This window comes from Mytilus galloprovincialis, chromosome 8 (assembly GCF_965363235.1).
Source record: "Mytilus galloprovincialis chromosome 8, xbMytGall1.hap1.1, whole genome shotgun sequence".
NCBI lineage: Eukaryota > Metazoa > Mollusca > Bivalvia > Mytilida > Mytilidae > Mytilus > Mytilus galloprovincialis.
In genome coordinates this window covers 68,992,430-69,102,338 of record NC_134845.1, presented here as the reverse complement: position 1 = coordinate 69,102,338, position 109,909 = coordinate 68,992,430, and the positions used below count along the sequence as shown (strand labels likewise).

The window sequence follows — 109,909 nt, the reverse complement described above, 5'->3', positions numbered from 1 at the left end:
TTTTTTGTGCTAAATACTATGCATGTAAACGTACGAGAGAATTCAGTTTGGCTGCTACCTGAATTAATCAAGTTAGAGTAATGGTATAAGCCGTGTAATGGACAATGTATCGCCTGCAACTAGCAACAATTGTCCCTATACCATTACGAGTTAGCACTAAACGTGTAGCACTCAGTCATTAATTCAAAATATTCTAAATGTTTATCAAATATTTGTTTACATGGGACAGAAATTGTTTTGTTTTGCTTTTTTTCCGGTTTGAATATCGATAATAAATACTGGGACAGCATAAAAAGAATTAAGTTGCTATCGGTTCTGAGAAAAAATAATATGTATTTACTATTGTTAGCAGAATATGTTTAATAAACTAAATACCTCCTTCAATTTTCAAATTTTGATTGCAGAATAATTTACCTATCTGGAAGCGTCCTTTAGAGTCTGTTTGAGTATTTGAAATCCTAGTGCATCAAGTTTTACAAAGGTTACCTTGATATTTGTCTTTTTCCCTGTAACACATCACAGGATAAAAAGATGAAAACATTTTTGGAAGTCCTGACAATGGTTCCATGGGTCATACATTTTCCGTGAACATTTCCAGATTTACTTCCGGCGTTGCAAATGAAATGTCAATGTGATATAAAACTGTTTTAAGTTTGCAAGTTAGGGTATCAAATCGTAAAGACTTTGGCCTCTCAAGACAAAAAATTCTGATTTTTGACACAACATGCCTGGAAACTGTGTCCTCTGACATTTAAACGGAAGGATCATTCAAAACGTAACGAGGCATGATGTTTCAAAGTATACTGAGTTACATGCATTTTTTTTCACATAGTTTGGAATGAATACTTAGATAATTTACTTAGAATTGAATGATAAAAATCATGACGTTTATAAATCTGGAGGTCAGAATACGAAGGACAAAAACCCCATAAAACACAAAACAAGAGTAAGCAGAAATTGTGGCATGTACATTGTACCAGTTTGAATCAAGAAACATTCACACTTCCAGAACATTATAATTCAAATACATTTTTTGGTTGATATAGTTGCCTTATATCTATTTATTTTCTCCTTCGTTTCACCTCTTCCGAAAATAAAGTTTTTTCTTAACTAGATATCGTAGAAAACAACACAGTATAGAGTTGTGCTACAAGATCGCCTTTATTAGAAAATTGTTTAACATAAATATATACAATCAGCCATACATAAATGCATCAAAATTTACCATTCACAAAAAAAGTAGCATACACGATGGTTATATCGGGTGGGTGGATTGGCAAAAGTTTACCAGACTAACTGCTTTGCCCTAATTATCTTGTAAGAAACGTCACATAGGTCAAGCGCGCTTTAAATTTTCTTTATACATTGATCACTGAAATCATCTATGCAGTAAGGAATTCAATGGGTATTGCCCTCTCTTATTTAGATATTGAAAACCATTATGTTAAACAATTTGTCTAAATTTGGTTTATAATTACAATATAAAAAGTCAAATATGGTCAAAAGTATACCAGACTAACTACTGTGTCCTTATAATCTTGCAACGAACGTCACATTGGTCAAGCGAGCCTTAAATTTTCTTTATACATTGACCGCTAAAAAATATATGCAGTAAGGAATTCTATGTAAATATATAACGCATTACCAAATGTATATTTTTTAGATGTAGTTGGCTCTATCTTACGCCGGTAGCGGGTATCAATGTGGTTCCATTGACAAAAAAAAAAACAACATTTATACCATGCAGTTTTGACGAATTGCACATGTAAATGTCTTTCTGAAAATATCCCTATACATACATATCATCGGAATTAAGCGGACATTTAATACTTGAAAGCCAAGGATATATAAAAACTGAAACAGTTAAAAACCTTAATATACAATTCCTAAATGTCAAAAAGAACGTTTTAAAGATAACTAAAAAATATGTTGAAAAATATAAAGTACAGCATTCGTCAGTTGGAACTTTCACATGTAATATTCTTAAATCTAACGATTTTTTTCTAAGATGTATCAGTTCAACTTAAGACTGTCTCACATAATACATACATGTTCTTTTCGGTACTGTTGCCTACAAAACGGTGTATTTTAGGTTCTATAATAATCCAAGTATCATTAAGATTATCAATGTGTGAGTCTTATACTTATTCTAAATGTGGGGACTTTTTTATATTTTAAACGTGCAATATTATAAATATTTGATTGAAATGTATGTCTCTATCGGGTATGTGGACTTGGGTAGTAACTATTTGTCCAAGTGTGTTTGAATATACATCCAAATTAAATGAATACATCATCCCGTGTTCCCAGATAGAACACTGCATTACAACAAAATTTACCGTTCTTTTAGAAATCCTTTCCTATATTTATTTGATGATGAACCATGTATTTTTTTTTATCGGTCGTCCAACTGTCTATATCAATCTGCTCAGCTCTTAATAAAATTCCTGATCACGGCTTTGTGACGTCAAAAACGTTGACCTGGCCTTAATAAGTTTGACCCGGACATATCAGCGACGTCATTATGTTTGAACCGACGTTGATAAGTTTGACCCGAACTTATCAAGTCAACTTCCAGGTTGCTGGTGAAACTAAGACAATACTTCCAAAAGACGCAAATACAGCCCGATAAATCGATTATCAGGTTATCGGCATATTAATATTGTAAAATATCAGCTGCTCGACATAATATGAAGGCTTTTTGATCTCGTTCGCTGCGCTTACTCGACAAAAAGCTTCATATTATGTCTCGCAGCTGATATTTTACGATATCAACATGCAGACAACCTGAAAATCGGTACATACTGTAATATCCCCAAGTATGTGATGTTATGCATTACTGATATTAAAACTGGAAAAGCAAAAGCAAAACAAACACTACTACATGTTCTTTTGATTCAAAAGAAAGGTAGAAATTGATAAAGTTGAAGTTTTGGTTCGGTCAGGTTTTAATTGACTTACCTTTGTTTACTGCTACATAAGTAAACAGTAGAATTTCCTATTCATTTAAGTGTTATGTGTATTTTAATAACTTTTTTATATGAACAATTAACATATATAGGTTCATAAATCAGATGAACAGATGATAACACATTTAATATGTTTACGTTTACACAAGTGAACTTATGTGTGTTGGGAGTACAGCTTTAGAATGTTGACCTGAAACAGTTTCCCTTCTTATGGTAAATTTTATCGCTTATTTTATTTATTTTTTTCATTTCAAAAGATAATTCTGTTCTTGTTGAGAAAATAAGAACATTCAAATTTTAAGTCAGAAGTGTGCATTATTTACGGCATTTTATCAAATTCAGTCTTACCGATTATATGTCAATTTTTGACCGTCTCTTTCCTGTCGGAGATTTAGTATTGTGCAGGAATGTTTATTGAACAGTTGAATGACGTTTTACTACAGGACGTTTTAATATCTTCATGCAGACTTGAATTATTTCTAACAAACTATAAAAACAAAAACAGCGTTTTATTATCTTTTTTTGCCACGGTGAAGGCGGTGTTGCCACGATGTCACAGAAGCAAAGGTTGGAATTGCAACAAATTTGATGATCTAACATTTTTGAGCTAATTTGACCACATGTAATCCGATGGATATTTGTTTTAAAGTTGTTGCATGTTTAGACGTATATAATAATATATAAATAACACATAGCTGAGAGGGTGATAGAGCAGATTATTACCCCGGGACAACATTATCAACCGAGGCGAATTTTTATTCTGTTGATGTGTATATTTACAAAACAATATAATTACATGAATGTAGGCATCTACAAGCCATTATTTTTCGCCTATTTTCGTTACGTATTGAGAGGAAAATAGAACGAATTAAACGTAAATGGTTATCATATTAGTTATAATAGTACAAATCACACAAAAAAGCCATTGATTTATACGCATATAAACATACAAGGAAATGGAGGTAAAGGAAATCCCGAACACACCAACAAGTTAAGTTATAAAGACAAACGAAGATAACATACGATCAATAATGATTATCAAATTTCCATAGTACATTATATTGATAAGCAAGTTGTTCAGGGTTAACAGGCCTAAATATATATAGTTTTTGGTCTTCGAAAGAGGAACAAGGATACCATAGGAACATGCAAACTCATTACTATCTTTTCTATACACAACTTTTCACATAGTAAAAATTACCGAAGCACAGGGCAAGCTACACATTCTTTGTTGAAGTAGTAACTTTTATTGAATACAAGCTTTAAAGAGTTAACAATACCAAAATCTTTCTACTGGTAAATTGTTAAGATGAGACTTTTTATTTGATTTAGGATTAATCATTTTCTTTCTTTTGTCCGAATGGAAAGGCGTACAAGTCTTCGTAAATGATTTTCTCCTGATTTTTTGTCGATTAATTATCAACTAGTGATCGATAAGAAAATGTTATGTAATTCTTATGATAGTATAACACTTCCCCATCTCATGAAATTTAAAATTGTGTTTATGTTTTCTAAAATGATAACAGATACGATTTTCTCTTAAACATTATTGAATAATGTTATTGACCTTTCATACATAGGACACGTGTATATTTAGTAGTTATACATGACGATATAAAGACAGGTTTTATCCAATCCAGATCAGTTGATAGATATGTACGAGTGATTGAAAAGGTTGTATACAGTTACTGTTCCAAAAAGGTTGTGTATTTATATCCATTTAAACTGAAATATTATCATTTAACTAATAATAGGTGTTATATTAACATATAGAGGAAAATAGATAATAGCAATGTCTTAATAAGAAATCTATTCTTTGTGCATTGCATTGCACAAAAGATGCATACCTTGAACAGGAAAAGTTTATGTTTATATGTCTCCTTCGCGTGGGAAAAAAAATGTGTTTTGTGGCCTTGAATGAATTGTCACATAAAAATCTTTAATAATGCAAAATTAATTTTCAAATTACATTTCCTATTAGTTGTTAATGCCATTCATTAATCAAATTCAACATCATATAATATAAATCTAAAACATGCAAGACGCTAAAGAGCCGCCTTCAAATGTACACACACCACGGATTACAGAAGACTTTGTTAGAGTAAAAATCTAATTTAATAAACGTTAGGGTACAATTATTTGTATTTTTTATTTTTGATAAACAAACAATAATATACATGCTAAGAAGCAATGACTAATCTGTGGAAGGTACCATTTTTGTTAAATAGGCTTTCTGAAGCAGTTATAATAAACTGCCATGAATAAAGCTTTGAAACCAGTTTTAGAGATTTATTAACCCTGAAATATATAAATCTTTATCAGTTACGACGAAGATATTTAGAACAAATACATGCAGTCGACTATGATCATCATACAATATAGGATTTTCTTAAATACGACAGAAGTCTAAATGGCCGAATGATCAAAGAACTCTAACTACTGAATATCTAGCCAAACAACACTGAGGTTGTGAGTCAAGGTATGCATGGGTTGCAGATGCACTTTACTTCAATATTATTTGACAATGATTGTCAGTTTTCCTTTTAACGTCGATGAATCATTCTGATAGGGAATTTGTAGTTTCACGCTGATGTCCTCTTGTCGATAATGGATAGCTGTCTCAATATATACCACGTCTTCTAGTATTGATGCTCATATTGTTTTTCTTTTTACGATTTAATATCTGTATGTACATGTTTACATAGTTTATCTTAAACTATGTTAAAGACAATAGTAATGAACAGTATAAACGAAAAATCTAAATTCTAAAAATAAAGCCGACATTATATACATATATAATGTAAATATATACTTTAATATATCTAATAAACCAAGGCGGACAAACATAAACAAAACACCTGGAAAAAATTAAAACCCGAACCAAGGCTAAAAAAGTTAACATATATTTTGTCAGACAGGAAATAAACGGTACTGTTTTGATTTATGTAGAAGTCGTAAATTTCAGGTATTGTATTCTTCGTGGAAATCTATTCAATAACACACAAATGGGACAATATAGAAATACACACCAATTATTTGCTGTATTTAAAGGTAGCACATAATATGAAGTAGTTGAACGTGCCTTTAACATGATTAAAAGTAAGAAAAATATGCACGTGGACTTTGCAATTACTGTGTTGATATTAATTAAACTGATAAGCGTTGATGGATCCCATTTTCGTGGAGGAATGATAACATGGAAACATATGGATAACCAGGTAAAGGTTATATATATATTAATTGTGTACTGATTAAAGAAGAAGTTTCATAAAGCGTTTTTTGTTCGTATATGTACAAAATATGTGTGTTATCAACTTATGACGAATGATTCGTCTTATTGATACACTTGTTTTTTGTTCCTATTTAATCTGTTTGTTTTCTCCTTGGTTTTGTTTTGGTGAATACCAATAACTGTAGTTTCGAAGGGTACATATAGTTAAATGCTAATCTTTGAAATGATGTAATATTACATATTAAAAATGAATGTTCATGCACGCTATCCTGACTATTTTAACATGTGCGGGATATTTATGTCACAATACCTTCGCTCTCTTTTCACTGATGTTTTCAATAACTTAAATAGTATTGAATTTTCATATTACAGGTACTACAATTCGGTAAACAATTGATTGTATCATCTTAATTCACATTCAACATAAAAAACAACCTCAGGTTTTGTACTTTTGTATACTTTATGTTGCTTTTTTCTGAGGGGCTTGTTCTAATGACGGCTTATTATATATACCGACGTTTAAAGTTAGACTCAGCAGATATAAAAATTGTATTCAAAGTATTTTCACCGTTTTACTTTTAATTATGATTTGTTCCTTGATTTGGCAATCGTTTGAAAAAAAAACACTTTCGTATCGTTCTGAATAAATTTATGACGTATCTTTGTCTGAACCTTTTATGAATTATATTTTTGAAGGAAGGACTAAATGTTAAACATCACTTGGTATTTAGATCCTATCATTCAACCAGGCATTCATTTCAGCTTATGGTTTCTTTTAATTTAAACCCTGGGCAAAACAAATATCGTAAGAAATATTATACATATTTTTTTTAGAGAATAGTTAAAATGCTCAATATTTTTAGTACGGCATTACGGACAGATTACCTACATTAATTATGCTTTATCAGTTCCTAGTAAAAGTTACGTAAAATGCAATCTTATTTTGAAATGTGAAAGAAAGTTTAACCTAAGAAATATTTTGGTAATACATACATCCACTTTGCATTGACATGATTAATCATGTTAAATACCTTTTTATTATGTTCCTGCATTTGTTTGAATGTTTTTTTTATTCCAGCAAATAGAAATAACATATAAACTATCATATCGTCGAGATTACACCAATGCCCATGAGTGTGAGTTGTACCACTTGTTTAATACTGAAGTAACGTTTGGTGGAGGAGGTAAATTAGCATGCTTCAAAGGTTGTCGAAATGATGATTCACTAGCTGATATGTCTTACTACTGTACACAGTTCAGTGTAGAAGACAATTGGACATATGGTCAAAAAGCCGTAAATGTTACTCTCCCTACAACACCGGACAACATATATCAATTTAAGTAAGCTAAATATTGGATACACTTATGTTTCATATATAAGAAGATATACTGTGAGTGCTAATGAAAAAATTCTCCATTAAAATTACAATTTATAAAAGTGAACATGTATAGGTCAAAGTACAGTCCTTTACACGGAGCCTTGCTCACACCGAACAGCAAGCTTTAAATAAATCACCTATAGCTGAAAGCAAATATTTACATATTCTAGAGCAAGGATGTCCTAAATCAAGGGCTTCTAGTTGCAGGGTGCCCTGATTCGAGAACCAACTTAATAAACAAACGATTGATTATATAAGTGTATCGACATTATATCTTTATTATATATTTTCATATTTACTTTTATCACAATATGGATGATTGTTTTGTGAGTTCTGAACTTCCATAGATAGCTGTCCCACTATCTATACAAGTATCGATTTATTTTCGATTTAGATTCTAGCGAAAAACGTAATGAGCATCAGTGCAGCACATGGATATCTTCGATTAATATCATAAGTTATTAACTTTTACCTACATACCATGTAAGGTAATTTGGTCAGCTAAATTGAACAATTCTGTCGGACAGTAAATATAAGAAAAGGTAAAGTCCATGCATATCACCTTTAAAATAGAAATAAAACAAGGTGATTAAATGAAGTAACTTCTGGTCGAAATACAACAAATACCATGTAATAAATACATTTTATTTGTATGAATTTGTATACACAAGAAATCATTTATTGATAATGGAATTGTTGGAAACAATTGGAACAACAACCCGACAAAAGAGCAGATACACGTAGCAGCCGAATGCCACCAATGGGTCTTAAACGCAGCGAGAAAAACCCAAACCTGGATTGTGTAAAAAATGTGAAATTGTACACTAGTTCAGAGAAATTGAACGTCATACTAAACTCCAAAACAAATAACCGAACTTAAATTTAAAAAACAACAACAAGAATAACAGAGGCCAGAGGCTCCTGTCTTGGAACATGCGACTGGATTAAACATGTTATGTGAGATCTCAACCCTCCTTTATATCTGCTGCCAATGTGTTCAAATTTCTTTATGTACATTTAAAAAACTTAAACGTTCGACCATTATTCAAATAATTATTCTAAACGGTTAAGATGTTTGGTGACAGTCTAGACCAATAAACAGTTCAATAAACATTTATGATTTATCAAAAAATAGTATGAAAGCCAATTGTAACATATCATATAACGATTTATCAACACAGTAACATTTTTGAAGAGACGAATTAACACTTGAAACTCTTAAAATAATACCTGCTTTGTGAGCAGCAACATAAGAAATCATAATAGGAAATACAGACTCCGGAGCCATTGGAACATATCGTGTCAACGTTATATGATATGTGATGCCAATAATGTTCTGATTCAAAATATCACTTCACAATGGGTACATTATTGTCTTTTTTATATTGTTTAATTATTTGCTAATTAGCAGATAACTGTATTGTATTTTAAGCTCCGACAGCATCCATTGAGGATTAGATTGTCGCAAATTAAGTTTACTGGCGACGCGTTAGCTGAAACAGTAATCGGGTATTTGCGACCATCAAATCCCCAATTGATGCCGTCGGAGCTTAAAATACAATATTGTTATCTCGATTCTAATGAAACTGACATAAAACATCGTTAAAACATGTTTTTAAAATGGGTCAAATGCCGTCTGCGCTTGCGCGTACGTTCCATAGCATAAATTGTCAATTGATGCCATGCGAAGAAGTGATGTTATCCAATCAAAATTAACGTTCCATAGTTGTTGCATCTGAGGAAACTTCAAAAACGAAAGCATTAATTAAATGACAAAATCAAAAGTTCAAACACACCAAACGAACAGATAACAACTGTCATAAAACCTGGCATGGTACATGTACAAATGATGTATATATATTTCCTATGCAGAAAATTGTGGATTAAAGCTGGTTTCATTGCTAACTAAACATTTCAATTATATGAAAGTAGCATTAAATTCAATTACATTGATAACAAGGTGTGAATAAAACAAACAAATATAATATGTACAGTTTTTTTATACCGCTAACGTTTACCACTATCCCTTAATTTTTACAGTAACGATAGTTTTAATTGGTTTATTTAATATAACTTAAATTACACTTACTAGATATTCAGGTGTAGCCTGGATAAGTTTAATTGGTGGAGGATCCGGCTGGTCATTGTTATCAACTGTTAATTTATCTACACGCCAAGATACAGGAAGAATCAATTCTTCACCATCATCTTCGTTACCACCAGTTATTCAAATCAAACAAGGATGTTTTTATTCATTGATAATCCCAGGTAAGACTTATTTATTTTATCTTAGTTTTGTTTATCGATCGACATATTATATATATTTGTAAAGACCACTTAACTTCAACCATGGTTGTGTTAGTTTGTTTTTAATTACTAAATATGAGTTTGAATAACACTGAGGCTTGTATAAGGTATATTGGGATACAGGATATTTGCCATTTTAATTTTAGGGATATGGGATATTTGTCCTAAAAGTAAATGGGATATGGGATATTGATGCATTTATAAGGATATTGAATTTTTAACATGAAAAAAAATAGTGAAATTTAAAAGTTAAATACAGAAATATTTACATCTCACTTGATAAAATTGCCAAAAAAAGTTTAATATTGAAGGTCACTTTAGTGCTTTGTTGATTTTCATTGAGTTTATGGTCGTTTTATTTAAAAGTCATTCAAACCCACACAAGCAAAAAGTATTTATCTATTTTCGATATTTATATGCTCATATGTAGTGATAATTTTAAAAGTATTTGTTTTGGTTTCCATACTTCGTTCCTTATTGTTAATTTTCTTTTTGTGGATGGTGATGTTCATTTGGCAATATCTTACGGTGTTTGTATATCACAACTCCTCCGCTATGCCCGTGTCTGTTCTAACGTTTCGAATTTTAATGAACATAATCTATGTATTACTGGTAAATTATTAAGTCAGGGATTTCGTTACCACAAATCACTTAAGATCTTTACTAAATTATTTCGTAGATGTAAAGATTTGGTTTTGAAGTTTGATTCTACCTGTAGAAAACTTATTTCAAACGGGATAGCACATCCTCATTTTACAGAGATGTTGTTTACCGTGCCATCGGATGTTGGATGTGTAATGATAGATAATTAAGTCTCAGGTGCATTACTTTTCTTATTAGTTGTTATTGGCTTTGAACTAGTTGTCAGTAACTGCGAGTACTCTCAGATCTGTACTTTGTTTTTTTTTTGTTGATGTCACGTCCACTTTGTGTTTTTGTTAGATGTATTTCTATGTGTATCCATCTGATGAGCTTTGGAATGAATTTATAATGATTTTTTGGGATATTTCAAAATAGTTTTAGGGATATGGGATATTTGTAAAAAACTTAATGGGATATGGGATATTGATACCCCCCCTAAACAAGCCTCAACACTGTAGTATGTCTTGATGCTCTGTACTTCAACACTTCAATTCTCAACAAATTCTAGAAATAGTCTGCTTTTGTATTTGTTAATTATTATAAACTGAAGGTTTCTAATCTATCAGACAATTTTTTCATATTTTACTGATTATGACATATTAAACCAAAAAAAATCATGATTTTTTTAACAATATTTGGAACACCAGAAAGTTTGAAAAATACACTGTTAGAGCAAGTATTACCAATGCATGTGTTTATCCTTATTGACATCAATATTTCTGTAAATTGTAAATTGTAAGTTGAAATTTGTAAGCCAGACTGATATTAACCTAAATTAGACTCATGAGTGAAGCTCTGATCAACAGAGTTGGAAGGATAAATCAAAAAGAAAATTTAGGAGAATTATAGAATGAAAAGGTCAAAAAGTTGTGCAAAACAAAACAAAAACAAATGAAATGGAAAATCACGTGTTTTCAATAATTCAATAGATTAGAGAAAAAAAGAACATATCAATAATTGTCATGTCAAATAACAAACGTGATCACTAACTCGGACTTTTATAACTGATTATACGTTATGGTCTTTGCTCATTGTTGAAGGTCGTACGGTGGCCTATACTTGTTAATTTCTGTAGTCTCTTGTGAAAGGTTGTCTCATTTATATGTCACATTATTTCTTGTAAACAATGTAACAGTCGAAGACGCAGACAACGACATCATCAGATGTCGACGGGCAATTGGTGATGATGAATGTGGCGACATATGCAACAGTCTGGTAAATTCAGAATTAAACAAGGTACATGTATAATCAAACGTATATGTTAGTCACGCCTGATAAAAACCCTAAATAAAACAACAAAGTTTTCGGTTCTCATAGGGATAGAGAATGAGATTGATCACAAACAAATATTTTGACAGATTGTTTTTCTTTGTCGTATTGGTTTATCATTGGCAAATATGAGTTAATGAAAATGCATGATAATTCATTTTTTACCTTGCAATCTTCTTTTTTTTTTTTTAAATTTGCTGTAATCTTGAAAATTATTAAAACAAATGTTTGTCTTTTTTATCGTGTTTGATTACTCATAATAGACTCGTACTTACTTCATATGTTCCCTCTTCAGCTTAATATAGATGTATTCAACATGCTTAAGGCGCCTTACTCTTCTAGCGTAATCCCTGTTTAAAACTATTTATCGATTTTGTTAAAATCATCGGCTGTTTCTTATTTCAGGGTACATGTGTTATCTCGTATAACGCCACTGGTGAGTTAGGTCTGTATGCTGTTGCACTACAGATCGAGGATTTCGCCACGGAACAAAGCAACAACCCTTTAAGCAGTGTTCCTTTGCAGTTTTTAATCGATGTAATACAGACTGTTTCAAATCAATCCTGTGAAATGAAACCAACAGTAGAAAATATTAATTCTATCGTCGTTATTCCTTTTAACACCACGTATCACGAGACTATCATAGCAAAAGGAGATGAGTAAGTAATACACATATTGAACATGTTTTACATGCTTTAAACTGTTTACATTCAAACACATCTTGCTTTCATATTTTAATGTTTTTATGTAATTGGAAGGTAAACACAATTTTAATGTACAGTTAATTGACTTACTACAATAGTGTTCGTTATTCTGTTTTAACTTAACATGTTGTTTTCCTAATATTACCTTTTTCATTTGAATATAAATGTACTCCATATACATGCACATGGCATAACCTTATGCAGACAGTGTTCATCATTTAAGAAGCAACATGGACTGAAACACTGGCAATGAAAAACGCCCACTTAAATGCCAACATAGATATATAAAAAAGTACATACGGAGGTGAAGGGACTTTAACTTGTCTATGTTGCAGCGTACACTCGTTTAGTGTTTCTGCATTTATTCATATTAATTTTTAACTTAACATTTTTGGTTTGTGAAGTTGTTCATAAAGCTAAAAGTCATGTTGTGGATTTGTTATTTTAAAATTGCTGCAATTTTATTTTTTATTAATACATTATTTTTATTTATTATTCATCTAATGTATTTAAGAATTTCCGAAATTATTATTCTCACCCCGAAAGAAGTATCTAAGTCGAAGTTGTTAAGGTATGGGACATCAAACGACCGATGGTATGTCAATGTCACATGGACGCCTACAGAAAGGGATATTGGGAGTCATAGAATATGTTTTACGGCTGTAGATAGTATAAGGTAATATTTCCATGATAACATTAACAACATTTCTTTCCAACATTTAGTTGAAAAGTACACTTGATGGACAGCATAAATAATATTTATTAAGAGAATTTTTATGTATAATATCCCTTTTTTGTCAGATATCTCTATGAACCAATGTACATGACCAATGCCCCTTAACACATATAGATAGAGTTGCATGTTCAAAGGGTACTAAATGGTATCGTAATGACATTTGTACTATTTATTACAATAGTATAAATGCGCGAAAAAAACAAAAGTATAAATGCGCGGAAAAAACAGAGTTCAAAACATCTGCTTTTGATGATCATATGTATGCAACATCCATTTATTTGACGTGTTATTTTTTTTTTTTTATTGATTATGTATATTTATTTATTTGATCATGTATCTTTTTGTCTTATTGTTCGCTACATTCATTGTTCCTATGTATTTTAAGTGAAAAAGTAATTCTGAAATGTATTATATGCATTGTTTAACACCTGTCATATCGATTCATTTTACAGTATACTCTGCAGTATTGTCTTTGCTAATTGTTAAAGGCAGTACGGTAACCTATAGTTTTTACTTTCTGTGTTATATGGTCTCTCTTTGAGAGTTCCAAACTGACAATCATACCACATCTTCATGTTATTATGAAATTAAAGGTAGTGTATAACAGATTGAATACATGGTATTATATTGACAAAATTATTTCATGTTTAACTTGTTGATTTAAAATACACGAGGAAATCATATACATTATACAAATTTTACTATTCAACCAATATCAAACTACACTGCTATTACATGAAATTGAAATAATATGCACGTTTAAATTGTGTATGTCATTATTGAATCGTCAGTTTTTTTTATTATACAAGGTTCGTAACTCCTGTATAAATAATACACATGTTGACTCGTAGAGTGTCCCATACTGTTTATTGAAGAATTATAATTTAAGCAAACAAAACAATAAGGCGTGTTTCCTATTTCACAAATTAATTTCAAATTTTTGGAATGCGTTGCCTTATATTGCAGTCAAGCTTCCGAACAGAAATGTATAACTGTATACGTGACAAGTGAGTATACTTAGTATATCTGTAATATTGACATGGTTAGCGTATTCTTACAATCCTTATTTTGAAATGAAATGACTATATTCATTTTAAGCTGTAATTTATATTGTGATTGATTCACATGACACCGTATGTTTTTTTTTCATTCGACATTATTTGATATAAGTGCATTGTATTTTGTAGTGTATGAAAAGTAAATATCGTGGTCTATGACAATATATTATTATTGCTAACACATATTTAATTTTCATTTAACGAGATTCGTTGCAGAGTTTGCTTGCGATAGAACATTCACAGTATTACAAGCTATACGAAGACTGATAAACCTCTTTGTGTACGTCTTAAATGCTTGTAAGAATCATTTTGTAGGCAACAGCTTTATTTACACACATGGTGCTTTTTGTGACGTTTTAGTATGAAACGTCGTATTTGAACTCAATAGACCCTTTAAATGATACAAAATGCACCGACGCGTTTTGTAACAGATAATTTTCACACAATCTATTGTTTTAAGAGAGGTACGTCAATTGAATAGGGCGGTTTGTATAGGGCTATCGCATGATACATCTAACTAAAGGCGGTTACACCGTAACAGTTTCAAGCCTTTGAACAAAGTTTATTTTCTCACTTAGTGACCCGATTGACAAATATTGATGATAGTAAAAAAGATTGTAAAGTACATCACACCACTATCTAGTTAATAATTTAAAGGGTAATGTATAAAAAGGCACTATTTGAAAGAGTAATACATCACTTGTGTTGCTTCATTTTGTATTGAGAATGACAAAGGAGCATCATATTGTTTAAGCCTATCTTTAAATTAAGGAATTTTATTTTTTCAAGATTCAAAATTCAAATCCTAAAAAGAAAGAAAATCAACAGTCAAACATAAAATCATTGTAAAATATAGATTTACTGAGGAGTTATAAAGATGACTCTTGAAATTATTTACACAACATATTTAAAGATTTAGGTAAATACTGAATAAGACATAATATAGGTTAAACTATGAAATTATAGGGTTTTAATACTTAGCTATTGGTTGAAAGTGTGTGAAGTTCAATAATAGTTTGTTTCGACAATGCTTTGTAGGATTTAAAAAAAAACACTTTTTATCTGAAAAGACAAGAATTTGTTATGTATTCAATACTTAAAACATTTTTTTACATTCTGGCTATTCACTTTTGTATATTGATATAGGTGCTTTAGTTGCCCTGTTAGAATTTTTAACACTTGTCAATTTGGGACCCTTTATAGCTTTCTGCTCGAAAGGCTCCATGTTGAAGATTTTACTTTCATCTATAATGATTAACTAGTTACAAGTTGTGACTTTGATGGAGTTTTGTCTAATTAACACTCATACCACATCTTTTAATATCCATATAAATATAACCCTAAAAGTTCATATTTACTTGAGAGTATGTTACCACTACAAATTTTAAAAGTCATGGTTATTCCTAATGAGATCATGTTCAAGAACACACATTGATTAATACTAATAGGTATGCGTCATAAAATGGGTTATTTTCAATATAGTATAAACTTTAAAACAAACAGAAATGATTAATTAATGAAGTTGATTGTAGGGTTTAAATACTAACCTATTGGTTAGAAATTTAATCAACTTCAATAAAAGTTTGTTTCGACAATGCTTTAAAGGAAATAATAAAAAAACACATTCTGGCAAAGAATTCTTTAAAATCTGAAATATCAAAAAATGTTAACGTATTATATACTAATCACACTTATTTACATGCTGTTTTTTCTCTATTTACATATAGATATAAATGAGTTGATTAAATTTCAAGATGACTTTGACACATTAATATAAAAAAAAAATATTTCCCCCTTTCTTATATTTTACTTGAAGTTCGTTATTTTTGTTAATGTACTTTCTACTTATTGTAGATTCGACGAATCTTTGTAGTGAAAATGTGGACAAATTTAACACAACATGGAGTATAACACCAGAAAAAACACTCACTACCGTAGCCTGCACCGGTGAATACACGGGTAATGCTTCAAGATACTGCAGTAGCGAGGGAAAGTGGGAGGAACCGACCTACACCAACTGTATAAGTAAATCAATACAACATCTGCGAACACTGGTAATTATACTAACAAATTGTATATTTTCATAAATGGTACATGTATGTGTTTGATATTTTCTCAAACGCTGTACTGGTATTGAACTATAAAAGACATCTTTATCTAACTTAATAAATAAGATACATGTATAAAACAAAAAAATGTATCACTTAAATGGGTGCCGATATCTGGTAGGTACTCATGCAGATTACACACTTTAATTTTATGATGTCTTTTTAATAAATTAAATCAAATAAAAAAACACAATTCTGCTAAGTGGAAGAGGGTAAGACATCATTAAAATCGTCTATTGCTGATCATCAAAATACAGTATATATTGTAAAAAAATGTAATAGTAATTAAACTGTGCATCTGAAAGTATATATGTAAACACAAAGTTAAAAAGACCGTATGTACATGTAGCGATGTATTCAGTGTTAAGTGACTTGAAAGTACTTTTAAGAAATGAATCATATTATTAAGCTGTCAATGCTAGAGTAAATACACATGATAAGATAAACAAAATGTCTGTCGATGATTGGCAGTATGAAGGATAGTATTCCAGCTACAATGTGTTGCATTTAATTAGTTCTAACGGTATTTAACTTTTAAGATTTCTTCCACATGATTATTCTGGTTAGGTATTTTTTTTATTTTAAACTCTTTTTTGTTTTAAAAAAAAAGATTTCACTGAGAACAAGTGTGTATATCTATTGTCAAATGATAGGTTGCGAGCATTCAGTTTAAATGATCAAATGATTGTATAATATTACACATGCATAATTATCTTCTACAGTTAGTAAGGCTTTAATTATATCGCTTTTCTTGACTTATTTCTTATTGTCGAGAAAAAATACAACAAACTGTTAGTAAATGAAAAAGGTTTATTGGACAAATTATTAGATTGCTGTATTCTACAGATAGCTTTTTATGAACGATTAATACTTAATACTTATATAAATATAAAAGATAAATATATATTCAAGCAATGTATCACTAGGTGTGTCCATTATAATTGAAATCACAGACTTTGCATTTTTGTTATATATACCTGTATAACAGTAGTATCTTGCTAATTGTTGATAAGTATGAAACACTTTTATATCATCAATATCTGTTAAATTTAGAGGTTAAAAAGCCCAATATTGAAGATTATTTAAAGGCGAGAATTGTAGGTCATTCTTTTGTTCGATATGTTATTTTAGCCTTACAAATAGTGAACCACCATAAACAATTGACACACCTTCTTCTCACACTTGTATCCGAAATAAGATAAAAATCAGTCTTTAATTCAAGCACCAATTGTTGATGAAAGGGTTTATTAAATCATTGAAGACGTTTAACGATAAAAGGCACACTAAAAGACAATGTGAATAAACCTATTGGTCACAAAGAAAGTCTTAATAAAACACACAATAAACATACACATAGCCTTGTATTAGTCTATTTCTAGAACGTCATACATACTGGACACAATCAAACATTACAATCAATTACGACAAAATTCAAATCAAATACTATCAAATGGTTCGATCCACAATATAACAATACTAGGAGGTCTTTAGTTTTAGTATTTGTAAACACAACAAAGTGGCTAAAAATTGTTTATTTTATTGTTCATTTACAAACAGTTTTCATCGAATTTGATTGAACATGGTTCATGTTCCTTTTTCTTGTGTATTAATGTAGCAGGGTTCTTAGATATGTTTCTCATTGAATAATATTCAATGTCTTCTATTTCTATATAAAATTATAGTCTTTTAGTTCTGCAACTTTGTAGTGGAAGCATTACGTATTCATTGTGTCTACATGTCTTCCTTGCATACACAATTGTGTTGTAAATATTGAGTTCACGTTTTGATTGATAAGTAATTTTTTTGGCGTCACATGTCGCACTCGACATACTTTAATCTTTTATTTATTTGCAGACAGGAATGAGCTTGCGATGGAAATCATTAATGAATATAGATATAATATATTGCTATTTTATCAACGTTCTTCTTTATGTTTCTTCGAATATTTTATTTTGAATCTTTGTTAAACAAACGAAATACAATGTCCTTATAACGTTTGATGTTTTAGACTGCTAAGCTGTTATCTGGAGACAGTGCCGATATTTTAGTGAGCACTATATTAGAAGAATTAGAAAATATAACAAAAGAAAATAATAGGTTACGTTCTGGTGATTTGCTTACATCATCATATGTACTGAATGATATTGCCAAGTATGTGGCTGAACACAAGGACAAACTCACATTTGATCAACTACAGGTTAGTAAGGCATGTAATACATAATCCTTTAGATGTGTTCATATGGAATAATATATAGAATCAGGATGCAAACTAAACCTTCATGTATCACTATTATTCCAGATAGTTCGAATTATATACAATAGTATTGTAACTGAATCACGTGCATAAAAAATGGTAGTTAAACCATGAAATCATAATAACATTATATTTTCAAAGGCATAATGGTGTACGCAAATTCAAAAACAACGGTATTCGTACACTCTACTGACTTGGTACATCCATATACAAATGTTGCAGGATTTAATACCTTTTTAAGCGCTCTATTCCTCTAACCTGGGACATGTGTATTACAACGCAAAACAGAAAAATTACGTACAACTTTGTTGCAATTGGATACACAAAATGGTCCATTCAAGAAACACAAAAATCATTGAATATAAAGGACTTCAAAAAGAGTACTCGTAGTTCAATGCCGTTTATTTTTAATAAATACAATTTGATCTCCCAGACTAAATCAATAATCTGTATATATCAAACAAATTTGAAACTGCAAATGATGTGAAACACAGCGTGAATTTGGGCAGTGAAAAATAACGACGAATAGTATCGATATGGTTTATTGTAATATGTCATAACTGTACATAAATAGCAACTTATATTTAATATTGTTTTAACTTTTCAATCAAAAACGTCAACGTTAATGCCGATTTAAATGATATTTGCTACTGTACTGTTAAATTGAACACATTTAAGAATAGATGTGTTCAAAGGATTGTTTACATGGATCTTTCAATAACAACACCGTAAAAATAAGAATTTGATTTTCCGGGTTCATTTACGAATTTTACTGGCAAAGCCGAACTTTCTTACCAAATCTTAGAATCTATGGAAATGTGTTTATTTAAACATTTCAATAGTTATTTGGAATTGAACAAATTTTGTAGCACACAGTTTATCATAATGTATAAAGCTGTTGTTATTTGTATTTCAGATATTTGGTTCTCTTTGCGACAACTTACTAGATGATAGTAATCATCAGTCATGGGAAGAACTCAACAATGAGGTTATTATTATATATTAAGACATGAATGCATCTAATCGTTTTTGCCAATGCTATTCTTAAAACAAAGTTTATAATTTTCAAACGTTTTTTGTTTTTTGTTTTTTTTTTTAGGGGGGGGGGTATTTTCACCTTAAACAGAAATGCTAGTCCATGATAATTTGAGAGTCAAGAATGCGGTGATTAGTTGAATCCAAATAATTAAATGTACTAAACATGCTAAAAACATCCGAACATTGATGATTACGCTTCTATATGTCATAATTTTACATAGTGAATCCAGGTTTCTGGAATAAATGATAGTCTGTGATATCACATTTTCTGATAACCCTAACATGTAACTATCATGCTGATATTGAAAGCAACGCATTTATAGTTCTTGATTATTAGAGGTATGCATTTTCTTATTTCTGCGCGCGATCTCCAACCATATAAATTGTGCATCCAAATATAATCTTTAAATGATAAATGTGACTGCAAAATAGGCAGAAGATATCAGAAGAATATTACACTTGAATAAAGAATGGCAACGCCATGGACACAAAAGAAATCTAAAGACCATAGATTTGAACAGAGAAAATGAATTAAAATGATTTCAAGGGATAGCTAGTACTTTGAATAACAAAACAAATCAAATTAGTAAAAAGTAGAACTTAACTCCTAAGATAATTTTCCCAAAAGAAAACCTTCAGAAAACTGGGCGATGTACTTGTCTGCTCCGGAAGTTAAATTCATTTGATTGCTTCTTTTGTACAAGAGGGTGAGAGGTGCAAATATATTTCAGACATTTAATCAATGTTCTACTTATATTTTTTTACCAGGGATCCGGTGGTGTAACTTCACTTGTAAACTCAGTTACTGAGTACAATGATGCGTTTAATGATGTTATAGACGGTAAATTTTCAATAATCGTTGAAAAAGAAAATGTTGGTATGTATTTTACCATGGGTGTAATTGCCTTCCTATTTAACGAAACACTGTTATAAACTTAGAATACACTTGCACTTAAAAAAAAAGAAAACAAATAATGAGATGTTCAAATACTCACATGTTATACAAATTATCGACAATGCAATATCAATTTATAACGTTATTTCTCTCTTGCATTGTATCCGTCTGATATATATATATATCCAATATTTAAAGACATCATCTCTACTCACCAAATTAGCATACGAACTTAAAATGACACAAGTAAAAGTGTTAAAAAGAGAACAGGTGGAATACAAAGAAAACCCATGTTTTACTTACTAGAAATTGATTCTAATTGTCAACAAGAAGCTTGAACGTATAGTGTACGTAGCATTCACAACAATCATCGGTATCTAGGTATCGATTGTCCGTCGTGCCTGTAAACAAAAACAACCACATAAAGACTTAGATTGATAAAACCAAACAGAATACAATATAACAATAATCCTTGTCTATATTATTCGAAAGTGTTATTATGATTTTATGTATAGTCCAATAATCTGTAATTCAAATTTAATCAATTATTTCAGTAATTGAAGTAGGGAAGGCTAGTTCGGATGAGATAACTGTTCCTGATCGTTCGAAAATATCTGATTCCTGGATAACAGATTCTGCGACTGAAATTAAACTGAAGACGAACAGATGTAAAGGTAAGTAACTACTACTGATTCAAGCAAAGAACAGTTTCAAAACAAACCTATCAAAACGTGTTTTAGTTAAACACCAAACAGGAACGCTTATACATTCAATATAATAAGATATCAAAGGTACCAGGATTATAATTTAGTACGCCAGACGATTGACGAACTCATGACCGGTATTGTTTTATCGAACAAGGAATGACTTTCTTTTTGATTATTTATCACTTACTTATTTTGTACAAATATGTCTATTCAATGGTGCGGTCATAGATGAAGTTTCGTGTGCAATTGAACTGAATTGTGATACTTGTCAATTTGTCAGTCTAAAACATCAATAAGTCTTTCTTATGAACTAGTATATATTTTAGTTGACAAGTCATTTGGCGTCCGGCCTGTGTGCATGATAATATCACTGCGTTGAAAACACATTGGTCTATTTTCAGTTTCTTGGTCGGTTTGTTGTCACTTTGATATATTTCTCATTTCCATTCTCAATGTTATGCTACGTTTATAAGGTAGCCATTATTTTATATTGCACAATTAAAACTGTCGGATAATGAAACATCATGTAAAAAAAGGGAGGGAGTTAAAGTATGCTATGTTTTAGATGTGTTAATCCAAAAGGCATATCATGTACTCCTCGATTTATATCTTAACTGTAGGCCAAAACATGTAATGATTTGTGTTCATATTTATTGCATATTACTTCAATTGTTAAGTTCAAAAAGACGTTGCTATCATTTATTGTAGAATAATGTCAATGATCTTTATAACATTGAACCTCAAACAATTGAATACAAAATGCATCATGTCAAACTGTATAGTTTCTATCTATATGTAATTGAATCAGCAGTTCTGAAATAAATGACACGGGTAATTGAGATATTACAGATAAGCCGTTACCGTATAACGCTGACAAACGACGACCTACACTATAAAACGATTTATTGTATAGCAATATAATATTTCCCATAGAACGTAACCAAAAGTTAGCGTGCAATAAATTCTAATATTGCACTAGTGCAATAAATCTTCAAAATTCATGACGTCATCAACGTTTAAATCTTAGTTTAAACCAATTTTTCTTTCAAATATTATATTGCTATACAATAAAAGGGTTATTGCATGAATATTAGGGAATATTGTCCCTCGTAGAACATATATTGCACTCGCAAGCTCGTGCAATATAAAATTCTACTCGGGACAATATTCCCCAATATTCATGCAATGACCCTATAGTACTAATATATTGACTGAAAGTTTAATTATATTAACAATGCAGTGACGCATAAACATCAAGACGAAACACAGCAATACACAATCAACATAACAAGTGTTTCAAGGAATTAAATCTCCAAAGGGTTACTTATGTTGCATGTATAAGAATTATGTGAACATTTCAATATATCACTATATTAGGGGCAAAACTTATGGTGAGCAATAGTTTCGAATGACTATATATATATATATATATAACTCGTCTAAACATCAACCCAACAATGTTAGATCTGTAAATTTGCTTTCGCAAATTTTTGGTTCTTCCCTCGCCGGGATTCGAACCCATGCTACTGTGATATCGTGACACCAAATCGCCTGCACTGCAGCCGTCCCGCTAGACCACACGACCACCTGTATATATATCAGTACATTCATATTACAAATAGTTGTCAATACGTAAATATCGATTAAAAAAAAGGTGCTAGACATTAAGTACAATGTATTTTCTGTTTAGGTTTGACGGGATATAGCAGTGCATTCTATAGAAATATTTCGAGGCTTTTCCCTGAGTATCTTTTACTAAATGGGTAAGTTACATTTGTTTAGTTGCAGATTTATAAAATCAAAGTATAATCGATGGTCTCTTTTATCATTCAGTTTTAACTATATAGACAATTATCACTAGGTGAACTGCAACAACTAGAAGACTATAAGGTGACATCTTATACACTGATGCTTTCTCTAGAATATCAAACATGCATTTTTGTCTACTTTATACTTTCCTGTTTGTTCCATGTTTGTAGTAAAACATCTAAATCGAATCAGATCTTGATATCATAGTACTTTCGATGTTTAATGATTCAAGTCCTATCGATGTTTAATGATTCTTGCTTGGCTCTCGAGCTTCCAAAACAATGACCGCTTTGCTTTAACAACGTGTATTAATCATGTTGGGAAATACCAATCAATCGTAACGTTTATTATCTAATTTACAGGAAACTGCAGTCTTTTAATGGGAGTTATGATGTTAATTCTATTATAGCTGATTTTACGATTCATGGAAGATCTTGTTCGAATTTTTCCTTAATAATAAAATTCGATCACATTTTGGTAAGTTACATTATTCTGATTGGATATTTTACTTTTAGTTTTTAGTGTTACAACTCACTTCATATATTGTTTGTGAAACTGTATTGATGCACAAAATAATTATGCATGTACGATGTTTGATAAAAAGATACTTTGTTTTATAAATAATTTATACATAGTGAATTCAACCTTATTCATTGGTAATCAATTGTGTGTAAGAAAATATGCAAACATTGACAGAACCCTCGAGAAATAATATTCAAGAAAATACAAGACTGTATAAATCCACGAAAATTGGTACCAACGAAAGTAAATGAATCTACAGCACATGCAGCATGTTAATTAAAATATGAATAAATGTTCAAAGTAGAAGTTATTATTATTTATTAATCTTTTGTGAGTTGTGTTCGACTTTAATTTCTAAGGTTTTTTTTCATCATATTTTCCGGTAGATACTGATTTTTTGGAATATTATACAAATATATATTAGCATGCGAACTTATTTGAACGCATTATAGTCTTGACGAAATATTAGTGAATATGCATTTAAAGCTAAAATTTGTTTATTTATTCCCGAGAGATTTTTTTTTTATTTTCTATTTAATATTGTAATATCCATTCACATATAAAAGTATTAACACCAAGATACAAAATATAAACATATATTACACATATTGCATATACATTTTAAAACATAGCACATGACAAAACTGCAGAAAACGAAACCATGACTCATATTTAAAGACTACACCATTGTTACTTTTGATAATCTGTTTTACAAGGGAGACTATTCCAGACCTTTTTGTGGATTCTGGGATTTTAGTGCACCGTAAGTATAAAATTCTAAGTGACAGCAACGGCATTTGTAATGGTGGTAAATGGAGCTACTGAATACCAAAAAAAAAAAGAGTTGGATGTAAGACGATCGACTATAGCAATGTTGATAATGCACATCATAAAGTAGGCTACGACATACCACTACATCACATAGGGAAAATATGTTTGGTACCACTTAACTGTTACTTAAATCTTAACATATTTATACATAAACAGGTGTCTTAAAAAACCCAGCAAAACGATGTAAAATACTACAAGAAATAAGAAGATGTGGTATGAGTGCCAGTGAGACAACTCTCCATCCAAGTCACAATCTATAAAAGTAAACCACTTGAATAGTACAAATTACAGTCTCCAAAACGGAGCATTGGCTCCCAACGAACAGCAAGCTATAAATGGCCCCAAAAATTACTAGACGTGTAAAACCATTCAAACGGAAAACCAACGGTCTAATCTACATAAAAAACGAGAAAAACTTATGAACCATCTCAACAAACCACAAACTTACATGTTCTTAAGCAGATTATTATTATTTCAAATGACTCATAATTTTTTGAGACCAACTGTGGTCACTAACATGATTCCTGTACGTATTATATTTTGTTGTTGAGAATTTGTCTTTATTTTTTTATTGAGCATCATTTTAATTTAATGAGTGACGTCTCGAATATAAAAAAAAGTGTTAACTCTTATTTGACGTTTTCGAATACACTTATCTATTATATTATTTCGCAAGATATTTACAACAATAATAACATAATTTGTAACATGTTTATTTTTTTTATAGAAATACTGTTAATGGAGCTTGGTCCTCATTTGGTTCACGAGTTGTCGATGCTACAGATTCTTACACGACATGTGAATACAATCACACCACTAATTTTGCCATATTGATGAGTCCAGGAAAGACAGTATGTACATAATTTATTCTAAAATATATAAGTATTTGTATACTAAAAGTTTAAATTGCCTATATATATTATATATATATAATACACTTTGAAAAGACAATTACAAGGAAATTCCCCAAAACAAAAGCGCCTGACTATGTCAACTAGCGTAACGACATAAAATTGAGAAAGGAAATGGGGAATGTGTCAAAGCGACAACAACCCGACCATAGAGCAGACAACAGCCGAAGGCCACCAATGGGTCTTCAATGTAGCCAGAAACTTCCACACGCGTAGGCGTCCTTTAGCTGGCCCCGTAAAAAATATGTATACTAGTACAGTGATAATGGACGTCATACTAAACTCCGAATTATACACAAGAAACTAAAATTAAAAATCACATAAGACTAACAAAGGCCAGAGGCTCATGACTTGGGACAGGCGCAAAATTGCGGCGGGGTTAAACATGTTTATGAGATCTCAACCCTCCCCTTATACCTCTATCCAATGTAGAAAAGTAAACGCATAACAATACGCACATTAAAATTCAGTTCAAGAGAAGTCGGAGTCCGATGTCAGAAGATGTAACAAAAGAAATATAAATGAAATGACAATTATATATAAATCATGTACATTACAACAGACTACTAGCAGTTATACTTATATGTTTATCCATTACTTGGTACAGGCATCTTGCGTAGGTTTGGTAGGTTTAAACTTTCCTGTGAAACACAGGTAGTAGGTATGCCAGTAGGTATAATTTAGTTATCTTTTCTTGTGTTTCCTGTCATATCAGTAAAAATATCAGTCTAAAAAATTGAAACGCTAGACGCTCGATTCATAAAGGTTAATTTGCCAAAAAATACAAAGTTGAAGACCATACTTCCCAAAAGAGTTTGCCTATCACAGTAAATGTAATCTATTAATCCTATGAGAAACAAAATCTTTTTTGCGAACAAAAATATTTTAAAAATGGATTTGTAAATCTGTCATCGACTTTGTGATTTTCGATCTCTCTTTACTACCTTTCATCTCTTTTATATGAGTACCATCTACTTATCATAATCAACTTCGAAACATCGATACTCTACGTTAAACATTTTATGTTATATTAATACTAGTTTGCAATCATATTTGATATAGATGTAATATTTTTCAAGCCGTTATCTCATCAATTACCACTTAGCATGATATCAGCCATTGGATGTGGAGTGTCAATTTTGTTCCTGGTCATAACAGTTGTCGTTCATTTTGTTCTATGGGAGTAAGTCAAGTTACATATAATTGAAATAATGTAGTTGTCTTTAAGATGCCCTTGCAACTATCAAATTTGAGGAAATTATTTTAAATGAAAAAAACAAACAGTTAATATTTCTGCTGTACATTGTGTGTAGGTATCTAGTTTACAATTACAAAGAATTGGTTAAAAATATATCCCAAAAATTACGATTTAGTTTCAGGAACGATATTTTTGAAGATATACGGAAACTACCAACTGGAAGGTACAATCAAATTCGTACGTGTAGGACATTTGACATTTTGAAAAAAAGCTTTAATTAAAACTTTGGAGACATTGCACCACGAGCCCTACCTAAAATAAAGACTATTGTCAGTGTTCTTGAAAGGAAAGTCGATCTTCGCATAATGCATCAACTAGTTGCTCATGATAAATACATTTGTTCATTATGCATAACCGTATAATGATAGGTGATTTTATTTTATTTTGTAGCTATGTGGCAAATGATCGAACAAAAACACTGATGAACTTATGCGTTGCATTAATTATTTCGTATGTCATATTCTTAGCTGGAATTACAAGAACAGATAATAAAGTAAGAACAAAAATAGTCATAAAGTAGTTATCTGATGAAAGCTTTGATACAAAACTAAAACAAAGGGAGGGTGAACTATAAGAAAAGAATATTCATTCAAATTAGTCAACGATAAGCTGACGCCGTCATTACAAGAAAGTAAAAAACGGCAAAAGACTAACAGTCCCAAACAAGATAGTAAAAACCAAAGTATAAAATTAGGGTTATTCATATTTCCAAATTGCTAAGTGAAAACAAGCATAATGCAAAATGATATAGAAAGTTAGTATACACAAATCAGTTGAAACCCAAATTCGTTGTACATATTGACCACTTTGAATCTTGTAGCATAGAGTCATATACATGTACAATATATAAGGATTAAAAATCATCAGGAATATTTTGAACAATTCGGAAAAAGTGAGATTGTCAACAATTTATAACGTAGAAAATAACTATAAAAGTGTAGTTCTATTAAAATCATGAACACGAAGGCCAAACTTAGATAGGAAATGTCAATATGATAACTTTGTGATCTTCAAACAATATGTAATGCTTGTTAATATATTTTATTTAAAGGTAGTTTGTTCAGTGATTGCGGTTGCCTTACATTACATGTTTCTAACAGACTTTGCTCTGATGCTGGCTGCGGGTATTCATATAGTGAGAATGGTTGTCATTATCTTCCCAACAAGATCTATAGTATATAAGCTAATACCTGCATGTTGGAGTAAGTATCAAACAAAAAACAACAAAATTCAAAATCGATGGCTGAAACTCTTGAACAATCATGCAAATGTTTGATACGAAGAAAAATATTTGTTTTTGAAATAAAAGAATAACAAAAAAGGCAGGATGATTCATTTGGTATGCTTAATTGAATTACCGGTTGCTTATCAAGGATGAGAAATGAAAAGGTCACTGCAAACATTTAATTGTTATGATTGAATTTTGTTGAAGGCTATATCTGTTTGCCGAGCATTAATCATTTAACTTTAAAAACCCGACAGCAAAACCCCAGAAGAGGTGAGTTACAAAATTAAATATCACAAAGAGTGGAACAAAATATATTTGTCTTAAATATTGAATGTAAAATGTATCACAGCGTTATGAAAATAATATGATAGTTAAGTTTATTCAGAATCATAATTGTCAGGAGTATGAAGCTTTAAAATAACATTTGATAGTACGAGGTTGACTTCTTGATATCACCTTAAGTTCTAAGTAAGTTTTGCATGATACAAAATATCATTGATTCTTTATTTCAAGTTGTTCCTGCTGGTATAGTTGGGATTTCGGCCACTTCGACTAAACTGAAAGGATATGGCAATCAACAGTTGTAAGTATATATGTTAAAGTTACAGTATATTAGTCATTAAACAACGATGACGATGTTGATGATGCTGATAATGAAATGTGTGGTGCCTACTATAATGAAATGGACCGTATACAAATCCTGAGGTTTAATATTTGATGCGATTGTGCTTCAAATAAGCATACTTGTTTACCTAATCCTAGCACTGTACACAGAACCAATTAAGATTGTATGAAATTTGCATAACCAAGCAATGTCAATGATAGTTTATGTGACATAGATACAATGGATAAGCGTTGATTCTTGAAAAAGAAACTATGAGCCCGCAGGGCGAATGGTTTGTTTTTCATGAATGAACGCTTATGCATTGTATCTATCACTTTTACTATTGTGATAATGTCTTTTGAAAATTAACGCCTATTCTTAATTAGAAGTTATTGTAAGTGAGTTTGATTAACCATGGTATTGTGTTAAATGATCCATTACAATAAATAAGATATCACAATTAAATTGTTAAAAAAATACAAATATATTATAACACAACACGTCTGACCTTAAAGATCTTCATATCATCAGGCATCCGAATGTTTTCTGTTTTTACAAAATAAGATATATTCAAACTTATTTCTATTTGAATTGATCTTAATGGAAATGGAGAATGTGTCAAAGGTACAACAACCCGACAAAAACATTATATATAGTGCATATAATAAGTATGTTTCCGAAATTTCTAGCAATAAGCCTAATTCAAGACATATCACGATTTTCTAGCATAGGAATTTGCGAATTAAAATTTATGAAATTATGTAGTAAAACAGATGAAATCATATAATATTAATTTATAAAACAAAAATGGACCAATATTATGCAATCCATTTTTGATTTGTTTCAAACATATGGAATAGCCAACCATTATTCTATAATAAACGACCAAAATCGCTTTTTTTTACACAAAATATCCACAGTAACATTCAAAACAAGAACAAAAACTGGAAATCTAGACTATTGGCGCAACAAAGAGAATTCAGGGATTCGAACCTAAACAGACAAGTCCTTAGCTTTAACTCATTTGTTTTAACTACGAAACCTCGTGGCTACCAACTAATACTATACGATTAATACCTATTATGTATATATAAAGGTACAAGCCGTGTGTTTCCGTTGTGCCGATGTATATCATATATTCATTTATATATATAAAATAGACTTTTAAATCGTAACCGATTGGTAGCTCAGAGGTTTTTTCGATATGTTAATGTCAGTAACAAGTTACAAAACATATGGACGGGTTCGATTCCCAGTGAAGGCATATAGAAATTACAAAAATTAAAGGTAAGTTTTTAAAAATAATTCATTAATTGCAATACTCATATAAGAAGACCCTATATCAATACTGAACGAATAACAATGAGACGAAGAACAACGATCAAGAGTTGTTGACGTATTTTCTAAAATATGTTAAAAATTAAACTAGAGTTGTCTCTCTTTGTGTGTTGTTAATTGTAATTCACAAATACCAAAATTCAAATATTGTACAGACTTTCTGTATATTTTACTCATTTGTGTAGAGGTTCCATCCTCTGTATTTCATTTACAACTTATACAAAAACAATCCTTTGAATTAAAAATACATTTTATTACACCAACTTGTATTTACATTTTCATGACTAGAATATACATTTTTACTTTGTGGCATTACTTTGGCTACAGAGTATTCTATAATATTTTGTTGAGGCGCCAGGGTGACTACCGATTACCTATACACAATGGCTATCAGCTGACCTATGTTGACATAGTGTCATAAAACCCCTGGTAGTTAAACACGGTTGCACCACCACCTACCATGGGGAGTGACCGGGGAAAACACTCGTATTACCAATGCTCCAGTTATTAGTGCCCCACCTGTTGGCAGGTGTAGGCCTCCCCTCTATAAGATGAGGTGGAGGAGGTCCCAGAGTCACCCATCTGTAGACCCCACCGTTACCACTAACCACATTTTCCAAACCTGCAAGTTTTAGAACTTGTCAGGCCCAGAGCAAGGGCCGAGTGAAATAATCCCCCAATCACTACCAGTCTCCCTGGACCTCCCCCCATTCAAAATTGACTCTGCGTCTAAGGATAGTAGAAGATGATTAATTTCTAAAAAGTGTCTTGTTTTCTTTCCAATTATTAAAATTGTTAATTACTAAAAACTAAAATTAATTCTGGATGCTTAAATCACAATAGTCCATAATATGTTAAAAAGTGCTGAATAACTGAAATATCCAATTCATAGAAACGCAAGTTTATTCGAAATTATCCTGTATTGGTCCAATACTATGAAGGTCAGCCTGGATACTGGTAACCATAATATTCAAATAAAATACAGGAAACAAGTGCCTGAAAATATAAAACAAAAACAGCAGCAACTATTCTCATAGGGAGGGTGGGCGGGTTTTAAATAGTTTAACTTATTTGTGAAACACCTGCTTTCAAGTCGACAGCAAATTAACAAGTGCCCGATACGGGAATTCCAAAATTCTAATTCAAGCTGATACGGAAATTCCAAAAATCTGATTCAAGCTGCGAGCGCCATCTATGGCCATGCCGAATATGGCAATGAGCTACAGACTGCAACACCCACGCACCCACACAGATATTCGATTGAATTAAACCAGATTATTGAAAATATAAAATTTTAATAATCTCTATTAATTGCAATACTCATATAAGAAGACCCTATATCAATACTGAACGAATAACAATGAGACGAAGAACAACGATCAAGAGTTGTTGACGTATTTTCTAAAATATGTTAAAAATTAAACTAGAGTTGTCTCTCTTTGTGTGTTGTTAATTGTAATTCACAAATACCAAAATTCAAATACTGTACAGACTTTCTGTATATTTTACTCATTTGTGTAGAGTTCCATCCTCTGTATTTCATTTACAACTTATACAAAAACAATCCTTTGAATTAAAAATACATTTTATTACACCAACTTGTATTTACATTTTCATGACTAGAATATACATTTTTACTTTGTGGCATTACTTTGGCTACAGAGTATTCTATAATATTTTGTTGAGGCGCCAGGGTGACTACCGATTACCTATACACAATGGCTATCAGCTGACCTATGTTGACATAGTGTCATAAAACCCCTGGTAGTTAAACACGGTTACACCACCACCTACCATGGGGAGTGACCGGGGAAAACACTCGTATTACCAATGCTCCAGTTATTAGTGCCCCACCTGTTGGCAGGTGTAGGCCTCCCCTCTATAAGATGAGGTGGAGGAGGTCCCAGAGTCACCCATCTGTAGACACCACCGTTACCACTAACCACATTTTCCAAACCTGCAAGTTTTAGAACTTGTCAGGCCCAGAGCAAGGGCCGAGTGAAATAATCCCCCAATCACTACCAGTCTCCCTGGACCGCCACATGAGAGCCCAAGTCAGCTACCAAATCTGACAGGGGTTCTCACCTCCACAAAATTTTCATTATTGAATCTTAGGAAAAGTTGATTATGGTGTGCGTATGAAAGACTCAACCCCCACACCCTTGTATATTATTCAAGAAAACCTGATTTCCAGTTTGTGACAAATTAGTTCCATTTGTTCTGTATAAAGACACTTCACGCCTTAATGTTCTCATGTAATATAGCTTTACCCCAATTTTCTGTAACAAAGTTTTTGGCCACTAAATTTCTCTTTTTCTGTTCTGTTCTATTATTGCACCCGCATCCAAGGGTGCAACATGCCAGTATCGCATTGTAGCATTGAAGACCATATTATAATAACCTTTTTAAATAAAGCCTGGTAACGTAGGGTAGACCATTTTTACATTTTCAATTAAACCATTCCCTGTCAATTCTAAATCTGTCAAATCATTAGCTCCACAGAGAATAATAATAAAATGAGGAGATGGTAAAAAACAAATATTCTTTTTGCATCCATTAGGGAGTCCAAATCTTAAAGAGACTATAGAGACAATAACAAGTGGAAACAAGGAACTATCGTTCATAAACTCGGAACAGTAACTTATCAAGTCCAATTTGGAGATTTAGTATGGAAGAGACATATTGATCAGATTCGTGAATTCGTACCGCAGGAAAATAAAAACATACCAAACATATTTAAAATTACCATATCTGATACTGACACTGAATTCATAACAATACCAACATGTAATTCAATCGCGATACCGAAAACTCTGAAAATAACAATGAATCCGAACAAACTAAAATAACCAAAAATAAAACAGTTGAAAATGCTAATGATACTATCGTTATGCACCGCACAGAAATAGTAAGAAAGGCACCAGAGAGACTTATTAGAAACATAATTATGACTGTAAATATTTGTGGTTAAGTTAGTGTAGTGATATCACTGTAGGTTTAGGATTTCATAATTGAACATTAAAAATATAGACAGTAAAACTTGTAGCTATTTAGTTCAATTGAGTGCAAATTGAATTTATTACTTTCATTCACTAGAGATTAATCTTGTTTATCTTGATCTTCTTAATTAAAAGAGGGAGGATTGTTAAATTATGTTAACATTATACGTTATCACTTTTATAGTTGACTTGACTTATAATTAATACTGACAGTTAGGAATTTATAATCATCAGATTAGCGGATGTTGTGTATTTGTTCTATCACCCTTTGATTGCACTGACACACAGTTTTGTACTATGGGAGATGTGATGTGTAATAGCCAATATTCACCGTGTATATTTCCCCAAGATAAATTTGGATTCTTTTCTATTTTTAGCCTAAATAGCTCGTCATAGGTGGCCCAGTTTTCTGACCTCGTTGCCGCTAGTCTTATATCGCGCATATATTTTAACAATTCCTGTGCCCGTGTGCTGTATTTTTCAATGTAGACACTCATAAAAACCATGAATGCTGAAGTCCATTCATTTATGGACAAATAAACACTCGACGATCTTTTATCAATGCAAATTTTTCCCCTTTTTAATTTCAAATCGCCCTCGTCCACCTCTTCCATTGCTTTTCGCGTTCTCAAAAGAGAATGAAGCTCAATAAACTTTCCCTCCCAAATTGTTTTCTTAATTTTAAAAGACACGTGTTCGCCCACTGTGTCATGAATGCTAGATTCTTGAGACGGAGTGAAATCAATGGAATTATTTGCAATTTCAAAGTTTTGGTGTAACGGGTCGTGCCTTAAAGAGGGGAACGCTCGTGCATCCTCCTCCGACTCATTACCTGATGAGAAATCAGTAGTTTCCACCGGTCCTTCTGCCACCACATGTCCGACCCCTTGTGTTTTCTTGGCAGTTCTTCTCCGTCCAGCTCCGTCCTTCTTTTGTGGGATTTCCTCGTTCTGCATTCTCTGTCCGCCTGTCCTGTTAGCCGTTCTTCTCTTCTTTCCCATGGCCCTGGATGGCGATCCTATGGCATTTCTCTTGTTTGGCATCTTTTCTTTTCCTTTTAAATAGTTTAACTTATTTGTGAAACACCTGCTTTCAAGTCGACAGCAAATTAACAAGTGCCCGATACGGGAATTCCAAAATTCTAATTCAAGCTGATACGGAAATTCCAAAAATCTGATTCAAGCTGCGAGCGCCATCTATGGCCATGCCGAATATTGCAATGAGCTACAGACTGCAACACCCACGCACCCACACAAATATTCGATTGAATTAAACCAGATTATTGAAAATATAAAATTTTAATAATCTCTATTAGTGAACACAAATCAGGAAATGAGTCAATTCAAACTTAATGATATTAGGCACACAAAGGAAACAATAGAATATAATCTGGCGAGTCCATCTCAGCGATGGATTTAGGAAGCGTTGATTCTAGAAAAAGAATCACGGCAAATGAATAGGCTGACGTCACCACAATGGTTTAACTGATGGTTTCTCTTGGACATGTTCTATAAGGACAATTTCAAACGGTTAACAAATGATAAAATCCTTGTTTAGATGTATTAATTTAATTGCTGATTTTCACGTGTTTCGTTTGAGGTGGATACATCATAAACTGTCCTTTGAATTATGATCATATATATTTTATTTTTTACACCAAAAGATATTCTTTTTAATCATTTCAGTTGTTGGTTAACTCTTGAATCAAATCTTATCTGGGCTTTTATTGGACCAGCATTACTTGTGATTATGGTATGTACGAATATATAAAAAAGAAGATGTGGTATGATTGCCAATGAGACAACTATCCACAAAAGACAGACATTGACAACTATAGGTCACCGTACAGTCTTCAACAATGAGCAAAGCCCATACCGCATAGTCAGCTATAAAAGGCCCCGATAAGACAATGTAAAACAATTCAAACGAGAAAACTAACGGCCTTATTTATGTAAAAAAAAAGAACGAAAAACAAATATGTAACACATAAACAAACGACAACCACTGAATTACAGGATCCTGACTTAGGACAGGCACATACATAAATAATGTGGCGGGGTTAAACATGTTAGAATGTTTGTTCATGTAAGGTGAACTACACTATATCTATATGGAAATAGGGTTGAAAAAAAAAATTATAAAACTGCTATTTTTTTCGATCATTGTAATCTGGCTTCATGAATTACGTGTTATTTGATAGACCTACAAATATATGTTGTACACAACCTTTGCAAATGATTCATTTTTTCCTTAAAATAAAAAGAAAGAACGAATACAAATATAAAATAAAGATGAAAAGCATTAACCAAAAACACAATGATATGTTTGTTAAACAAAAACAAACTATCATGCAATCTGTGCAGAGCGTTTACCTGTTTAATCTATGTCTTCTTCTTTTTTTTTATAGCGACAGATGCGAGAATTTCTAATTTTATTATATGGCACGTGCAACATCGACGTAACAATAAAAATCAAATATCGAAGAAAAGCAAAAATCATACTAGTAAAACAACTTGTTAAATATGCGTCCATATCTATTTTAAGAAAAATTAAGATTAAGTAAACCATACAAAAGCAGAACGGAAGTCTAATATTCAGAACACTTTTCTTGCGAACGTGTGTGATAATATTTTTTATATCGCATGTTTCAGATTAATTTTATTATAATCATTTTAACTGTTCATAAAATGATGACCACTAGAGGGCTTGCCGCTAAATCACTTAAAGAGAAATCGAAGTAAGTTTAGTATTTATAGTGAAAAGGGTTAACAGAAATACCCAACTCTTTTAAGTGAATAAACCTCACTGGATCAGACGCTGGCCAAAATTTGTCATCACTTTTAAAATATTTGATATAGCTAATGCTTTAATTGGAATATACATTGAATCTGTTAAATCTATTGTGTTGTATTTATTATAAATATAAAAGAAATGTTAATAAACATGCATATCTACAAAGAATCATTATTCTTTTTAATTATGCATCATCAATAGTCTTCACATTAGAATACTGCGAAAGGAGAATTGATATATTCATGACATTAAATCACCAACAAATTTGTATAATATAAATATCAGATAATTCAGACAGCATGCGATTAATATATTAAAAATATTAACATTTTGTTTTAAATGTCATTACATAAATTGAAAATTTTTGTTAATGTTTCATGACATAATACTTGTATGGTGTTTTTGTCGTAGGATTGGTTTAAAAAGTATATGTGTCATCTTGCCGTTGTTTGGAGTAACGTGGGTACTAGGAGCTTTTTCTGTGAACGATGATCTGGTCATTTTCCAATACCTATTTGCAATTTTCAACTCTCTACAGGTACTGCATACTTTAATCTTTTTATCTTCGAATCAATTATATTTCAAAGATAGTGTGAACTAAACCTACATTTTAACAAAAGTAAGGTAATTGAATAGTAAAATATAGCCACTCATGAGTTCATGCATGATCACGTATGGTTACATCAAAACAACGTTTAAAACATTTACTTCATCAATAATTGAACATCTGAAACTTTTCTTTTATAATGACAAAAATCAAAAAAAAGGTCATATTTCAAATCATTGGTTTATGTAAAGATCATAAAATCAAGAATATGTAAGGTGACATATGCATGTTGTTTTTAACTTTAAGGGAGCTGGTTTCTCAGTTTCAAAGCAATTAACTTTTCAAAACACTAGCATATATTGATAGGGGATTAATAAAGGAATCAAAAGAGCAAACAAAATATTTAGGTCACCGTGCTTGTTTTTGAGATATTAGCCATTAAAATTTTGGCGGGAAAATGTTCTCTCTTGACTTTTCTTAGCTTTATCATTGACAAGTTTAAGTCTTCAAAAACTATTAAAAAGTAATTAAAATTTCATAAGACTTTAACAGACAGCTTCCAAAACAAGACAAACGAGCTTCCTTAATTAAACCTGGTCGCAGAAACAGTGTTGTCTCATTTACAACCATATGTTGAAGGTTTGTCTTCTTGTTTTCTTTAATGAAAACAACATTCAATGTCGTATCCTTTATTGTTAATATCTACCATCTCGAATACAAAGATATATGAAGATGTGGTATGATTGCAAATGAGACTACTTTCCATCCATGTCACAATTTGTAAAATTAAAACTAGTATAGGTCAAAGAACGGTCTTCAACACAGAGCCTTGGCTCGCACCAAACAACAAACTATTAAGGGCCCCAAAAACTACTAGTGTAAAACCATTCAAACGTGAAAACCAACGGTCTAACCCCTAGTTTTTGGTAGGGTTCGTGTTGTTAATTCTTTAGTTTCGATGTTGTGTCATGTTTTCATTTGCTTGTCTGTTTGTCCTTTTCATTTTTAGCCATGGCGTTGTCAGTTTATCTTCGATTTAAAAGTTTGACTGTCCCTCTGGTATCTTTCGTCCCTCTTTTATGTAAAAAAAAATCAAGAAACGAAAACTTATTAACATCCGGTTACTGGCTTACGACAGGTCCGAATAAATGCAATGGAGTTAAACTTGTTGATAGGTTCCAACCTTCACCCTTACCCGACACAATAGTGTAACATTTTAACATAGGAAAACTCACTCGATTGTAATTCCTGTCTATGGGTATATGTAAGTACCATATGTATTAGTTTGATAAGTAATCTTAATTTCATTTTCCTTTAAACAGGGCCTTTTTATATGTGTTTTTCACTGTTTCTTGAATATCCAGGTATTTACCTTTAAACAATAGAAATCAAACGTTCGACGAAAAGTCAGATACCATTTTACCATGTACCATACATGGTTTCCTTGACCTTTTACTTTCCAATTTGAATTACTCAAGATTTGTCACATTTGAATTTAAATTTTAGTAGATATTGCAAGTTTCAATTTTATTTCATCGTACATCATTTCACCATTCATCATATACACAAGGCATGTTTTGTTGGGAAGTTTACAATTCCAAGGATGGTACACCTACTGATATCGTGTTGTTGACAACCTCACTTATTTCAATTCGTGCGAAATCCAACAAGGCTTTAATCGGGCTTTCATGAGGAAAAAAAGCACATTTCAAATATCAGTTTTTTGTAAACAATGTTCTTGCGAAATCTTATTATAACTCGTGTTTCTGTAGCCACTATACGTTGTTAACTTGATATAACAGCTTTATTTTTTTTAAAGAGTCTAGGAAGTTAATAACAATGTACAGCATCGTATAAAAAATAAATCATGTTTCAAATGTTATATTACTTAATATTGATCGATCATTATGATAATCGATGCGTGTAAATAAAAAAATATAAACTCTGTACAAGCTGTGTTTTATGGTTCGATATTCTTTCCTTTTTGTTTCGCGAATTACACATTTTAAAATAAACATAAACCAAGATGATCTCAGCTGCTCCGGAAGGATTAGCAAACCTGATCCTAATGTTACATGTATCATCCTCTTTCTATGATATATGTTCATAAATTGTATCATGTACATAGGCATCTGATTGGCAATTACATCATATCGAACCATAAATCTATAACAAATTCGAAAAACATCTGTCAAGTAACTTTATTAAGATTGTAATATGTTTGTGCACTGTAATATAATTTGTAATATGTTTTTATAGTTAATATTTTTTTTATAGGTCAAACAAGGCTACCGTAAATATCAGAAACGACGAAACGCTAATCGCATGAATTCAAAACTATCTACTGATTCTTCTAATTATGTGAGTATATAAGATATCATATTGGTCAAAGGTTAAATAGAAACTGGGTCATACCAAAATGCAACGTTTATAAAATATGTCCCATTGAAGTTGATATAAATAATACATAAACCGAAAATCCTCTGTTACAAGTATTTTCTTTCAAATCCATATAAAAACTAAATGCAAATACAGCAATTTATCAATATTTAGAAAACTAAGTGCATTTTCATTTTTGAAAGTTTAGTTTGATAAGGTAATTAGTATATATGTGTTTTCCTATCGTAATGCAATGACTATGAACCTTGTTTATAGTTTGATACATGTGCATTTACAAGCAGTTGCCTATTACATCCTGATCTTTCGCATTTGCTTGCTCTAATGTATTACGTCTTATCCAACTTCATTTAATAATTCAGCTTCAGAAATGCATTTTCTAAAGTATTGTTACGTATATACTATGAAAGATATGTATGTCTGTATTGTTTTTAAAACTAAAGTGATGCCACGGTGGTCGAGTGCTATAAGTAGTCAAACAACTGTATCACTAGCGAGTTAACACATAAGTTGTGAGTGCAAATTCAGCTCGACTCCAATCTTAATTGAAAGTTTTCCTACTAAGGTTTGTGGCTCGCTGTGGTCAGTCAAGCTACATGTGCAAGTAAAAATTGACCGCCATAAAAAAGCACAATAGTGTTGAAAATAGCATTAACACCAATCAATCAATCAATTAATCAATCAATCGTGATCAGTGTAAAGGAAATCTTTATTAAAGCTGGAATAAATGCGACGCCTTGCATAGTAATATAATATTGATATGTATTTTTGGGATACACGTTTTGCTGCCTTACAATATCACTACAAATCAAACGAATAATTTATTTTGAATTTTCTAAGCCTTTTATATGACCGATTCGTTATCAACTATCAGAAAGGTGAAAAGTACATAATTAATACTTACTTACTTAAAGATAATTAAAGATGTTTTCCGGTACAGGATCCTCACGGCTCCTCTTCACTAGACTCATGATACATATACAAGTTTTTTTTCATATAGGACAGTAACAAAACGCAACAACGGATCAACGATCATCAAGTACAGAAGAAAGAAACGAGTAATAATGATAATCAAGACCATCATATGCAGTATAATCTTAAATATAAATATACCAATTCAGCCTATTCGCCGGATGGTTATTAAATTTTTAGCAAATTACTAATTGAAGTTATGAGAAGAATTAGTTGTGTTTATTGTATTATTAAAATTATAATTACGTATTGATCTTCTTTATTGTTACGCATACTGTATGAGTATATATGTAAAATACAATGGAATATATGAATGAGATGCCTCCGCCTAGACTAAGTAGTGGTAGACTCTTTGAATGGAAAGGCTGACCGGTTTACAAAACATCGCGTACTTTTGATAATATTTTGCCATCATTATGTATATGGCTTAAGATTTGAAGATAAGACAAAAAGGGCTTCGGGTTTGCACTTTGCTAATAACCATTCCAAGTAGTGACATGCTGAATCGGGTATAATGATCATTTGTAACAAGCATATGTAATCGTATACCATAGCGATTGCTGCACGTTTTTATTTCCCAGTTGATGCGATATTATCATTCTGTTTCACTTTCACAGTGTAAAAAAAACAATTATTGATGTGTATGCATGTAGTCTACCCGTGTCGTACAGCGAAAGTATGTGATATCCAAGGCAAATGTCAACATTTAAAAATACTATTATAATAGATTGCAAAACTCATTAAAGTCTAGGATACACGTTTGAGCCCGGACACACAATTAAAGTCTTAAATCTGCATGAAAGCTAAAGATTGCTGTAATGGGAATAAACAGATGAAGTTTAATGAGAATTGGCATACATTCTTCTATTAATTTATTTTATATTGTTTTTCTGTTCATCGTAGTAGTGAAACTGAGTGATATAATATTGGTTCAGTGGGAAAAAGGTCTTCGAGTTTGCACTTTGCTAATAACCATTCCAAGTAGTGGCATGCTGAATCGGGTATAATGATCATTTGTAACAAGCATATGTAATCGTAAACCATAGCGATTGCTGCACGTTTTTATTTCCCAGTGGATGCGATATTTAGGGGCTTGTATTTAAAATCATGAATTTCTGGAAAGATGGTTGCTGCTAACAAGGAAGCCATGAGTTCCAAATGGTGAAAATAAATCATCTCTTCTTAAGTTTTACAGACGCCATCACAAGTTGCTTGATCGTTATAGAATATACGTTACACAGATGATAGCGGATATGCTCCTTATATCGTAACTGCAATTATCTTTGAGATGGCATTAATTTTGTGGAACAGTTCATTACTGCCAAACGATCTTTACAGGAAAATACAAAATACAGACAATCAAATTCACAAGGATACATGTACCTTAATAGCAGTTTCTAACACACTATAAATCTACCTGTCAACCTTATTTGGTATTAGTTTTGATACCCAAGTAAAGCATTTCTTGACACTTCAACCACAGATGCCTCACCTACGTTGTCTAAATTGCCATTAGTGCCTGGTGGAACGTCAATATTGCCATTATGTGTAGAAAAATTAAAATGATGTTATCTTTTCTCTTCTTATATACCCTCCTTTTTCTAGTAACAATCGAGATAACACACCTTCATTCAATTACGTCTGTTACAGGAGCTACATATTGTAATAATTGCTGAATTGTTTTCGTCCTGGACATGAATGAAATCTTTGCCACTGGACGGTTAGCCAAAGCAATCAATCAATTTCAACAGACTGTTATTTTATTGTTTAAAATTAATTTTGATGATGTCAATAATATATGCTTAAATTCCAATTCAATAATGTATTCTTGTCGTAAGAATGTATCACTTTTTAAAACAAACGGTATAAATTAATTGTAACGATGGACACTTCTTATATAGAACATTTTTGAACGCGTATTTAATAGACTTGAAGACTTGAAATGATTTTCAATAAAAAAGGTATAAAATACTATAAATAAATTATTTATTTGCTTTGAAATACCTCTACTTAGTTACAGACAAAACCAAAATAAACATTAAAGTATGTGTTTCAAATTAAACTGTGTTATTCCTAAAGGAGAAATACATACTGGTGTATTCTCTATTCCAATCTTTAGTTATAAAATAAAGAATGGTTATTACCAAAACAGATATATTGAATACATTTTGACCCATTTAGAACAACACATTTGTTGTACGTTTAAATACCTGTCAACCTTGTATTAGAAACAAGAAAATACCCATAATGCTTGTAGTTTATAGATCGTAAAAAAAGACTTATAGATTATCAGTGTTCGTTCAATAGTGAAAAAAATATGCAAGTCGACATTATTGTTACTGTGTTGGTTATTATCAATCCTTTGTGGTTGTCTTTTCATTTTAGTGTTTGGACGTATCATGGAGGTACCAAGACATTTAGGTAAATATAAATTGTATGGGCTACACGATGTTTTTGATTGTGGAGGAAGATTTGTGAACACATAACAACTTATAGGTTCCTGTTATTGTATATATATCCGTTACACTGATTTTCTTTCTGTAGTACTTATTGATGGTGTTTCCGAATGAAACTATTAATCGGCGTTTTATTTCGTTTGTTTAACACGACGCTCTAACTATCTACAAATGTATTGCATAACGTCCAGGAACCTTAGTTGATGTTAAGGTTTGTGTTCCTTGCATTTACTCCTCAATTGATTTAGTCTTTTTTTTTACGTTAGATATAAATGGCCATAACGTTGTAAGTTTTTTTTGTAATATATTTTTTTTCGATTATTAACCCATTTTATTTTCTCTCATTTCAACAAATTGCATAAGTAGTTTTTATAATCAAAAGGTGATGTTGCAAAGGGCACTATTAAGCCATACACAGATCAATAGAAACAGAATGATGATTAAAAAAGACCACACAAAAAAATGAACGGATACAAATGATATTGGGTGTGATCTGGTGCTCTAGCTGATTTAGAAGTATCTTCTAATATACAACTGTTGTTATTTGCCATTATAAATATATCAAATATTATAATTATAGTTAAAAAGACTACACACTACAATCGATTCATATTGTTATATGTTTTAATTTCTACTATTTTATATTAATTTTAGTCAAGTGCTTCGTAGCGGTAATATTTTTCAAAGGAATGTTTTTTTAACAACGTATTAAATGTTGAAATCATAGACGTTGTGTAATTGAAGTTTTATAATAACTTACTCTGACCTTTAAAATTCTGTATTCACTATATGTTCTGGTTTATTAGTTTTCGGAAATATCAAGGTTAATATATTCAACTCACGCAAATGTTCAACTAAATTATAATTATTTGATAAAAAAAATAAAAAGCGAGTACATTTTTGTTCCACATCGGCGTGAATATTATATTGACATACCGGGTACATATACACTCATCATAGAAACCAGGATTGAAATTTTGTAGTTGCGCCAAACGACTTATCACACCAACGTTAAAAAATCCCACTAAAATACGAAATTTGAGAGCATTTGCAGATAACAAAATATCTAGATAGATTGTGAACTGTTAAGATACAATCCAAGATGTATATTTACAATTAATCTACCTTAACTTATTTTTCAGTCAAAGATGAAGACGGTTATATAATAAAATGTCGATCGGCACTGAATTCAAAGTCTTGGTGGACAGATTGTTATAACTTAACATGTCACAAGCCGTGTTATGTAGTATTTAATAAGGTATAATAATGCATTAATACATAAATCTTTGGACTTATCAATACTAGTACATGTATGTGACAAAGTTTTACATCTCATGTTGGATTAATCTATGCCGTGAATAACATAGTTTTCTTCTGTTTTGATGTAATTCAAAAACGGACACATTACATTAAATGATATCAATCATATAAACAAATCAGTATTTGTCCTACATGTATACTGTCCAGCGAAAACCACCTATGTATCGCATTGATTGACACACTTTTTAAATGGCGAATTAGTTTTTATTTTTGCCAAAGAATATTTATTACATAACATGATCAATGTAACGCGCATGTCTAAATTTGTTTAATTATATTTTGTACCCGTCAATTTTTTTCTGGATACACAATCTGCTAGGACGTACAATGTAACTGAATATATGGTCGGTCAGATTATTAATTTTCTTGTTTAATACATGAATATCAATAATGGGGTCATTTTACTAAATTTCCTGTTTACAAAAGTATGATTTTTTCGAAAAACTAAGGATTTTCTTATCCCTGGCATAGATTACCTTAGCCGTATTTGGCACACCATTTTGGAATTTTGGATCCTCAATGCTCTTCAACTTTGTACTTTTTGGCTTTATAAATATTTTGATATGAGCGTCACTGAGGAGTCTTATGTAGACGAAACGCGCGTCTTGCGTACTAAATCATAATCCTGGTACTATTGATAACTAATTGAATAATTAATGTTAAAAATCATTTATAATCTAGGTTTCAACTTGCATTGAACAGATTATTGAGTGAAGAATACAGGAACAGCGCCAGTTTCCAGTTATCTCTGAACAGCTACATCCTCTGAAGCAAGAACTGAAAATGTATCCTTTACTCATCAACATACATGATTATACTTTTCATCAATATGCAAATTTATATTCTAACTACAGCAAGCACACACATTATATGTGCTTATCTAAAATCATCAACGAAAAGTACTTATTTCGTTGCTTTGATTCTAATGTACATCAATCGGTACATGAAATCCTAAGCATTATCATTTTTTTATAGTAACAATTGATGCACAACATGTATATTCTTTACTTAAATTGTCTCTTATCTCTTATAAATCTGTATTTAGTGCAAGCTCGTTCAACGGGTCATCAGACGATGACTTGCAATATTTTATTAAAAATAGCTGGCATGTCTTAATTGATTTCACGGCAAATAAATTTCTTCAGCTAAAGCACTCCTCACAATTCTATGAACACTTGATTAACAAGGACGAAGCTGAATATATCTAAGGTAAGAGTTTATTGTATATATTGATTGTAAACCCACCAATCCGTCTCATTTTTTTTAATGCTACTGTTTTACTTTTTATCGAACAGCTCCTGCTTCTGCATGGATTTACAACACTGTATCAGTGGGTACAAACACACTTACCGCTGCCAACCTCCTTTTGAAGAAATGATAATGCATCATCAGTTGATGACCACAATATAAGGAGTTTTTAATTGTCTTCGTTTTTAACTCAAACATAATTTCTCGTGCTGGTTATGACATCTAATGACATTTATTTTAATTTCATTTCATTGTTTTCATTATCTAGTTTACTTTATTGATTGTAGTTGTATTCTAAATTTAAATAAGAATCACATTTATAATTCTGAATGTGCTTAGTATTATATTTGCTTGTACTTTAGTATTGAATTTGCTTGTATTTTAGTATTGAATTGCTTTTACTTTAGTATTGAATTGCTTGTACTTTAGTATTGAATTTGCTTGTTCTTTAGTATTGAATATGCTTGTACTTTAGTATTCGATTGCTTGTTCTTTAGTATTGAATTGCTTGTACTTTAGTATTGAATTTACTTGTACTTTAGGATTGAATTGCTTGTAATTTAGCATTGAATGTGCTTGTACGTAAGTATTGAATGTGCTTGTACGTAAGTATTGAAAGTGTTTGTGTTTTAGTTTTGAATTTGAAACTAATTTAGTTTAGAATTTTTAACTAATCTATGGTCACGGTTCTCGGATTGGTAACCAATGAAACCGTGATCTTACTTCACTTATGAAATATATATTCTACTAATATAGTTTTACTCAATATTATCTCTCTTCTAACTGAAAAAAAGAAATAACCCGAAGTCAACTCTGTGATTTTGGCCATAATATTCCTTTCTTTTACTTGAGAACTTTACGAAACAGCAGATACAAACATTATTAAATTTGCCTAGATTATTTTGTTAATTTTTTTGAGATTAAGTTTTACATTTGTAGTAACTATTTTACTAAATTATTGTAGATTCAACAAATCTGTGTGGAGAAAATGTGGACAACTTTAATACTACATGGAGGTTAACAGAGCCTAACACGCTAGTTGTCCTACCTTGTACTGGTGAATACACGGGTAATGCATCAAGATACTGCAGTAGTGATGGAAAGTGGATGGAACCGAGCTACATCCATTGTATAAGTAAATCAATACAACAACTGAAAGAACAGGTAAACCTTGTATTTGCAATTACTACATTGTTTTGTTCATGTTTGATATATTTCCTTTATTTGGCAGTCGATGTACATGTACCATAAACAAATCTACACACAATAGTTTATAGTAAATGCTTTATTCTAGATGAAATAGAGCGTACATGTATCAAGTACAATTTGAATTAAATTAGATAGAAAAAACAGTACAATGTAGCTATACAATTATACAGTTCATACAATGTATAACAAATCTAGGAGCATGATATTAATGAATCAAATTTAACAATGCTGAAGTATGATTTACACGTTCAACGTTCAGCATAGAATAAATACTTTCCAAAATCTTTTTGATAACAAAATATGTTTAACACTAACGACTTGAATTCCACGACTGGACAAAGTCCTCTAGGATGCCATTATCCCGGTAGTCAGCAGTTTATTCTTTTATATACCATACATTAAATCATGACCAATAGAAACGATGCACTCCTCAACTCCATTGAAAACAAACAACATACATATATAATATCTGACAGGTTCAGTGGTACACTTGTGGTATTGTTGGAACTCATACACCTTGTGTGAAAGTATTCTCTATACGACGCAGATTGATATATTGTGTTATTTCGGTTCTTCCTATCATTATTTTGAAAGGATATCTTACAGTTTCCAAGATTAAATAGCTATATTTCTATTTATCGTTTTCTAGTGTGTATGGGTTTAAAACTGAAGAATGTTGACATTTAGTATATATATGTCTCTTAGTTGGTACACATATATCCCATTGAATAAGTCTCGTTATATATTTGGAATCATTGTTCTATGTCCTTGCAACTCTTTAGTCTTAGTAGAGTTACATAACTTGCGTTTGTTTTGAAAACATTTAATATACTATTAAAGGATTAACGACGTATGTTTAATTTTAAAAAAAGCGAAGTTACTTGAGGGACAATTAAATCATCATAAACACAAAACTTGTACCTCAGACTCGCGTTTTTTTTTTCAATAAAGACTCATCAATGGTCTTCAAATAAAAAATGTAAAAATATGAAAAAAAGTGAGAAGACAAATTAATTAATTAAACAAAGTATGGTTATCTTATAAAGTTTTAAAATCTTTTAGACAGCTCAGCTATTGTCTGGAGAGAGTGATTATAATTTAACCATTATTCTGAAAGATCTAGAGAACATAACACACGATAACGATGAGTTGCGGTCAGGCGACCTGCTTACATCATCAGATGTACTGAATGATATTGCCAAATATGTAACCGTACAATCAGATAAACTTGAAGTGGATCAACTAGAGGTGAGTTGCATAGGTCATATATAATTCTAACTAAATCTTATATGGAACGATGATACTAGACATAATACAGTTATTTCTAATTACCAGAACCTTTAAAATGTAATATGAATTCTGAATAAATAGAAAAAAGTGGTAAATGAAAGTAAACGTTGAATAATAACACAATTACCCTTAGGCTATTGCAAATTAAATAGGACGATATTGTTAAAGCAAATAATAAACATTCTTTAAGGACTAAAAAACCTAAAATTATCCGTTAAAAAAGAAAGCGTACAACATATACACAATCAGATAATGTAAGTACAAGCTAGTGTATGAAAATGGATATGATTTAGTGTATGAATTTAATTACTCTGCTAACGTAAATTGTATCGAAAAGATTAAATATCGTGCTTTATATAATTATCTACATTACTTTACATGAATAAGGTACATTTAAAATCATACGTGTCATCAAATAAGATATCTTGAACCTTTTCAAATACAATTTGTCTGCAATATCTAGCAAACTTATTTAAATCATTAACAACATAATTGACAACATAAAATGTCCTTAAATTTATAATTTTTTAAGCTTATTATTTTGTTATTGAACATAAACGTATAGGGTACTCAATCGAAAGGGCAGAACCAGGCTTTATATTTAAAGAAAAAAAAACTAAGTATTCTAGTAAATTGTTTAGAACACTGTCATCTAATCATGTTTTGTAATTTTATCAATCACACACAAAGTAATTATTCTATTGAAAGATTAAGTACAATGTAAAAGAAATTAGACATACAATGTAAAGGCAATATCTTATCAAATTAAAATCAATTGCTTTTCAGATTTTTGGTTCTCTATGCGACAATTTACTTGATGAAAGAAACCATCGGCAATGGAAAGAACTTAATGATGAGGTTAACATTTTGCAATAAGATGTATATTTGGAAAGTTGTACCTCCTTTTTTTATTGCCGTCCTTTATAATGTTTATAATGTTGAAAAAATACCACAAACAGCATTTATTTGTTGAAATTTTCCAAATCTTAATTGTGTGCAAAAAGTATAACAAAAAAAATCTAAGTCAAATTCAAAAATTAACAGTCCATAAAAACTCACAATGTTAAACGCTATCAATTAACAAAACACGTCGGGTAGCTCTTCGAGACAAAAAACAAAAGATCGAATAAAACAAATAATTATTGAAAAACAGAGCTCAAAATCCAAACACTTTGCAAGTGTGTGAATTATATTTTCTGGCAAACTTAAAAGTTAGGGAATAGTATCACCGCGATAAATTGCAAACTTTGTTTAACTTTATATACATATACTTGTTTCAGGGGTCAGGAGGTGTAACTCCACTTGTAAACGCAGTTACTGAATATAATAATGCATTTAATGAAGTCATTGACAGTAATTATTCCTTAGTCGTTGCAAAGAAAAATGTTGGTACGTTTTTAAACTATTTTGACTCATGTGCAACGGTTGATTTTGATTTCCATTAGTTATGAGTTTGTGTTAATGTGAATGTATTTGCCTTTCTATGTACTAAAAAGTAAAATCACAAAACAAATGAATTCCGAGGAAAATGTAAGTCCCTAATCAAATAGTGATAAAATCGGCGTGAGTAAAAACGGAAAGACATTTTACACTTGTAATAATAAATGAAAATAATCATTTCTTCTACTACATTTTTACTTGCAATACATAATATACATGAAGGTTTCAATAAAATAACAATGCGGTTTTATTTTTATTTTTTTATCTTTCCGATAGCCTTTTAATCTATATTATTACACAGAAATTTGTATTAAAACCTTAAATAATACACGCATCATTTTTTTTTTGAAATGTAGAAAGGAGAACATATCAAATAAGAACACACAGCATGCCAAAAATTAAATGATGTTGTTAATAAATAGCACATTCATTTTATATATTGATTCGAATTGAAATGATGACATTGACTTTTTTAAAATACAAACGGTTACCACAACATGACGAAATCAGCTTTTACAAATTTAGTAGTATAAACATTAAAGAACCATTTACAGAGTTACCATATGTTTTTATAAAATTTGAAATGTTTATGTGGTTTTTATTTTATCCAATCCAAAAAATTGTTCATATCCATCAATTATTGCAGTAATGCAAGTAGGAAAGGCAAGTGTGGATGAGATAACTGTTCCTGATCGCAAGAAAACGTCCAACTCGTGGATAGCAGAATCAGCGACTGAAATCAAACTGAAAAAGAACATATGCAACGGTAAATAGATTGTTTTCATATCACATAGCAAGACACCTGAATCTTGAGTCACTTTTATATCTTGTACTCAAGACCAGATATTTTGCAAGACAAAAACATTAACCGTTTGCAATAAAGAAGAATTCTAACGTTCATTTGATTTACAGTCGACAGATACTTTAATACGCTGTTGCTGTTGTAATAAAGCAACATTGTTGATATTTCGTGTTGTAATCATTTGAGGTTTGAGTATGACAGTTAAACATATCTATAGAACTTAAGAAAATGATACGCAGCTGATATGAGTTTCTTTTCCAAGACCACAATGTTCAGCAGATACGTTTTAATTTTGATTGTTTACTTTCATACACCATGGACCCCACATGAATCGGATCACACAATTAAAACATTATAAAGATATGCAAATAGAAGAAAATAAAATGAAATACAGAATGAAATCGGAACATGATGTTCTATAATTATATATCAGTGAGTAATCATAGCACCATTGGTCTTCATCCGACCGATAGTGACCCTCTACACAGTTGATCATCAGATTGACTGTGCAAGATATACAAATAAGCAGTCACGTCGGTTAAGAATTGGGACGTTAAATCCAATGTCTCGTGTAGAGAGGATACTGTGATCTTTTAACATAAAAAACCTTTGTAACAACTCTTTGACGGTTCCGATGGTGACAAAGCTTAAGTGCAGTCCTTATCTAATATATCAATATTTTCACCGTGGCCGTGTTACTTTCTCCGACCTTCTTCTCGGACGAAATCTAGAGTATGACCTTTCTATCTTGCATATTGCCTATTTGTTCTCGTCCTAAACATGCAGAACATATTTGCCACGTTTATCTTCCTGAATATAGGCATGGATCATTTGCGTTACATTTAGAGGAGCCATCAAGCAACCATTCATTTTCGAATTTGATATTAATGGGAGAAAGCCATAGAGAAGTATAGATATGGATGTATCAGAAACTTTATAAAACGGTATAAAATGCATTATCAGTATTTGTTTTCCAGGTCTGACGGGATACAGTAGCACATTTTATAGAAATATTTCAAGTTTTTTTCCGGAGTATCTAATTCTAAATGGGTAAGTTTAAGGTTTTTTTGTGTGCAGAAATTTTAATATATTGGAACAAACTTAATGTATATCTCATACTTTTTTTTCTGTTCACCATTTCATCAGTTACAAAATCAAAGAATTAAAACTGTGGAAGACATTTTACGCTGCTTAGGTTTTCATTACTTATTGATCCCATTAACTTGAAGACTATATGGCGATCTGTCAATTTTGTATACCCGGAAATGTTTCGCTTTAAGCTTAACCCTATAAATATTTTTTTTTATTCATGTTGTATAAAAAAAAAGTTTTATTCGTCTTTTTTTTAAATTTATTGTTATCAGTTTTTCTCAATGCATATTTAAAAAAAATATCTTCTTCCAAAACACTCGACATTCATAACAAAACTAAAATAATTTTAAATTGTAAAATATAATAAATTATCAGTCGGTTTATTTTATTTTCAGGGAAATAAAGTCATTTAATGGGAGTTATGATGTTAATTCTATTGTAGCTGACTTTACGATTCATGGTACACCTTGTTCAAATTATTCCTTAATCATAAAGTTCGAACACCTTTTGGTAAGTAATATTACTGTAGATACATTTCGTTTTCGTCGGTATCAATGGTCACGGAATAAGGAAAACGTGTATGTTCTTGAATATTTAATTTCGTGGTTTTGCTGAGATCTGCATACAAGCCTATAGAAAATTTGTCATTCGTTGAACCTTTAATTTCTTGAGTTACCTGTACCCACGAAATCCACGAAAATTGGTATCCAATGAATAGTAGTGAATCCAAAATACGCTTAAATTCTCTGTGTATATAATTCTGTCACAGTTAGGTCTAACTAAATCTTATATATTTTGAACTAACAGAGTGTAAACATTCTCGTTTTTGTATAAACAGGTTATTATTTCTATATCAGATATACAACATGCTGTACATTTGAATACAGCATTGCAGTAAAAACTTCTTATTTTAGCAAAACATCCTCTGTTGGTACGACTAGTATCCTTATGCTCACTTTATAAGTTGTGTTTGAAAGAAACAACCACTTGTTTTACTAATAATTGTGACTGGGAGTATAAAATACGTGTAATTGATGTTAACTAGCAAACGTTTATCGTTTCTGTCCAAAGTTATTATTTCTATATCATGTATACAATATGCTGTACATGCATTTAAGTATAATATTGCCGTATATACTCCTTTTTTTAACAAAAGGTCCCAAGTTTGACTCAACAATTATCGCCTATTTTTTAAGTTGGAAGGTACAAAAACTTGTTTTGCTATTAATAATTGTATTGTGGGTATTCGTGACATTATCAGAACAATATTGCAAGCAACATAAACTATATGAAGAAATATAATGATGAAACTCCAAACAAATCTGAAATTAATACTTCACGATATGTGTTTTTTTGGTATATCAAACCTAAACTTGCAGAAAACGATGACATTCCTCAAATGTAAAGATTTAAACATGTTAAATGTGTTTTCAAATATTCTATTTAAAAAGGGAAAGTACACCAAACCATTCTGTGGACATTGGAATTTTAGTACTCCGTAAGTATCTCAGTCTTTAAAAAAGAAAGGACATTTGTTATATTGGCCAAGGAGGCTACTATATACCAAAAACCAACAGATTGGATATGAACCATATCGACTACAAAAATCATCAAAAGACATACTGCATAGTAAGCTTAATATGCCACGCATGACAAATGGACAAAATGTGAAGAAAAATAAATTAAGAACAAAATAATCGTACTATCTTTTGCTTACTGTTATTAAAATAAAACAAAGATTAGAGAGAACAGACACATATTGTAGGGAAAAGAAGATACGATACCATTCAATTCTTAATTATCATGAACTGGTTTTGTTTTTCAATTGATACGTGTCTTCTGCACGAAAATAATGTGTTTGAATTGATGTTGTACTCACGTTACTCATGTAACCTATTACAGGTATTATATTAAAGATTTATCAAAATATCAATACAGATACGATATTTGGAATGGACGCCTTTCTTTCCTTTGTGGACCATAGATGGTACTCGAAATTGATTCCTCTTCTGTTTGCTTTGTATTCTTTAGTTGTGTTGCATGATCACTCTGTATTCTAAACTTTTAGTTTTATTTCAATCATAATCTTTTTAAAACTGCTTCAAAATGAGATAATTTTAACATGAATGTAAAGTTTTTACAGAAAGCCTGAAACGTAATTCTGCAATATTAGTACAACTACAATACATATTTTACACTTAATTTATAGGAATACTGTAAACGGAGCTTGGTCGTCTTATGGTTCACAAGTTGTTGATGCTTCAGATTCTTATACGATATGTGAATATAATCACACCACCAATTTTGCTATATTGATGAGTCCAGGAAAGACAGTATGTTCAATTATTTACGCTAATTAACATATACAAGATCCACAATAAGATATCACTAAACACATTTGGAAATATTTTTTTTACTTAGAAATTAAAAGATATTATTCAACATGTTCAATAACCAAAATCTCCGTCGACATGTATTCGTATTTCTTGAGTGAATATACGGGTACAATTAATGTCTCATAAGTAATGAATGCAACTCAAGAACATAAAACTTGTAATATGAAAAAAGGACGGCGAAAGTTACTAAAGGGACAGTCAAACTCATAGATGTGTTGGATTTAAAAAAAAAGATATTGATCATGTTGATGTAAGAATGTTGCTTCACGACATTTTCAACATATCTATATATATATATATATATATGTTTCAAAACTGATTACATAGTTAGATTAACTAATTGTTATATACTTCCATGAAATTTAACGTAATTTTAAAACTGAATTATTTGTCCTCATACAACATGCTCCTTAACTATTTTATGTTCACAATATGATACAAGTAGAAGTATAGTGTGATACAGAACATTTTCATGTTTTATTCCATTATTTTTCTTATCATTTGAACGAGTGATAACACGAAACAAATATATCTTCAACGTTCACTTTTCCTACCTAATTACAGTTAGTCAAGTGGCTAATTTTGTTCATTATGTTTGTATTACATGTCACAAGGATACTGTGTATCTAATTTTTTTTTAATTTGTTCATCATGTTCATCTTACATACTAACTTGGTTAAGGTTTGAAATCTGAAATGAACAATTTATGAGTGGCATTATTGTTTTCAAATATTTTATTTAAAAGGAAAACGCATAAATACCGCAATGCAACACTTCAGAGTATTCGATATAAAAACAAACATGCGTCAGATAAAACAATGTAGCAATCAGTTGTGTGTCTTTGAATAATTTACTCCCACGTTTAAAAGTATGAATAATGAGCAGACGTTTTGCTTTTTGCCGACAAAACTTCAGCTTTGTTTCATCATATTCTACAAAAAACTCGAATTGTACATATTATAGTGTTTGAAAAATGTGTTGCTTTTGTTAAAAATGGAATGCAATTATGTTCTCAATACATATATTGTGAATTGAAGGATTGAAGGATTGTCTTGACTTAAATCTGCTCGAACAGAAATTAATACTTGATCTGTATGAATTTGCATTCTTATTTACCATTCTGTACTTTGTCGTCTATATTCGTGGGTGCTATCGGCGTGTTCCTTTTTTTTATTTTGACAATGACTTGGCAGGTTTTATTAGACCTATGAGTTTGAATATATTGTTGATATCTTCCAGTTTTCGTTTTCTGACATTTGATTAGTGAATGAAAACGGAGAATGTGTCAAAGAGACAACTACCCAATCAAAGAGCGGCAACAACCAAAGACCACTATATTTTTTCTTCAAATGCAGTTATCAAATATAACCCCCGGAGCTCGCGGCGGTCTTTATCTTAGGCTGGCTTCATAATGATACTAGCAAATGAACGCCACATTTAAGTCCAAAACATAATAATTAACATATTTAAAAAGGAAACACACATGACTAACAACGATTGATTTGTAGCTGACTTTGTTTATAACTTAAGTAAAAACAGTTTTTAAAGATAAAATTAGATCATATACATAACTAATTTCCAAGATGTATTTTAAATTGTTAGTTGATGACTTGAGACTTTCTTTTTAAATGCTTTTTTTTACATTTTTTTACAAGCCATCCTCTCACCATGATCCACTAAGCTATATATCGGCCATCGGATGCGGAGTGTCCATTTTGTTTTTAGTGATTACAATTCTGATTCATTTTGTCCTTTGGAGGTAAGTTACTCTTATCTATTTTGACATATATATTTCTATGAGTGTCGAAACAGTGTTTATAGAGTAGATGTTAATGGGAAAAATTGAAATAAAGGGCAACGAAAATAAAGAATAGAGAGAATATGAATCATATGATATACATATAAATATAAAGAATACGAAAATATTACCAGCTGAACGCAAAGATTGTTTTTCAATTATTACATGTAATCAATCAATCAATTCTTATATATACTAATTCGGAAAAGCAATAATTTAAAAACAAACCCATTATGTGTAATGAATTTGTACGCAAATGTATTTATCAGAATAATTCGACCACGGTTATCCTACTGTCAGTATACTTTATAACAATTAAATACTAATTATAGATCTACACTTTTCACAAGCACTTAATTTTTGTTTAAATTTAAAAGGCTTTATGTGACAGCAATTATGTAGACGTTACGTGCCATGCATTTAAATACATTCAATAAAGTCAACCTACATTGTGGTAAATTATAACCTTCAAAATATTTTTAAGTGTAATGGATCACTGTGAAAATAGAATGATATCTCTGTCTTTATATTACAATCACTTAACATGATTTTAATCAGATCAGTGCACTTCTAAATTAGAAAAAAAAGTGTTTTATGTATACGAAGCCCTGTTGCATCTTCGAGAAAAACAACAACTAAGATGAAAAAAAATAGTTTATTCTTCTTGTTTAAAAAAAAGGCAACTACCTCAATACTAACTCAATCATTTTAATAACAGTGTTTTCCTCTTTGAAATCAGAAAATAACACTTTATTAATTGTATGCTATTTTGTGTAAAAAGACTCATCTGTGAATTAACCATTCTATTATTTATAGCCCTGCTTCATTTAGATTAGCTTTATATCTTGCCTTATCCCTAAATATTGATGGTGAGTGTCTGTTAATAACTTTACTTTACAAGATACAGATGATTTACCAGAGAGATCCACTATAATTGTAAATGTCAGAACATGCGTTTTATATCATGGTTTAATGAAATGCCAAATATTGCAAACAAGAAAAATATGTATAAAATGACAACCTGTTAACATTGTTATGACACAACTTCATCCCATGTTCAATGTCTATGAAATCACCAAATTCGATTAACCACCCTCTTTTTATGAGTTATGTGTTGATAAATCTGTTAATGTAGTTTTATTTGTTGTTTTTTTTTTGTGATAAATATCTTTGTTTCCTCAATTTTTGTCTTTTTTTTTGTTCTGTTTTGAAGGAATTTTGTTGGCATGGTTTATGATGTTTAATAATTTATTTTTCAACTATCATGACTATAGCCCTGTGCTATTATCCCTCTATTTTCTAACGAAATAATGTTCCATCGCAAAACTCACTAAAGTTACCAGGTTTGAAATGTGAACACTTGACATGCGTTTTGTCTGAAAAAGGCTTACCAGTGACGCTAGAATAAAATCAAGTTTAAAAATGGCCAAATACATTATGAAGTTTGAGAGGAGTTATCAAATGTACCAGGGTTATAATTTAGTATGCCAGACGCGCGTTTTGTCTTTATAAGACTCATCAGTGACGCTCATATCAAAACTTTTATAAAGCCAAGCATTGACAAAAAATAATCCCAAAAGGTTTTGCAAAATATAGCTAATGTAATGAGGTGGTATGGGCTACATTTATAACAATGCAGAAACTTCCAAAGATATTATTAAGATTTGAAAGTTAATTTGTCAGATACTGTTTTACAGGTACTTGGGAAATGATAGAACAAAAACACTGATGAACTTATGTGTGGCATTAATTCTGTCGTATATACTTTTCTTAGCAGGCATAACACGAACAGGCAATAAAGTAAGAAAACTAAGGAAGTAGTCATATAATATATAACTGTTGATACATGTGATTCAAAACTGAAAAAGAGGAAAAACATACCAAATTAATATTCAAAATCATTAGTCGAAGCCAAACAGAAGTCTTCGAACAGAAAGCTGGTTTAATTCAATACCCTGAATGATTTAGTCAATACAGTTGTTAATTCAAATACATATTTTAATCATAAGTGTTCGTATCTGTCAACTACCAAATAGTGACCACATTTTTGCTCATATTTAATAATTTCTCATATTCGAAACATAGAATGTACTAGTACCATTCAACTGGCTGTTTGGCAACAATTTCTCCTCAGGAAACTCCGACCTATGCAGTTGATTTGAACGTTTTTAAGAACAGAAAGATGTCGATTGTATCGCTTTTCTATCTTCAAACATTGGCCACATTATTACATTTTATATGTAGATATTTTGTAATGCTTTTGTTTATAATCTTATTTATAGATAGTATGCACAGCAATCGCAGTTGCTTTGCACTATATTTTCCTGACAGACTTTGCTCTGATGCTTGCTGAAGGTATTCAGATCGTTAGAATGGTAGTCATTGTTTTCCCAACCAAATCTATAGTTCATAAGCTGATACCTGCATGTTGGAGTAAGTAGTAAACCCATCTACAACACCATTACAAAATAATAGATCAAATCTACCAAAATTATAATTTATTCTGACCAAGAAATTAGATTAGCAAAGCGAATGCTGTTTATTATCAAATAAAAAAATAATTGGAAGACTCATTTGCTATGCCATATGTAACTATTGTTTGCTAGGTGATATTAGCACTAAAATGTCATTGCAAACATTTATCTTTTTATGATATCAAGAAAAAATGGATAATATGTTTTCTCTACGTCAGTGTATGACAAGCAGCATTACACAACCATTAGTACAATCAAAAGTGGGATACCTAGAAGAGGTGATTTAAGAACTTCAAAACACAGTGTGAGGCAAAATACGCAGTAGTATTTAAGAAAAATGGGGTGTAATAAATTCAACGTATGTGTACTGTTTCGCCCAATTAGTATTTCGAACATTACTGTGTAAATAAACTAAGAACATAAGTAAGTAAGCTTCACTATATTAAAGCGATTTTATTTTATTTCAGTTGTTCCGGCTTGTATAGTTGGAATTTCTGCCGGTGTGACTAAACTTAAAGGATATGGCAATAACCAATTGTACGTTTTTATAAGTTTTTTTTTCTGAATTAGTGCTTTGTATACAGACCTTTTCTAATTGTGAGGTAGTAGACACATTAGTTGTTTTAAAAATTATCTGAAAATAAAAAAATATTTTCTGTAATGATTATAATATGACTGATTTACGGGCAGTGGACAATTAATCGCATACTTAAATGACACTATGTTTATGTGATATACATAATAAGAATCTAGTTTCCAATTTTACCGGTATGCCACACTAGATTTTAAGAATCCGATTGACATATCTAAAGTCCGAATTCTTTTCAACCCAGGTACATTTTCCTGACACACGGCGACCGGTTTTGAATTAACTCCCAAATACTGTCTACTTAGCTGATACATAATATCAAGTTGCTTGCTTTACAAGACTTGAAATAGAACTCTTCAATTACTATGTATACTTGAAGCAACATTAACTTCCTAAACATATCAAAGTACTGTCAGAAACAATATATTTTAGAGGATAAATTAAAACATTTAGGATCAATAATTTACTGTGTTATCCAATTTGATTCCCAACCTACTAGATATGCATAATAATTTGGCAAAAAATAACAGGATTCAATTAAATTCTACATTTTTGACTGAAAACAATTTCAATTGATTTGATCTGGAAGATGCTTTGTGTGTATCTGTTCATTTCTATATATTCAATTGCATTCGACGAAAATATATAACTAACGCATTATTTCAGTTTATTTATATTGACCTTCTATGTTCCTTTCAATTTAATTTTATATTCCATTTTAAGCCGGAGCAAATCATACACAAATATTGATGACGTCACTGTCACTTGACAAAAGTATGTATATGAGCTAACAGACACTGTCAGTCAACCAACATACCCTTTGCAACCACAATTAAATTATCATATTGTATATTTAGCCACAAACTCGCTTTCTAAGACTGATTAGTGATTTCCAGACGAGAACAGAAGAATACATAATGAAATGTAAATATAATTCACATGAGGATTGTTCTGATCATTTCAGTTGTTGGCTTACCCTTGAATCTAATCTCATTTGGGCATTTATTGGACCAGCGTTACTTGTAATCGTGGTATGTATGGATGTATTTAAAGCCGATAACTTTACAAGTCCTTCAGTACCATGAAAAATATATCATAAATTGAAGATTTTATAATTTTTGTCATTCAAATCACACTTAATCGCCTCATTTTTTTATGATTAATTGACTAGTTATCATGTTTTGTGCAAACTTCAAGTTAAATATGACTTGTTTTCTTGCAAAAACAAGGACAAAAGATAAGTATACCAATGCAATACAAACAGATAGTATTCAAAAAACGCAGTTGTGTGTCTTCTCGACATAAAAGAAGTACAATGGTTATAGTAGATTTCTGTTAACCAACTTGATTTCGCACAGTTATGTTATTTTGCGTTTATCCTTAAAGAGCCTTTTTCGCGGCGATTTTATTTCTTGAATTCAAATCTGTTTCTTGAAGTTAAAAAGAAAAGAATGACCCATGATTAACATATTCGGGACGATTTACCTTAAAGTTTGCGGGTTTTTTTTTCTACTCGGAAAAGATAGTTAGTGTATAGTATTAAAGATATAATATGTTGTTGGATTTTTTTTTTTAATTTTTATAGGATTTTGTATCGTACATAAAAAGTGTGATGTTTTCAACTGATAAAATTTAAACATAATTAGCAGTAATTGTAAAAACGATAAAATTTCGAGAATGAATCCGTCCAAAACGACTAAGTTTTCATCTTCATAAATAGAATTGTGTTTATCTTTTTAACAATTATAATGTTTTGGAAATTAAAACAATGCCTTAGAATTATAGGTGGCTATTCACATCTACATGTGTTTTTATTACTTTTTCAAAGAAGTGTGGACAAATATTTGAAAAACAAGGTTAAAATGTATAAAAATATTAAGAATATTAAACCTGAAAGAGCACAAATATATTAGACAAACCCGTGCAAAAACCAGTTTGAAAAGCGGAAAAATTCAATTACTAAATAACGTAACCCATATGTAATTGAGTATCCCTTTTGATATTAATGATTCATTCCATATAACGATTGATTATTTTGAATAATATAGGGTTATTGCATGAATATTGGGGAATATTGTCCCGAGTAGAATTTTATATTGCACGAGCTTGCGAGTGCAATATATGTTCTACGAGGAACAATATTCCCCAATATTCATGCATAACCCTTTTATTGTATAGCAATATAATATTTAAAAGGAAAAATTGGTTTAAACTAAGATTTTGTCATTGATGACGTCATGAATTTTGAAGATTTATTGCACTAGTTCAAAATTAGAATTTATTGCACGCTAACTTTTGGTTACTTTCTGTGGGAAATATTATATTGCTATACAATAATAACTGTTCTAATTCACAATCGAATTGCAAAATGACAAATTATTCAAAAGAATGCCACGTTTGCAGTAACACCTATCACAGAAAACAATGTACTTACAAACCACACAATTAACCGAATATAAGCACAAATAAACATAAATTTTATTCGTATCGCATTTTTTAGATTAATTTCGTCATCATCACTATAACAGTGTACAAAATGATGACCAGTAGAGGGCTGGCTGCAAAAACATTAAAAGTAAAATCTAAGTAAGTTTGTTATTAGTATATGTAATAACTTTATAAACATTTACTACCGTAATATTATCATAAGATCAAATCAGTATTAGATTGATTCATTAGTGTGACAGATGCATTCGTGTAACAGACACACAATTAATTTTATATATTCGTTTTTATTCTGTGGTTATCATGTCGAAATATACTATTATATTATTTATTTATGTATTTATCTTGTACGATATTCCCGTCATGTAATGTTGTCATTTTAACGTTGTATTTATCATTGCAATAAAACGCAGAAGTTTAGCTAGCCACAAAACCAGGTGAAATCCACATTGTTGTCTAAAAATGTCCTATACCAAGTCAGAGATATAGCAGTAGTTATCTGTTATTTCGTTTCTATGTATTTTGCAATGTCGTTTGTTTATATTGCACCTCAGTGTTCTGTTGTTTCGTTGTTTTCCTCTCAAATTTGTTGTTTTTTCTTCGGTTTTAGTTTGCTACCAGGATTTTTTTATTTTTTTTCAATGGATTTGTGACTTTTGGACAGCGGTATAAAACTGTTGCATTTACTTATGTAGCACAAGTAATGATTTTATTCTCAAAAGATCATCTTTATATTAAGATGTTTCAAAAGTCCAAACAATATAATTATTCAACAGGTATTGAAAGCAATGTTCGAACTTATTCCTTGTGGTGATTTCAGTCAAATATCGTAATTAAATGCAAGCCTTTAACATGTATTATCACACCAATATTTAAATTTTCTTTTAACGACATAGCATAAAATTCACTAATGTGTGTTATACATGAAAGCTACATCAACTCTTTTTATAGAATTGGGTTAAAAAGTATATGTGTCATCTTGCCGCTGTTTGGAGTAACGTGGGTACTAGGTGCTTTTTCTGTGAACGATGATCTGGTCATTTTCCAGTACCTATTTGCAATTTTCAACTCACTTCAGGTACAGTATATTATAACGTAAACATCATTCGGTCAATACACATAAATGATGATGATACCCAATTTTAATTATTGCAGTTGAAACAATTTGAATCTCATGTTTCACAGTTAGTTGACGCCTGGACTGATTCGGGTGTGTCTATTCTGTGTTAAACTTTAATAGCATTATGTATTCGGGTTTAGTTTTCTGTAATTAGTTAATACTTCAGTTTCATTATGTATATCTCTTTCATATTCATTTGTTAAAATTTACTGTTTGCAATAGCATGAATTGTTCTATATAATAATAATGTTCTTATCCCGGGCATAAAAACAATGCCGTATTTGGCAAAACCTTTTCAACTTTTTATCTTCAGTGCTGTACAACTTTGTACCTTTTTTCACTTTCGATCTTTTATATCTGGGCGTTATGTAATCGGGTTTAGTTTTCTGTAATTAGTTAATACTTCAGTTTCTTTATGTATATCTCTTTCATATTCATTTGATAAAATTTACTGTTTGCAATAGCATAAATTGTTCTATATAATAAGAATGTTCTTATCCCGGGCATAAAAACAATGCCGTATTTGGCGAAACCTTTTCAACTTTTGATCTTCAGTGTTGTACAACTTTGTACTTTTTTCACTTTCGATCTTTTATATCTGGGCGTCACTTGTAAGTCTTGTGTGGACAAGGCGCGTTTTTGGCGTATTGAATTTTAAACCTGATGCTTTTTGTTATCTATAAATCATGTTTTTCTTTGTCTAATATGTTCTATTAATTTGTATTGTAGTCCTGTAATATTATGTTGTCATTTCAATGTTATATTTAACTTTGCCATTAAAGTGCGAGGTTTGGCATGCCACAAAACCAGGTTCAACCCACCACTTTTATTCCCCTTTAAAAGTGTCCTGTACCAAGTCAGAAAGATTGCCATTGTTATATTATTGTTCGTTTTTTGTGTGTGTTGCATTTTAACGTTGAGTCGTTTGTGTTTTCTCTTATTTTTGATAAATTGAGATAAGACGTGGCACGGTACTTGTCTATCCCAAATTCATGTATTTGGTTTTCATGTTATATTTGTTATTCTCGTGGTGTTTTGTCTGATGCTTGGTCCGTTTCTGTGTGTGTTACGTTTCGGTGTTATGTCGTTGTTCTCCTCTTATATTTAATGCGTTTCCCTCGGTTTTAGTTTGTTACCCCGATTTTGTTTTTTGTCCATGGATTTATGAGTTTTGAACAGCGGTATACTACTGTTGCCTTTATTAGAATGTATTCCAAAGCCATATAAACTTTAAATTAATTATTGTAAGTCATTAATTGAAATAAGGCGTACTATCAAAAAATGAATTTCAGACTCAAAAGTTGAACACGAGTGTAATAAAAATTGATAAACATTAAACAGTCTAAAATAAACCTCAAGGAATATAACTGACGGAATTACAAAAACGAACCAAACAAAACCCTGAGGTGATGAAAATTGATCTAATTTGGTTTTAGTTTTCATGATAATTGCACATTCGATAAGAAGAGAACGGAAATGTGTAAAACACAACGAGAACAGTTTTATTGTCATCTCCGTAATATCTATATATGTATATAGTGGTCAGAAACTTGTGATGACATTTTGTTGAATATTATTATTGAAAGCTTTCATGTAAGAAGTCACCTTCATCATAAGTTATAATACGAAACAAAACCTGTATAATAACGTCCGGGCTAAAATGCATGTATATATCAGACATATATAGGCGCTTCCATAATGCTGATGAGGTGCAAATTTATCTTCAAATATTTTGTTTACCTGAAACTTACAATAATAACCTTCTCCAACAGTTTTAACGTTTGACATATTACTGTAATGCTGTTCCATATTCATAAATCGATTTCACTGATACAAATCAGAGTGACAAACTACAATGTGGGAAACGCAGGTCTCGTGTTTATTTTGATAAGCCTTAGATAATTTATACGGTTTTATGAGAACAGACAGTTTAATACCAGCAACAAAACATTAAAGATGGTACTGAGATTTTTGTTGGTATCAATATCAACGATTACGAATAAAGTAATGCATTGTACGTGTTGAGTCGGGGAATTGTTTTCTTGTATATTTTTATCATAATTTGGTTTCATATAGTCTTCACTCATGATAAGGACTTTTTTTTATTAACCTTATAGGGTCTTTTCATATGTGTGTTCCACTGTTTCCTGAATAAGCAGGTATGTATTATGTGTATCTGAACTTTAGAATTAAATAACACCAAGCCATGGCTACCATAGTCCTTTCTTAGTCATATATGTAGGCTAGTACGTTGCAGACTGAATCTTTAAATTCCAATAACAATAAAAAAAAAACATGATTTATTTAAACATCATAAACGACCTAATGATATTGCTGCATTCTTAAGGAGTATTTACGTCTTCATGCACGCTGCTAGCCAATTACCTGGAATAGTCCTCATTTAAGGTAACCGGTATTGCTTTACTAATTATATCGAAAATATGAACTAACACAGGTGCACCATATGTTATCATGTACTAAAGGGTGAGCATTCTCTACTCCATATACGACATCCCCCGTCGTGTGCCACTTATTTTATATATCATTATAAATATCATATTATAAAGCATAACACATCTGAATAGTGGTATTTGAATTAAATTGTATCCATAGACGTTCTGAAACCGTTTGTCGCCATGGTTGGGTACTTTTTTCTTATCATGCAACTTGAAGACTATTTTGTGCACTTTATTCCTGTGTAAAACATGTCCAAATTTATTGTTTAATTTTGTGTCAAGGTAAGACAAGGCTACCAACAATACAAGAGACGACGTCAAGCTAATCGCATGGATTCGAAACATTCTTCTGACTTTAGTAATTTGGTTAGTATAAACATGTAGATATCAGAACTAATAAAACTGAAAACAAACTGAATCATAAGTATTCTAAGTCCTCTGTATATCTTCTAAAGAAGCAACTTACAATGTTTAAGCAATATATATACATATGTTTTTAATTGATACAGCAATTCTAAGGTAAATTAAACTTTTTTTGTGTGGTCCATATATTTGTCTTCATTTTTATTAATGGCACTTCCTCTGAGTTTTTTTTTTTTTCAATCACAAAAGACGATGGAATCACCGATCGTTAATTAATTTTCCATACACTAGTTTAATCTGTATGATGGTTGATATGATTTTGTCTAGTGTGAACTGGTCCTTACCATTATATCATAATAGATCCATAACAGGAAAATCCGAAATTTAACGTGAAGGACAGTAACTATTGTATGTGGTAGATGTAATGGCTTATGCTTTCTGAACTATTTAAAAATAATAGTATTTTGATATATGCATAAAGAGTCGTACGCGTGTTATAACTGCATACAATGTATCAGCAAATAGGGTTTTTCATTTATATTTGAACATTGTGCTGATACTTCAATAAATTGCTTGTGATAGTAAAATAAGTTCGGATGAAAATGCTCAACTTTTTAAATAACATTGCCAGATATCGAAAAGGAAAGAAAACTATACTGCATCTCTAAAAAAAATTAAACAATTGTAATATATATTTGGAAATATAGTGTATTGTTAATTTAAAATGTTGCTCCTAATATGTTTCGTTACAAAAACAAACATTTAACTTTGTGATATGCAATACAAAAAAATGTGTTTTTTTTGTTTTAAAAACCGGTTTCTCCAACAATATCAAAAAACAAAATATTGATATACTTTCTTCCGTTTTTTTGGGGTGGTTTCATTTCTATAATATAATATGACAATAAGAAGATGTGGTGTGATTGCTAATGAGACATCCTTCCGCAAGAAGCTAAATAGTACAGATTATTTAATATAGGTCATCGTGCGGCCATCAACAATTAAAAAATCTCATACTGCAAAGGTCTCGAAATTTTTCTTTAAACAGTTCAGACGAGAAAAGTAACGGTCCGATTTATATTTTTAATGATAAGTAGAGTTTTCTATCTGCACAAAAGTATAAAGTATACATTGTTCCTTTCCTAATATTTTTTTCTATATAGGACCGTCCAAAATCACGACTTAGCATCAACGACAATAGCCGGGCACAAGCGAAATAAATGAGAGAATATACCGGCCAATTGAGCAGTCAAATATTTTATATTTGATTCTTAGTGAACCAATTCAGTTTATTTGCATGACGAATTCGAATATGTTATACAAAATTAAAGATTGAACTTGTACTTAAAAAGTTTCAAAAGTAGTTGATAGCTTTAGTATTTAACAATTATTTAATTTACTTGTTTGAAATAAAGATTGAATCCACTATAAAATAAATTATAGTATGGATGTTGATCATATCTTTAAAGTTTGATTTATATATGCTTTGTCTTTTTATCTTTCAATCAATTTTCAAATGTATTTCATGTGGTAAATTTAGTTTTGTTTATACAATCATCTTGCATTCATTTCAGTAGCTTTTCAGACTTTCTATTTGGTCTATTTCTAGAAATATTGCTTAACTGTGATTTTGAGAGTTCGAAATCGACTGTAACTATCTGTCAAATTAAAGGTTTGAAAAATCTACATCTAAAATGGTATCATTTACAAACGACGAATATGTTTTATATATATATAAAAAAAAACAAGATGTGGAATGATTTGCCACTAGAAAAACTCTCCAGAAGAAACCAATTGACACAAAATTGAACAGCTATGTGTCACCGTACGGCCTTGCACACATGTGAAGATTTGTACAAACTGTTCACAATAAATATGTTATACTGATTTGTTTCAATAAATATTTCCTTTTTCTTACTTTTCAACCAGAAATTTGTACTGATTTAGTAACATGATCACACACTTCCTTGTTCAAAAATACATACACTTTGAAGTGAATATATAATGTAGTAAGGCAGAGGAAGTAAGTAATCTGTTGTAAAACATGTTTCCTGTTCCACAATATTTATTAAAAAAAATGATATTCTAACCTTAATCGGCAGGGATACCATGAGAATAAATATTTTCGCGTTTAAAGTTGATACAAATTTGAGAATAATTTCTGTACTTTAAATCGTTTATAATTTCAAGTATGGGAGGATTTAGGACTTTAATGGCCTAAGAGGGGACACCTTTTATGAAACCATAAAATTGAAACCAATCAGATTGTTCTCAATAAATTATCCGAATGTGGATTAATGCTGGTTTTATCTGACCAAATTTTTTTCTAATGAAGTCATCAACTGTTGTAGATTAAATCCCATCATAATCAAATGTTAAAGCAAAAATATAGTAATTGAGGTGTTTTCTTACATTTTTAATACTGCACATTGATTGTACCTATTTGACATTAAAAAAACTTTTTTTTTAAGTTCATACACATCAAACTTCGAATAAAACATTTACATGAGTACATACAAGTTTCCGGTTATGGTCATCATAATTATAACTTTTTGCATTATGTCCCACAGGAGTTTGATAATTAGTTGTTAATTTATTTTTAATGGATTCATATTATGATAGGCCGTCGTTATTCCAATGGGTTTTTATAGGGACTCGAAGCAATAAAAATGTGTTCTAATTTAAGACAACTGCATGAAAAACACCCAGCATTGATAAACGAAATAAAATATAAATATACAGGTATGACTGCACAATTTGTTAATACTATAATCCAACTTATTTTCACGAGCGATTTTTTTAGCGACTTTTTGCGAGTAGAAAAATAACGCGAATACACATTGTCGCGAACATGTAAAACTTGGATCTTTCTGTATTTAACTACATGTACATCTACTAAATTTGTAAATCGCTAAATTGAATCGTCACGAAATTGGTTAGGAAGCACTTTTGTGCGAAATAAGGTATCCGCAATAATAGGTTGGTTAGCAGTAAGCATTACCAAATAATTAAAAACAAAATGGCACGGACAGTTTGAAATAATGTTGAAGGGAACCTGTTGCCTGATCGTAATAATCGCGAATTAAATATAGCCGATAGCAATCGACATCAAAGTAAAAACTGAAAAAGTCAGGAAAACAAAATAATGTGTAGGCGTTAAATGTATGGTATGAAAACACAACAGGAAAATTTAAAAATCAGTTTCAAAAACTTAACTAATCAGATGTATTATAAAAAATAAAAAAACCCAACTAAAACAACGGCATATGGAAATAAAAGCCTCTTGTTATAATCATAAGTGTAGCGTCTAAACTAAAATATTGAATATCTTTAACATCATTAGTGGTTCATACACATTTCTTTCAGAACGTTTAATAGAGGAATTATATTTAATAAGCATAATATAACTAACATCAATTCTTTTAAAGTTCACATACAGATTTGAATAATTTCCTGAAACATGAATCCAGTTTGTCAAAAGGTTGAAGAGTGTTTCCTCCCAATGGAATCAATCTGAAGTATTATCATTTAACTTATACATCGATACACATATTAATTGATCCCATATTTACATATGTAATTGCATTTTTTCCGATCATACTATCATTATTTTCTAATTTCTTTGTATTGCTATATTTAAAAATGTTGTATTTATCATAGACTATACGTGAATATATCCTTTTATTAGCTAGAGCTCTATGCAATACACCTTGCGTACTTTTGTTATTAAGTCATTGATAAACAATATTTATTGATTGATTAATTGTTGATTGCTTAACGTCCAGTGGATATATTTCATTCATATTCAGGACGAGAACAAGTTCACAATAAATACAATAGGTAGGTTGATACAATAGAGGCCATCTGGGATGACGGTCGGAGAAATTTGGACTCCCACTGCAAAATGAGGGTATATTGGTTAGGGACAGAAATTTTGCCTTGTAACAGGCCACCTACGGAACCCTCAAAGAGTTGTTGCACGGGTTCTTAACATGCAAAGAGCGTGGCACTCTCTTTACACGAGGCATCGGATTTAACGTCCCCCTTCTGACTGGACGTGACTGCGAACTTGATACATCCCGCACATCCAAACGGACGCCCCGATTCGGCAAGCGTTTTAGTGCCGGTCGGGAGAAGACCAAGTGACCATATTTCTATTCCCCAGTCAACCTTGGGGGTCAATATTTATTGAAACAAATCAATATTACATATTTACTCCTCACAGTATATTTCAAATATAATATAAAAATTACAATAACACATCACACATTTTATCTTCACCATAGTATGCCAAACGTAGCCATTCTAAAGGAAGTCATTTTATTTTTATCTGAAATGTTTATGTCCATGTTTGATTTTCATGTTTTTGCTAGTCACAACTATGTTCAACCGTAGCATTCCCTCCTCTCTCAGTCACTACCAAGTGAAGAGTTGAACCGTTTATTATATTGTAGCTAGATAAAGTTCGACCTTTTTCAAGTTCTTTTCCAGCAAAAAGGAGACGCTGTTGATCCCCAGGGATTCCAACTTTGTCCTCAACTAGTGATTTTAAAATGTCTGTAGTATCTGAAGCACAAACATAAATAGGTACTTCCCTTCCTGTTATAGTTTTGACATAAATCTGCATCTGAAATCATTATAAAAAATGTCTTCCTTATTGAAATCTTTTGTTTGAATTTTTTATCATTTAATTCAGATGCCTATCTTACTACCTGCGAAATTGCCATTATTGTGCTAAATAACTTTACCAATTTCTAACCCGCTATATAGTTGGTACATTCAAAGAGCAGTTTAAGGATAAAATTATATACAGGTCACGTTGCTAATTGTTGGATATATTACGATAAGTTAGAGAGTGCAATATATTTTTTTTAAATGATAAAGCATTTCGGTTATCAGAGTTCCATGCAAATATCCACATATTATTATAATAATACTATTCGTTTCTTGATCATTATAGGTTGAATACTGCAAACAATTTTAAAAATGAATAAAATTTCTTTTTTCATTTGATTTATTTCCAAAAGTAATGTTACTTTCAGGGAAACTGTGACTAAAATGAAATTCATAGGGAAAATATCGTTTTAAGATATGTTTTTGCGGTAATACAAAACAGTTTTGGTTTCATGGCAACTATAATATAGCGAAAATTAACGCTATATATTTATTTGTAGAATTTTAACTCCAATGATATGTAGCTTTCAGAACAAACATGTTGAGGCCTTACAATCCAATAAATGTGTATGATTTTGAAAAAATACAAATTAACGGATTTCAATTTTGATTAAAATGCACTTGAACCAAATAATCATTTGTTTGAAAAAAAAAAACATATAATAAATTTCCTCGTACCAAGCTTTAATCTATAAATAATGGATTTTTTAAGTAAAATTTCACACGAAATTAAATTAGGAGGTAACTTGCACATTACCACGATTAAAATAGTCATCAACTATTAATCAGGCTGACAATTGAAAACAATCTAAAAATTTAGATAATTGAGTACACAAAATTTCAAAGAAAATTTGTTAACCCGATTTGTTTAAACGTGATTCAAGTTTTTGTTTTTACCCAGTGATTAGTTTAAGAAATTATCTACTATATATTTGAATTGATTAGTTTTGCATTATATGTTATGTTTAAACCTTTTAACGACTGCTATTACATATATACCAGTTGTATTATTTTTTCTTCTTCAGAAAACATAATTCGTGTATAATTATTATCTAAAAGAATTTGATTAGATGTAAGAATAAATTAGTTTGATAATCTAAATGAACGCACAACAAATAATTTTGATATTCATACTTACTACAATTGTTATTTTTCCCGTACGTTTAGAGCGTTTGTCAAGTCGTTCATGTGTATAATACTTCCGTGTTTCGATTACACTGAATGTATATTGATTGTGTCACATGATGTGTTACATCTTTTTTGGAAAATCCGTATAACGAACAAAAACCTAACCACACCGTCTGATGAGTTATATTATGGGTTTTTTTTTCATTTTTTCTCATTTTGAATTTAATCAACAAGGAACAACGAATATAAAAACCGGATTTATAGCGCATAATAGCAAAATATAGTTATTCACGAACTAAATATGATAATATTTAATTCAGTCATCAGTTACAATGATCGAATGAATAAAATGAGAAAAACGGTAGAGGACAAACAAAGACAAATGACAGATTTTGTATTTACAATATGAAATCATTGAAGTTATATTTTGGCAGAAATTGAATATCTTGAATTCATTTTTTGTCCATCTAAATGTGTATCATTGTATAAAAAAATGACAAAAACAAGTTACCGTGAGTAATGATCAGCTAAAAATGTGTTTAAATTTGTTTGTTTCAATCATCAATTAAAGTGAAACAATTGAATAATAATTAGGCTCAATTTTGTCAAAATAAGCAAAGTAACATCGATGCTGAATTATTTACTTTAAGTACAAATTCTACATGATAGCATCTGTATTCATATGACCTTCAATTCATTCCGGAATCTAGCGATGGCTATAGATTGCGCATGTTTAAATCTTTGTCCGCCATATCATGGAAAAAACAACGTTCAAAGTGAAACAAAAGTAAACCAAGCGTTTCGTTTAACCAAAATATAATTCTTAGACAGGTAAAAACGATACTTTATTGATTTTTGAACCTATACAATGAAAACTGACAGACATAAAAGCATCCAAATAAGCCAGCTTGCTATGTATATATATTTATGTATATGTTAATGACGGGTTATGTGACCGATATTGAGTACTGAGGACCACACATTTCAAAAAGTTGTGTCAAATATAGCTAAGGTAATATATGACTGGGATGAGAAAATCCTTTGTATTAAAGCATTCATACTTTTGTTAGCACGAAATTCATAAAATTACGACATAATTGATATTCATTTCAACACCAAAGTGCTGACCACACGAGCACTTTTAAATAAAGTAGACTGTCAAATTACGTTATCTAACATTGGTACTTCGGTTCAAGATTAGCAATTGCAGAGACAACAAAGGTAAGACAAAAATAGTAACATTAAAAAATAAATCGTAATGAACATTCAGTTGAAGTTCCATGAAAAGTGTACGTTTTTTCTTAATAAAGTTGTATGATAATCTTATGTTCAAAAGTTAGAAAAAACAAAAGAAACAAAAATACATTATCTTTTAATTCAACAAATATCCAAGGGAAACAAAACAATACATGTCTATATATTAACTAGATGACAATTATTTCAATTTGCTAACACTAATATGTATATGTTCATCTTTAATAGACATAGACACTTTATGGTGGGGTTCTTGTTTATTCTTTGGTTTTCTATGTTGTATCATGTGTGCTGTTGTTTGTTTGTCTTTTTCATTTTTAGCCATGGCGTTGTCAGTTTGTTTTAGATTTATGAGTTTGACTGTCCCTTTGGTATCTTTCGTCCCTTTGGTATCTTTCGTCCCTCTTTTATATAATCCACAGTAGAACAGGAGATTAAATAAAATTGAGAATGGAAATGGGGAATGTATATTGTACCTATTGAAATACAACTACCTTCAATCTTAACTTAATTAAAACAAACGATTTCTTTTTCTGACATCATGTGTTTCAATAATAATATATCCTTTTCATAATCAGCGATTAAACTATGTTGACGTGTTTATAACTTATCAGTCTTTTTTTAAACAAACGTTATTCACATGATTACTTTGTGGCATATTTTTTTTATTGTGTATTTGAATTATCTTAAATCTTTAAAAGTGTCAATTTAACGGTTCGATTTCATTTAAGTACTGTTCAACAAAATATATATTTGAATGTTTTCAGATTCTTGTTTCTTTTTATTAAGAGGCTGTCCAAGTAAATAACAGGCAAATCCTATGATTTTGGTGGCACAACATAATTTTTTCCCATTGATTTTTTGGTTCCAATGCAATGTTTATATCATACAAAGGATATATATGTCAAAGATATTTTTGAATCAACAGTGGATGGCTCAGAAAATGATTTTAAAGTTCACTAACAATGCAACAAAATTTTGTACAAAATGAAGAGTTATCTCCCCTTTTCAATGATTTTTAAGTGCTTTCTATGTATTCTTTCTCTCCTTATTTGTTGCAGTTAATAAAAAACAAAACTTAACTTTAAGAAAGAATGAATTTGTGATATGAAATAGATGAAAAAAGTTTGACAAAATATGTCATGTTCCACCCACTGCCTGGTTTTTCCATGGACACCCTCTTCGTTACAGATTATGTTTATTGTCAGTATGAGGGGTTTGTGAAAGTGTTTTCAGCGTTGACCACTTAACGACACTGTGTCTCATCTTTTCCTTATTTATTACATCCGATTTTGGATTTTTTAAAATTTAAATTAATGTAATATGCATGTGTGTCTTTGAGATTTATGGGTCAGCGGTAAGCTATAAAAAGTAAAAGCACAAAAATACTGAACTCCGAGGAAAATTAAAAAAAGGAAAGTCCCAAATAAAATGGCAAATTCAAAAGTTGAAACACATTAAACGAATGGATAACAACTGTCATATTCCTGACTTGGTACAGACCTTTTCTTATGTAGAAAATGGTGGATTAGCCCTGGTCTATAGCTAGCGAAACCTCTCACTTGTATGACAGTCGCATCAAATTCAAGTGCATTGTCAACAATGCGTAAACAAAACAAACAGACACAATAGGTAAAAATGTCAAAAAATAGGGATACAGCAGTCAACATTGTGTTATCATCTTAATCACTATAAAAACAGCAAATGTAGCGAAGAAGCACAAAAAGGCATACATCAAATTTAACATCCTCATTTTGATTATATTATACGGTTTATTTATCTATGTAAAATCCAACCATAAAGGATGGAAGGTTTTCAGTAGTGGTGTAAAACTGCGCGTTTGAAATTCGCACAGGTAGACATAAAATAATTTTGTCGTTCAAAGTATGACGGCATACATAAATACAGAGTCAAGTAAAGTAGATATAACAAAAACAGACTTTACAGTAAAAGTAATAATAATAAATAAAATAATTGTGTGGTTCAAAGTATGACGGAATACATAAGAACAGATTCACGTCAAATATATATCACAAAAAACAGACTTAATAGAAAAAAGTGGTATTAATATATAAAATAGCTTTTTTTCATTCAAAGTATGAGAAGATACATACGTAAAAGTAATATAAATAAATAAAATATTTTTGTCGTTCAAAGTATGATTGTATACATAAGCACAGAGTCACATCAAATGAATGGTTAACGGGAACAAGTCACAGGAAAAAAAGTCACAAAACCTCTAGGAAAAAAAGTCACAATAAATAAATATATGTTTGACACATTCCCCATTTCCATTCTCAATTTTACATAACAAACGTCATTTTGTACATGTATGAAATGAGAAAATTAAAATATCACAATATATAAATTGTTTTATAAGAAGTATGTTGGAATGCACATGACAAAAGTCATTTTGTATATGTATGAAATAAATATTTAAAAATTGCAGTTTTGTTAAATAAAAATAATACTACTTGTAAGAGTGTATCAGATCAATTATTTTAAGTAAAAGCTATTAAATTTTATATAAGAAAAGTTCACAATATATAATAGATTTCATTTGATTTATAAGTTAAAGAAAAAAATATTCTTTTTATCATTTTTTTAGAAAATAGATAAATAAAAAAAAATGATATTGGTAAAAGTGTAATAATTTATGTTCTCTGTTTCAAAAAAAACAGGATACTAGTAAGCCATTTGTTTCCGTTTCTTTCATGATAAGCCCTAGTTTGTCATGGGTAGGGCTTCCTACCAATAGAGGAAGTGAAAGGTCTACAAAAAAGGGAAGGTGCCACAAGAAGCCACTAATTAATCTCAACAGTCACTGTCAATAAATTTTGTAATTAACATAATTATTGTTAATGGGGATGCTTTGTTTGTTGAACATGAAATTGAAGGATTCTCATGATATTGGTAAAAACAGCTCTAGAAAAACAAAAATCACAATAACATAAGGTAAAACAATATAATAAACTTTCTTACTTTGACTCAAATGAAATAAAATGTATGACTTCATTTACTTATCTATAAAAGAAAGAATAATTTCAAGTGTTATTAAATCAAGTATGGAAGTCATCAAGAGCAACAAAGGCGGTTCAAAACTTTGCTACCAGACTTATATGTATACCAAGCATACTACCACAGTACAGTGGTGGAAATTTGTGAAGCGATCAAGCACTGCATGTAAAGGGTCGATTACAACTTCACTGCAGAATGAAAATCCAACTCCTGGCCAGCCACACAACCATGATCCAAGTGATATCAGCATAAAGTACACTAAATCCAGGTACGCAATGAAAGAGCAGGCTGCTTTCACCAGAGACAAACCAAGCCAGATTTTCGCCCAGGTTGTTTCAACATGTGAAGATAATGTGCAAACAATGATGACCAGAGAAGAGAATTGTAAAATCACCATGCGCTACCAGCGTCAAGCACCACCTGTTCCTCAGAGCTTTGCAGATGTCACACTGCCAGCAGAATTCACCATTACAACCAACAACCAACAGTTCCTACTGTATGACAATGGACAGAATGCTGGTCTTTTGTAGTCCTGACAGTTTACGACGTCTAGCTGAAGCCCATAACCTTTACATCATGGATGATACTTTCTCTGTAGCTCCACATCCTTTCAAACAGCTGTACACAATCCGAGTACCTTTTAAAGATGTTACAGTCACCACAGTGTATGCTGTCTTGCCGAACAAGAATCAGGACACATACAGAGAGTTATTTCAGTCATTGGTCGACAAATGCCAAGCCAGCCACCTACAGTTAAATGTTCAGACTGCTGTAACATTCTTTGAAGATTCCGTTCTACGTGCAGTGTTGGCAGTATTTGGCCGCCATATCAACAACCAGAGATGTTTCTATCATCTTACTCAAGCAATTTGGGGAAAGATACAGAGCCTTGGTTTGGTTCCCCACTACAAGATCAGTGATGACTTCCGCTTGTTCTGTGGTATGATGGATGGCCTTGCCTTTCTGCCTGTAGCTGATTTTCCAAAGGGTGTCCACCTTCTAAAAACTTTGTGTCCAGATGACCTACCAGAAGCAGCCGAACTCCTTGGTTACTTTGATGTAAAGTATGTAAGTTGCAACATGAGACGTAACCCAGCACCAGGTCAAGGTTTCCGTTAGTAATGCGCCGCATTCCACCCATGTTCCCACCAACTATATAGAACGTTCATGACGTGACAGTTAACGGGGATTCAAGAAGCAATAATGTATGTGAAGGTTGGAACAACAAATTCTTCAACTTAGTAGGTTATGCCCACCCATCAATATGGAGAGTAGTAGGATGGTGCCAAAAAGAAGAAGCTACAGTGAGAACATTGATACAACAAGACTCTGTAGGCACCCCACCAGTTAAACGGGTCCAACAACGTTATGTCCAACTTCAACAAAAACTTCAAAACTTGTGCAGAGCCTTGACATCAGGCAACAAGACCATTGCAGAATATCTCAGGGGTTTTGGTTGGAATATTAGGCTTAACCATAAGTTGTCATCTTTGCTATATATCAAGTGAACTTTAAGTAAAGCTATGTGCATCAAATGTTCATTGTCTGTTGTTGATAACATAAGACATTTATTTGTGCTTGATTATTTTTTATTTTGCTGTTATTCACTTATATTATTATGATGTACACATTAAATCTAATACTACGTCTTCAATTCGTTTTGGTTAATTTATTTCCTTAACATTGTTTCAACAGGTAATAAATAAAAAAAAAGAAATGAAACAAAAAGAACTTCATCTTGTATCAGTACACGAACTTGTACAGGTGACCTATATTTGTTAATTTCTGTTTAATTTTGGTCTCTTGGACAGTTGATTCATTGGCAATCATATCACATCTTCTTTTTATATCAGTTCAAGAACTTGTATAGGTATTATTTTGCTTTGTGATTTTAAGCGTAATTTCCAAAGCAAAAGAGCATAAGACTTGTAGAAAAATACGTTTAGCTGTCTAACTAGTAGCATTCAAAAAAGATATGAAACAAAAATAATTACAACAAAACATGTATCAGTTCGCGAGCTTGTACAGGTTTTCTTTTGCTTTTGTAGAAAAACATGCTAGCTGTCTAATTTGCTTTTCATTTAAAAAGATATGAAACCAAAATAATTATAAAAATAATTACGGCAAAGCATGTTTCAGTAACATTACAAAATATAATCCTCTACATTGACATTGAAGACCTGTTGGTGACCTTCTGTTGTTGTCTGTTACAGTACATTTAGAGACTTACTACGACGATAGTCGGACTTCTTACATGTCCGTCATCTCATCTCGGACATTTCGGACATATGTCCGACAGTCATAAATCAATTATTTGTCAGGTACAGCTACCTACATGACCCCTTTCATCCTTAACCGACACTAAAGACCAGCACGTGTTAATCGATCTGTTACGGTTGAACGCTTTTTATCTACCTGTGTAAACCAGATAATTGTTTTTAAACATGATCATTATTTTATTCTGATGTAATTGACGGAAAATGATATAGATGTATTGTACAATGTAACTTTATTACAATATATTTTAGTTTTGTCGTGTGAGATAATTTGTTTTTCTTTTTTTTCTGTTGGTAACACTTTTAATTGTTTTCCATCTTGATTTTTTTTATATATAATTTGTACTTTTTAACTTCATGAACTAAATGTACTTAATGTCTTTTTACGTTTTATACCAATAATAAAGTCGATTTTGTTTTGCCTATTAATATTTTGGAAAGAACACAATAAATTATGTCCATGAAGTCTATTATTCATGAATAAGCCACACTCTATTAACTATAACCGTGGGAAAATTACGGCATTAAGAATTCGACATATTTATGTCAATTAAAAAGACGATTTAAAAACATTACTTTCGTGGTCTATAAATCTTTTGCTGGTCCTTGAATTTTACGATTGCATACCATGCATATATTATAATAAAACCAAGGTGTTCAATTGACACAAGTTGTCGATTCCCACACAATTAATTTTATGACCGGATGTAGAACAGAAACATCGTAGTATTGTAATCCTATAATAAATAGGTCAATTTATTTTCATACAATGTGTACTGGTAATGTTTTGGAATTATGCTTCTGATCAAAATAATAGTTATATTGATAAGTTGTACATGTTTTGTATCGTTTTCTTTGTAGATTAAAAAGCAGAATTTAATTGGTCTTTTTTGTATTTTTTTTCTTCTTCTCGGAATTACAAGGTTGTGTGAATAATTTTATTTTGGTTTTCGTTTCAATTGATTCAAAATGTAGAATGGTAAGAGTATGGATGAGAATATGATTTTTTCGGGCACCAAAATTCGTAATCAAAACCAACGGAAAAACCGTAATTGTCAACACCAACATTAAAGAGATTAAAACTTGTCCTGAATATACAAAACTTGCCACTGGACGTCAAACAATCATCTATCATTTAACAAAGTCTATATTTTATCAACTAGATTAATACGATGTATGGTTGTATCATAATTTATTTTACCTCAAAAATTCAAATATTTAATCAACAATATTAAAATATTAAGATAACACAATAAAAAATCATCAATTGTCATCAATACACAAATGTCATTTACTTCTTCTGTTGGATGGGACGACGTAGAAACTGGTTGATTTTCTCAATCACCATAGCGGTGTATGCTGAATCTAAAGTCACACTTGGATAGAATGCAGTTACATATCGTCGTAGATATTGTTTTCTGGTGTCGTCTAGTGGTCTTTTGTTCAACTTTCCACCGCCTCTATAGGAAAAATACACCCTAAGATTGTCTGCAGTAAAGAGTTCTTGAAACAAATACTTTAATAACGAAACGGCAAAAGCTCCAGGTGTGGTCGAGCTGCTTGCTGCTTGGTTTAGGTCATTTTCTGACAGACGAACTCCCTCTGGAATGTCCGCGAATAGGTGCATGGGTACGGATCTTACTGTTGTGGGTGCTGTTGGAGTTGTAGGAAGAAATAAAGGCATGACTGGTGCAATAGAAGGAGTAACTGGTGTATCTGGTCTTTCATCTCTAGTAGGAGTATCAAAGTGTGGGAGCTGGCGTTGGTGGAAAGTTGGAGTTCTTGGCGTAGTTGGAGTAGGAGGTGCTGTCAAACGGAATGATTGCTGTCTTTGCATGGCCACCAGGTAGTCGATTTTCTGATTTTGCGAAAGAATAATACGTTCCATCTCTGTCTGCCTTGCGTTGTATATTTCCAACTGTTTATAAATAGCGGCCAGAGTTTTCTGTATAGTAAATGCAGTTGGTTCTGCTTCTGTTGGAGTAGGTGTTGGTACAATTGGTGAAGTTGGAGTAGGTGTTGGTACAATTGGTGAAGTTGGTGACGGCGCTTCTAGGTGCAACGGCAGTTGTGGAGAGATGGAGGGTGAACGATAGGCATATGGATCGTGAATGCCTTCTTCCATACTGAGTAAAACGGCCTCTTGTCTGGGTTTCTTTGATGTAGTGGTTTTAGGCATTTTTTTTCTTTTGCGTATAACATATGGTGACGCTACTGGTGATGCTACTGGTGATGCTACTGGTGATTGCGGCGATGAAGAAGTTGGAGAAGTTACTTCTGAGTTTTCTGTCTCTCTGGTTTTCATCTGGAGATAGTCACCAGTATCTATAACTTCTGCAGATTCAGGGGAACTGGTACTGTTCCCGTACATCACTGGGTATCTACTGCCTACTCTTACACGACCTTCGGTCATAATCTTAATTCTTGGACAGGTATAACGAATACCATCATCATATTTTACTAAGAAGTGAGAATACTCTCGTGTAGCGGCTCTGGATGACATTGTTAAACTAATACAGCTGATCGTTTGAGCGGTCATATTTATACTTAAATGATAATTTATGATATCAACTCATGTGTTAAAACAATATTCTTTGAAGATAAGATTGATCAAAACAGCTTTTCAATTGAATTTATTTTTAACAATGTACCCAGCTTGTGTGATTACGCTTAAACCAGTTGATATTCGGAATAAAAAAAAATAATAGGGCAAACAATGGTATTAACGGATTAAACATTGATTTTGATTAAACCTGGCTTCTTCCTTAATTGGTTATACATAATTTGATTGAATTAATTACCACATAAATTATATTTCATTCAAAATTTAATATTTTTTACTATTAATTTTTTGTCTTTTTAAGAAAAATACGTAATTATCTAATTTATTCAACAAAAAGTAAATTAAGAAAATAGCAATTACAATATTGTGTGGTTATTTTTCTGCATGTAAATTTCAATAAAATAAATTGTTTATTTAATGGAAAATAAAAATAATAAAGTTATACTATGAAATTATAAATGAACGCCAAATATTTTATATTAAAGTCAATTAAAATAGATAAATGAAAGGTAAATTCAAATCAATAAGATTATTATTTTCTTTATTATACATATTTTATATGTGTCAGGTAAACCCCCAAAGGCAATTGTCAGTTGTGATGTCGACATGTGTATTCAAAAATACAAATGTGGGACCACGATATTAACCCTTCTACAGTACATACATGTACCCCTTACAATTAACATGTCATTTTAGAATGACTTTATAAAAAGCTCCTAAAAATATTTGCATCAGAACAGTTCAATATTGCGATAATAAACAACCATGCCTAAGTTTAAACTTTCACACCGAGACAACTTGGAAATTATTGCCCTTTACAGACAGAGTTGGCCCGTTCATGCCATTGTTAGGAGGTTAGCTGAAATAGGTATAGATGTAACCTGGGGTACGGTGAAGAATGTCATCAAACGATACCAATACGGAAAGATTGGGTATGAAAACTTCAATCATAAAGACCAAAATCTACCGAAATTTCAGTACATAACAGATCAAGACATCAACTTTGTGAAGACAGCACTGACTGAGAATCCAACAAGAACAGCTACCGATATTAAACATATCTTAGCAGACAAAGGCACTCACACCAGTAAGTCAACTGTGAGAAAAGTCATTGATGCAGCCGGATTCACAGCTTCTAAACCCAGATACGGTCAAATGGTTAGAGACGTTAACAAGGAGAAACGGGTCCAATTTGCCAGAGAGGTCATTTCAAACGACGATCATTTTAACAATGTCATTTTTACAGACGAGTGCTCCGTACAGTTGCATAACAACAAGATAGTTATCTACCGAGAGAAAGACTCTGTAGCACCGGTTTTACCAAAACCTAAACATCCACTGAAGGTTCATGTGTGGGCGGGTATCAGTCGAAAAGGTACAACACGAATATTAATCTTCGAAAATATCATGACTGCAGCGTTTTACATCAACCCCATACTGACATCGGGTCTGATACCTTTCATAAACCGTGTATATCCTTCTAGTCATCGTCTTCAGCAAGACAACGACCCGAAACACACAGCAAATGCAACTAAAGCATTCATGACTGAACAGAATATCAACTGGTGGAATGTTTGGCCTGCGGAAAGTCCAGATTTCAACCCCATTGAAATGGTTTGGTCCATGTTGAAATCCAGATTAACCAAGAAAGAACCGAAAACAAAAGAAGACCTCATCAACGGCATTAATTCTTTCTGGAGAGAAGATCTAACAATTCCAATCTGCAACAACTTCATTGATCACATCTATAAGGTTCTACCAGTAGCAGTTGTAACAGGTGGAAGAGCTACAGGAGATTTACCCAGGAAAATTTTTCCAGAAAGATCGAGTGGCAAGTCCCTACAGTATTTCAACAGAAAACTCCAGACACCAGAATACCAAGTTAAGATTGCAAGTTTAAAGTTGAAATAAAGAAGACGTTTTATTGCTATACAAAACAGTCCTTTTAAGGGCTACACAAAATTTTCAAAAAGAGTCTGAATGTTGTACATCAATCAATAAAAACCAATTTAGCTCTACTCCATTTCCTCTCTTTTTGTTAACTTCTCTCATGTATGGCTATTTTTATAAAATATACAAATTTTGGCTAAAAGTGTGATGTAATATATTTTTTATAGCTAATAAATTCTTTTTTTTAAATCGATGACTAATGAACACACTCAATTGATTCGATTCAAATATTTATTGTCATATAAACTCTTTCACCAATAAGTTTTTGACAAAATATATGAATGCAAAAAGCATATTCAAAATACAAATATATTTTGTGAATCTCCACAAACGCCGTTTATTTGATAAATATTTTATTTTAAATAACGTTTGTCAGTTTTAAATTATTTTATTAATTTTATACAACTCATATATAAACATGACAACATACAATCAATTTCTTGTCATTAAATAACATTTCATATTATAAGTATTCTATAACAAGTCCGTGAATTACGGCTTATCAGGTGCAAATCAAAATTTAATCATGCATTACAATCTAATGTTCGATTGTCGGAAACGTAAATTTTTTGACACGATGCAAACAAATTCGTAATTATATAATTAAATTAAATTAATCAGTAATAATTATTAATTCATAAAATGAACTTGACCTCATTCATTTTATAAAAGATGTTTTCTAGCTGACAACAATTTACAAAATCCTGCCGACAGCACGAGCTAATATTGGCGGTAAAATACTTAACGGTAAACACTAGTTATATCAATGGGTCCGATTGCCAGGGTCAAATAAGTGTATTGATTGATGAAAAACTAAAATGATAAGGCTCTTACGGGTATGGAGATGTGGGAATTAATTTTTTTTACAACTTATTTATTTCCCCGATTTTGAAAAATGATTCAGTTAGTAGGATTGAACAATTTGGATGTGTATTTAAAATGTTTCTTTTTTAGAAATTTTTTATGCATTCACAAAAAATAATTATCCTTTTCTGTTTATTCAGCCGTAAATTCTTTCATAAAATGGTTCCGCTGATCTAGGTCAAATTCCAGTGATTGACATGAGAAAATCAACGCAGAGGCTCTTACGGGGAATATGAAATCGGAAGAAAAATTAGTTTAAAGTTTAAAACTGATTAATTTCCAAAGTTTTCAGTGAATAACAATTGTTTTGTACATGACTTATATCTAGCATGATGAAATATCTAACTAAGCTGAAATAAACAATTTCAATGTTCATATTTTAGCTAAGTAAAAACTGAAATATTTTTTATCCGTAATTTCATTCATTAAAACGGTGAAATATGTTACAGGATGTTATCGTTCATTAATCTATAAAATGTACAGGTAAGATTACAAATTTATCAATCACAGCTACAGATTAATTTACGACCTTCCAACAAGGTATTACACAGGTACATCACTGCAGGGGTAATTACAGTCCGGCGGATGTCCGACTTGTCTGTCTTCTTGTCTCATTGGGACATATATAGGAGCAAGACTTAAAATGTACTGTATATGGTCGGGTTGTTGTTTCTTTGACACATTCTCCATTTTCCATTCTAAATTTTATAATAAAAAAAAAGGATATGGGGTACAAAAACATAAAACCAGCACCTGCACATGTACAGCAAAAGTCAATAAGCAAAGGAACAGATACGAATATATATAAAATGTATCTTGCCTTTTTTTAACCTATATATATATATGTGCAGATCATATGAGTTTTCATACAAAATATATATTGTGACTTTAAAGTTTTTCCTACATTCAAATGAATATCTAAAAAATTGACTTAACAGTAAAAGTAATATAAATAAAGACAAATAAAATAATAATATAACACGTTATTAAGATGATAACCAACGTCAGTACGCAAAATCTATACTTCAAGACCATCTTGTATTATTTGTGAAGTTGATACGCGATATTTATCAACAAGTTTTTGGTACCTTCCGATGAACTTTTATTAGGTGTAATACCACCATTGATTTTCCCTTATTAGTACTTGTTAAATATGCACTTTCAAAAAAATGTGCAGAATTTATCTTTGTTTCAAATAAAGAAATACTTGGCATGAGTAAAGTTTTATCCGGTCCAGTTCTATAGAAAAAAATTCATTGCATATAAGAAAATAACCATCATTGGAAGTTAACCAATCAAATTTCTCCCCTTATTTTATCTGTGTACAAGGTTTAGTCACCATGTAACCTCAAGATTACAAAATTTTCTATAGAAATCCAAAATAAAAAATAATGGTGTTTTGAAATACCCAAGACATATGTTTATGACACAGAAATGGTTTTACTGCAATAAAATGTAGGATTAATTACCTACAGCTGTCACATTCAAGGGAATATTTTTTTCAACCTAATTTCGTAGACAACCGGATGTGATGTACCATGATTTGGTGGTATTACACCTTTAGAAAAAGGACGAGACGTTCTTTGACATACCCCTGATTCATCAACTTTCTGCTCACACACTGGTGACGATTTACAAAGTATGAGTAGGAGCTGCAAGCTCTTGAATACCGAATAAATTGAAGGTGAAGTTGGTATATTGATACTAAGGTAGGGGAAATTGATAATTTCAAAATTAAAATCGTCTCGTTCGTCATAGATTCTGGTACTGAGATGACTGTGTATGTCAAATTCGAGATATAAGTCTAAAAATGAGGCGGAGAAAGCCATCTCTGTTGTCTCTTTAATTTCTAGTTCTAGTGGATATATCAATGGAACCCAATCAGAAAAGTTCGGATTGTTAATGGAAAGAACATAATCAATTTATCTGAAAGTGAAATTAAATAACCTGGCTTCTTTAATATTCTTGTTTTTGACAAGTGTGTGAAGGAACTCCGATTCATATGAAAATAAGAAGAGGTCGGTAAGGAGAGGCGCACAGTTCGTTCCCATAGGAATGCCGACAATTTGTTGAAAAATTCTACCTCCAAATTCAACAAATATGTTGTCAATAAGAAATTCCAGCATAGTGATCACTTGTTCTTCTGTGTAGCATGTTTTACCTTTTTGTTCCCTATTAACAAAATATGCCTATAAATTTATAGCGTATGCTACCATTTGTATGATGAAAAGCATTGTGGATTATTTCTTTAAGACGGTTTTTCAATTTCACATGGGGAATGGTGGTATACAAGGTTGAAAAATCAAAAGTTTTGATAGAAATAATTTCAGAAAAAGACCGAGATTTAAAATTATCCAGAAGTTCTTTAGAGTTTTGAAGAATCCACATATGGTTAATACCACTACACGAGTAAACAGTTTCACAGTATATCTGAAGACCCTCTTTCACTGCGGACAGAATTTTAGTCAATCTAATGGACAATTCTTTAGTGGAACATGCAGATGAGCCGGCAATGTACTGTTGTTTGTACGGAATTTTGTGAATTAGGTATCCAATACAAATAAGGTAAGTCCTCCGATTTGTTGTTCAATGGAATGTTGATTGAAGCCATGAAGGACTTATGATTCGACAAAATTTCATCCTTGTCAAATGATATGTTTTTTGTATGTGGGATTACATGAGTGCTCATTTATTCCTAATTCTTTTACAAGACACTCGTAGTAATACGATCGTGATTTTCATATAAAGACAATATTATTTGAAGCTTTGTAGCAGGAACAACAACATACTTATCTTGAAGAGATGATAGACATTTTACAGCCTCTTTGTCACTGAAAACGGACATTCACACGATTTTACAACTTATAAATGCGACCTTTTATCAGAGACCTGATTGTTTTGACCCATTCTGACAAAGTGTCCAGTTGAACTTATATTCGTTTAGCCCATGCTCTGGCGTAGTCCTCAATGGAACTGAACTTAGGACCATGAGAAATCACCTTTCGGAGATTTTCATGTTGAGTTATGTTAAGATCCCCAGTAATAACATGGCCAGATGGGCTGTAATTGTAAGGCGAGTGGGAACAGTCACATGTCAGAGTTTTGTTTTAGGTATTGTTCTAAATCAAGGTCCTGCAATGCTTGTTTATGGTTATTTTGGGTGCAATGGTTTTGGTGTAACAATAGGACACAAAAGGAAAATTTTTGAAAATAAATAGGAATTTTAGATGTTACCTCCTTGTGATGTTAAACGTTGCTGATGTTGATTGCATCAATTCCTCTATTGGTAAAGTAAACAGGAAGGAATTTCCTCTTTTCCTCATGTAAAGGTTCCGACCTTACTGGTTTAAAAAGACGGAAAAGAGCTACATCACAAATTATACTGACAAGTCTGTATATTGGATCAAATAAATTTATGCATCCTTTGTCAAGTGCATAATCTCTCAAACATTTTAGAAAATTAACAGGCAGTGACAAAAGAATAGTTCTAATGTAATATAACCCTAGCGGATGATGAAGATGAGAAAGAAGGTCATCAAAGCTTCCAGAGAACGATCTAGATTTTGAAGACTTTTTTACATTAGGCCGAGGGAAACGTTTTTGCTCCTGACTACGTTGGTTTCGTGAGGTAGTATTAAATAAACTCATTACATTAACATCACTGCAGGCTGGACTTGACAAATTTCCTACTGCTTTGACATTATCATTGCACCCATATGACATTGCAGTACCTAGTTTCCTTATCCAGAAATTTTCTCTATCTTTTCGGAAAGGAGTACTAAGTACAGGGCTATTTGTGTGGTGATAAATTTTCTCGATGATGCGTACTTTCATAGATAAAGAAGGATCATGGTCCGCTTGATTAAAATGGTTATAAAGAACCCTGAATTGCGGATCTTTATTATCAGACCAGTGTTGATTCATCCTTTTACGTAAAGTTTGCCGAGGTTCACCAACATAAAGTAGTCCACACAAAGTACATTCGATTCCGTAAACAACATTGTCCGTGGAACAGTCCAGAGACTCGAAAGATTTAGTATAATACGTTTTTCCTGTTAAATTACTGGTGAAATCAGGAGTCGTGATTAACATATGATGGAGAGCCGGTGGATGTCGATGAGAACGGACGCGAAATTTTTGAAGAGAAAATCCATCAACATGGATCAATTTCGGTCATTATTTTCTTGTTGAGGAAAACCTCTGCAGATATTTTCAGGTATGTTTGAGACATGTGCTCTACCCATATGGGATCCATTAGTAGTTTCCTTTGGAAACTATCAGACCTATCATTTGAAGTCTGAGAGTTCTTGCTGTTCTCCTAATGGATCTGTAGTTTCTTTCCGAGATCCTTTTCAGTAGGATTTTCGGCTTTCCTCTACCATTGATACAGCAGGGCATTTGGTAGTGTCGGTTTGAATAGATTTTGTCATAACCGATTCCTCTTTATTACCTTAGACGTATTTTGCCAAGGCATTTATGGGGCATTCGGGTTGACCCTTTCCCATTTAAAACACACAGATATTTAAAAAAGGATATTTGATACATAGAAAAAACACACTTTTTATACTTTAAGGACTGAGCGAATCCGTTGAATGGGTGTGCTGGTATGTTTTATTTTGTATTATGTTTAGGGAAGGTTAACTTTCTGGTAGTAAGACCCGTCACGGCCTGGCTGTGGAATTGGGTAGGCAAATGCTCACACTAACCTGTACCGATACAGGCTCCAAATGCTTTCTTTATACGCCATAACTCATGGTGGTGATCCTTATAAAGGATGCTTATACGGAGACAAGAAGAAGAAGGATGGCATATATAAGTACAGAGTCACGTCAAATGAATATCTCAAAAACTGACTTCACAGTAAAAGTAAAAAATAAAATAATAATATAACACGTTATTAAGATGATAACCAACGTCAGTACTCAAAATGTATACTTCAAGACCATCTTGTATTATTTTTGAAGTTGATACGGAATATTTATCAACAAGTTTTTGGTACCTTCCGATGAACTTTTTTAGAAAAAGGACGAGACGTTCTTTGACATACCCCTGGTTCATAAATTTTCTGCTCAGACACTAGTGACGTTTTACAAAGTCTGAGTAGAAGCTGCAAGCTCTTGAATACCGAATAAACTGGGAAATGTATATTCCATATGCAGGTGAAGTTGGTATATTGCTACTAAGGTGGGGTAAATTGATAATTTCAAAATTAAAATCGTCTCGTTTGCTTTTGTCATCGATTTTGTTACTGATATGACTGTGTATGTCAAATTCGATATACAAGTCTAAACATGAGGCGGAGGAAGCCGTCTCTGTTGTCTCTTCAATTTCTAGTTCTGGTGGATATATTAATGGAACCCAATCAGAAAAGTTCGGATTATTAATGGAAAGAACATCATCAAAATATCTGAAAGTGAAATTAAATAACCTGGCTTCTTTGATATTCTTGTTTTTGACAAGTGTCTGAAGGAACTCCGATTCATATGAAAATTAGAAGAGGTCGCTAAGGAGAGGCGCACAGTTCGTTTCCATAGGAATGCCGACAATTTTTTGAAAAAGTTTACCTCCAAATTCAACAAATATGTTGTCAATAAGAAACTCTCTGTGTAGCATATTTTACCTTTTTTCCCCTATTAACAAAATATGCCTTATGGTATCCCAAAGCGATAAATATATAGCGTATGGTACCATTTTTATGATGAAAAGCATTGGGATTATTTCTTTTAGACGGTTTTTCAATTTCACATGGGGAATGGTAGTATACAAGATTGAAAAATCAAAAGTCAAAACTAATTTCAGAAAAAGACCGAGATTTAAAATTATCCAAAAGTTCTTTAGAGTTTTTTAAGAATCCACTTATGGTTAATACCACTACGCGAGTAAACAGTTTCACAGTATATCTGAAGACCCTCTTTCACTGCAAACATAATTTTAGTCAATCCAATGGACAATTCTTTAGTGGAACATGAAGATAAGTCGGCAATGTACCGTTGTTTGTATGGAATTTTGTGAAGTTTAGGTATCCAATGCAAACAAGGTACGTCCTCCGATTTGTTGTTCAATGCAATGTCCATTGAAGCCATAAATTTAAAGGACTTATGATTCGCCAAATCCCATCCCTGTCGAATGATATGTTTTTGTATGTACCTGAGTGCTCATTTATTCCTATTAATTAATGTGAAGGATAATCTCTTTTTAAGGAACATAATTTTCAATAAGACACCAGTGCTTGTGGACAATTGATGGAATGTTTATCCGATCGGGAAATGGGTGTCAACAAACAACATTTCATTTGTATACGTCTATTACTAGTACCATCAAACTGTAAAAAGTATTATGCGTTGAAAACAAAGTATTTTCTACGAGCACTTGCTTAAAGTAAACAAAACACTCGAGAGGATAACATTTCCCAACTGAATGTTTAACATGTTTTATTCAATTAGAAAAGTTAACCCTGTGTTAAAATAAATTTTTTTTTTTAAAGGCGTACATGGTTATGAACATGTAGTAAAGCTAAACGTAAGTGACATCGACGAAGGTATTTTAATGACAATGACTAATCATGAGGGTCTTGCACGGTTGGTTATTGTATCAAGTCAAATATGGTCTTCTTTATTCATAATCTCATACTTAAAGATAAAACGAAGACAATAATATTGATTATTTGTTGCTTAATGTGTATTGCAAAAAATATGCATGGTCAGAACTTTAAAAATTAAAATTAGATACGAAAAATACTACCATTAATAGAGACCGTCGGGCGTGATAGTCGGGGAATGGACAAGGTACGATAAGTCCTGTTTTTGGCCCCCCTTATTTCTCATTTTACAAATTCTGTTCTGGAAAGCTACTTTTAATGTTAAAACATTCCCTGAGGTTTGAAGTTTGTTTAGATGAAGTTCAAAACCACTAACTTTTCCATCTGGGTGAGGTCAGGAGGTTAACTTTCTGTTATTATACACCATGTATAGATATTGTAAATATTATTCATTTAACAGGAGATTTTACCACATTATTTTATTTTTTTTTTAGTTCCTGCGCCAACGTGACCAAGATATTTTATTTCCAATGCCTTGAGAACTGTTTTTGCTGTCTAAATCAACATAATGTGTTCTGGGTCACGTAGGCGTACGCTGTTACATTTTAAGAAACAATGGCCAAAAAACGTTATTTATCCTTCTTTTGACGTTCTTCACGCCTTTGTGACCCCATAACCTCGTCCATTTTCTGAAATTAATAGTTTTGAAGTTCATTCAATCAAACTTTAATTTGACAAGTAGCGTTACAAAGCAAAAATTACAAAATGAAAAACATAGGGGGCTTAAAACGGACCTTATCGTACCTTGCCGAAATTCTACTTAAACATGAGGGTACATATAACGAGAACATATGTTTTTATTGCAATAGGAACATACACATATGCGGCCGCTTCTATTTTAGACAAACAATGTTTGAAAACTACCACAAATGCTAAAATTGTGAAGATTTCAGTTATTTTGGTTATACCTGATGCATCGTAATATAAAAAAAAATCCCATATGTGTGATACCCATATCTATAAGTTTACATTTTTATTTTTAAATGATATACTTTAAACACAAAGTTCATTTGGCTTTCCAACAGGCAAGCTATGAACCCATTAAGGAGTTGTCGGAAGGGCACTTCAGTCTCCCTACACGGGTAATCGGATTTGACGTCATCAAATTCACCGGACATTTCTGCGATTTTATACATCCCGCACAACAAATTGGCAATGGTTTTACTACCGGTCGGAATAAAATTTGTATAGACCATATTGTTATTCCCCAGTCACCCTAAGGGGGATATTCATAAGATGATCTTGAATTCTCGATATTTTACACGATATTTGTATGCACAGTAATCTATAATGTGGTATTTCTACTTGATTAAACTTTTAATTATACACATAATAATTACTGTTGGCATGTCTGTTTTAAATGACCCGCATAATAAACATACATTATTATAGTCAAAATTTGTGATTTTTTTGTAAATATTTGGAATTTTACTTCTGGAACCTTTGATGAGAAAATAATGAAAACAACACGTTTAATAATTATATGCGTCCGAAGCGCTTTTCTGGATTTGCCTTCATCAGGAACGCTCAGAGTTAAACATTTGAAATCCAAAGATGTTTAAGTACCGAAACTGTTGAAGAGCTATATGACAAAAATACCTAAAATAAATGGCCAAATCATCTAAAGTCAACTTGCCTGGGGGACCCATAACCTTACTTTCTAAATAATTTAAAAATTTATTGAAACAAACAATTTTTAAAAAGTTTGTTAAATCATGTCAGTATCGAAGTACTGACTACTGAGTTAGTGATACCTTCGGGGACTGATGGTCCACCAGCAGAGGTATCGACCCAGTGATGTAAAAAAATGAAAACAACACGTTAAATAATTATATGCGTCCGAAGCGCTTTTTTGGATTTACCTTCATCAGGAACGCTCAAACCCAACCATTTGAAATACAAAGATGTTTAAGTAATGAAACCGTTGAAGAGCTATATGACAAAAATGCGTAGAGTAAATAGCCAAAGTCATCTAAAGTTAACTTTGTCTAAGGGAGTTATAACATTACTTTCTAAATAATTTCAAAATTTATTGAAACGGACAATTTTAGAAAAGTTTTTCAAATCATGTCAGTACCAAAGTACTGACTACTGAGCTGATGATACCCTCGGGGAATGATAGTCCACCAGCAGAGGCATCGACCCAGTAATGTAAAAAATTGAGGTTATCTAAAAGATCGAAAAAGAAATTGTTACTAAATATAACAGATACTACCTAAGAGTGAGTACATTAAAATGTGCAAACAGATATTTTGACAATTAATTGGGTACTCCCAATTAATAAGACGACACGAATGAATTATATACAGTCATATACGAAAGGATGCATAAACATAAAAGGTTGAAAAATTAATATTAACGATTTCCTTTTTAAAAATGTAAAGAAAAATCAACCATCTGCATAAAGTCATAACTCCAGAACTTCTAGTTCATTTACAAACAATAGATAATATGTAAAATCAGCAAAAATCAAAATCGCGTTAAGTTGATTTTCTTCTGCTTATCATTTACACTTTAACATAGACAAATGTTTAAATGCTATAATGCTACTTGTCTTCAAGTAAAATGAAGAAATTTCTAATTAACACTTGTTTAAATGTTTTTCTTGTATTTTGCTTTGTGGTTCTTGAAATTCAATCTAGTCATTTCAGAGGAGGAATAATAACATGGAAACAGTCGGGAACTAAGGTAAAATTTCTTATACTTTTTATAATGATGTGATTGAAAATATATCGCATTTTCGTACATGTAACTAAACAATCCGGCATCGTTGTTTCCCTTTTAATACGACTATTACTCCCCAAAGGATTCAATATTTGTTATAAACAGATGCAACTATATCAATCCTTACATTTAAGAAAACGTCGGCAATATTTTGATATCAATTTAAGACCAATCATAAACCATATTATTCAATGCATAAAATGATTCACTTGATGCTTTTTTAATTCTAGGTTTGCATTCCACCAAAAATAAAGATTTATCTGGTTGTCAAAACAAAACTGTATACAAATGAAATCTGATATTATCAAATGCTAGTGAATATGCCATTGATATAACGTCTGTAAATAAGTTAAACCATTAAATGTTTGTTTGGACTATAAGGAATTCAAAAATATAGCTTATAAATATTAAACTTATTTAGTTCGTCTGTTAAGAAATAAAACAAAACAGGAAAAAATATTGTGACCATCAAACAGCGTTCTAGATACTATAATTATGAAAGGTACCATGCTTATATTTCAATACACCAGACACGCGTTTTATATCCATAAGACTCACCAGTGACGTTGAGAACAAAATAATTATAAAGCCTTACATGCCTAAGAAGGGCAAAGTTTAAAACAGATAATGTTTAGGCTTTTCAGTTAACTTAATTTGTTCCTAAACTCGCATGTTCTTTTTCTACCTGCGCAAATAATTATAATATGTTGCTAGTAAGCATAAAAACAAGAATCGTAGAAGATTTAACAAAGGTAGAAAAATATGACGTATGCAACATGCAATTATTTTGAACATGATATTAAATGAAATGATCTATACTTATTTTCAATCTAGGAAATAGAAATATCATACAGATTAGCATTCCGTAGAGATTATTCCAGAAGTCACATGTGTAATGACAGCAACATTATAAATGGAGACATATTGAATGGAGAAGGAGTTTTGGCTTGCTATCATGGATGTAGTGGATCTATAGTTAACCCTATGTCTTACTACTGCACTGATTATAGCGTAGATGAGAACTGGTCAGCTGGTCAACGGAGCATATATTATACTGTTCCAACGTCGGACAACATATTTCAGCTCGGGTAAATTGTTTTCTAATGAATGAAAGTAAACTGTTAATTCCCTTTTTTAACTATGATCTTACTAATTTTTCAGTACAAACGAAATCGAATACTTACAAATGACAAATGAAGGCAAAAAAACAAAAATGATTTTTTCACGATCACGTTAACACAATTTTTAATTCATAAATACATCTTTTCTGCTACATAATTATACCTAAGTCGGTGCTCTTTCTGTTTAATGTAAGATCATTATAAATTGTATTATTGATGGACACAATAAACTGGTTTAATAATATTAAAAGGACAAATCACTTGCACATTCTAAAAGAACATTTTTTGAATTGTTTCGTATTCATTTTCATATCAATACTTATTCTATTGTTCATATCTGTATTTCGATATAAAGGCGTCTCTCATTATAATACACAAGTGTATTCGTACTTATACCAGTTCAAGGTCTGCATGTATCTAACTCACTTAAGGTGAAATATGACTGCATTGTTTCACCTAATACATCTAATTGTTGAAAATCATATATTAGGTATTAGGTTCATTATTTTGAACAATATAATTTAAATAAACAAAAACTAACGTTGATCAAATCGAGTTCTTTTGTTAAACTTCATTACTTAAATTACGATGACATTTCGTTCGTTACAAAACCCTACAATGGCGAAGATTAGTCTGTTTGTCTATTCATCTAATTAAAAATTCGTATATGCATTATAGATATGCATAAAAGAAGATATGGTGTGATTGCAAATAAGAGTGTTTTGTAGTGACACGGAAATTAACAACTGTAGGTTACCGTGCGGCCTTCAACAACGAGAAAAGCCCATACAACATATTCAGCTGTATAAGGCTCCGAAATGACAATTGTAAAACAATGCAAAAGAGAAAACTAACGTCATAATTAATGTAAAAAAAACATGAAAGAAAAACACATATGTAACACATCAACAAATGACTAGCGCTGAATTACAGGCTTCTGACTTGGGGCAGGCATTGCATACGGTATCTTGCGGGGTAAGTTATTGCTAATTCTTAATTCTTGAAAAAAATAATTGTATGGGATGTCCTTCTAATATGAAGGTGTATGTATAACACACTTTGGTTCTTAAAACATAAGCGATCAACACAAAGTAAAGTCCTTAATGAATATATCTCAATACAATTCCTTTAAGTCATAGTTTTAATTCATCAATCTGTTCAAATTAAACAGTGGAATGATACTTATAACAAATATGAAAGTAGTGTCAAAACTAGTATATAAAAGTATAGAGAAAAATATCAGGTTGAAGGGTCAACTAATATACATGAATATAAAATCCGCATCAAATAGTGTCCACTTCAATACTATTGGAGCAAGAAAAATCAGGAAAAAACACATTTTCATATTTAATAACATTAACGGTACCAATTTTTCTGCACCAGATGCGCATTTCGGCAATACATGTCTCTTCAGTGATGCTCGTGGCTAAAATATGTAAAATCCAAAGCTTATATAAAAGATGAAGAGCTATAGTCCAAAAAGTATAGCCAAATCCGTGAAAGGAATCAGAGCTTTGCATGAGGGAGATACAGAGAGGGATGAAAGATACGAGAGGGCCAGTCAAACTCGTAAATCTAAAATACACTGACAACGCCATGGCTATAAAATGAAAAAAAAACATACAGACAAACAATAGTACACATGACACTACACAGAAAACTAAAAATAGACAACACGAACCCAACCAAAAACTAGGGGTGATATCCGGTGCTCCGGAAGGGTAAGCAGATCCTGCTCCACATGTTGCACCAGTCGTGTTGCTTATGTGATAACAAATCCCGTAAATAGTTTAATTCGGTAAGTCACATTCATGAAAGGGAAGGGATTGTAGTAACGACGTAAGAAACATATCCGATATCATTTGTGAAACGGTTACTCCATAAAAGTCAACCAACTCGTGATGGCGTCCGTAACAATTACGAAGTAATTATTTGAACTTCACCATTTGGAACTCTTGATTTGATAGCGTCCTTGTGAGCAAAAACCCTCTACCAATAAAATCATTATAGGAAATGCCAGCACGGGAATATCGTATCAATTAGGAGATATATACACCGTATGCAGCTGCTGCTGGAAATTTGCTACTTAGAAATGGAAAGTTTACAATTGGAAAGCTGAACTCATCTCTTTTGTCGTAAAGTTTTGTTTTCAACCGACCCTCATTGTCAATTTCTAGATATAAGTCAAGATATGAGGCCGACTTAATTGTATCTGTTGTATTCTTTATCAATAGTTCAATGAGATAGATGCGTTCCACATAGTCACCAAATTTTGAATTATTCAGTGCAAGAACATCATCTATATAGCGGAAATTAGAGTTAAAGGATATTGATAACTTCTTATATTTCTTCCGAAGAAGTTCCTGTATGAAGTCAGCCTCATAATAATAAAGAAACAAGTCGGAAAGAAGAGGTGCACAATTTGTTTCAATTGGAATGCCGATAGTCTGTTGAAAAACACGTCCTCCAAATTTAACAAATATGTTGTCAATCAAAAGATCAAGCATCTTGAAAATGTCAGTTTCAGAGATTATTTTTTTTTAATCAGAGTGATCCTTTACAAAATAGAATTAATTCCTTTCTTGTATCTACGTTGGCCATTCTTTTTCATGAAATAAAGCAATACAAACTCTTTCAACTTGTCTTTTAGTTTGGAATGTGGAATACTTGTGTAAAGTGTAGAAAAGTCCAATGTTTTAATACTATTACAAGATGAAAGGGAGTTAGATTGTATGTACTCTAAAAGATCTTTTGAATTTTTAGGTATCCACATTTGATTCACGCCACCTCTAGAATATGCAGCTTCACAATATATTTGACGCCTTTCTTTGATTGCTGATATAATACTAATAGAGGATAATAATTTAGAAAGAAATCGTGTTTAACAGACGTCACATATTTCGGAAAATAGTTTACTTCCAGTCGGAGGGAGACATACAACGACTATATTTCTACCCTCAAATCGCCCTTGTGAGTTTTGCAAATATTGCAAGGTAGCAATGTGAGATGACATAAATCGATCAAAAATCTTAATAAAACTATAAATTGTTCGTTTGTTTATCTATAGATTAATATATATTTGCAGATACAGTAGCTGTTGTTGGATAAGTACTCTTGTAGTTGGCAGAGATAGTAGTTGGATACTGCTTGTTACTGCGAATCTCTCTATTAGGAACGATACTGGCAAAATCAACACATCACCTATTTCTGCAATGCAACCAATTGTTCGCTTTAAGTATGGATGTTCTTATTCACTTACAATACCAGGTAATCTAAATGTCCTTTTTGTAAACATGAGTCGTCAATGAAAATAGTTTTTAAGGAGAGAGGAGTTCCTCTTTTTAAATTTACCTTGATGTTCGTTTTTTTTTCTTCGAAAATTTAGATAAATTTTCGATTTTAATCAAAATTTAAGCTTTATTGATATAAATCAGATTGCATTAGTTTTGTTTGTCACAAAAAAAATTATTCATTTTGCACAGCGGTATACTACTGTTGCCTTCATTGGGTATTTATTTACCTCAATTATTGAATGTTTAACAAATAGCATACTCTTTCCTTTTTGTTTTTCTTTGTCGACTTTTTGTTTTATAGTGATTAAGACTATAACACAATGTTGACTGCTGTACTCAAATATTTGACAAGTTTTTCTTATTGTGTGTATTTGTTTTGCTCATACATTTTTCCATATAATAAAATTATACACGAAAGTAATACAAGTAAGAGGTTTTGTTAGATATAAAAACATGTTTAATCAACCATTTTCCTAATAAGGAAATGCTTGCACGAAGTCTACAAAAAAGCAGTTGTGTTTAAATTTTTTATGTGTTTGAACTTTTGGTTTTTTTTTTTTCTTCCCATTAAACAAGGAGTCTTCAAATGTGTTCGATATTTCTATTAGTTTACTTTTTCATTTAAATAGAAATGGTATACCTGTCATTTTTTTTTTTTGGTCTTTGAATTTAAATAAAATAATGCTTTCCTGCAGTGCAAGACGATGATGGAGACATTGTTAAATGTCGTTGGGCTAATAGCATGAATAACATGAATTATTCACAGAGTAATGAATGTTATAGTGTCTGTGAAGCTTTTCCAGGAGCAATTTTAAACGAGGCAAGTTATGCATTTTATTTGTTATGCATATTCTTAGTAATATATAGATGACATGTTATATTATTATCCATAATGTGTCACACGTTCAATAACTATCAACGCATGGTGTGTTTTGCAACAAGAACTCAAAAAAAAAATTATATTAGCAAATCATGCTCACCGCATCAAACTAAAGAAAACACGTTTTGTGTAGTCTCATTTTATCTTTTTCACCTACACGATGACTATGACATGTATGATATCCACCTAAAAAAGCAGAACAATAATCCTCTGAAATAGTATTGATCACTTTTAGTAAAAATAAACTAATCATAGATATCAAGTTTAAAATTTAGTAATTTTGACAGACGCGTATTTCCTCACACAAGACTCATCAGTGAAGATCGAATAAAACAGAGGTTAAAAAAGCAAAATATAGTACGAAGTTGACTTGTTCAAAAAAAAATTGAGGACCAAAAGGTCCTAAAATTTTGTCAAAAACATCTAAGGTAATCTATTTGGCAAAAAGGATTTAGTAATTCAAAGTTTCGTCGACAGTTAATTTATGAGTATGACCATATCAATGCTTATTCATGTCAACACAGAAAGACATGAGAGACGTGTTCTTCGATTGAAGCAATAACTTCATAAATTATTGAGTGAGATAATTGGGAGACACGCTGTGTTGTATGTTGCACTTTGATAATTCTTAAAAATTCAGGAAATCTTTTTACTAGATATGATTTTTACTAATTTCGAATGTATTAATCATTTTTAGACTTCATGTGTATTATCCTACACTGCCTCGGGGAGTACTGGTTGGCATGCTGTTGCACTGCAGATAGAAGATTATTCTGTTTCCGACACTGCGACACCGTTAAGCAGTGTTCCGCTACAGTTTTTGGTCGACATATCTTCAACAACGGGTTCATGCGATGATAAACCCCTAGTTTTGCAATTGAATCTTTCTAATTTAAATGGTTCGGTAGCTCCCATAGCACTAAACACAACCTTCTTTCAGACTATTGTGGCTAATAGTGGATCGACTAATGTTAGGTAAATATCCAGGTTAATTACTCATTCAAAGGACAAGTAGTTCAGTATTGTTTGTAAATGACCACCAAAAATATTATGCAATATTCTACTTTCACGCCATTCCATTATTTAAATAAATGGAACGTTTCATGATTCGCGAGGAACATGTAAAACTTTATAAAAACATCAAATGAGCTACATTGTATTAGATGTAGGAATCTTTAAATTGGTATATTCTCATTCTGATATCTATCTTGTATAACATTTTTAATTCTAACTGTAAAAATTCTCCACTGTGGGTTCATTATTATTACTTAGATACCATTTTTTGTGGTTTCGTGGGTACATGTGAACCACGAATTCAAATGTTCAACGATTAACAGTTTTCTTTGGGTTTTGTATGCAAAGATTGGCAAAACCACGAAATCAAAAACCCACGAAAACGCAAGTTTTCCTCAACCCACGGAAAATGATCCCCCAGGAAAAATTATAGATCCACAGTATTCAGTTATGAAATTGTTGTTGGAAATCTTTAACTAATGTATACACATAAAATTTAATAGATAAAAAAGTTAAACTACATTATAAAAAAAAAAGTTTATCTGAGTTTACAGTACATCTACAATGTTACAATGTGATTTTACAAGCTTGATCACATAAATCCTCCTAATTGTGATGGAGTGATATGATAGTAACCATTTAGTTATTGTTGTACCTAAATAAAGGCAAAAGTAGTATACCGATGTTCGAAATTCATAAATCGATTTAGAAAAAAACAAATCCGATTTACAAACTAAAACTGAGGAAAAACATCAAATATAAGAGGAAAACTACGACACAACAGAAACAACATTAAAATGTAACACACGACGAAACTATAATATAAACTATTGCCATTTTTCTGACTTGGTACATGACATTTTAATAAAATGGTTACACATTGTTAAGTTAAATTCTCCGACACCTTTTCCATGTTTTCATGCCTTGCCTGATTAACATTAAGCTCTTCGTAAAAGCGGTTACCTTTTTCAGCATTACAGAAATTGTAACAGTATCACCCATTGGAATGATTAAAACTGGAATTTTACCCTACGGGTCATCAGGAATGGAGTGGTATGTGAATGTAACATGGACACCGTCTTCATCTCAAGGCGGAAGTCATATATTTTGTTATACTGCTGTGAACAACATTGGGTAAGTTCATACATTGACAAACATTCACCATAGATACCTGGATTCAAATTTGACCCTCTATCTAACTGTGATATACCATATACTGATTTTAAATCTAATATTAGAGAATATGTTTTTAATATATTGACAAATGAATGGAGTAAAATAGATGATAATAAATTACATGAAATTAAACCTAATTTAGGTAAACCTTCAATAGTTTTATGTGCAGAAAAGATCAGTGTGTTATTTCTAGATGTCGTTTTGGTCATACTAGAATAACGGGAAACGCACGAATATCTTTTAAAGAATGAAGTAGAACCACGATGTATACCTTGTAACTGCAAGAATACTATAAAACATGTTTTTCATTAATTGTATTGACTTTGCTGATATTCGTAGGAATCATTTAAATGTCAATAATATATATATTTAATAATGTTCCATTTACAAATAGTATTGCATTCTTAAAAGAAATTGGAATTTATTATAAAATATTTTAATTTTTATCATGTTATCTTACTGTTGATTTTTATTTGTAAATAATCACTTGATTTAGTCTAGAGATTTAGTTTAATGAAGGTTCTTTTGTCTTATTTTAAAATATGCTTTGAATTGTAAAAAATATTCGAATTAGCTCTCGCCGCGATATAGCCTTTTTGTGCTTATGCGGAGTAAAGCAACCAACAATCAATCAGTCAGTCAATCAAATTTGACACACCAGACCCGCGTCCTTCTACACGAGACATCATTGATTCTCCAATCAAAACAGATATAAAAGCAAAATAAAATACAAAATATGGAAAATAAATGCAAATAACTCAAATATGATTGTTATGTCATTCCAGCAGCACCTGCATACGGGGTATATTTCCCCCAATTCATACGATATTCCCGTGCTTGCATTTCCTATCATGATATTTTTGATAGAGGGTTGCTGCTCACAAGGAAGCTATTAAACCAAGAGTTCCAAATGGTAAAGTTGAAATCATCCCTTCGTAAAATTTACGGACGCCATCATGAGTTGGTTGACCGTTATGGAATAACTGTTTCACAAATGATATCGGATATGTTCCTTACGTCGTAACAAAAATCCCCTTCCCTTTCATGAATGTGACCTACCGAATTTGACTATCATATAAGCAACACAACGGTTGTCACATGTGGGGCAGGATCTGCTTACCCTTCCGGAGCACCTGAGATCACCCCTAGTTTTTTTGGGGGGTTCGTGTTGTTTATTCTTTAGTTTTCTATGTTGTATCATGCGTGCTGTTTTTTATTTGTCTTTTTCATTTGTAGCCATGACGTTGTCAGTTTGTTTTAGATTTATGAGTTTGACTGTCCCTTTGGTCTCTTTCGTCCCTCTTTTAAGGGACTGATATTTGATCCCCATTGAATTAAATACAGCGTAATAACAATGCAATAGCATTGGAATGTAACAATACACTCTTTGGTGAGCTATTTACTACAAATTGATATAAAACGGCAACTTTTATCTGAAAACTTTGAAACCACTCTACAATAAATTGTTCTGTAATTTCCGGTCTTTTATTTAATGTTCAGAATTATCCACTGTTGTATATTCATAGCTGTTTGGACAATTCACCTGCATATAGATCTTTACAGCCTTAATTCAAAATTTCATTCGTGTTTTCAACGTTACACAACAATTTCATACGGAAAAGCTACTGAGGATTAATAAATTGACAGCAAGCAAATTTCCTAGACGTTACCGAAGGAAACTGCCGTGAATGAGACTAAAAGATTAACAGAATGATTTGTGTTTGCTTTAAACGGCATTAGCTCGAAAAATTAAATCGCTGCGAGGGCTTATTCAATTAGTTTCACAACTTGTTTTAAATCCGACAAAAGGTATGATACAAATTAATTGTATAGTAAAGTCGCTTATTTGCAAATAAACACTATCATTAATCATACATATACATATCATTGAGAACCTTCCTACGAATATCAGCAAACTCAAAACAATTCGTTAAATCATTCTGAATGGTAAGAACAGGTTACATTGTGGTAGGTTTTCATATTTTTAGAGTTGATTGAAGTGAAAGAAAGAGCATCACTAAAAGGTTCATTATTCAGACTTTTCAGATAATTTTAGGATCAAAATGACCATTGTAAACTTTTGTTCATCTACTAGTGATTGTCAGCTCTGTTTAGTTACATTTATAGTCGTTTATGTCAATAATTGTTAATAGACGATACAATATTGTTAATCAATCTTTATTGATAAGTAAAGGGAGTATAACATATGAATGACAATCAAAGACATTCCCTAAATAGCATCATATTCTAATAAAAGATGACATTATTTTCAGACAAGCCTCTGACCAAGCATGTGTTACAATAAAAGTAGATGGTAAGTATACGTATGATGTTTCCTATGTTTGTTTTCGTCAAAAAGACAAAATTAATTAATCATTATTTGACAGTAATTAATGGTTATGTAGTCAAAATAATTACCAAAAAAGTTATTACGATACTCGTACACCTATATATATATATATATAATATATTACTTTCCTTAACAAGAATCATGTACCTGAGCGCTGTATGTCTAAATATGAGCACCATATATACCAAGATTATAATAGAGTACGCCAATGTTATTTTAAATTCTGTGAACTTTTATATATTGAATTATATTGTGACTTGATCATAAAATATATCTTATTGGTTGGTCCTTTCCGTCTCTTTACTAAAATTATGATTCTTGCATGCATTTATTATTGCGATGTTTGATGAAATAACAAAATATTCTAGATTAATCATTGCCATTTCGTGAAAAACTGAATACAAATATGTGTATTAGATATGAGAATGCGATTTAACATATACTTACACAATATCTAATACAAATCCCTCAATAATGTCTGAGTTTTCTGTTTTAAAGCACTATTTTGTTCTCTTTTTATTTTTATTTTTCTCGTTTCTTTTGTGTTTTAGCCCATTATTATCTATTCTATAAAATGTACCTAGAAGCTCATGTATAACAGACTGTTCCTAATTTCGACCTTCTATTTCTATGCATAGCAATGTTCATACAACGCATGTATTCTACTCTTAATATTTATTCATTACTATGCTTCATTCCTGATAGATTTATGTGATGGTGTTATATGTGAAAACGAGGGAACATGTGTTGGTGGTTTGTTAAATAACAGTTGCATTTGTCCAGTTTCCCACACTGGATCTCACTGCGAATCAGGTAAACTAATGTCAAAAGTGTAAGGATTTGGTTTGAAGTGGAAAACATTTCGTGCAAGTTGGAAGGTTTTAATTATAATAAGTTTGCTACCACTACATATACTGAGTCGTCAATCTGAACAGTGTATGCAACGGTTTTCAAAAAAATCACAAACAACCCGTTTTAGCGAGTTTACTGACCGTCTTTACTTTTTTGTAAATCACGTCATTTTTATTTCAACATCAAACTTGTCAAGTTGAAGACCAACACCCTTGCACTTTATAAATTTAACTCTTAAATATTGATCCGCTATTTGTCTGTTTTGTAGAAAAATAATCAATGAAATGCAATTACATTTATGGATGACTTCAACAATAATGTTAGACGTGACGTCAGAAATCTTACTTTATTGATTGATACAGATCCAAAGGGAGTCACCATATAATAGCGTTAAACCAATCATAACGTCAATAATTTAACATTTGTAGTATAAGTGGCCAGTATAGATTATTAAAAAATAATATTCTTACAGAAGTCATCATTGCAAGATGTAATAATGTGATAACAGGAAATTTCTTTGAGTAATTCGTCTGATCGATGTTTATTCGTGTACAAGTAGGCCTACTACCGATGCATCTCTCATATTGGTGGAAATCGTGATATCGTTCTCTGTATTGACGATAAAACATTAAAAAAATACAAAAGACATCTTCACAGCTAAAATATATATTTTTTAATGAAGACTTTTCCTCAAGAGGGTACAACACACTCTTAAAAATAGTTGAGTGTTGTAATCACAAACATTTAGTATTAACGAGGGGAAATCAAGCATTTCAAAGATCAAAATTTGTTTTAGTAAAACTGACATTTATCCAACCAAATTATTACTGAATAATGAACGGTTCAAATTTTTAGAAATTTTAATAATTTTGTAAACAGGTCAAAGTAAATATTTTGCAAACCTTTATGAAAATTAAACGAGCCAAACCTATTTTAATTAGAGTGTTGGACACCCCCTTAAATTGAACTTTTCATCCTATGCATAACCATTGCAATACAATGTTATTGTTCGATTCTTAACATTTATTCATATCTTTGCCTATATCCTAATAGAAATCGATTTCTGTGATGGTGTTAAATGTGAAAACAACGGATCTTGTGTTGATGGTGTGTTCAATTACAGTTGCATTTGTCCGGCTTCCCACACTGGATCTCACTGCGAATCAGGTAAACGTATGCTGAAGTATACGAATTTGGCTAAAAGTGGCAAAAGTAACGTTTAAGTTGAAAGGTTATGATTATTTGTAAGTTTGCTACAACTTCACAAGTTGGAAGTCATGCAAGGTATAAATCTTTTTGTAAACAGGTCAAAGTAAATATTTTGCAAAACTGAATGTAAATTAAACGAGTTAAATCTATTCAAGTTAGAGTGTTGGACAACCGCTTAAATCGAACGTTTAGTTTTATGCATAATCATTGCAATACAGTGCAATTGATCGATTCTTAATATTTATTCATAACTTTGCCTATATCCTAATAGATATCGGTTTCTGTGATGGTGTTACATGTGAAAACAACGGTACTTGTGTTGATGGTGTTTTTAATAACAGTTGCATGTGTCCACCTTCCCACACTGGATTTCACTGCGAATCAGGTAAACGTATGCCAAAATGTAGAGACTTAGTTAAAAGTGGCAAACATTTCGTGTAAGTTAGAAGGTTTTTATTATAAGTAGGTTTGCTACTACTACACATACTGAATCGTCAATCTTATCAGTACATGCAACGGTTTTTAAAAAAATCACAAACAACCCGTTTGAGCGAGTTTACTGACCGTCTTTACTATTTTGTGAATCACGTCATTTTCTATTCAATGTCAAACTTGGCAAGTTGAAGACAAAAACCCTTGCAGTTTATAAATTTAACTCTTTAATATTGATCCGCTATATTTCTGTTTTGGAGGAAAATAATCAATGAAATGCAATTACAGTTATGGATGACTTCAACAATAATGTTAGATGTGACGTCAGAAATCTTACTTTATTGATAAATACAGATCCATAAGGGGGTCACCACATAATAGCATTAAACCAATCATAACGTCATTAATTTAACATTTGTAGTATACGTGGCCAGTATAGATTATTAAAAAATATTATTCTTATAGAAGTCATCATTGGAAGAAGAAATTATGCGATAACAGGACATTCTTTAAAAAATTTTGAGCAATTCGTCTGCTCATTGTTGAGTCGTGTAGAATTGGGCCTACTACCGATAAATCTCTGATATTGGTTGAAGATCATGATATCGTTCTCTGTATTGGCAATAAAGCATTTAAAAAAATACAAAAGACATCATCACAGCTAAAATATATCCTTTTGTATTGAAGTTTTTCCTTACGGGGTACAAAACACTTTAGAGGGCTAACTCTTAAAAAATAATTAAGTGTTTTAATCACATACATTTTGCATTAATAAGGAGAAATCAAGCATTTCAAAGATCACAATTTGTGTTAATCAAAATGCTATATACATGATATATCCAACCAAATTATTCCTGAATATTAAACGGTTTAAATTTTTAGATTCATAACTTTGCCTATATCCTATTAGATATCGAATTCTGTGATGGTGTTACATGTGAAAACAACGGAACTTGTGTTGATGGTGTTTTTAATAACAGTTGCATTTGTCCGGCTTCCCACACTGGATTTCACTGCGAATCAGGTAAATGTATGCCGACGAGTAAGAATTTGGTTAGAAGTGGCAAAAATAACGTTTTTTTTTATTTTGATTATTTGTAACAACTACTACTTATTAAGTTGGAACTCAAGCAAGGTATAGATCCAAGACTTGATTTGTATTACACGACTTTCTACATTTTAAGAATAACCACTCATTCCGTTTTTATATATATAATGAACTGATTATAACTGTTAAACTTTTAAGAATTTTGACATGGCACAATACATTATAAAGACGTAACATAACATCGAAATTATCTGCAATGGTCTGTCATTGTTTTGATGTTTTTATTCTTTAATTAATGCCTACTAATCAAATAATCAATGAATGATTTTGTAATGCCTAATTTAACCAGTGTTATATTCTAAAATTTATAACATGTATAATGTATTCAACTTTTGTAATGAAATTGTAAACCGGTACTTCTCACAGAAAAAAATCGATTCATTCCCACAGTCCTATTCAATACAACCAAGAAATGTTATGGGTTGTGAACTAAATTCAAAACATGTAAATAATAAGAGCTTTTGCTAACGTTATTTGTACATTGCAGTATTATACATGTTATACGTATTATCGTATGATAGTTCCGTTTATAAATTTTGAAAGTATTGAGAAACTAAGGTTTCAACTCCCTCGTGCAAAGTTGACTTTAGATGAATTTAGCTATATATTTTAGGTATTTTTGTCATTTATCCCTTCAACTGTTTCGGTACATATACATCTTCGGATTTCAAATGTTTTGCTTTGAGCGTTTCTGATGAAGGTAAATCCAGAAAAGCGCTTTGTACGCATAGAATTATTGAACGTGTTGTTTTCATTTTTTATATTCAGACACGTTTGTGCTATATTACAGATATAGATTTCTGCAAGTTAAAGGATCTACCATGTCATAATGGTGGTACTTGTGTAGATGGTCTCTTTGATTACACATGTATATGTCCTTTAACGCATACTGGTGACCATTGTGTAACAGGTAAATATCAGATAAGACAGTAGCAAATCCCTGTTACAGATTGTCAATGGAATAGTTGTCAAAGGTACCAGGATTATAATTTAGTACGCCAGACGCGCGTTTCGTCTACATGAGACTCATCAGTGACGCTCATATCAAAATATTTATGAAGCCAAAATCAGAGTAATAAATATATATGGAGTAAGTCTTGATGCGTATATCACATGCGAAACAGAAAATTCTGTATGTAGTATGAAATTATGCACGATGCTAAACCATAATATTTGTTAAAAGAAACACTATATTTGGTATATCCATCATGTTTCTGAATGATATTTATATATGCAATATAAGACAAAAAGAAAAGAGCTAAGAATATCATGAAAATAAACTTCAATAAATATAATGTTGTTCAGATAAACCGGGAACTAAACTACCAATGCTTGGTGAGTATATACAGTTATCTGCAAATAGTAAACAGCTGTTTGAAATTAACTTACATGTTACCATATTATAAATAATACAAAAAGGTTGATGTCAAACTGAAGGTTTGGATTGTTGTCTCCAAGACAACAAATTTGTCCCTTATTAGACAAATATATAAGTTAACAGCTACAGGAATATCAACACAGTATGACATTGAAAACGAACAGCCTGATTTACGCCAACGAAAGAAAACAAATAACACATATTGCAAACAGCAACAAACGACCAAAGAGAGTAAACAAATAAGATACATATTGCAAACATCAACCAACGACAATCACTGTAATACAGACTCCAAATTAGGAAAGGCACTCATATAATTCGACAATGATAAATATGTTAACCATTACTTTATTTTTGTTTATCATTTTGTATTATTTTATTTGTACTTTAGAAGCTGATAATACAGGATATGTACTGAGTGTTGTTTTCATATCAGCTGGCTTGGTTTTATCTGTAATAATGACTGGAGTGCTGACTAAAAGTTTAGTTTCATTTATCAAAGGCCCGGGAGGCTCCATTGATACACACGATCATCTGTATATGTGATTATACGGATTAAGTTGAAATATAATAAAACATTGTGACTGAATTTTTCATATCTAAAATTAAAAAAAATTGTAGTTATTAGAATATCAATTATTTGCCCAATACTTTTTTTTTTTGCAGATGCTTTGATTTCTTTTATGACTATGCTTTCTGTTGGAATTAATCTATATGATGCATATTCTTGAAACGAATTATACGTCATACCTCTGTTGGAACTATACATTCTAGCCCGAGTTGACAGGGGAATTCTTGTTGATTTCAACATGTTTTTCTTACTTTCATAGTAATGCTACATTGCCAATAAAAACTTTATATTTACAATTAATCAATTAATAATATTTATCCATTATGAATAATAAATTATTGAAGATTTTTATCATGAACACGATGAACACAATTGTAATACACAAATTGTAGTTTGCACATTTTTGTTAGATGTAAAGTTGTTGTCTTTGTACCAGTTACATCTTGATTGAATCCTTCAATTTCCTGTGTTCCCCGACAGTCAATCGAAAATGTTAAATAACAAGAATGCTCAAACTAGTTAACCTTTTATAATTCTTATATGATTTTTCATATAATTACTTGCCAAACCGTAATACTAAAAATAAAATAAGGACTGAAAGTATATATACATAATATTTATGTTATATGAATTTAAGGCGCAATTACTATATAAGTAAGTCGCCTTCCAAAACTACCACCAACAGCAACAACACCATATGATTTGCATGTTAGGGAATACGTTGATAGGATTGGTCGAGAGAACTTCTGGTAGTTGATCTTGAGGTAGGTTATTTTTCTATAGACGACGTTGACCGAACTTCTTTTCGTAACCAATGTAAACAAGATGGCAGCGATATTAACACCGACTTTAACAAAATTCATTTCACTGCACGTTAATCGTTACATTGAATAACAAAAACAAAAATATTCGTTTGAATGAAAACAGATTCGGTAGTTTATTCTTTTATCAGTTTGCTTACTTCCTGGAGTACATATTTTTGCGTAAGTCAACAGTTAAATTCATGCGCCATGACTTTTCAATGACACAAATAAACAATTTACGCGAGATAGAAGTAACGATTGCGGAAAAATATTTTCCTTATCTCCAATTTTAAAGAATTATAAGGATCAAACGCATTTTATTGGTGTATAAACTGTACCAAGTCACTCACAAACATATCATAAAAGTCCTGTTGGACTTTTGTTTGTTTGTGAGTGAATTGGTCGAGTTTATACACCAAAAAATTCCTTTTATAATATTGTCTTGGCTTCTCACACTTTTCATAATATATTCTTTAATTTTTCTGCAAATCAATATCTGCGGTGTGACCCCGGGAGAGGAATGTGCAACATCCTATTAATTAATAGAAAATTAGAAGTTGACTGATAGTTGCTTGCTTCAAGTTAGTAGCAATTCTATCGTGTCTATTTAAGACAATAAATTGATTGATTGATTGATTGCTTAACGTCCAGTGGCAAATACTATATGCGTATGCATGACGAGAACAAGTTAACAATATACGCAAGAGATAGGTCTATATTAAAGACTCTATATTTACGTACATGTATATACAAGGTAATGCAAGGTTATGGAATAACTATGCCCATTCAGACCTGACGTGGCTGCGTACTTCTACATCCCGCGTAGCCAAATAAACGCGCCGATTCCGCAAAGGTTTTACTGTCCGTCAGGAGAAGATCTATTTGACCATATTTCTATCCTCCAGTCACAGTTCCATTAGAACCATAGACGAAAGAGCAAAACGAGTATAAGTCAATGAAAGAGCAATATCCAAACTTGTTATTTAACAAGATTACATATTTAAGATTGTAAAACTTGTCATTTGTAATCCAATGCCAAACATAATGTATACATTTGAAATATAAAAGAAAATATTAACCATATTTCTATTCTCCAGTTACATTTCGATTAGAACTATAGACGAAAGAGCAAAACGAGTATAAGTCAATGAAAGAGCAATATTCAAATTTGTTATTTAACAACATTACTCATTTAATATTGGTCAACATGTTATTTGTTATCTAAGGTAAGAAATAATGTACATTTAAATTATCAAACAATATTGACCGTTCATCACAAAGAGCCGTTTAAGCTTGATGTAGACACGTTTTGGGAATCGAAACGTTACGGCGTTCTTTGAAAGGGACACTTCTTTTGCGCATATTTCAATGTAGCTATGCTAGATATGCTTTTGAAGCTCAATAACGTCGTATGGACTCGCATGTGGGGTAGAATCGTTATAAATAGGTTTCGTACATGCATGAATGGAAATTTATCCCTTTCCGAACCCATTGTATTCAAAAGTTTAATCAACGTGTAGTTGTCGGTGATCTCAAAAGATCATTGGATGATTTTAAGGGTCATAACCTTTTTAGCAAACTGAATGAATCAAAATATGCTAACAGGTGTTAATGAAATTGACAACTTCGTGGAATGTGAAAGGAGCTCGACATATTTGTTTTTCGTTCATTCTTTTATATAAATAAGACCGTTAGTTTGAATTGTTTTACATTGTCATATCGGGGCCTTTTATAGCTGACTATGCGATATGGACTATGCTCATTGTTGAAGGCCGTGCGGTGACTTATAGTTGTTAATGTCTGTGTCATTTTGGTCTCTTGTGGACAGTTGTCTCACTGGCAATCATACCACATCTTTGTTTTTATATCGAAGGGGATTTTCGGATAACAAAAAAAGAAAATATTTTTTTTAATCATTAGAGAAACAGATTCTTACATAGTTACTCGTGGGTTATCGGATTTATCCAATCTCAATAGTTAAATTATAAATTTTTAAGTCGTAGCCGAGGCTCGGACTTTAAACTTGATAATTTAAATTTAAAAAAATATTTTTAAGTAATCGATCACTGTGATAATAGAAAGATATCTCTCTCTTTATATTACAATCACTTAATATGATTTTGATCAGATCAGTGCACTTCTAAATTAGAAAAAAAAGTGTTTTAGGTATACGTAGCCTTATTCCATCTACAAGAAAAACAACACCTAAGATGAAAAAAATAGTTTATTCTTCTTGTCTAAAACAAAAAAGGCAGCAACTTCAATACTAACTCAAACAGTGTTTTCCTCTTTGAAATCAGAAAATAACACTTTATAAATTGTATGTACAATATAGGTTTATTGAATGCTATTTTGTGTAAAAAGACTCATCTATGAATTAACCATTCAATTATTGATAGCACTGCTTCGTTTAGATAAGCTTTATATACATGATATATTGCCATATCCCTGAATATTGATTGTGAGTGTCTGTTAATACCTTTACTTTACAAGATACAGATGACTTACCAGAGAGATCCACTATAATTGTAAATGTCAGGACATGCGTTTTATATCATGGTTTAATGAAATGCCAAATACTGCAAACAAGAAAATATGTATAAAAATGACAACCTGTTAACATTGTTATGACACAACTTCATCCCATGTTCCATACATATCTTTGTTT

General features: G+C 31.4%; 4 protein-coding genes and 1 long non-coding RNA gene across 13 annotated transcripts; 4 read left to right on the top strand and 1 right to left on the bottom strand.

Moving 5' to 3' along the window:
* The first annotated feature begins 6,053 nt into the window (after positions 1 to 6,053).
* Positions 6,054 to 12,450, top strand: LOC143042456 (uncharacterized). The gene is made up of 5 exons (XR_012967997.1): positions 6,054 to 6,187; positions 7,280 to 7,542; positions 9,673 to 9,848; positions 11,665 to 11,765; positions 12,204 to 12,450. It is a non-coding gene; the product is annotated as an uncharacterized LOC143042456 (long non-coding RNA).
* A 524-nt stretch (positions 12,451 to 12,974) lies between these two features.
* On the top strand, positions 12,975 to 39,756 carry LOC143042455 (adhesion G protein-coupled receptor B1-like). 4 transcript variants are annotated; one of them, XM_076214750.1, is made up of 21 exons: positions 12,975 to 13,178; positions 14,205 to 14,245; positions 16,151 to 16,350; positions 18,413 to 18,601; positions 19,575 to 19,646; positions 20,465 to 20,537; positions 21,146 to 21,265; positions 22,989 to 23,061; positions 23,470 to 23,584; positions 24,346 to 24,392; positions 25,188 to 25,311; positions 26,451 to 26,554; positions 27,020 to 27,122; positions 27,681 to 27,831; positions 28,371 to 28,440; positions 34,484 to 34,550; positions 35,450 to 35,535; positions 36,003 to 36,129; positions 37,461 to 37,502; positions 38,416 to 38,499; positions 39,536 to 39,756. In XM_076214750.1, the coding sequence occupies exons 1-21, from the start codon at positions 13,006 to 13,008 to the stop codon at positions 39,677 to 39,679; spliced, it is 2,205 nt and encodes a 734-aa protein (XP_076070865.1). In that variant the 5' UTR covers positions 12,975 to 13,005; the 3' UTR covers positions 39,680 to 39,756. The 4 variants fall into 4 exon arrangements, 3 of the variants coding, with proteins under 3 accessions (XP_076070865.1, XP_076070864.1, XP_076070867.1); XM_076214749.1 differs by having other exon boundaries at positions 20,465 to 20,573; XR_012967996.1 differs by lacking the exon at positions 36,003 to 36,129 and having other exon boundaries at positions 20,465 to 20,573; positions 39,536 to 39,590.
* Positions 39,757 to 41,769: 2,013 nt separating this feature from the next.
* LOC143042454 (adhesion G protein-coupled receptor B1-like) lies at positions 41,770 to 65,460 on the top strand. Of its 4 annotated transcripts, none has more exons than XM_076214745.1 (21): positions 41,770 to 41,928; positions 43,106 to 43,221; positions 43,986 to 45,695; positions 46,803 to 46,988; positions 47,817 to 47,888; positions 48,311 to 48,419; positions 49,117 to 49,236; positions 50,250 to 50,322; positions 50,760 to 50,874; positions 51,816 to 51,862; positions 52,574 to 52,697; positions 54,416 to 54,519; positions 56,256 to 56,358; positions 56,841 to 56,991; positions 57,500 to 57,569; positions 58,586 to 58,652; positions 60,122 to 60,207; positions 61,018 to 61,144; positions 63,304 to 63,345; positions 63,925 to 64,008; positions 65,169 to 65,460. In XM_076214745.1, exons 3-21 carry the CDS (start codon positions 45,639 to 45,641, stop codon positions 65,223 to 65,225), a joined length of 1,794 nt encoding a protein of 597 aa, XP_076070860.1. In that variant the 5' UTR covers positions 41,770 to 41,928; positions 43,106 to 43,221; positions 43,986 to 45,638; the 3' UTR covers positions 65,226 to 65,460. The 4 variants fall into 4 exon arrangements, with proteins under 4 accessions (XP_076070860.1, XP_076070861.1, XP_076070863.1 ...); XM_076214746.1 differs by having other exon boundaries at positions 43,965 to 45,695; XM_076214748.1 differs by lacking the exon at positions 63,925 to 64,008.
* Positions 65,461 to 68,274: 2,814 nt separating this feature from the next.
* Positions 68,275 to 69,903, bottom strand: LOC143042453 (uncharacterized). Its single transcript, XM_076214744.1, has 2 exons — positions 69,818 to 69,903; positions 68,275 to 68,632 (listed from the first exon to the last, which is right to left on the bottom strand). The coding sequence occupies exon 2, from the start codon at positions 68,630 to 68,632 to the stop codon at positions 68,375 to 68,377; it is 258 nt and encodes an 85-aa protein (XP_076070859.1). The 5' UTR covers positions 69,818 to 69,903; the 3' UTR covers positions 68,275 to 68,374.
* A 20,945-nt stretch (positions 69,904 to 90,848) lies between these two features.
* LOC143043490 (uncharacterized) lies at positions 90,849 to 106,706 on the top strand. 3 transcript variants are annotated; one of them, XM_076215772.1, is made up of 13 exons: positions 90,849 to 91,018; positions 91,889 to 92,142; positions 95,261 to 95,442; positions 96,164 to 96,288; positions 97,046 to 97,323; positions 98,335 to 98,496; positions 100,812 to 100,852; positions 101,594 to 101,701; positions 102,794 to 102,907; positions 103,221 to 103,334; positions 104,292 to 104,405; positions 105,280 to 105,399; positions 106,259 to 106,706. In XM_076215772.1, exons 1-13 carry the CDS (start codon positions 90,896 to 90,898, stop codon positions 106,411 to 106,413), a joined length of 1,890 nt encoding a protein of 629 aa, XP_076071887.1. In that variant the 5' UTR covers positions 90,849 to 90,895; the 3' UTR covers positions 106,414 to 106,706. The 3 variants fall into 3 exon arrangements, with proteins under 3 accessions (XP_076071887.1, XP_076071889.1, XP_076071890.1); XM_076215775.1 differs by lacking the exons at positions 90,849 to 91,018; positions 91,889 to 92,142 and adding an exon at positions 92,960 to 93,150; XM_076215774.1 differs by lacking the exons at positions 103,221 to 103,334; positions 104,292 to 104,405.
* Positions 106,707 to 109,909: the final 3,203 nt, after the last annotated feature.

Bases quoted from the DNA above. Each gene is read 5' to 3' on its own strand.
- LOC143042455 (XM_076214749.1), top strand. From the start codon at position 13,006: ATGTATTTAAGAATTTCCGAAATTATTATTCTCACCCCGAAAGAAGTA. The intron at 14,246-16,150 runs GTGAGTATACTT...TACTTATTGTAG, and splicing joins TATAACTGTATACGTGACAA to ATTCGACGAATCTTTGTAGT. The intron at 36,130-37,460 runs GTACTGCATACT...TCCTTTAAACAG, and splicing joins CAATTTTCAACTCTCTACAG to GGCCTTTTTATATGTGTTTT.
- LOC143042454 (XM_076214745.1), top strand. From the start codon at position 45,639: ATGGAACCGAGCTACATCCATTGTATAAGTAAATCAATACAACAACTG. The intron at 56,359-56,840 runs GTAAGAAAACTA...TCTTATTTATAG, and splicing joins TAACACGAACAGGCAATAAA to ATAGTATGCACAGCAATCGC. The intron at 61,145-63,303 runs GTACAGTATATT...TTAACCTTATAG, and splicing joins CAATTTTCAACTCACTTCAG to GGTCTTTTCATATGTGTGTT.
- LOC143042453 (XM_076214744.1), bottom strand. From the start codon at position 68,632: ATGCAGATTTATGTCAAAACTATAACAGGAAGGGAAGTACCTATTTAT.
- LOC143043490 (XM_076215772.1), top strand. From the start codon at position 90,896: ATGAAGAAATTTCTAATTAACACTTGTTTAAATGTTTTTCTTGTATTT. The intron at 100,853-101,593 runs GTAAGTATACGT...CATTCCTGATAG, and splicing joins TGTTACAATAAAAGTAGATG to ATTTATGTGATGGTGTTATA. The intron at 102,908-103,220 runs GTAAACGTATGC...ATATCCTAATAG, and splicing joins TGGATCTCACTGCGAATCAG to ATATCGGTTTCTGTGATGGT.